Here is a 144179-nt window from a genome sequence, read left to right as displayed (position 1 = left end):
TACACAGTTTATGGAGAGGTACAGCAGAGAGAAACACAGAGAAAAAAAAAATCCTTGACTTGCATTTTGATGGAGAGGAAAACTGGACCTCATCAGCCATCATTCTCCCCTAATCTTGTCCAACTGAACTCATATACGATTGTAAGGTACACCCAGTTCATGAAATGTTTTCTACTTCTATTATTAGATATTTTGTACAGAAAAAGAATGGTATAGCTGATAATCGACAATTTTGATCTTAAAATTTCAAGGTTAGAATCTTGTTCTGCAGTAGCATGATGTAAGGAAGAGAAGAGAGAGCTCAGATGCTCTGCATGGCTTATTTTTATGCAGTTTCCAAACTTTGCTTACTTGAGGGATGGGATCAGATATTACACATCAGTAAGATCCTCCCAAGCCTTCTCTTTTTGAAGGTAAACATTCCCAGCTCTCTCAGCCTCTCCCGGTACAGGAGATGCTCCACTCCCTTATTCATCTGCATGACCCTTTGCTGGACTTGGTCCATGAAGTCCATGTCTTTCTTGTACCAGAACTGGATGCAGCACTCCAGATGTGGCTTCACCAGTACTGAGAAAAGGGGAAGGATCACCTCCCTTGACTTGCCGGCAATGCTCCTAATGCAGACCAGGATACTGTTGGCCTTCTTTGCTTCAAGGGAGCATTGCTGGCTGAATGTTCAACTTGGTGTCCATCAGAACCCTAGGTCTTTTTCTGCAAAACACCTTTCAAGCTGGCTGGCTCCCAGCCTGTAGTGGGGCATGGGGTTACTCCTCCCAGGTGCAGGACTTGGCACCTTTATTAAACTTCACACGGTTCCTTTCTGCCCATTCTCCAGCCTGTTGAGGTCCTTCTGAACAGTAGCACAACCATCTGGTGTATCAGCCATTCCTCCCAATTTTTTTTATCATCTGCAAACTTGCTGGGAGTGCAGTCTGTCCGATTGCCTAGGTCATTAATGAAGATGTTAAACAGTATTGGCTCTAGTATTGATCTCTGGGGTACACCACTACTGACTGGCCTCCAGCTGTGCTTTGTGCCACTGATGACAACCCTGTGAGCCCGGCAGTTCAGTTGGTTTTCAGTCCGCCTCAGCATCCACTTATCTAGCCCACACTCCATCAATTTGTCTATGAATGTGTTATGGGAGACAGTGTTGAATGCCTTACTGAAGTCAAGATAAACAACACCATTTGTGGGAGGATGCTCCCAGCTTCTCCCCCCTCCATACACATTTGGTGCCAGTTACAAGTAGCCTGAATTCCTGTGTTTTACACTCCAAAAGGGAGGATGTCAAGACTTTGAGATAAGGCCTGCTTGGGCCCCAGGACCTTGAGAAACAAAAGCCTCCTCTCACTGCTGGGGCAGTGCTAATTGCTGTAGTCAGGACTGCCTCCTCCTCCTCAGGACCCTGAGAGATAACACCTGCTTTCACTGCTGGGGCCCCATTGCAGACTGGAATTAACTCCTTCCTAGCCCAGCTACGGGATCTCTCCTTGGGACCCCCACTGCAAGAGTAAAGCAGTCATCCACAGACACTCACACTCCTCTCTTCAGTGCTGAAGAGTGCGAGAGGCAGCTAGCCTGCCCTTGGGGGTGTTTGGCCACCCCCACCCCGTGACTGTGGGTGCGATGGTCATAACAACGACGGAGGAGAGTTGAACCCTGAAGCAGCCAAGAGCCAGGGACTGCGCCTGCGTGAAGAGAATTGTAACTGGCCTCACAACTACGCCTCCACCTTCCCCTGAAAGGTATAAAGAGGTTGGCCCTGTAGGCCATCTTTGGCTCTTTGCGGGTGACAGCGGGTCTGCCAACTTGCGGAACCCCTGGGGATGGGGACTCCCTCCTGCAGTTACTTCCTTGGGATTGAGTGTACGTTGGCTGCTGAGGCAACGCGTGGGTAAGATTGATCAGAATTGGTTTGCCTAGTTCATTCATTTGGGTATTTACAGTTAGTGTAAATTAGCTGTCCTTTTCTGTTTACTAAGTAGTTACTGTTAGCATAACTTTTAGTGTAATTAGAAATAACTATTCTAGTTGAGCTGAGTTTCTATTAATACAAATTCTTGCTTTGTACCATTGCAGCTTCTGTAGTAAATTTTGGTCTTTGAAACAAGTTGTGGAGTCATGCAGTAAATCTCTTTTTCCCCTCCTCCCCTCCCTCGCGCCACACGGTCTGGGACTGTAAGATAGTCAGTCGTCCCGCGACATCATTGCTCATCCCTTGTTCACTAAGCCAGTCATCTCATTGTAAAAGGCTATCAGGTTGGTCAATAAGACTTACCCTTCATAAATTCCTTTCACCTGAGGGTGTTGTGTTCTGTTCATATGTATGCTTCACCAGCAGAATAGATTCAGCCTCAAGAGAGGAATTAATGATTCCTCCTTTTGGTTTGTTTCTCCCTGTCTGTAGGTATACAATACCTACAGGAAGTAAGTATAATAATGTATGACATTGACTTCTGTGATGCAGGACCAGGCTTATTAGAGGTGGACCCAAACATTATTATTTTGGTGACACCCAGAAATATCAAAAGTATAGTTTTGATGGACTGAAAAATGGCACTTTTTTCATTCACATGGTTATGTGTTGAAAGATAAATTTTGCTTGCTTAACTGAGGCAAGCATCTCCTTGCTTGAAAAGAACACAGTAGCTTAAAGGACAAAGGTTCTATAAAGAGAAACAGCAAGGAATTAGTTTCAATGGAAAACAGAACTGCATTACTGGTATCATCTGAGAATATTTATGGTAACTCTTGAGTGTAAAATCAAGAGCTAAAGTGGCTTGTAGACATATTGATCCTTGAAAAACAGATACATTAGATATGGAGATAATTTTTCATCCCTGAGAATACAATTTAAATACAGGAACTTTCAGAGTCACACAGCTCTCAACTGTTAAATGTAAAAAAGTGAGAGAGGAAGGGGAAAAAAGCCAGACTGGAATGAGTATATATAATCATTACTTGGCATAAATCTCATCTGTTGTCAGCGGATGGGTTGAGTAAATTTCCTGTGCCCTTCATTCAATATTCAGTGGCATGTCTCAGCGCACAAAGCAAATTCTTCCAAATAAGAGGTTTGGACATAAGTGTGCAGTGACTTGTGTTATTTGTCAGGGAAGCGTATCTTAAAGCTTTCTAAATGGAGTGTCCCACACCAATTAAATAAAAACGAAAAGAAAACATCAGCATTCTCAATACTCACCATGAATACTCTACAAAAGATTTTTACAGTACTTCAACTAGCCCGTACGTGGGCGCTGCCACCTGGATATTTAATCAGATCATGATCTTCAATCACATCATGTTTGCCAGCAGCAATTTTTAATATCAGTTTAATAATTAGAAAAGTAAACATATGTTCCACCATTATATTTTAACTGTAAATAGGTATTTCAGAAGCAGAAATAGAGGAAATCCTCCAGGGGAACAAAACTGATCTTAGATGTCACTACCTTGAAGCAAGTGATGGCAGACTGCAGATAAGAAGATAGTAAATGTTTCCAAATTAGTAGCTGTGATGCTTTATAAGTGAAGAACTCCTTCAATTTTCCCCACTTGACATGCAGCAYCTGCACCAGATTTGCTGTGTGAGTTCCCAGCATATGAACTCAGGGAAGTCCTGGAAATCAAAAATTTTTTTCCTTAATAAGGACCCAACCGTAATTATCAGGGTGGAAAATCTTCCTAGAAGTACCAGTCTTCCTGGGAGGGGGGAAAAAAACAAAACAAAAAACAAACAAACAACCCCCCCCAAAACCCACACACCAAAAAACACCAAAAAACACCAAAAAACACCAAAAAACACCAAAAAACACCAAAAAACACCAAAAAACACCAAAAAACAAGACATCCCAGCAATATAGAGGTACTGCCTGTTCTGTGCTCTACTGCATTAAAATTACCTAAGGTATCTACAATAATAATGCAATGAATTCTTATCTAGACCTTATATTCAGTCATTTCTTTTACCTACAGGATCTTGCCCATTCTTCCTCTGATTATTTACATAGTTCTGTTTACATCATACTGAGTGTTTTGGCTTTGTCAAATGAAAAACAAAACAACCCCCCCCCCTCCACGATTTGGATTTCATTTTAGCTAAAACAAAGATTCTTTTTTTCATTTCAAATTTAAAAGAAGTTGCACAAGTTTTTTGTTTTAAAATGGGATATTTTCCAAAGAGAATATTTCATTTTTCTGAAATACCATTTTTTCTAGTCACACCCACCTGCTTAATCAAACAGTTTCAGACTGCATGAAACTAGGATTACATTTGCAGCTATTCAAGAGTGGTACCTATTTTGAGGGCAGCAAGGCCACTCCACCTGAACACTATAACCCTCTTAGTAAAAATCTTGAGTTCACTGTCCCTCCTGCACTAAGCACTCACGATGCACATGCCAGCACCAAGCCCAGCACCACACCACACCAGCAATTATACTGTGCTTGTACAGTAGCATGCAGAAGGGGTAAGAAGGGGGGTTCCTAGGGGATAAAAAGCATTACAGCTGCCACCTTAAGCATTTTTTAATATTCTGTAATACACCTAGACACTTGTGTGTGTACTCTTCTGACAAACACATGGGAGGAGGACTCTCCTCCTCCTCCTCAGGAAAGGGTACATGATAATTATACCTATCTTTTCTTTACCTTTTAATCTCTATAATGAGATGGCTCACATCTAATTTGATTTGACTGGAACTGAAGAATAGTAGAACCATAACCTTCTTGTTTGCCTTTAAGTTGTCTAAACAAGAATACTGGACACTAAATATATGCAACTGCATGTTGCAGACACTCACAGACAATATTTGTTAAGAAAACCTAATTTATAGGGATCTTGCGCAAAGGGTAACTCACACATGGTATTGAATCCTACAGGCTAAATCAACCTGTTCTTGATGGACATATCACATTTATATTCAGTTGATATTTCTATATACAGCTGTCCAAAGTATGGCTAATTAATGTGGAAAAGAAATGCTGCTGATTGAAACAATTCTGCTAACCTGAGCAGAGCAAATAGGATATAAAGATTTTCACTGCATGCAGTGAAAAAACTTTCATATTTCATGAGTTTGTTATTCATAAGGTTTAAATATTTTAATCAATCTTTTAGAACCTATATAGGCAGTATACCATTTTGTGAGTACTTGATTGCTCTGTTGTTCCTGTTTAAAGGAACAACAATTTTCTTTACGTTTTGGAAGGCTGCCACATCAGGATGAGCCATGGACAATCCATTGGCTTGGTGAACTTGTGAAAGGACAACAGAAAATTCTCACTGACAGAGCGGTTTTAGGTCTCAGAGAAAATCATAAGGCTTTGCAGGAATTGTAAACAACTAATATTACCAACAGCAAAAAAGCATGAAAAACAACTGCATTATGGAATCTTGTGACAAATTGCATTAAAATAAGTAACATTTCAGAATTTCATCAAAGACATAGCTGCTAGCGAACTTGAAGTATTGGTAAGGCTAACACATATAACACAGATATTAAACTGTTATTCAGTATTATTTTGAAAGTTTCAGCAGACAGCGCATGGATGGCTCAAACTGACTACTTACTTGTAATTCTTTTCCTTACTTATGAAATCTTATTTGGAATACCATTGTTCTTGTCTAGCACGCTTTGAAGATATTTGTCTGAAGAAAATCATACTATGAAGTGTACTGTATTTTTATTACTTCCTAATTATATTATAGTTTATATTGCAATATAGAGATCTACTGGCAAAAACAGTATTTTCTTCAATGTGGCTCATTAACTTATTTCTGCTACCTTCCCTTTATATTCACCCACTGATCACTGCCCAAATATTTTCCCCTGACAGCATGTACTCCATCAAATACAACAAACATTATAATGATCTGGAATTAATATCTGTGCTGTCAGTTGGTTAGACTTGTGAACTTTTGCAATGAAATTAAATTAAAAAGCATCTTTTATACAGATAAAAATGACGATAAAGGTCTTTTTCATCACAAAGCTTCTAGAGACACCCTTGAAGACAAGATTTTTGGTAGTAATTGATTCCAAAATCCAGATTTACACAGAAAAACACGTCAGTATTTCAAGAACTGATTTATTTGAATAGACATTAACACAATGATGTAAAGCAATCTTCAAAAGAAAGGTTTTGTTTAAAAAACAACCTCTCCCCCCCCCCAAAAAAAAAAAAACATGCAATGAGTAGCCTATGTTACCTTAAATTGACTGGCCTCTCATAAGTATTCATACTTCCCATATAATTATATAAGGGAATTAAAGACACTGGAACCATGAACAGCCTGGCTCATAATCATTTTAAATGTCTATCCTCTCCCTTTATGAGCTTGATAAGGGGCTGATGATCTGAATCCAGCATTAATTTAAATTGGATGGAGGGAACAATGAAGCAAACTCTGGAAAGTTAATAGGTTTTTACATGCTTTACTGAGAAGAGAACTTGAGGGTAAGAAGTATAAACTGAGGGTACACCTTCTTAGGGAACCCAACCTGTCTGTCAGAAGTAAAAGAGGTAGCTATGGTATTCTGCTAATTAACCTAATTAACTCACAAATTTGATACTGAAGTCAGCAATATAATTATTAACAGCCCTGCTTTTTATAAAGTGGTGGTTTTTTTTTTTTTTTTTTTTTTCTTTTAGTAGAACTGCACGTCTGACATCAGATGAAGGTTAGAATGCAGGATATTTAAAGGGAGCCCATCACCAATACCACACAGAAAAATAACAGTATCTTATAAGAATCCAGTTATGAGCTAGTTAATGAATACAAGGATGAAAAGCACTGGAAATCCTGCTATTCTAATAGCATAGAGAAGGACATATCAGCATGCACTCAAAAGACCTGTGCACAATGCAGACATTCTTCCAAATGTGTGCAATGTAGCTCTGGCATACCAGGAACAGATACAATGCAACAGATATTGCTCACAATAAATATACAGCATTGCAAACTGAAACCACAAAGAAATTGGTCCCCTTCTTCCCCTTTCCACCTGCATGGGCTGACTTTTACCCGCTCATTCAGAGAACAGCTGATTTAAACAGAATTTCGATACCATGAGAAACCCTGATTTTTCAGCTTTATTTTTTTTAAAGCAAACAGATACAAAACATCCTTACAGAGCAGAGACAAAGTTCAGATGTGCTAACTTGCTTCTGATCTGTTTTGAGACTTGAGTTTTTTCCCTTCATTCTTCTTTTATATAGATTCTAGGATTTCCAATTCTTTCAGTCTTTCTTCAGGGGGTCTAAAAAAACCCAAGAACTTTGATTATTCTCACTTTCTTCTAGACTCTCTCCAGCTGGTTCCTGTCTGCACTGGAAGCGCAGTGCCCCGAAATGGACTAAGCGTGCTAGCAGAATCTTTGCAGATTGGTGGTGAGCAGAACAAAAAGAGTTCTTTTTTATCCTTTACAGGGTCTGGTCTATTTTGTCTGTTTTATCCCAGTATGGCTGCATGATACCATTGTCTCACATCTGGCATATAATTTCCAAACATCTTATTTAGAAACTATTACCTACCCATTAATTTCCTACACTGATTTTCTGAATTTGATTACTTGTGCCTAGTAATAGCATCTTCCTCTTGCACCTGTTTTATTCCATTCTTTATTAATCATATATAAATTTTGCCAAGATCATTCGAATTCTGCTCTTGATGATCATCTAGGCTTTCACACAACTAGTTTGTTTTAGTTACTTGGTATAATATTTGCTAAGGAATTTAAGTTAAACTGAACTGATATTAATTATGTCAATTCTCATTCTTCCTCTCTGTCTTAAGAATTCTAGGTTTGTCCTTGTTCACTCTTCCACTACCTTACCCATTTTTAATAAGGGTTTGGGGACAGACTCAGAAAAAGTTCATGAAATCCAGGCTAATCCAATCCAACCTGTCTCAAACCAAATCACTGAATTCAAATTTTCCCAAACCAAACTTTTTTAAACAAAGGCAACCCAAATGGCAAATCCGGTTATTGGAAACTCATTTTCTGTTTGTGTGTGGGGGCTTTGTTTTTCTTTCTTTAAAAAAATAAAAGTGCTCCAGAGAAGCTTTGAGCTGAATTCTATCCCTCAGTTGTGGAAAAATCTATTCTATCCCTTCAATACAATAATTCTAAAAAGAGAGCATGTTTTTATTCTGTTACGCCTACTTAGTCAGAAACAGACTCTATAAACAGGTTTTTTTTAATGAATACACTTATTAAGGATACACACAATGCAATAAACAAAATTATGGATAGATATTATAAAGTCTAATTGATTTTATATAAAGTTCTGCAAAATTTCTTATTCTTGTAAAGGTAGAGTATCATACCACATTGTCTTCAGTAATTTTGACGATATAGGTGATAGTTAATTTACAGTACTGGCAAATGCTAAGCTCCAAGTGTTAAAGCTATTATTGGGAAACAGGAGCAAGAACAAGAGTATGTGTCTTTAGAGGCAATTCCTCAAGTTACATTTTCAATAATCTCTTTTTGAATATAAATATAGCTTTGCTTCTTTATGAAGGGTAGGCACATGAAAATTGTTTCAGATTCAGTATATTGTTCTTGTAAATTTTAAGAGGTAAAAGCAGCCAACAGCAAAGCCTTGCTACATACTATGAAAATTAATGGTTTGTTAAAGAAAGGTGCCTTGGGAGCTGAAAGAAAAACAAAAATATAACAGACAGCAGGATATTGTACTGGTATGAAAGTTATTGCATTCCTATGATACTGGCATTGCCACAGTATCAAACAAACAAACAACCCCCCCCCCCCGAAACAGTCAATGTGGCATCTAAAAGCCATTAAAATGGAAAAAATATTCCCCCCCAAAAAAACATTAGACATTTTAAGACCTTTACAGCATTTTGAAATTTAATTCAACCATGAGCGAAATGCATCTTGAGTGTCTGCTTTCGGCACACAAAAAAACCTCTGCTGCTCCCTGAAACAGTCAGTGCCTCAGTCTCACCATCTAATATATTAAGATAAATGAAGCATATATGTCTTACCAAAGCACTTAGAAATCTACTGATGAAAAAAGGCTTTCTGAAAAAGCAACACTGCTACAAAAATACTATCAACTATCAAAAACACATGCATACATTTTTTTCTTTCCCAAGAACAACTATCCAGCTCACTGAAGTACTTGCGTTTCTAGATGGTGTATACAAGTTTGGGTGGCTGTATGTACTCCCAATTTATGATGATTTTGCCTAGCTCCTACATACACTTTGCTAGAAACATGAGGCTATCTGATTTCTCAGCCTTTAAAAGCCTCTGCGTGCTGGGCCTTGTATTCTTTCTTTTCAAACACTGATCCTAATATCCTCTAAAGCAAACAGTATTCCTAAACACACCGGTGTGTTACATCACTGGATTGGGTTATCTTTGGAAGTCAGAAATGGAATCAAAAAAAGAAATTTTAACATTTCTATTTTAAGCTGAGAGAGCTCTGAACACATTTGCTTTTTTCAGCTTTCAGAAAGTATCAGCACCAAATGGCACACGAGATTAGACAACCAGCACCTGCATGTGAGCACCAAGGTCTACTGCAGTCCTTAGACGAAACATTGCTGTGTCTTCAGACCACTGGAGTGCATCTGGGGACACATATCCCATAGCTGCCTGCAGTGATGGGGTTCTGTGACTCCTCTGTTTTCTAGTTGTTTTGGGGAAAAGGTTTTTGCCCATCAGGTATAACCTGATATAGAGAACTAAAGTGCCCTGTGACCTAACTGGAACCCCAAAGGCAGGAATGGTTCCAATCCAGCTCTCCCTCCAGACAGAGAAGGTATCGCTAAAACCCAGTTAAAGTTTTTTTTCCTGCAGGAATACATGAAAGATTGCCTAACACCAGTTAAAAGCCTGAATTCTAATGCCAGGGAAGATGGGTAATGAATATCTCCATTGGGGTAATGGTATTCTGCAGCCAACCACTTCTTCCATAAGCAGGTTTTCACTTGTTCTCACAATCTGGCAGTATGCACAATTTCATGAATATTTCATATTTTTCTTCTCAATAATATATTAAAAATCTTAACTATATACAAAAATGTTACATGAATAAAAATTATATTGTAATTAGCAAGATCCCAATAGTAAATGGTTAATAACTTGACTACATCCTGTCAGACAAACTTCATTACAATGTTTTTAATTGTTGATGTATCCTATGATTTGGCTTCTGTGATAGTCTGACGTCCTTTACAATCTTTATGGCTCCAAAATAACTTTGGAAGAATTTCATAGCTGACTTGAATCACAATTGACAAAGTAATTCTAACTTTTTTCTAGGAAAATAATTTCTAGCAATACTTTCTTTTAGACTTTGAAGCATGAAAAAATTCAGAAAGCAATGACATAAAAACAAATTAGAAATGATTTTTTTTCCAATTTTAAACAGAGATCACTTGGATGAGCAATCCAACAATGCTTGTGAATCCACATAGTGCATGAAGTTTCCTGTACACATAGCTTAAGGGTCAATGTGCATTTTAAGTCCTCCGATAGCAACCAAGGAGGGGATACACAGTTTTAATTCAATCAAACAGTATTTTTTTCTCCCACTGCACTGTGATTTGACAAGACTAAAAGTCCTAGAATGGCAAATGCCTTTGTATATACACATACATGTTAGTCAGAAATATTTTCATTTGCATGAAACTTATTTCCTGTTCATTATTACTTTTATGTACTGCGTGTGCCGAGTATCAATAAATGCTAATACAGCCAAAATTGTAATTTTATCTTGGAAGAGTAGGTGAAAAACACAGCATTTGTGTTTAAAGTTCTCATAAAAGTAACATAATAATGAATTTTGGCTAAAACCAAAACCTGCTTCAAAGTTCGAAACTTTATTAAAAGGTTCTATGTAATTGCCTGTTTGGTAGCTGCTTTTCTTTTTTTTCTTTTCAATCTTGTAAAAGAAAAAAAAAAAAAACAAAACTTTTTTTTTTTCCAGAGGACTGCACAACATTTCAAAGCTTTGTGTTTGTTGCACACAGATAAAACCTGTATCTTTGTGCCAGTACACCCAACGCCTCAGTTGCCGTTCCATCCACATTTTCTTCTTTAGAATCTAGTTTATGATACCAAGAACACTTAGAAACTTAAATTTTAGTAGTCAGAGAAGCAAAGATATCCCCATATAATTATCTAGTATGTCAAACTACCAGTAATAAGTAATGCAAGGTGTTTTATGTAGTCTCCCATTATACTAATTCATGCTTACCCTGTGCTATTGCTTTTGTAGGTCACAATGATAACACAGTTCTTGCCAGATATTTTAGACAGACTAAAATCTGACAATTTAATGCTGATATGTAAAGGAAAAATAAATCAGTAAACAAATGTTTACTGGACTCCACTAACTAATTTGACAGGTAAAACAGGCAACCCAGTGTTGCAAGCTACAGAAGAAACAATTTAGCTGATCCTGGCAAGTAAGCTAAGCCTCCCTCGGGGAACGAGAAACCGCTAGAGAGCAAGATGTGACGAAATGAATAGCTCGGAACTGAGATTAATGGAATATGAAACTCTAATGGCACAATCACATTAAGAAGTCATCAAACCAGCCAGTAGCCTAAATTCACTCACAGCTCTATTAGCATAACGTGGTTGAGATGATCTAGCCACTTGACAGTTCCTTATTACTGTGGGGCCAGAACACAGCGTTATCTTTCTTTTCACCAGCTTATACTGAAGAGTTTGTCAACATAAAGAGAAGAGAAAAACAGACGGAGTCTGTAGCACTGTTTCCTACGCTCTTTCCAAAACACGGAAGGAGGACAGTGTCCATTTCAAAAGCAGACAGGGCAATCCTGGGAGAGACAAGTGGCCTTGCAGGAGCTGCTGGGCAGCCCAGCTACCCCTGTAGGCAGCGGTGCTCAGCACCTGCTGGGCAAGGGCAGCACATGGGCAGCCTGTGTGAAGCATGCTTCTTCTGCTTCCTCCCCCTGCCCCAACATCCCTTAAATTAAAACAAACAAACAAAAAAACCCCACCACACACACAGACAGAGGAAACATTTTTAATGTTCACGAGGAGCAAGAAAGAATTCATGCCACTTGGTAAGTAAAATAAAAGTACCCAATGTATATTAAAGCACCCACTAAGAATAAATAAGTGATACACAGCAATTACACACCATAGCATTGTTGTAACCACAGATTTAAAATGCTCTATAAACATGGCTTTACAAACATATTGAGCAGCACACAGTGTTTGTATTTCACTGAAAATTTTAAAACAAATATGAACAGCGATCTGTAAAGCCTAAGATAGAGCATTCATTTCCCTTTGCACAAGTGACAGAAATCTGCCATATTATATTTAACATTGTTTGCTAAGGGTTGACTTTTATTTTATAATCTCTGCTCTCTATCATGCTCTGCACAGTTCAGCAGTGTCAGAAATTTTAAATTTTTCCCTAAGGTTAAAAAAATATAAAAACAAAGAGAGAACTTCAGGAAAAGAAGCATCATTATGCAAAATGCATACTGCAGAAAGTGCTACCTGTCAAGCTACAGTGAGATGCAAGATTTACTAGCTCACTCACGCGCTCTCTGTCTGTCTGTCTGTGTCTCTCTCTCTCTCACACACACGCGCGCGCACACACACACACACACACATTACTGACAGTGAAAACAAGGGAAGTTTTGCAGTCAAAAGAGCAGCAATTAAGAATTTCAGTCAGGTATCTCTTCAGTATTATAGGTATTAATAGTACATCACTGGCTGGAACTAACCATGCCAACCACAAATGAATGAAACATTATAAGAAACTTAATGACCAAGTCTAGGTACATCACAGGATCTGGAAGAACAATATAAATTTCTAATGTTTGTGGTATTATTGGTATGGGACCCATTTAGATACCTAAAAGAAAATGTTTTATCCATTTCTAGTAGTACCATGGTATGGTCACCTCTAAATAATTCTCTTCCTTTCCCAAAGATACAAATACAGAGATGGTATTTGACAGTGCAAGTCATTTCTTTAATTTTTGGAAGAAACATGTTTTGCAACATCTGCTACAGTATTTGAAACAAATATTGAAATATCATAAGAAAAAGATTTGGAAAAAAAAATCAGGATATTTCCCACATTTTAGGGCTATTTTTCAGATACCTATAGAGCAATATTCCTCTGAAAGGTCACAACTACAAATAAATGAAGACCATCAACAGCTAGAACATCCAGCTGCTAAAACAATTTATAAAGTTAAATGTAACTTATAAAGCTACGCAACATGCCTTTGTCAGGCTGATTATCTAAGTTCAAACACTTATTTGTAGGACATCATTTTACTTTGCTTCTATTGTGAAATTACCTTTAAGTGTCCATGATGAACTTTCTAGTTATTGGGGGTAGGGAAACAAGAGTTTGGGGAATCTTTGATCAAGATAGTCTTTCATGGGGGTTATCCATGTATTTAAGTGCCTGTGTGACAGGTAAAAAATACATTACTGCTTTAGAAACCGATGCAGGTATAGCTATTGTTAGAGACTATAAAAATCTTTAAAACTGAAATTTTGTTTTCAGTGATCTTCAGAAGGAGACTGTCAAAAAAACCAAACCAAAATAAAAAAAACAAACCACACAACACCTGGGTATGAATGATACCTGTAAATCAAGAATTTATTAATTTTCAACCTCACAGACTTACTGTTGTCTCTAGCAAGAAAAAGCTAGTCCACTGCATAAATTTGTTACAATGTAACTTCATGTGGAGTAACAATATGCTTGCCATTGTTATTTTAAGAGATAAAAAAACAGTCAGAAAGTCTAGTAAGTGTACAATTGTTCCACCACTGACACAACAAAGGTTTTCCTGCTTATGGATTTTAGGTCTTTTTTTATAGTTATTCAAAGCTTTGCTGTTCCTAGTATTCCAACGGAATTTCATTCCTCCACAACTTACTGAGCTCTACAAAAAACCAAAGACAATAAAATAGTGTTAATTTCTTCAGGACAGATCACTAGCTCTGAGACACAAGTGTTTTTGGTTTCTCAGCTTCTAACACTTGTCCTCCTCTCATCCATCTTTACTTCCAAGTATGAACTTGTGTTTTTCTACAAAAAAAAGTTTTGTTACTAAAGTTTTCTATTTGTTACTAAAATGTCCATTCTATTTCCACAACTAAAAAGTGATAGTAGAGCATGAGTTCTAAAAAACAATAATTATGCAGTGACTTCTCTGTGTTTTCTCCTGATGATTTAAAAAAAAAAAAAAAAAAGTATTTTTAGTTGTGCTTCCCTTTGCAAAGACAGAATTTATTCTAAAAGAAAGTGTTCCATTGAGAGTGATGTAGGATTTTTAAGATAATCCACATTACAAGTTGTGGTATATTAACATTTAAAGAAGCTATTGAAGGTAGTTCACAGTCAGAATGAACTGATGATTTCAGGGTTTAAATGAAAACAAAACCTGCATCTATTGAGCATCCTAAGATGTTCAATTTTCAACACTTTTTCAGTCCATCATAGTTAAGTTGAGCAGTGAAAAGATCAAGATTCAGCACAGGTGAACTAGTTTTCATGTTCTAGGCACAAGTTCAGTCCTGCTATAAGTAGAAACAACTCTGTTAAAGTTAATGGATTTCCACTGATGCTGACGATATCTAGTGATGCTGACGATATCTACAGCAGCATTTGTTATACTAAGTTCTAATTAGTGAGAGTATAATTTTAATACATCAAGAGGTGACACCACTAAGTCTTTCAGACAGGTAATTGCAAATCCATTAGAAAACCTTTCACATTATGGTCCCCATACTGTTTTTTATTTTATAGCAATAAGCATTTACTGTATGAAGTGTTTTGCAAATTTTTTTACCTAATTGGACCTCTAAATCTATAGTATTGATAAGCTGTCTTTGTAAGCATAGGTAAACACTTCCAGAGAGCATGCATGAATAAACACTTTTGAATCTAACATCACTGGATTTAATTGTTTGCAGTGACTTTTAGTACTGCCCTAGATGTCTATGTAAAAATGAACACTGATTTTCTCTTTAAAAGTTGAAAAGCTATTCATTTGTTTAAAAAAATAGCCAAATATTTTACTCTGCCTTGCAGCTTTATAAAATAGAGGCTGAGGCTCTGGTAATATGACTAATATGCATTTTGGCTTATTCCTCAAAGGAGATAGAAAGAGGATGTACGGGGGATGATTATTATGAATCTGTAATTCTGACTCTGAAAGTTGTTCAGGAGTGTGAATATAATCTGGGGGGGGGGGGAAAGGGGGGGCACAAAGTTGGGACACCGACATGGACTTAGGGAAGATGCAAGATTGCTGTTACCATAAGCATCTTAGACATTTAACAGGGACCAGACTTCTCACTGGATCCTGAGGACCACCACGGATGCAGAAATACCATAAGAGAATTAGAGAACAAATGTCTGTTGGCCTACTATTATGTTACCTGTAAAAAAAAGTGTGTGTATTGGGAGAGAAGTGATTATTATTTTTGAATCAGTCTTGACCTGATAAAAAGATACATAGATTAATTCCATTTAGATTATTGTATCAAATATATTTGTCAATATACTGGATGATATGAAAGATAAGACTCACTGATCTTCACTTCCCACTGATATATATATATATATGTTAGCCATCAAGCAATAGGTAAGGGAAAGAAGAAGCTACCTTGCTTGAATGAAGTAGCTGTTTCTAGGTTAGCCAAGTATTAGGTAGTGGGTCTGCTATCACATGTTAGTACCTGATAAAACCTGCAGCCCCAGAAGACAGCTATTTTTGGCATGAGAGCTGTCAGAAGCATTTGCTAAGTAAGGTGTTGATAAGCTTGGATAGTATGAAAAATTTTCAACCTAAATTGAATCACTGCAGGACTGCAGGTAATAGATTTGTTTTAGCAGGACTGGAATTTGCCCTATGACTAAAACCTGAGACAAGATACATTCATACATCAGAAACCCGATGGAGTGAATGAATCATGTCCAGAGCAAGTCAGATGAATACAGGGCAAGATATCTTTTGGATCTGATCTTGGGGAAAAACAGGTAAGTATGGTTTTCTTTCTTCCCCCCCTCCCATATAACTTCTATAAATATCTGTAACTGGATTGTCTTATCCTGCTATTGGAAAAATGAAAATAATATATATTCTTAACCTGGCTTGACTTAAGCATGATTTTTCACACTGACTAGCAGTGAGACATTCCTTACTCAAAGGTAAGGCACATCTGTAAACCTTATTAAGTGCCCAGGAGTTCCAATAGCCTCTACAGAAGCTGCACTTTGCTGGATCAAGTACTGGCATCGCCAGGATCTGCAGAGGGAAAATTTTCTTTTGGTGACTGCTGATAGTCAGGAAAACACTCTGGCATGCATAAGGGGATAGGAAGCATGCCTGAATTTTGACAGTCTTGAGGGACTTTGTGATGCACAAGACCAGAAACAGCAAAAAGAAATAAGAGACTATTAGATTCTGCAATATTTTGTTGACTCAGAAGTTCTTATACCTCACCAAATATTTAATTAGTGCATAATAACAAGAGAGAGATCCCACAGTAGAACAGCTAAAGCATATCGCTAGAAATTCAAGAAGAGCAAATTCAGCCTCTGCACACATGCTGAAGATCACTTGCAGCTCAGCTTGCAAATTGTCCTGCCTCTTCAAGTTAGAAGCCACACTATGTCTGTTTTGGTAGCTACAAAAACCACTTGTTTCAACCTGTGTTAAGATGGGTCCTTCACTTTTTTTTTTTTTTTTTGAATGAGGAAGTGCTTGTCAAACAGCTGACTGGAGATTTTTTCTTTTGAATAAAGAAAAAAAAGAAAAAGAATTTTTTTCCTCCTTCTCTTGAAAATGAATTAGTAGCAGTATTTTTATTTAGGCAGATAAATAATGGTATGGCCAATTGCTCAGTAAGCTTTACACTTCTGCCAATACAAAATCTTAACCAGCTATGTACCCAGCACCACTCCTAAGGTCTTGGAAGCAGCCCTGGTCAGTCACACTGAAGTACTGTCTGTTGCTGTGCTGAGAAAAAGGGAGACTTGCATTCACTTGCTATCTTTGCCATTATTGCAAACAGACACTAAGAATGGAGGAAAAAGAATTGACTCTGCAGATTTACTTCTATGTATCCTGATGTCTGAACTGATACTGTCCAGCTTCTAACCGCAGTGCATGAGCAGAGGTTCTGCAGTAACTTTTAGATGACAAATAACCAAGAGAAATAAGATTTCACAGAGGACTTCTATAATTTTTTAAATTATAATCAACATTTTTCTTTTACATTAAAAAACTCATTCAATATCTGGACAGTTTTTTGATCATCTTGTATCAGAAACACTGGCAGTGGCAGTAAGGAATTAGCCTGTATCCCCTAGCATGATTTTGCCAACTATGCTGTCCTTTATAGAGCTATAACTCACTTTAGAGTATTCTTTCAGTCGCAGTTAATGATTAAACCAGACCATTAACAACAGAGCCAGAATATCATTAAAAGAGAAGGTAAAAAAGGAAGCAGTAATTTACTAAGAAGTATTAATTGTAGATTATCTTACAATATATTTTTCTCATTTTTAAATGATTGCAGCTTGATCACAGTTCTAAATAAAAAGTAACGTATAGTAAGAATAAATATACACTTATACATTTTGCTTTGTCTTTTTACCTTTCTTGTTTTGAGAGAAACCAGTTAAGTTCATGGAACTCATAACATTAAAAGAGCATTTTATACTCTATAGTGTGGTCAACCAGGTATTACTACATTCTGCAAGAGCTATAAAAGGAGTCCTATAAAGTGCATCTGAGTCCTACAATTTAAATTGAATTGCATTACTCTGAAAATTACCGATACTCACAAAGTAGATTTTAATGCCTATTTTAGAAACAGCAATCATTTTAGCAATTTTAAAGGTATAATCTTGTTACATTTTTTATTTGATGGAACAACTACTAGAGTTTTTAACATCATACTACAGAGCTTATGTAGCTTTATCAGGAATAAAAGTCATTATAATACTGTAGATAAAGATTTACTAATTTAAATTAAATAAGCAAAGCATTTTATAGGCAATTCATGAAACTTCTGTTTAGCTGAGATGTTTTACGATAAGTGTTTCAGAAATTGAGCTCATTATGTCACTGGGATACTCTAGGTTTAAGACATGAACAGCCACCAAAATTCACAACCTAAGAGGTTTGTATGAGTTACTGTACTTGTGGTGATTTCTTTCCCCATTAATCTTTTGTGCACCTGAGTAAGAGTGTTGTTCATTGCTTACAAAGTATTTCAGCAAAGCCACTACTAATATGCTAGTATACCCACAACCTTTTCCAATATGTAGATTTCAAATATGCACAAGGTGATCTTACAACATAAACTCACAACCAATATTCATTTGTAATGTCTCACTCTTTGTATCTTTGCTTTATTGATCATATTTTAATTCCTGGGTAGTTACTTTAATCTAGAACCAGAAAGATGGGGAATATTCCACACAGTAAGCTGTAGCAACATGTAAGCTTGTGCATGCATGTGAGAAACAGAGAAAGCTATCTCCAAAGCAGTCCATACCATGCATCTGTAGAAAACCATTACTGAAGCGACACATCTAAATGAAAGAAGATAAAATGATTATTGCCAGGCCAAGTGACAGTAGAATGAGAGTTAACAGGGAGGCTTTGGGCACAAATAGTTCATCTACAAGTGATCTGCAAACTAATTTCACACTGTCTTGTGAAATAGTTTTAAAAAGGTTTGCCTTTGTAAAATTCTAGGTGAGGCTCTTTACCTACTTCAGTTCTGTGGGCAAGATTATAAGGGTCCTAAGGACACTCGTTTCAATCTATGGCTGACCCTGCAACTTCATGGAATATATTTAAATTCTCTCAGTAAGATACTGTAAATTAAGTTTCTATTCTCTCATTATGCCAGGAAGGTGGATCTCTGGCAAAGCAGGCCGAGCAGAACCCATACCATAAGAATGTCACTCAACTCCTCAAGATGCAAGAGACAATCTTACCTTATGCACTTCAAAAACTTCTGTTGCATCTGATAATCTCATAAAGGCCATTTTAAATATAGTCCTGATGTTTTTAGACACAGTGAGCACAACAATGAATTTTAACTAAAATGGCTATACTGTTTCCAGTAGCATGATTGTGGGGTCCATGAAAACAAGGCACTTCTTTCTGCCCCTTTCTTTAATTCATCCACAGAATGCAGCAGAAAATTCATTTAATTAACATCCCCAGACAGCAGGCCATGCAAATCTTCAAGTCTTTGAAAAAGCAAGCATTTGAAATATCCAGGTTATGGATAAACATAATGGAATTTTGCCTTTAGTCTGCCACATACTACAACAAATAAACATATTTCAGACACATTTTATGAAGAGGCAAGAGACTCCAGTTACAGTAGTCCATTTCTATGCACCTGTCTTTTCCATCTCCTTTCTCCAGAAACCACTTTTCCTGCCAAATTCCTTCCAGTAGATAGTAAGTTTTGCCTGGTGAAAAAATAATATCACTTCAACTTTTCAGAGTGTTTTTATCCCAACGCTGAATGATAATGAGAGCTAACCACCACTCACTGGCCCTCTCAAACAGCTGAAAGAGTCTGGGATTCTCTATGTGAGAGGACTATTGACACGACCAGCTGTCAGCTTTTCTGAAGGTTGATTGAGGTTGGTAGGAGCATTTGTCTAGATATAATAAGTCTTCCTCGCTCATATTTTATTAAAACAGGCCAATTTATGTAACTTGACACTTAGGAAAATTGCATTAAGTGGAAATAAATTTTGCAGTAATTTGTGGTTCATCACATCTAACTGGGGTAGGTACTACAAGGAAATTGCTCATAGGAAACCCACAGATGCACCAAGATGCATTTAAACTTAGCAGCTTTAAAAACATGCAATTGTTTAACTTTGAAATAAGATCGTATAATGGAAAAAGTCACCCTAATAATAGAGAAACTTAATTATTGAGAAAGAAAATAGAAAACCAGAAGTGATGCAGGTTTACTTTAAAAAGCTGTGGTTTCCTATACATTTTAACAGGGAACAAAAACTGATTTTTGTCACCCCCTCTATGATGGTACCAAGTTTAGAAGAAATGCTTTTGCTGCTTCTGATAGTAAGCATATCCTTCTTCTAACAATCCCTCTTCAAAGAGGAACTGATTTCATGACAAACAGGAAACTACAAGGTATCTTGCTTTTCTTCAGCTGCTGCACGACAAATTTTAATATAATCTTACTCATTTACTATAGCCAATAAAACTGGAATGGGGAAAAATAACCATTTTACTTTTTGATATTTAACATTTTCAGAGGACGCTAATTTTTTTTTCTACCTATTTCTTTTTAATGTAGAAAATCTGAGTATAAGTAGCATATTTTCATTCTGATACAGAAGCTTGAACAGCTCAGTAGCTTTTTGTCTTTTTGTTGCAAGAACAATAAAGAACATCATATTTTTTTGTTCATCTCCAAGTAGACAGTACCTGTTTAACACAGACATTTCATACGTCATTAATGACTATGCATGTCACCCTTCCTTTGCTTTTTTTGTTTTTGAAAAGGTTTTGGAAAATACATTAGGAAAAATAGGAATTTTAGGAAATTTTGTTTGTCGTATGTATGTCAGAGGTTCATCCATGCACAGAATTGTTGCTAAATATAAATTAAACAACTCCAATCTACAAGGAGCAAGTAATTAGTAGGGAAGTTATTCAACATCACCTTTTCTTCCTTCCAGCTATTGGTGTATTGATCAATGGTAGAAGGGAAGTTCTGCTTTTTCCTCCATCTTGCCAATACACACTTCCTTAACACAATTCCAAATACAGTTTCTCCTCCCCATCATATTTGTATTCATGGTTCAATGTGATGTTACCAACATGAAAATTAAATCAGTTCTATCTGCAGTGGAGTTGGCTGAAGAGTTTGGCACCTAGTTAGGGCTCTACATTACTTGGGTTGAGATCTTTTGCTATCAGATTGCTCATCCTCATTTGGTAGACCCAGCTAGCAAATGTGAAAATGACATTCCAGGCCTATAAGTCTATGACTCTATACGCCAGAACCTGGAGGTATGAGAAACACTCAGGGGTCCGTCATAGCCGGAAGAGCAGAATGGTCAGTTCACACCCGAGTCCAAGATGGCAGTAAACCAGTGATGTGGAACACATAGACCTTCCAAGAAAAACAGCAATTTTGCAGTTTCTTAGTGCTATTCTGTGTCAGACACAGAGATTAAAATTACTGAATCTCAGATTTGCCTGATTTTGGATGAACAGGAATTCCTTTTCCTGCCTGGAGTTTATTATCCACTTTCAAGTTAGTCCCCAAATCTGGCAAGTAAGATGGCCTGATATCAGCAAAATTTACCTCGGAGAAAGCTCCAAGAGCTAACCCCTGCCAAATTATTTTAAAGTTCCAAGCATACTTTAAAAATTCCTCACCATTCCTGTTTAATACATTAGCTTGTCTGTGTCTTATTGGGTTCACAAATTACAGTTTTATCAAAAAGTATGCTAGCACTTATCATACTACGATTAAATTTTATTACAGCCTTAATTTTTTTATGACTTATTAGTCAAAGAGACTTATTTGACAGAAATACTGTATCTTTGCTTTCCAACCTGGTCAACAAATTAGATTACTAGCGCTTTTGTGTACAATAAGCCTTTGTACATATTAATGCAAGTTTTACTGTTCAGTTCACTTATTCTAAGCAAATTTCCAAGCTTAAGTTTTCTCTGCTTTTGGCCTAACTTAAAAGAACCAAAATGAACTGCTAAAACAAGCATTAACCAAATAAATAAGGACAACAGATTTCGGAAGATGAGACTCTTACAAAAGAAATCCAGGAAATTCCACCTAAATCATCAAGTTCCACACACAGATCCTGAAACTGGCCATTTGTGTGCTACACAGTTTAAAGTGCATCAAAGTACATCATTAAAGTGCACAAAACATGGAAAATTATAATACTAGCTATGAAAAATTGCTGAAAATTATTCAAGTAATTTAGATTTAAAAAAAAAAAAACAACCCTCTAACATGCCTCTATTAGCACTACCACTTCCTGTTAAAGACAGCACTGGCATTTAACAAAATACTGTAAACAGAGAATCCTTACCTTTGCTATAGATCATAAAAATCTTTTTAGAACAAGCTTAATCTTATCACAGGTGAGCTCATCTAATAAATGTGATAATTTTAACCTTATGACTGCCTAATCAACACAGATCAACTCTATTCATTTATATATGAACTTACCTTGCTTAATTATTTTTGTAAATTTTTTTGTTAATATAATTTGAAAGAGAGCTCAGTAATTGCTTTAGAAAAGAAACAGAAGACAACTAAGATCTTAAAACACATAAACACACATGAGCAAACACATGTAGCAGTATATAAGAATTTTCTTCACATTGTGGATTATTAAAATAGGCAAGAGTTCCTGGAAAGCAATACTGAATTCAAAAGTACTAGTGTTCTAGACTGTTCTATGTAACATAGATGTATGTAACAACACTGTTCCTGACTCACGTCTTGCTCAGTTCTGATCAGGTCTATTACAATCTTCAATTTCTGTCCTATAATAGCACCATCAACCTCCCAGCCACTTACAGTTACAACTTTCCATCCATTTTCCATTGACTTTCGGCTTCAGAAGGATCCTGCCAAATTCTATTCCATGCCATGATTGTCAGATTTCTATCTAGTGGAAAAGAAAGGAAAAAAAAAAAAAAAGAAAAAAAAAAGAAAAGGGAGCTCCAGAATCATCCTGACTCTCTAGAGTTGCTAGGACAGACCATATACATATTACTAGCACTTTTCCCACCCCCACCATTATTACAACAGAGACAAGTTTTTTCTTTCCTTTAACTTAAAAACACTTGAGCCACACAGCTTTCCTGTGTCTTCTCAAGAAGAATAGTAGCAGCCAGTGCTACCACCACCTCAGAAATTATAGCTGGTATGTGACAGCACATGGCAAATGTGAATTGAAAAAGCTGTTGTGGACTTGTGGATATGGCTTAAATTGGAATTCAATGTACCTGGGTCACACTGACAATTTGTTTTCACTAAACTATTTCATCTTTTTCCTCTCACAGCCTTTCAATTTTCAGTCAAACTGAGCCAAGTCTGCCTTGCAAACCTGCACACCCTATTTCAGCTGAAGACTTTAAACCATACCATCATAAGTGTAAAGACATTAGTTTGCTGTATGACTTTACTTGTAAAGTTCCATTTTTGTAAAGCTTCCTTCACAGGAAAAAGAAAACTGACTTTTACATTTCACTTACCTATTTTAGGACATAAGCAGATAGTTGCCATGAGGTTTTTTTCTCAGCAAAATTAAGGATGAACACAATAAGTAAGGACTAGTATCTCCTAAACATGAGAAAAACTCCTGCATAATTTTTCCCCTCCCCTTTTACCAGCTTTTGATGGTGAGGACCCTCACATCCTATATAGGAAAAGGACATGCAATTGTTGCCTTTGCCAGCTTGATTTACAAAGAGAGAGAAACTAAATGTGTCATCTATTTCCTGAAAATTGGAAGCTATTGGCCCCCAAGCTAGGCCAGCTGTAGCTAATCTGAGGAGTCATGAGTGCACAATAGCAGGAACTGCTGCAGTAAATGGTGGATATACGGGATGCAAGGCTCAGGCTCCAGAAGGACTAAAGGATTTTGCTGCATAAGCAGGTGCACCTTCACTGATTTCAGAACTACTTCTGCTTTCTCCAGAAATGAATTTGTCCCAGACTTTCTCAGCGCATCCAAGCTTTGGGAAGCCATAAGCCATCTTTTGTTGTGTATGTTGATAAATAGCTATTTACGCCTTTTGCTTCCTTATGTCCTGTCTCCTCGTGTCTACCTAAGTTGGTCGGTGACACATTATAAACAAGAAAATTTCCCAGCTCCCTCACTGCATAATAATAGACCAGCTCTCCAACTCAGCTGTAACCTATGCTATATGTGCAATTTAACTTTGCACAGTGCTTCAATATCAAACATTAGCAGAATATAACAAACTGGGAAAAAAGTTCAGTGTGTGCAAGTCAAAAATACAAAGTTTGTCTTTGAAAATATAGAAATATCTTTATACTTTTTCACCTTCATTGATCAAGTTGACCTCACCCCAAATCCCCCTTCTGCTTCTGCATTTTTTAAATAACATCTGATTTATAAAGAAGTCTTTCTGACTAGCATTCTCATTCCTCTGTAAAGTTTGTTCAGACTCACTGTAAATCATATCTAAGCTGTGCGAATCCTTTCTTTCCTTATAACCCTCAGTGTAAAATGGTCGTTTTTTTTTTTTACCTTGTAAGAAGCTTTCAGTCTGAGTGACACCTTATTCTAGTCTCTGACCTGCAGCAAGAAAGCCTTTCCTGTAGTTCTCAGAAGTCTGACATTTAATTCTTTCATTGCCTGGTTTCCACTGACAGGCTGCTAAATGCATACAACTATGCCCTGGCCAAATAAAGTTAGTGTGCCTGTAATGATACTAAGTAATGGAGCAGAAGGTCAGATATCATTCTGGATTTTAGCCATGAAATGACAGTGATAAATTATTAGCTACTCAAAAATACGTATCACTGGGATCCACAAAGGTAACCCTGGCTTTAAATGACATTATTCTCAATGACCTGCTTTTGGAAGCTTGATTGAAAAACATGATCCAATAAAAAAATCCTTCATGTAATTACTAGCTTGCACTGATGGGTGAGCATGTGTTAATTTACGTTTACATCTTTGGTTCATACATTTCTCAAGTCTTGTACATCCAGAGAAAAAACATTCAACAATTTTCAGAAAAAATTTTGAACGATCGTGTAGAAGAAAATTACCTTTTTTATTTTCTTACAGCTTATTCTTAATATTATCTGTATTTGATTTTATTCCTAAAACAAGACCAGAGTGCAAACTATTAAATAATACATTGCGGTGAATTTAATTAATATTTACTTGAACTTGCAGGAATGAAATCATTATTAATACTGTTTATATATGCCCTAAGCCTGAAAAATGTAACCTGCTAATTTCATACTATCTGTCTGTAGTCAGAAACTTGATTTGAAAAATTGTTTGTGATAGTCTCTGGGTGCATGCGAAGGTGGCTCTAAATAGGCTGACACATATACAAGATGCAGTGCAATGATATGCACAGATATTATTAGCAAACTTCTAAAAGCATCGGAGTTGCATCAGTAAGGAGCGGTACCCTGGCTAGTACTGTTATCAGTGAAGCTATCTTGCTTTCAGTTTCGCAATTAGCAGACTATCAGCTCTCTTGTATACCTCTCTGACACATTCTTCTAGACAGGAACTGGCATCAGACTCATATGAAACAATTTTCCAGTTTGATCATAGCCCTTCCTAAATCACAAATTGGGTAACACTGGGGTGAGAGGCTGAAATTAATTCAAAGACAAGGAAAAAAAAAATTTAAATCCCCCCAAACAACACACAACTTCTATTAAGATAATATTTTCTGTTGATCAGATGCACAGGACTGAACAAGTATTTATTTTTCTGGGCAATTATTGCTTTCTCAGACAGTTTCTCAACACCATTTAGGAAACAGCATGAGCATTTCCCCCAAACAACCAGAACTATTTTGGAGGGTAAGAAAGAGAGTTGGATAGGATGGATGCGACAAGATGGTGCCAGCTTGTCTCTGGTCTGGTAAAAGGCTCCTGGCATGCAGTAGTTTGCTCACATAGATGCAGGTTTTGTGTCCAGTGCAACAGCCATTTCCTTGTCAGCTTTTTCCATTCACATTAATGGAATTACTTAACACAAATGCTCTGAAGCATATGGATCTCCCAGCTGGCTTCTGCATGCAAATTAAAGTACTACCTATAAATAAATAACCCCATAAAATTGTGCATAGCTGGGACCATGGGTTCCCACAGACTGTATCTATTCTTATGAGTTAAAAGGGCTGTCTGAAATCAGCTGAGATTTTGTCTGCAGTCTCAAGGTTAACAACATGTATAATAACCATGTGATTTCATTGAGTTTTGTTACTTAGCTCTCTATCTATTCCATATTTTTCAAATGTTAAAGTGGGACTAGAGGCTGCTTCGTGTTCATCAGTTAGAATTCTTTAATTGCTTTGATAGGTCATTTTAAGAAAATAAAAATTCTCACATAGGAAGCAACATTACTAACTGAATGATCTAAATTTACCTGCTGCCAACTTCATTCCAATAAACTCACCTGACTCAGCATTCTGACAAGAAAAGCTCTAATTCTTTAACAGAGATCTTCCATTAAGGTCTCCCATTCAAATACTGGCAGTGGTTGACCCTTACTTCATTCTCACGTGCTGATAAACTCAAAGGTCATGGTAATATAGCTGTAGCAATTTCAGCTCTTATAAATCTAAAGGATTTCAATGTGCAGATAATCCCTATTCTAGGACTAGCCATTGCCAACAGGAAATCTTTAAACTGGGATAATGTAATCCTCATGTTCCTTTGTAGTTTAACCTCAGCAGAAAGGACCTACGCTTATCTAATCTTCTAATCAATACCAGGAAGTTATACAAGGTTAGTTTAGCAAGAAAAGCAGACATTAAGTACAGAGTTAATTTTATTTTTAGAGTGAAGAAGAATTCTGCAGAACATTCTGTTGTAATTAAAAGGAAGTGGTAATATCAAAACCCTATAGGTGAACTTCTGTAGGTACCTTTTTATTCAAAGTTTAAGTAGTCAACTAAACATTTTAATTCTTAATCATGACTTAGGAGCCAAATCAGTCTTATCCTGTAACTAAAACACAAATTCTGTAATTGTGTTTATCCTGTAAAATATCTTTAAAGAAGCTTGAGTTTGCACATCTGGATAACCAGTCAAAGCACAAACAGAACACACAGACACTTAAATTGACACCAATATTTATATCTGGGATTTCAGATGTTGACATATCTAAAAATGGTTTGTTCACTGTGACTGTTACAGTTTAGTAGGGATATTCAGTACAACCAAATGAAAAATGCAGACAGGCATTCACAAACACCAATAACATAGCTCAGTAAGCTGAGATCATACACTAGAATTTTTCCAGGGTCTGAGGGATGCTATAATTGCTTGGTTTGTTTTTTCATGGTTTATTATATATTGCTAAAAGTCACACTGTTGAAAAAGGATGTGTCTGAGCAGCAGAGGGGAAGGCCTCCTGCTTGCAGGCCTAACTCTGGCAACGCAGGACACTACGGAAAGAGGGACAGTCTGTACCCGAAGGCTGGAAGAAGTTTTTCAAACACTGGTGAGAGCTGGCAGGGTGACTGGAAGGTGGTGGCTGCCTGGAAGATTTGTGAGCAAGCAGAAGCCAGCTTACAGCAGGGAGCGGATCCTCGCCAACCACAACAGTGAGGAAACTTTCCTGAGAACCCTGAGGGAATGAAGCAGGGGACTGGATCCAGGAACACATTGAAACCATCCTCCAGGGCACACCAGGCAGAGGGAATAGTTGCTTACAAATCATGCAGGATTGCATTCTCTTTCACCTAGCAGATTTGTTTTTTCCTCTGCTTTCAGAGTTGTTTTTGATTGTTCTCTAATAAAATCTAGCTCTAAAAACTGGAAGGTCTTTGGTGTGTTTTGTGTGTTCAATTTTAAAGAAGATGGTGCAGTCTCTTCAAAGCTCTGAACAACGTAAGGGTTTGTTAGACATGCAACAGAAAGATCAAAAAACAACCCAGTGTATAAAACTGAGTTAGATGCTCTTAATGACCTCTAGAAAGCATGTTAATTAAAATTTTCATTTGAACAGCATCAGTAGTTTTAATCTGTTTTTTGTCTGCTGCAAATGACTTTAAGAGATGATGTATTTTTCCTGTTTGATGGATACAAGAAGCCACTAACCTTGTAATCACTTCAGATAGAAATGAGTGTCCTGAAATTTCGTTCAGTTACTGTAGTGCAAGTTAGTTTTATGGGACCTTTTGGAAATAATGTTTGACAAACCTTATTTGTTTAGAGCTTTCTGAAATGTAAGCCCATTCTCTTATCAATAAAACATGTAAGTCTCTGCCTGGTTATCTCCTATTCAGCCTACAAAAACAATTATCTCAGGTCTTGACACCAAGAAGTTCAGTAAAAAAAAAGCAGCAAAAACATACACACTGCTCAGTTAGTATCTCCCCTCCTTTTCTATTACCTTCTCAAGCTTTTCATTTCAAGCTGATCATTTAATATGATCAAATAAACAAATTTGAGTTCTTTGCACAGAACCTCCCTGTCTGAATCTCCATTGCTATTTATTCTTGCACTTACTCTAGTCCCTTTTGCCTAGCTTGTAAAGACTGCTAGACTTGGTAACATTGTAAAATGAACATTTACTGTAAACCTGGGTCAGGCATGACAACCACAGTGATAAGGATAGTACAAATGTTCCTGCAGTTGTCAAATCTCTGTTCATCCGTTCAGTTCAGAAATAGTACGTCTACTGTCTAGCAGTCTTTACAAGTCATAGATTCATTTTAAAAATGAACAGAAAAAGATAAATCAATCATATGAAAAAGTCAAGGAACTAGTATTTTGATTAGGATACTAAATGTAAATCTAATAAAATCGGTGGGCAATACAGACTGTAGCTGTTCTCTGAACCAGCTTCCCTCTGAATGTACCAACATTGTTAGAGAGCTCAGTTCCATGACATCTGTACTGCTAAAGAGAGCTCACTACGCTTTCCAAATCTGAAAAGTCTCGCTGCCACTAAATAAGTAACTCTGTTCATCACAGCTATCTTGTCTCAATCTGATTAAATTCTTTCTCTGAGGATCAAAGCTCTTCTAATATCCTTAAAAAAAAACCTCAGAGATTTTTATCACTTAGACTAAAAAAAAAAAACTTTGAAGTAACTGTTCCTGAAATACTTAGAACTGTATTTTCATTTATCTAAAAAGGATTTATAAACATTGTCTGCAGACATCAAAAGCAAGACTCATAATTTGCTTTACTGGGCTTTGTTCTATATAAGCAATATGCTAACTTTCTATGGTATGTAAAGCCAGACAACTATTTTGACTCACTGGAGAACGTATGTAGAGGCAAGGTAAGTCAAATGGCAAAGGAGAAATAAATACACAACAAAAAGATAAAAAGCCCCAAAGCCTAAATAACTCTGTGTGCATGTTTAGAGACCACCTCACTACAGAACAAAGCATTCTGGTTCCTTATCTACCTATTTTGGTTAGACATCAATAAAATTTATATGGCTTTGTTTGCCTTCTCTAGAAGTCTAGCCATGAAGGAGGCTAAACCTGGGCTCCGTGTCTGGTTACCCATGCTGGGAAGCTGAAAAATCTCTTGTTCCAGTCAGTGATGGGAAGATCTTTAAAACCTAGTACTGCTGCTACTGAGATTGCTCCTTGTGTTTTCTTTCCTTGCTTACAACCCCCCACCACCTCCAGGGAGGAAATGACATTATGAGCATTTCTCTGGGAAAGAAACTATTTCAAAGAAATGGTGATGGCACTTTTCCATCTTTTCTTCTCAGATCAATTCATTTTTTTAGCACTGCTAATCTCAAAGTTTGGAGGGGAGCGGGGAGGGATACTATTTCTCGTTTCAGTGACAGTCAGCTAGACTGATCAGGCAGGTTAGAACAGCGAGGACTAATAATTGAATATATATAAATTAGTAAGGTAGGTAAATCTCTGTTCTCAGATCAACCACTGAAGTTTAAATGTGCAGCAATACTGAGGAAGTAACAGAGAACCAGCACACCTCTGAAAGATGGCAGCTCTGAGAACAGTAATCACGGCCCTCCTCTGTTGTTACATTCAGACCCTGGATTTCTTCAGAGTCAATCTTGAAGACATTCAGACCACATACAAGAATCTTTCTACCCATCATTATGATACAGGAATCTATGGGGCAGAAAGGAGAACCATTAACTGATGAAACAGTGCCACATAGCATAGGAAACAGAATGAAAAAAAAGTAACTTAAGCTAAAATAAGCCTGAACTTAAGATAGCTAAGCTAACACATGTACTCCTGCAAAAAAATTTACATTTATTTTCCATCTTAAAAACAGTCATGGTAAAACCTGTGTCCTGCCACATTCACGTTAATGTAGTGAAGCTCTCGCAACAGGCTGAACTGCATCTACTGAATCAACAACACAATTTATGCAATTTGTATTTTTTTGGAGGGCTCATGTCTGACCCTGCTACCCATGTGTGATGTAAAACTAGCATGCCTGGTTAGTTCAGTTGCCAGCTACTTGGTCACCTGTCAGAGGACTGAACTACAGCGGAGAAAACCAAAAATATGAGCATTTATTTTACTGTGGACTAGAGAATGATGTATTTCATGAATACAAAAAAGATCTGGTTTCTAGATGTATACATGCATGCATATACTTAAATAATATTTTAGTAGAAATATCTACAAATTGTATTTTGTTGTATTTGTGCATTGTGGAAGAAAAAGAACAAAAACTTTAGTAAGGGAAAATCACTGTATCCATATGTAATAGTTCTCACCTGCAGAAGCCATATAGGATTCTGAAAATATTTTATGCAAATATAGTCAAAGTTCTTTCATACTGCAGCAAACAGCTCTGTGGTCATGCTGCTCTTTGTAGTGCAGCACTTTTGAACTCCTTTTAAAAATCTTACAGACTTGAAAATAACATTTCATTCCCCTATTGATTTTACTCTTGAACATTTCTGAAAGGCAAGATCCTTCCCCTTTATTTCTTACACAGACTGGTTGGTTCAGAAGCTCTTTCTGAAAGGCAGTAGCACCAATAGCACTAGCATAGGGAAGAAATTCTGAGGTTATAAGAACTATCCTGCTTTCCATGTATTTAGAATGAGTAGCACCCTGGTCTTTGAAAGGCTAAACAAACTATTTGCATCTAACTAACTGTTCCAGAACAGAAAACTGCATCACTACTGATTCACTAAATAAACAGAATTACAGGATCTCAGTGCTGCTGGGGTGCCTATCAACTTTCTTCAAATCTTAGCTGAGAGGCAATGCACATTAGATATGATGCAGGTTTAACTCAGAATACTGTGCTTTTAGCCCTGGCTGGTGCACCTTGCACAATGTATTCCTTGATTTGGTCACAGCTGTATTCCCCTCTGCCATTCGTGAGATGCACTCAAGTTTCATTGACTGAATTTCAAAAACCTTCTGAAAACATCACAGTTTTCAACCACATCTGCAACCCATCCTTCCTTTTTTCACAGGGAGGAGAGAGCGCTTGGAATCAGTGTGAAAGCTTTTTCCCAAGAAGATGCTGCCTCCTGGCACAGCCTTTTAGAATCTCTCTGCTCCATAAAGTATACAGAGATTTTCAAAATCTCTATTTGAAGCACATTTCCTCCCCCCGCCCCCACCTCAGGTGTTAGAATTGCCTACTTGAATTCACTCATCACAAAATGTCTATAAATCTGTGTAATTTATCCCAGAGAGTATGCAGCCTTGCTCTACAGAAGATACCGAAGAAAATGCAGTTCCATGGTATAAATAATATTACTTCAAGATGAAAAATATCATGCTTACAGGTAGAATTAGTGATTACTATGTAATTTCTGCAGTTCTGTGCAGTCTAAAATGTCCTATTTATTCAGAGTCTGGAAGCTTTGTTTGCCTTTTTTTCTGTATCATCTCTATGCGGCTGTTACATGTCCTGTGGAATCTTAGGGCTTTTATCCAGCTTTCATACTTGTATTCCTTTTTTAACCTGACACCTTGAACTGTTAACTGTCTTTTGAGATCCAGTGGGTTCCCAAAGGACCATTCACTGAAGAGTAAAAAGCTGAACTTAGATGCGACCTCTAGGCCTCTTCTTCATTTTCCTGTTTGTTAGCAGATTGTTCGTACACAGTTTGATACCAGACAGAAGGTATTGCTGTAGATATATTTTGTGCTTTTCTCCCCATTGGTGTCATTTATTTATTTATTTATTGGTAAGAGAAAAAAAAAGAAATTGTACTCTAACAATACGTAGAAAATGAAGAACTTGCTTGGAAATCTATGTGTGAATTAAATGTATCATGGAAACACTTGCAGAAATAATATTGTCAGATTATACTTGAAAGAGAAAGAGAGCACAAGATTTCCTAAATGGGTAGACCAATGCTATTCCTATTTTGATACTGATTATATGTAAAAATAGTTTTCTATTCTTTGAAAACTATTGTGACTCTTTTAAATAAGTACACAGTGGTAGAGGCAAGCCTGGGATTTTAGATCTGGGCTTAGATAAAAATGCAAATGAAGCCGAGATGGATTTTGCCTTTGAAGGAGAAGGTAATATAGCTATGTATTGTAGTTACTCCCAGATGGCATATTCATAGTTGAGCGGTAGAAATTCCCCACACCAAACCTCACAAATTTAAAAGTTTCAGGAATCAGCAGCTAAAAATCCTGATCCTTATATGACTTTACTGGGCTGGTAACTTTGCCTTGGGGAGATCTGTGAAATGGTCACAGCTCATATACTGCATACTGTTTCTGTTTTTTGCTGAGGCAAAAGTCACCTCTGAAAGATGCCATGGGACTGGGACAAGAGTCACTCATATGTTCTAAAACACAAGAGCTGTGGTCTTATTTCTCCTGGTCTCAAGTTTTGAATGAAAAGGCCTGAAAAATAACTGGGTCTTGAAACCTGCCCTAAAACAACAGCTTGTCTCATCGTAGAAACACCACACTAACCTGATTCAGGCTCCTGACCGAGTCAGATATTCAGTGTTGCATAAGTATAGGGAGATTTTACAAATTATTTCAAACTTTAAGTTACTTTTGAAATTGGCCCAACAGACAATTGCTTCAGGAAAAGTTTGGGGAGCTTTTTTTAAATCTGGACCTGGTCATCTACATATCTACTTATCTCTAATAATTAAAAGTTACCTTCTATTTAAACATCGATACGTGCAAGTCATAGTTACAAATAAAGAACTGCCGTCTCATTGGTGTCTTGGAAGGATGAAAATCTGGCAGAATAGATTGATAGGTAGACAGACAGAAAAAAAAAAGCATACACAAAAGAGTATTTGATGGGATATTTTAATCCTAAAGGCTTTTTTCAGCAGGCCTTATTGCTGATCCAGTTCAAGTGAATCACAGCTATTGGTTTCCACTAACTTCCAATTCTGGATTTTTATTTACAATATCTTTGTTTTCAAAAGAAGTATAAAACATCCATAGACAAAGCCACATACAAATGCATACAAATGTAAAGTTTTAAAATCTTTTTATCTTTCAGAAATTACCATATATTTGTGAAGTTTGTAGCTTTTGAATTTGCCATTTTGCCATTTCCCCAGTAACAAAAATAAACATTCCTTTATAGGAGCTAATTTCTTGAACTGATTTCCATTTTCATATCTAGGCATTTAAAGCCTAGCAAAACACACTATGAAAACAATCCAGTAAGCTATCATAAAGAGATATTCTTCCAAATTTTCAGACTAGCAAAGTACATTTTATTTTTATATTTACTGGGAAAGAAGTGAAAATGGTGGATCAGATTTGTTTCTGGGTTTTTGCCAGGCTCCATCTGTATTTATAGATGTGCTTTTAAGCGGAAAGCAAAAAGTGGCTACAATCCCTCTTCACAGAGGTTTACTGCAAAGGTTAACATATTTGGCCAGGAAGGAAGGAAACATGACCAGCAGGAAAAGGAAGTAAATAATTAACAAACCCCCCAAGCAGCCCTTTCAATCAAGCTCCCATACAGCACAGTTCATTATTTAGAGCAACTCCAGAGCTGCACTAGCCTCTAGGGAGAATGGAAGCTAGCCAAACTCCCTCCCTCATGGTGTATTGCTCCTATAACTCCACTGATACACACTAGCTGGAATGTCTTAATGTAACCCTTTTGCCTTCTTACACATCTAAGAGGTCACTGTATTTTTTTTATGTTCAGGGTGATTCTATGATGACTGAATTGGCACACTGACTACGTGGTTTTCATCAAGCTTCGTAGATCCCAGAAGCTTACCCAGAATCACTATGCTTCCCTCCCTTGAAAGCTTCCAGGGTTCTGTTTTGATAGTACACCAAGAAATTCTGTCTCTAATGTTTGTTTTCTTTCTAAATTTCCATAAAGAAGGCATTTCATACTAACTTCAGATGGCAGGTGGAAGGATGTAAGGAGTAGTGAAACCACTAGCTTTAAGCTTTTTACAAACCTGACTTAGGAGCCTACGTTTATTTTACAGTTAGTGAAGAAAAACTAGCTCCTATGTTGGGTTTTCAGAATCACTTTCTTCATGGTACTGAACAGAGCTCAGAAAATAACCATTAAAACTACCCAAAATTTAAAGTAGTGGAAAAAGAGTCAAGGAGAAGAAATGAAGGACTGAAGCAACTCAGTCTACTACATTGAGAAAAAAGTTAAAATGTATTTTACTTATTGTCTATAGATTCCCTGAAAGAGATAAAATAGGGATTAGTCAGAATTTTTAGCTTAGACAGAAGTATGAGAAGAGTTGGTATTGCAAGACAAAGCCAAACTAGTTAAAAAAAAAAAACTTTTTAAAAGTGAGTTAATCTTTTAAATAAGTTACCTGAGGCATAGTCATTTTTCTATCATTAGAATTCATTAAATCAAGGTTAAACGTCATATAAGAATTGATGAAGTTATTAGCAGAAAGCACAAAGATAATCATAACGGTCAGTTGTGGACTCAGGATCTGTTCACAGATGGAAGATTTCACTCTGAAAACATTCAAAACTTCTGTTTTGGCTCAGTTATTTTTTGTCTCCATTAAAATTGAAAACGAAAGTGAATATTAATAGAGTGACATCTTATGCACTGAAACAAAAGGTTTATGTTTAATCACATTCAAAACAATGTGTCAAACCACAGCATTTCACACAGCTTTAGTAGTCTTAAAATAAGTTTTTTTCTTTGCACATTTCTTTTCAGCTAGGCTGCCTTATGTAGTGGCACAAATCTCAGAGGAGATCATTCACCTGCCTTTCCTGTCAAATTACAGTGCAGAGTCAACAGTGGCCAATGGACATGCTTGACTTTTAGTTCCTGATAAATCTGGTCTCTCCTGTAATTCAAAATGTTTTAGATTTTTTTCAAAATGTTTTATATTTTTAAATATTTTAATATTATAAAAAGAGATAAAAATGTAGATTTAATGTGATCATGGTCAGACCATATGTACTATCAGCAAGAATATTGCAAGATTAGATTTTAAGAATAATTTAGAAGTGGAAAGAAGCTGAGAATTCACAGGTAAAACTAGTGGAGTTTCATCAAAAAAATACATATAGTAACCCATGCCTCCCGAAATCAGTGCTGAAGGTCCTGTTGTTGATCCACTACTACTCCAATGAGATGGTTCATGCTACCATATGCAAACTAGCCTTGACCCCCCCAGAGCAGTGTACTCTGTTTTAGGTTTTTGACTGGCTCTTGGGCAAGCCTGATGGTCAGTGAGAGAAGACCACATATATCCTATCCCCAGTACTGCCCTTCTTCACTTACTGTGACCCAAGCCTTGTGTGCCTTGTCTAACTTCCCACCTTGGAAGTTTATAAAGTTCCTTCATCTCTCTAATTGTCTTAGCTTTATTTATACTAATGTATATGGAATCCATCCTTGATCAGTCCAATATCTTATGCACTAGTTCTTTTTTTTCTCAAACGTTGGTCAGAACTCTATGCAATTCTGCAAATACAGCAACATTGTTCAAGTAATTTTGGTTTGAAATTATTACAAAATATGATTGAATGACTTCATGAGTCAAAACCAACACTGTGGTTCTTCATCAGGTGCAGGTTGTTTATGCTTAACTCTAAGTCTCAGCACCTGTAGGGACATCTACTTCTATGCAAAGATATTAGTCTCCTAACTTTGAACCTCTGAATTGCACCAGTTAGATAATAACATCATGTGGTAACTCTTCCCTGTTGCCTTTGCACATAGAGTAAAATTATTCCTGAAATTCAGCTGCCCCAACAGTCACACAGTGACCACATCTTCACTTACAAATCTGGGGCCTTTCACTAACTACCTAATATTAATGGAAAATATTTCTGGACTTCAGTCAGGATAGGATTCGTTTTTTGCATACATACACTATGAATCAACAACAACTTGCACACTGTACTTGGGCATAGCCGGTCACTTACCTGACTTTTTAAATTTGTTTTTAGGAGCCAAAGTGTATAAAAAAAAATAAATACAAGTTTGTGAAACCAGGACTCTCAATTTTATACTGGAAAATGCTTCAACAGATCTTCCCCAAAATGCACTCCTGTGTTTCTATTTATTCCCTTAACTAGAAAGAGAAAAGGGTTTCAAATCATTCGAAAAAAAATTCTTTCATATCTCTTAGATGAGTGGGGCGATACTTTATGTAAGATAACATGGCAACATTTCCTTAATATTTCAAGATTTTGCATTTTGATTGGAAAAGAATGTACATATTTGATGTTTCTCTAGGAAGTAGTTACTTTTTGTTAAGATTTTGCTTTGGAGGAAAAATTCAGTCAGCCCTATACATAAATCATTGCCAGACTGTATGAACCAGATTTCAAAATGTATAGCCAAAACAATGTCCTTGGAAGTGAAATGCTTTCTCTCTGCAAGCATACAAAGGCCAAGAGGCTGGAAATTCCCTCTGGAACATCACGATTCCTTGAGATGGCATCTACATGTACTAGCCTAAACCGCAACTAACAAGAAATTAGAAATTGTGAGACCAGCTTTAAGGAAAACTATTAATACACATTCAGGTACACTAATAGCCTCACTATTTAGAGTACTATCCTACAGTGTATCTGCTCATGGTCAGAGCTAGAGTCTATAAGTATGGTAATTTTCATATAAAATGCACTACAAACTCAGGTTCTCCATATTCAAAAAATGCTATTTATAAAGAACATTGCATTTTTTTTTAATTATTACTATCAACAATTTCCTACATAATGTTGCTCTTTTTAGCAATCACTAAAGTACCTGGTGCTGCTCACACAGCCACTAGTAGGCTAATTTTCAAACACCTGGTAACTGTAAATATTTTAATTCTGCAGAGAAACTTTATTTTCTTTAGTGATTATGTTAAGATTTGTGAACTGACAGCTGAGTACTGAGGAAGTTGAGCGGTCATCTCAATGTAAGTGTGCAGTAGGAGAAGATTAGAAGAAAACAATTTGATAGCTAAAGTATTTGAAAAAGACTAGCCTTAAACTAGGCTAGTCAAACACTGCAGCACATATAAATTCAAGATGGAATTCACCTACCAGTGCTGACTTCAGAGGGTCCAGTGGGTTTCAGAAGCAGCAGGTTGTCAGGTTTAGCAATTTAACTTAAGGACTTCGATTTGAGATTCTGAAGCAGCCTTCCCATACAATGTGCATGTACCCTAAATTGTATACCAATCTCTTCATTTTACCTTTGATTTTGAAGTGATTCTGTAGCTTGCAATCAACAAAAAATGGGAATACTGTTGCACAAGTATATAGACAGCACAAGATAATTGGCTACATCTTGTGTTAAGTCTTATATTTAGAATATACGTGCCTGGGTTTTAACACCACTTGTTTCAAAGCCTTAGCTTCTTGGGAAAAGGATTGTTCCATCTGTTCTCTTTGGAAAGTTCCTGGCTTGCAGAGAAGCATGCCAGACACAAATAATTAAACAGATGAATTGTATATTATTATTTAAAAATGAATGGAGAGCTTTCACTAACCTAAAAATCTAAAAGATCAAACCATTCTGGGAGTCCTTCATACTTATTTGCCGTTAGCAGTGAGAAGAAACAGAAAGTAGAAGTTTGGGACATAGAAACACAATTAACTCTGATTATCCAGGAATCCAGGTGGGGAAGAACTCATCTGCCTGTGAGTGTTCATTGGAGTATAGTYGAGTGAATTCAAACTATGAGAATACTCACTTTTTGAAAGAGCTTCAGCAAGGGACTTCGGCCTTTTATAGTCTAGCTATATAGCAATTAGTAAATAGCTGTTAGCTGATTTTTCAACCTTATTTTCCTATGTGGTACAACATAGCTTAAACTGCAGGTCCCCTCATGTATGATTTGCAGTATACAACATAGATCAGCATTATATAATGAAGAATGTATGTGAATTGTAATACACACACACATGTATCTCTATGTACTTGTGTATTTGAAAACTGTTTTTTATGTTTAGGAAGTTGTACTTGAAGAAAAATAACAAATTTATTAACAAATGCTGCAAGAACTTCCAGTTATTCTAAAAACAAACGCTAACAGCAAAAGATACGTAAGAGTAGTATTAGAGCCATAGTAACTGCAGTAGGATTTAATGTAAAATCTATAGTGGTTGTCAAATTGGAAGCCTACATTGTAATAACTCTAATTCAGTGGGAACATATCAGTTAAATGTTGTAAATTATATAGATTAAAAAAAAAAAAAAAAAAACCTTGACAGAAGAAAAGATAGACAGGAAAAAAGATTACACTTCACATGAAACTGTTTCTAGGTATTAGAGCAGAGAAGTCAGGCTTGCTGTCCTGGCTAACTGCAGACTCATACTACCGAAAACTAAAAGGAAAATTATGCTATTGTGAGGTACGAGGTGAGGAAAGAATGCAAAATAACTCTCTAATTATGGTAAAGATGTTTCATGATAGAGAGCTGATGTTGAAAGCCAACAGAGGCTCTTAAGGGCTTAGCTATTGTGAAAAGAAATTCTATAATAAGAATAAATATGGAAGCTGCTTTCTAAAACACAGAATCAGGTAGAAGTGAATAGAAGACAGGGTACTCAGGAGAAATTCTGAGGCATATTCAGAGGAAAAAATGTTTTTCCCTGCCAACAAGAAGTGATGATTATATATACACCAATGTGGTAAAATATTTAAAAGAAAAAATTTTCTGCTGCAGTTTATGCAGAACATGACCAAAAGGTTCACATTGATTAGAAATTAATTAATAAAACAGATTTTTCCAAGTAATTCATACCATCAATCTGGAAATATCCAAGTTGCATTATTTACTATGCAGCAAATAAAAGATTAGCTTCTGCATGCCTTCCCTCTGGATTGCATAATGACAAGTATAAAAAAAACGTACAAGAGAAGGGGAAGTAGAAGCATTTTATGTGGGGCTTTCTTTGTACAGCAGCATAAGGATGGACACTTCATCTGAAAGGGTCATGCTTTCAATAACATCTAGCTTATTGCCATCTATCTCATCTCATTCATTCAGCCCCCTGTAATAATGCCACTCTACAGCCAGACTTATAGGGTAATGCTGAACTAAACCCAAGTCAATACAGATTACACCAAGCAGCTACCAAAAGTATACACAGGTAGACCCAAAAGAAAGGGAGCAGGGGTGAGAGCAAGCAGGAAAAAAAGAGAAAGGCAGTATGTAGAGAGGTACAATTGGAAGTGACAAGCGAACAGACAGAGCCTTCATCTCCAGCCAGCTGAGTCTGAAGAACTGTGGTGAATCCCAGACAGAAAAGAGTTCCTGCCACTCGAACAGTAGGAAAATTAGCGGGCAACAGTAGACTCTCTGATAAGAGAATATATGCTTGCATTTAGTGGCAAGGAAGAATGGAAGAGAAACCTGATACAGTTTGAAATGACAAGTACTGGATGGTCAAAAGCAAAAAAAGATGTATTTGGCCTCCTCAGACAGCATGGGAAAATACTGTTACCACCAAATAATTCAGGATATATTCCCTACTAGCAAAAGAGAAACAGCAAGACATGATTTATATTAAGTTCATCTGGAAAGGAAATCTGAGATTATGAAATGTTTATTGTTAATTCTGGGGGATAAGAAGTCAGAAGCTCAAAAATATAAGTGAACAAAACTGACAATGTTTTTAGGTTCAGCACAGTCGAAAACTTTTACATAAAAGATATAAAAAATTTTTACTAGAGCTTAATTTATGCATGCTACATGCCATGTTATTTTAAAAATAAAATAATTTTGAAAACATTCATTTTTGGCTCGAAAATGTTGAAACGTCTTATATAAGCATGTTTGAAATGTGAAAAACAAATAAGGCAGAGAAATATGCCAAAACTTACCCTTTTCTAAAAATTACTTATTATGGTAATGTACTGCTTTTAATGTTTGAATGAAAAGTATCAAATTGCTTCTAATGTCAAGCAACAGACCTCATGGGAAACAACTCATCCGATCCTGAAATCTTTTTGGAATTATAGTGGAGAAAATTAAATAACAATATTTATTAGCTGCTTTGTGAGGAAATAGTGGGACAGACTGCTAAATGATTAGCATCATTTCCAGGCAGCTATTTCTCCTGTACTGGCACTGTTGAAACTAAACACATCCAAAATTAGAAAAGGAAAATTCTTAGCAGAGGCTACCTATAGTGAAGTGACAATTAAAAAGAGGTGTAGAACTAGATTAGATGTTAGTAAAACCTGGCATGTCTGCTAGATTTGTAGGACTTCAGAGGCAAAGCAAAGAAAAAAGAAAGAAAAAAGGCTAAGATTAAGGAGATATACAAGGTTTCAGAGCTAAACATATTGTAGAATTTCAGAGGCAAGAGAGAGAATTTTATGTTCTTTGGGAAAATAACCTGAATGGGCAAACTGTGGTTGCCATAGCAACCATCAGTATGCAAGAGATCGTACTGAAATCATTTACTGAAAAAGTCTAATGAATTTGGACTTGATTGCAAGCGATGATAAAGGCTTACTTCTCGAGGGGAAGAATTAAATTTGAGGTTTGTTATTGTTGTAAAATAATTGAGATCAAAATAAAAGTATCTTTTATGCCTTTTTAACTTTTTATTTTCTTACTTTTTGTTTGGCTTTGGTGTATGCCTAGCAACAGTGTCTTTCGCAGAGTTTTCTACTAAAAAAATTATATTAAAAAAGAATTACTGAGTTGGTGAAGAATAACTGGGCAAGAAGAAGATCTTCCAAAAAATGCAGTTGCTGAAAATGGGACAGAGAACTCCTGCAATTAAAATAAACTTAACCCATATTCAACCTGCCCAGGAACCCTTCCCAGTTGGACATTACCATCCCCTGAAGACTACAAAAGCTGTGTCCGTAGTCAAGCCAATCAAAGAAACAGGTTGCATGGCAAATAAAATTCCCACTTCCCTTTGAATGAAATTAAATTATTTTATTCCTACATGTTGAGGCAGAAAATCTGACGCATATCTGATTTATGAGGATAAGAACATGTTACCTCTTCTCTAGTAAGGGAGACCTTACTGTAGCCTACTAGCCCAGAAACCTTAATACAAACTCTGTGTAATAGCTATCTGGAACTACTGAGACATCCTAATGCCAGCTGACAGCCTTTGAGAAAAGATCATCCAGTATAGTCTATCAATACACAGTGTACTCTAGCTTTTAACTGAAAAAACAGCGAATATGAGGAAAAAATGGTAACATTATGGATTGCCATGAGAGAACACTATCTGTTTTGTTGACTGTGGGTTGGAACATAACTCCTGAAAAATAATGTCACTGTAAAATGAGTTAAGACTCTATTATGTCTGTGTCAGAGGACATGGGGACGGGATTTAGTTCTGATTGTCAGATCGTGCAAACATTAGGAATCAGAGATGGAGGAATAGAAAGGAATAAACAGAATCTTCCTGAGGAGATGTCCTTAGCTCCTTCACTGATTGGAACAGCACCAGAGCTGTCTTCTGTTTCCCCTGCTTTAATATTGGGGTGAAGGTTCTTATTCAAGATATAAATTATTCATATCCTCAGCATCAGATACTGTGTCAAGCATGGTTAGTTGAGCCGCACTGAGACACACTCTAGCTCATACATTCGTGCTGTAATCAAAGGGACTGTGTCATTTCTCTGTCATGCCTAGGTTTCACTACTTGCGATAGCACAGTCAGTTTTTAAAGAAATTTGTCCTGCTTACATAACAATTACAAGATCAGGATGTTTAAATGTTTCCTAGGGAAAGTATCATATGCTGATGATCTGCTGCAGAAACAGTGATACTGCAACTCACTGTCAAATTATATTAGGTATTTAGAGTGAATGTTTGTACTTCGCACCTCTGCATGAGGAAACAATGATTTTCTTGTGGAAAGTTCCCCATCACAGCAGGGACAAAGTTTTTAAGATTGACAAGGGATGGTCAATTCCGGCAGGTGTGGGGGAAATACGGGATTAACCACCACTTTTTGTTGTATAGAAACTTGTAGCAGGGTGATTTAGGGGAAAAGTTTCTCTAACATTTTCAAACTGAGCAGAAGGAAGGGAAAAATATGGGAGTTAACTGCTTCTTCTATTCCTGCTTACTGCCTCTTTCATCAGTCAAGCATTCCCACATGCCCAGAATGCATCTTACCATAACTGCCACATCTTAACTCTTCCATTTCTGTAACTGAAGTATATTGAGCTCCATTCACATTTTGATATAGATATGATTCCGAACCTGCGTGGAGATAATGGATAGATTTTTGTTTAGTCACAGTAAGGATAGACTTTCGCCTTCCTTATCTTGCTGCTGAGGCATAGATAAAAGCATTAAAATTAGGAATTTTGGTGCTAATAAGAAGTTGCAAATTCTTTGCAGCTTTTACACGAAATACTGTAGAGACAGAAGTGCCATCTCTCAGAAGTAATTGCCTTGGTGATGTGGCAGGTGGCACTCTGCCTGCTAGCTTGCCTGCCTGCTTGCCCTCACACAGTGGGGAAGGGGAGAAGCCAGACTCTGGGAATTAGACTGAGGGGAATCCAGCCCAAGGTACTGCTTATACGGTGGGAGGCTGTAACCCAACACTGAGCCTTCTTCACTCTTGCATGCGGGAAGCATTAAGCAAACAGCTCCATTACCACCATGAAACTAATGAAGTTGTATCCTCTCAGCTAAGTCCTCCCCACTATCTATCATTCACTGCATAATGTGTAATGCTCCCTTTTAAAAATAAGCAGTTTTAGCAAAAAAGGCTTCTGATCATTCTAAACAGCGTTGCTGCTGATGTCAAAACGGCATGCTGTGTTCCCACTTGTAATTTATATGAAGAGCACCTGAGTATTAACTATTAGGGCAGAAACAGTCAGCTTTTCATGCAAATCAGATGCACTTCTTGCACTCTTTATGACATGCCAGCCTGTCTTCTTCATTAGGTAAGTATTCAGACTTTGAGCACCATATAATCAAGCATTAAAAGCCAACCACAACTTTTCTAGCTTATCAGCTAGAAAAAAAAGTCCCTTGAAACAAATGGAAGAAGTGATGGAAGACGTTTTGAGAGATAGTATGCAGACAGAAAAGTCAAACAGAGCTGTTATTTTAAAGAACAAGAGCTACAATTACAAACAAATCCCTAATGGAGAATTCTGTGAAACTATTAGGTGACAGTGTGCTTTTTGCTGGAACAGAAAAGGAGTTAAGAAGGAAACAATGTTGAGCAAATAGTTATTACCAGGATACTACTACTAATGGTAATAACATAAGCAAGAAAAAATATTTGTTCTGCATGCTTCCCAAATGAGGGGATTTCTTGATTAAGAATACGGCATTTCTCAAAACTTGGAGAAGTCAGTACTTCTGGTAACTGCTATAGCATAACAAAGACAGGACAGGCAAAATGCTGACGGGATTTCTGGATCAACTGGAATTTTTGCGTTTTAGTAGCATAATCCAAAAGTGATCAGAACTTGCTCAAAAAAATAGTGACAGTTTGGAAAACTGCTGTCAGATTTGCTACTTGAAGTAACTTACACTTAAAATCTTGATCCTATAAACAGTGTCTTGTAGCATAGACAATTTTGGATATCATTCATAAAATACATTATTACATTTATATGGCTATATTATCATTTTAGTCATAAAATTCCTAGTCTGATGTGTGATCCTCACACAAGCATAAGTAAAAGAAAGTGCACATTGAGYGTTTACACATACAGCACTCTATCTGAAAGAGACGACAAACATCTGAGAATCAAGTGAGGGGAGGCAGACATCCATATGGGAGGATTTGGAAAAGGATTTGTGAAAGGAAGCAAGCAATAGTGACCTAGATCCCTTCAATAGTACACATGGAAATGAAAGATAAAAGCTCTTCATTCATTGTCTCAGGCAAGTCAGTCTCGACTTGGGGAATTTTTTCTTAATTTATTGCCACCTAACAAAAACGTCTCATCACTGATGCAGGTATTGAGAAGAGGGGAACACGAACAGTTAAACACGTACTTAAGTGAACATCTCTCTATCCTCCCCCTTCCGCAGTACCTGTCCCCCTGTGCCTGGTCAGCTTGCCTTGGTTTTGGCACCCGTTACGCTCAGCCCTGGGAGGCCTCGCCACGTGTCCCCTCCTGCCCCTGCGGCCGCCATGTTGCAGCCGCGCCTGCGGGGTGGCACAGGGGGCTGCGAGGCGGAGCCGGCTGGAGCTGGCTGGAACCGGCTGCAACCAGCATGGGGCAGCTTGCAGCAGCTCCCCGCCTCCCCGCGCAGAGCGCCCCGCAGCCCCACTGTGGAAACCCGCTGGTTGTGGCCGATGCAGTCGTTCAAAACCAAATTCTTTGGAAGGGGTGAAGAATAAATATTGTGCCAGTGTGTGCTGTCTCTCTGCCCTTTCCCTCATGAAACAGTACTGACCACTGTAAAATGTTACTGCACACAGTACAGCAGAAAATAACATGAGGAGAAGCAGGATGCCAAACAGCAAGGCTGCTTTGCGAGATGGGGAAAAGCTGAACTATTTACCATAAAGACCTAAAACCAAACCAAAACGCTCTTATGACAACCTACCAAAAATGAATAAAGACAAATACAGCTCAACCTGGGAATGAGGCTCTAATTTTAAACTTTGTAGGAATGCTCCTCAGTCTTCTCTGGCCTTGAATATTGGACTATTCACAGGTAGGAGACAAAAGTAAAATGTTTTTCCTTTTGTATAGGCTATCTTTCTAACAAAAGATAACATCTCTTAATAAAAGGAGATTTTAATATCCTCTGAGCAATGTTTTTACAGACTGCTACCTCTGAGTTATTCCCTGTTCAAACTTCTGACTCCTCACAACACCTCTTAATTAGAGACATGATACTGTCAGTCTCCAGGAGGCTTTTGCCATGTGTGTATCCTAGTTTAACCTTGAAGCAAGCTGAAACACAAATAGGATTTCTTGCACAAGTCTCAGGGACTTCTGTAATACAACACCGCAGCTCGCAGTAGGATTTGTGAAAACTTTTGCTGTCCACAAAAGTTTCCTCAGATGTAGGAAATAGAGGAAGCTGTTTTGCCTTCCCGTCTGCTCCTGCTAGAAACAGAGCAGAGCAAGGATAATTTGAGATAATGGGAACGATAAAACTCTTTTTCGTCTTATGATGAACACGGCAGGTTTTGCGACACAAAAATCTTCACACAAACCTTTAATCCAGTCAGTCATGAATCGTGTGGACGCTAGGAATCCACAACATATATTTGGGTTCTCAGAGCAGTAGATTTCACAAAGCCTGATATCAGTGCTTACTGAGAGAAAATTTACTTTCTGTTCACAACCATATCAAGTGTATGGTAGACTGCCTAATTTTCCAGTCTCAAAAAGCCAGTCTAATATAACTAATGAATTGACTGAGTCTGTCATGGTTACAGATCATGCATGTGTTGACTTTAAAAGAACGTGCTAGCTAATGTGAAAGTTGCCTCTCCACGTAATTATAAAGGTAAGGAATTCACTGGATCATTAGGTACTGCATGTATAATAAAATCTGAACCAACAATACTATAATTTTCAGGGTATATTAAATAAAACTGAAGGAGTCAGAATTACTTGCAAAAAATATTTTTGGGGTTATTCAAAAGTAATATAGCTGTCCTTTCAGTTGTTGGTACCTTAAGGAAAGAAGAAAAAAAAATCTGTAGTAAGTAAAAAAAGATGCACATAACAATATGTTTGACATTAGAACTATGATGCAATATCCTGTTTAAAAAAATTTTGTCTATAGCAAAGCTTAAATAAAACTCAGTGATTAAGATTTATTTTAAAATTTAGTTAACTTCTTTCTGTTTGTTCATAAATTATTCATAATCTCTATGAAATTGAAAATCTCCATGGTGCCATCTGTGAAGTCTCAATAATTCTGCTTGAAAAAACAGAAAACAGATTTTCTACACAGTTTTGAGCATCACACAGAATCGCTTATTCCCTTAGATCATAAAAATCTTTCCTACATGCCAATAAAATAGGGTGTTGCATAGCAAGAGCAAGGAGATTTTCAAGAAAAGGCCTGTTTCAGTCAAGAGCTGCAAACTTAGTTGGGGTTGGAAGGGACATCTGGAGATCATCCGGTCCAAGCCCCCTGCTCAATGAAGGGTCAGCTAGAGCAGGTTGCCCAGGACTGTGCCCAGACAGGTTTTGAATATTTCCAAGAATGGAGACTCAACCACCTCTCTGGGCAACCTGTTCCAGTATTCAACCACGTTCACGGTAAGAAGTGTTTTCTGATGCTCAGATGGAATTTCCTGTGTTTCAGTTTGTGCATCCTGCCTCTTGTCCTGTTGCTGGGCACCGCTGAGAAGAGTCTGGTCCCATCTTCTTTCCAGCTCAGGCATTTATACCTCAGGTATTTATACATAGCATAGTATTTTGGGACAAGACTTTACCACCACAACATTTAAGAAGAAATTCAAAGCAGTCTAGAAATGCACAGAGCAGAGTGGGCTACCCAGCACCTGACAAAGTAGGTGGGTCTTGTTAGTGTTAATAGAATCTGATGCCTACCCTTGACGTTTGTTGTATTACATTAATAGCACCTCTAGCTTATAACATTGCCAAAGAGACAGTGACGGAGCTTTTTTGTTTGTTTCAGTGTTGTTGCAGTAATATATTACTAAGTGGAACTTCAGGTGAATACGAGGCTATGAAATATTTAGAAACATTAATAGGGCTTTAGAAAACATGATATGCGATAACTAATGCCCCTGTGTACTCATCAGCATGCTAGAAGTACATTATTTATTACAATTCCTGATTTCTTCAGTAGAGACACACTTAATTATATAGCAAACAAGGACTTATTTAGCAATTTATGGCAGCAGGGAGTTACTCAGATAGGACTCAGGAGGCCTAATGCTGTCTGCTTCCCTTTGCCAACCTCTGTCTATTCCCATCACTGCCTTTCCAACTTTTGCAAAATCTCTCTTTTTTAAAAAAAAGTAGAACTCCTGAAACCTATTCCAATAGCTACATCAGATTCCTGGTTAAAAAAAAAAAAGGTCTTTGAATCTTGGCTAGAGCCTTGCCTCAGTGGGATCTCTCCCCACGCAGCTGCACCATCATATAATTTCCTGGAATAAAAGGCATGACCTGCTGCTTCATTGTGGAATATTCTGAAACTATTTCAACTCAAAATCTTCCAGAAATCTTTCTAACATAAAGAAGAGCATGATTCTTCCCTTTGAGTTATGATGAGAGCTGCAAATTGGTGTTTGTGGTTTAGGTATCATTTTTCTGATGTAGGTGGGCCAAACTTTACCTACAGTGATGCAGTTATATTTGCTAAAGCCATTCAACTGTATTGTTGAAATAAACTAGGCTGTGCAACTTAGAGACAGCCTAGAAAAGAGAGTGGCTCTCATGCAGATGCTTCTTACCGAGAGAAGCCTTTGGTAGGCGGTGCGAGGAAGCTCACTGCTACACGGCTCTGCTAGCCTTGGCACTGAATATCCAGGAGGGAAAGATACAGTTAGTTGAGAATCAGAAAAATTAGGATGATTACAGGCTCACATAGAAATTCTGCCTTTATTTTTTTTCTTTTCTTTTTTTTTTTGGACAATGTGGTATATTGCACCTCTCTTCAGTCAATGCAGATCTTCAGTTTAATGCCCTGTGCCATTACCTTTTCCAGACTTTCTATTCTTTTATCTGCGCTGTCTATAGTCTTAGCAATAGAGCCTGCAGGAAGTGTCAAGAGCTTCTAACCCCTGCTGTACTCCAGAGCTTTGAGCTGCAAAATCCTGACTTTCAGTGGTGCTAATTTATAAGGTACAGTATCTGCAAAGATTTAAAATTTCTACAAATCAGGATGAAACTGGTCAAAAATAAATTTGACTGACAGGACGTTTGCTACTAGATAACAAAAGTGGTCTGTGCTGAATGAAATCTGAAATTCAAGAGGTGCAGAAAAGAAGAAAGAGAAAAACAGAAGAAAAATGCAATGACATGTCTTTTTCTGGTCATATTTCTTTCTTTTCAAATTTACCTGGCTTCCTCTTACTTTGTTGTTATAAACTCCTTGTCTTCACATAGAAGGCACTAAGCTTTGCCTTGCCTCTAATCTTCTATGAAGTATGGTGCTCTGGCTGAGGTTCTCAGTTTTCATTTTTGTTTTCTTCATTATTATAGAGGCTTGCAACTCATACTTCAAAACTGATTGCCTGGAATATTCTCCAAAAATATATGTATCTTTGGAAACTCATAAAGTAAAATTAGTATCTCCTCATAACTAATCTGCTATCTTCAAGTCGCTGTCTTCAGGCAGAGTAAAATGTGGCTTATAGTAGCTATACCAGTTACTAAGAAAATAATTTTTTTTTTGGCTGTATTATATAGTCTTCCTTCAGATTTTGGAGTTAAGAATCCTTATGTATCCTTGTATATATATAAATAAAATAAGAGTGTGGATAATGTCAGTGAGTTCAAGCAGGAACTAATCCTAAGAAAATAAACTTGCTGAAGATAAACTGAAACAAGATGACCATTTCCTAAATAGAAGCAGACCAATTTTGAGATAGAATAACAGGTGCTTACTGATACATTTATGACTTTTCTAGAAACCAACAAACTGAAAGCATATTATTTAGCATTGTAAAGATATGAATTCTCATAGCATAGTAGAAAAAAAAATAGGACTACCAGTTGTTATCAGCTTTTTGAGCCAATATTTTAAGAGTTCTGAGGAAAATAATTGATACGATCTCCAATTTCAGGTAACACAATAAGTGTAACCACATTGGTATGGATAAAGATTTTATGCAGTCCACTTACCATTTATTTGCATGCACAGATATATTTTTTTCAATGAGACATGCAACAGTTCCACTTGCTATGATGGCTGCAAATCTAAAATATTTCTATTGAAGTTGTCTAATTTACAATGTAAAGAAGTATTATTTTTAATGTACCTGCTCACCTCCAGTCTTGACGATGACTCATGTTTTCATTTGTCTTAGACTATACTACATTCCCTAAAGATAATACAAAACACAGCCAAAATTTTCTCATAATAATTTTGGTAAATATCATCTCTGAAATATAGTAATAAAGACATTAAAATAGAGGTTTGGATTAATGACCAAACTTTGAGATCAAGAAGTCAGTTTTCTTAGCCTCATACATACTTCTATAGGACTGAGAAAAGATGTATAGACTGATTTCTCAGTGTCCTTTAAAAGGTCACAGTATCCTGCTCTCCTTTTCACAAGAGATAAAACAGTACTTAATTACTTAAAAAAATATTTTTTTCAGGTTAACATATCTTGTGATTTTCTGATTTTTTCTTATTCTACATTTTAATGCAGTAGGCCAGTGCAGTTAGATGAACATGGTGTCATCTTGTAATGCAGGTGGCTATATTTATGCTTTCATCAGTATTCAATAGGGCAATGGTATTAGCAAAGCTATAAATTTGAATCATTGCAGTTTGGTCATGTGGAAGTCAATACTGCCACAGCCATGGCTACTGGAACAAATAATAGGAGACCAATTTTCCATTATTCATAAAGTCAAGTTATTGTTGTTGTCATTCTTAAACAGTTGTTTAGCTATTTAGTTTGATGGCAGTGAGATAAATTTGTTATGAACATCTTTAATTACTTTTTCTGTCATTTGACGAAACTGATTTTTATCGAGGGAAATTAGACTTTCAAAAGCAATAAAAGTATGGCAGAATCAGCTATGTCAGAGGTCTCCTATACAACAAGAAGAAGTGAAAGGACTTATCAGTTGGTTTCTAATTGAGTCTGACAGGAGGAAAGATGCAATAATAATTTAATAAATGATGCGCACATGCTTTAGGCATACATCCTGTTGGTTTTGCATCATACTGTTGAAAAATTCATCTTATCCCCTTGCCCCCTAACTATGGGAGATAGGAATACCATGTCACTCAAATCATCATTATTTTTGAGTCCATTAAAGTTCTGAAGTGAGCAGAAGGCCCCCATGAAGGAACAATATTTTAAATTCAGTTTAAAGAGCATTAGCTAGATCCAGAGTGATAGACTTCTTGCTCAGACTTTGTGAAATTATATAGGTGAAAGGAAAATCATAATTGTTAGCAACACATTCGTGACCAGCAGAGAAGAAATGCAGACTCTGCTTAGCAAACTATTTCCTCCCTGTTTGTAGCCAGAAAAGTAATTTCTCCATCAATAATAAGATAAGTTTTGTGGGATGCTAAAATATATACAGCTGACATTTGAATAACCTTGTTACACATCTACCAATGAACATAGCAGAGAAGTCTGAAACTTGTACATGGTCAGTTAACCGGGCTGCACTTCTGCTGCATCAAAATCAGTTTTAACCCAGAATTAATTTGATCCATTTTTTTTTTGCTGTGTACTGTGGGCAGCCCTGTTTGTTGCCACATGTCTGAGACTTTTGTGGGAGAGGGGAGGCCTAGAAACAAACTATCGGGTTGCTGGGAAATAAGAAATTATTTTCTGAACACATGTCCCTTTGTAATCTCCTTTCATCAGCAGACATTTCTCAGTCCCAGGATGAAATTAATTCATTTTCTAGAAATTCACACCAGCACTTTCTAAGGGAAAACAAATTAACAAAGCCATACAAAAGCACAGATTCTAGACACAGAGGTGGTAGACAACACTAACAGATTGCATGCCTTAATAATGTAGCAGGAAGTAATCTATAGGCGCTTGATTTAGGAAGACAGAACTCTCAAAATACTGTAATGATAGCCATTAACATTTATGAGCAAGTTGCTGACTATAACACTAGCTTCCTCTTAACTATTTCAGGTTAAAGGCCTTTAAAAAGATGATTCTGCTACTAATGAGAGGATGATGCACAACTACAAACTGTGCATATTTTTAAACAAAATTTAAAAGTTCAACAACTTAATAACTGTAAAACAAAGACACACAGAAAACTTTGAACAGTATTACAATCTGGTAAAACAGAATATACTGCATTATAGAGCATATAGAAGCTTTCTGTGCAGTATGAAAGAAGAGAATGTCAATGAATGACACTTTTACTTGAGAGATGATAAATAAGTGGTGATATATAAAGCAATCAAAGAGGTTGCTTCTCAGAAAACCACTCAAAATGGTCTGCTGAGGCTAATCAGAACCAACAACAATTAAAAAAGCTAAGATTATATAGTAAAATGATATGAAAACAGTAGGAATGGAACAAGACAGCCAATATTTGGTCATGTCAAATACTGCTTATAGAAATAGTCAAAGGTAAATGAATGAAACATGGTAGGTTTTGCCTGGCTAAGAAGGAAGACTTTGATTCTGCTATTGCAGAAATTATAAAATATAAATTTCTGCTAAAAATATTAAAGCTATCTAATGAATATTATTTTACCGTAATGTTTCAGATATTGATATTGTTTCTGTCTATAATTATTAAGACGTGGACTGAAATTATATCAGTATTCTTATCCTCAGATTTCTTTTTATTCTTTTAAGGTTTTTGATAGACTTATTTGTAAGAACATTGCTTTTTGGGATGATTTCCTTTTGTTGTTTAAAATGGTGTGGAAGTAGCTCTTGATATACTAGAATGAGGGAGCAGGAGGGAAGAGAGGAAATGGAGCATCAAATTTTCTGTGTTAGAACACCAAAATGCAACATTATATCATTAAAAAAAAAGAAAAAAAAACACAGTTCAATCAATTTTCTCATCTAGGACTTTGGAACACTATTTTCCTTTAAAATGCATTTGTCTGAGGATTGTGTGAAAAATTGTAATAGGTGTTATGATAAATTTTCGGCCCTTCTATTTATACTAGGTCATCATCATTGTTATGAGAACTTACTTTTTCTTTTGAAACAAGACAATTTCTACAAAACAGAGCTGTTTTCAAAAAAAAAAGAAAAGAAAAATAAATAGTTTACATCACAAGCAGGTCTTGACAAAGATAAAACGTAAATTAGTAGCTGGTACATCAATACTACCTAATAACTGTATCTATTCCACTTTTAGTTCACTGTAGAAATAAATATCCTAAACATTGTGAGCTAAGTCTTCCATTTCTTATTCAAGCAAAAATCTGACAATAGGAGTTTGCTGGAAAAAGTTGCACAGTAGTTAGTCCTTAAAAGAATGGAAGGTCTTTTTTGTCTTGATTTTCAAGAACCAGTTCAGATCAGGTGCAAAGTAAAGCAAAAATGTGTCTAATTACAGAGCTTTGCTTTCTTGTGGGGTATCTCATAGGGGCTCAGCAAGAAGATGCCCCAGTTTCCCAGTCAGCACTGTCCCTCTCTTTCCTTTGCTTTTAGCTGCTTAGAAGCAGTACAAACTGAGTTGACTTGGGCCATCACAGTAAATACCTCCAAGCCTGAATGTGCTGTTGGCACCATGTACAGATTGACCTGATCTAGCACTGAAGTTGGTTCTACTCTGAGCAGTAGGTTGGACCTCCAGAGGTCCCTTCCAACCTAAATGATTCCATGATCACACAGCAAACCTAGGAAGCACTGGTTTAAAATAAACAGGGAAAACAAACAAGAAAACACTCATCGAAGTGCTAGACAGTTACTTGTGAAAGAGACACTTTGAATCTACTATGCTCTCCACCCCTTCCTTACCTCAGCACAATTTTTTTTCCTCATCCCTTCTCCTTCTGGGACCCAAAGGCTCCCAGAGAAAGATTCAGTTTGAGATTAGTGTATCTGTATTTGAGCATCTACATATCTAAGCTCCTGCTATAGTCAAGGAAGCTGTAGTCAACACAGGGAATGATGATTTAGTCAGTGCAATCAATGGAGTCTAGAATTCAATATGAATCTATTTTCCCAACGAGCAACTATGCATCTACTTTAGGGAATGCAGAGCCACCTGCCCTCCAATTTCCACTGAATGCAGGTTGCTTTTGACTGGAAAGGGAGCCACTTAGTTCCTCATATGTAGACATCCCAGTTCAGGTGTTTTAGTCAGGAGCTGGATCCCACCCCCACTGGTGGCCATATGGGAGTCAGCTGTATTCTGCACTTTGCAAAAATAAGGGGAGAAGGACCATGTGTAGGTAGAGAGGAAGAGGTGCTCAGCCTGTCTTTGCACCTGTCCCCTTCTCCCTGCAGAGCTGAGAGGCCCCAACTCTACAAAAGTGAGTATGGAAAGGGTAGGGGCCTGGAGGAGCAAGTATACAGAGAAGGGACAAAGGCACGTGAGCCTGGGCAGCAGCAACAACGGAAGAGCAATGCAAAGTCAGACATAAGGCCACTGGTGACAATATTGACACCTAGTAAGTTTGATACCAAACTACACTTACAATCACTACATTATTGTTGTATCATTTCTTGCCCTTTGATAATGGCAAGATTTTAGTATGAATGTTGATCTAATACTTTTTTGTATTCAGAGTCACGCTGTGCTTTTAGCATTTTGTGTCACTTTCTCAGTATCATGCGGAATAGTATTTAATGTCCAGCTATGTTATCTTATCGGCACCCTTTACACTGAAGAAGTAGATATGAGTCTGCTGTTGCTGGAGGTGTTCTCTGCTGATGCCTATAAACTGAACCAGGATGTTCTTAATCTCACAATGAGTGTTCTCTAAATGGAAGCACCTGTACATAATGCTACAGCTATGCCATTAAGTTCTTACTTCACAACTCTGAAATTCCTTTAAAATCTAATTTTAACAATAAAATCTTTCTAATTTGATTCCATATAAAAACACCCACTTCTTTTCCATATGAGAGACAATTTTGCTATGCAAATGAGAAATTCTGTTTGCTTATTGGTGTGGTGCCTCTCCATATCCACTTCTGTAAGAAGGATGCCTAGATTGAAGATACAATTTCTCAACAAGGTATTTACCAGGGTTAGGTGACTTATCATAGTAATTTAAATTCTTCACTGATGAAAGTACAACTGGCAGCAGACATAGATGCATACTAATACATGTGTTATCCCTGCCTGAAATTACTGGTGCTTGGCCCTTTAAAGGCTCTTTGCATAGTAAGTCTTGGCTGTTGTGTTGGTAATTATATTACTATTGCTATATGGCTGCATATTCAACTACACATCAAACGAATTTTTTTTTAAAATTGGGTATGCACAGTCCAACTAAGTTAATATATAAAAGGAAAAAATGTAAAAAAACCAGTTCATTGAAAGGCAAAATACAAAAAAAATTCTTTCAGTGAGTGTTCCAGGGAATCCCAGTGTCTTAACTAACAGGGGAATTGCAATTTAGAGGAAAAAATCTTCATGTTAAACTTGGTTGAATAATTTTTGACTTGGTTTTATTTTAGAATTATTAAATATTCATTTTCTACTCTCCTTGAGAGGATGTTGATGAGACCTCAGTAGCACTCAAACTGTGATGGCAAACAAGAATTTCTAGTTTACAGGCAGTTTCTTCTGTATCGCTTGGAGTTGAGGATACAGTTTTAGCCAAGTTTCGTTTGAAATTTGGCATTGACATTCAGCTGCTTCAGTAGTAATAGTGGAGTTCAATGCAAAGGCAGCAGTGGTCATCTTGTGACTGCTAAAGTAAAATAAAACAAATTAAGGAAAGTCTTAAATATGCATCAGCCTTCCCTTCCCCTTCTTATCACATACTCAGTAATAAAGTACAATATTAATCTCTTAAACTAGACTAGGAAAAGAACCAGTTAGAAATATGGTAACAGTTGTGTACTGTCTGGGAGATTGACTGAATGAGCTGGCTTTCCATGACATTCTGCTCATATATAAAGATGAATTAATGTTGGCACTGCTTTTGGCCCTCTGCATTCAGGAATGTAGAATTCATTTAATTGGAATTCTGGAAACTTTTGCCAAGGACCAAACTGAATCTTCCCAGAACTAGCGAGGCATAGACCACTCCTGCAGAGAAGTGTTGCAAGGTTTGACAACCAATTGCTGACCTATGCTAGAATGAATACAAGCCTTAGATTGATAGGCAGGACTGCTCAGTAAGTCAATTACAAAAGATTTCTTTGTTTCTCTTTTTTAGTACATGCCTCTAATTAAAGGAATATTTTCCTTATGATTTATGCAAGTGTGACTAGCTCCCTAGGAATGTTTCTTTCCCCAAAGTATGCTGACTTTAACTATGACAATGGGTTTTCTGTTAAGAGTTACCTATTTTGTCACTTTTAAATTTATGTCAGTCATACTTCTTCAGAATAATCTTATCAGTAGCAAAAAGTGATACTCTGGAGTGACAGATTGCTCCTATGCAATTGCCTTTAACACTATTTTCCACTATACTAGATCAAGACAACATTTTATAAAGTGAGCAACAAATTAAAAATAGAATATATATTTTTAAAACACCTGCTGATCAAATTAAAGTCTTCCGAGTCAGATGAATTTGTCTCATATACTATTAATAATATAACTAGATGCAGTAAGTGGTATAACCTTCTTTGTCATAGTTTCTCAGCTGCCAACACATTAATCCAATGTTCTTATTGGTTATTCCTGACACTTTCTTTCTCTTTTTAGTTCCCTTTTTTTGTGGCAGAATCTGTCCATTCACATTGTTGAGCAGCAAGTGAGGTGAAATAAGATGAAATGCAAGCAGCTACTACAATTTAGTAAATATATTGCTTCAAACACCTCACCTGGCAGATTCAGTCTGTTCCTGTCTATACAGAGGAAGGCGATGCATTATTTATGGTAGTTCCCACACCCTGATCATTCTTATGTAAATAAAACAAAGCAAAACAGTACAAAACACAGTAAAGAAAGAACCTGCTGAGCAGGTGCTTACATCTCTTGTCATGGAATTGAACAAACTGAGTTGCTTTATATATTCTTTTCCTTATCAAGAACAGGTCAGACTTTAGATTGGATCAAACCTAAAAAACTGTTTATAGTGTATATAGGTTATATTTTAATGAAGATAAAAATTGTTGTGATGCTTCAAGGTCATGTTGCGGAGCAGTTGTTTACAGTGGTACATTACGCTGCTACCAAGAGGGCATACTTCATGATCAACTATTCTTTTGTCCCTCTGTCTTCTTGACCCCATACACCCAAATTGTTTTGAATTGTGTTTGATGTGGTTACATCTATCAGTTCTGGTGTTGATGAGGGCTCTATTTCACTCTAATTGCTGACAAGAAAAATATTAAAAGGACAGTTCCTCACACAAATAGGTTCACTAAGTATTTTGAATACTGACTTACACATCTGAAAAATAGAGTGTATTTAGCTATATTTGGCTCAGCATTACACCACATACAATCTCTTTGAAATCAACAAAATTGAATAGGGAGTAAACCTGAGTAGGTTGGCATGCTGTGTGTATTTCATAGGCAGCATCAAATTAAGATCATCTCAAGCTATCTACTGTGCATCAACAGCAACAGACTTTGTTATTTCCTATTTGCACACACTTCTGTTGTGGTTGTTTATCTCCCACTGGAGTCCTATCTTGCTGCCATCTATTATCACCATAACTCCCTAATGTGGCTGTATTTTTTGTAGCTATTTCCTGTGAAATGAAAGAATGTGCAAAACAGGCAGATCAGCATGCCCTATTTTTTCCCCTATAAACACTGCTACATATGGAGCATGCTCTCCCTTCTTATTACGGGAATATCTTTCTTGTGGAATTCTCAGGTTCTGGATAATTTTAGAGTTTAGGCCACATAGGCTGTAGAATTTAGGTCACTTAGTGATCTTTTCCATAAGGAAGATGCTTGATCTTCTTTGAGGGTTTTTCTGTCTTTTCTTGCTAAGCTTTGCTTTTAGAAGTTTAGGCACTGAAGAAAAATGCAAATCCAGTGTCTACTGTGACATATGAAAAGCTGTGATGTACACTATCTGCATATATATGTATTTTAAAATTGCATAGGCATGACCAAAATTTAGTAAGTATCTTTAAGTGCTATCTGTGCATAAGGCAGCACCTAAGACAAGGTCTAAAGTTATGAAAACCTACGTTTTCCTGTACAGTGACACAGAAGAGAATTTCTTTCTCTTTTGCAAAACAGAAAACCCTGCTCAGCAAGAAGTTAAAGATAGCTAGTTAATAAAAAAGCACTTAAAGAGCTGCTTAATTTCTTTTTCAAATGGCCCTTATTAATAAAAGCATGGGCTTATATTCTGCAAAGTGGGCAAAACTGTAGCTTTGCTCTGCTAGTCCAGCATATGAGATATGATGATATGCAAAAAATCTAGCGTTCATGTTGCAAACACTGATATACATATCAGAAATACATAATTCCCAGGAAAGCAAGTGATAGCACATATTTGGGACCAAGCAAGGTTCAAATAAAATTTATCATTTGACAAAAGTCTGTTGCTGAAGTACTCCTGCTCTAGACAGTACCTTAGGCCATGTAAGAATACTCTCCACTTACACAGTGGAGTTGAAAAGCTGTCAGACACTGGAACTTCTGTGTTTATATAGAAACAATTCAAAAAGTAGGGCACATTTAGAGAATTTATTGCTGTCCAAAACTGTAAGGCTTAGTCCAGACCTAGTTACTTCTGTGGAGCCAACTAGAAATGGACAGAGGGCAAATCAGTATAACTAGGAACCTAATCTCCTTGGCAGACAATATTCACTTGTTTCAGAGGCCAGGGATGTGTGTGTGTGTGTTTGTTGCATGCATTCACAATCAATCCAAGCGCTGGTTTATCAGGCAGCGCTACCCACTCTCGGTGTTGATGGATGAACAGCTGAGAAGGAGGAAAAGCTGGAGAGAGGCCAAGGGCCTGTGAAGTGACAGTGCACAGCTGGCATGGCAGACTTAACACAGGCAGATTAATGAGTCTCAAGAGGTAGGTATGGACTGTCCCTATTAAAGATACTGCCTCAGGTTGAAGCAAGGGCAAGAAAACTTCAGTCAGAATTTTACAGGCATTGCCTAGTGAATCTTTATCCAGGGGAAAAAAAATTCACTGCAGCTCTGACCATTAGAAAAGTTGCAGCATAATATTCTGTTGATACCTGGCCATTATTGAGAAGCTGAGGACATAATCTTTTTCCTTTACTTCTATTAAGGTGATTAATACCACCATCTTCAGAGTTTGCTCATCGGAGACCAAAGATGGTCTTTGCCATGTGGAAAATGATATACAAGGTAGAACAGTGTGGGGACAGTTGTGTTCTTGCCCAACCATTCATTTGTTCCTCCTGAGCAACTGAAATATGATAGCCTATGAAATGCAATGTGTTTTCAATCATACCTGATCAGCACAGTTGGCATTTCAAATGTCACCTATCCTGGACATCCAGATAAAGCATAGCTTTTGCACCTGGCTGAATAAAATGAATCTGGGACAGGGGAGATGGGAGGGAGGAGGGACCTTCTTAAAAAGAAATCTGTAAAATTGTCTGCACCATTAAGTAGTTTCAGAATTGAGTTAATACTCAATAACAAGTTATGATGAGGACATTCCTGCCCCCCCCCCAAAGACTGTATTTCTATATAAAATAATTTAATGCCGAATACATGCGTGTATGTATATGACATAGAAAATAATTGTCATGCTTTGAACACCCAGAAAATATATTCCCAGAGATCTTGTTCCTTGGGATGAGAATAGGAGATAGATCGAATCAACTTTAAAATATTTTCAGAATATATCCTCATTTGGTGTGAAACATTTCTGACTAGGTGCCTTTTGGTTAATGAAAGAGAAGAAAACCCACAAAGATATGAAACATACTGGCAACAGCAATAGAATATAAAATATGCAGTAAATAAGAGCAATTCTATTGTTAAGGAGTCTTTCATCTACCCGTGTGTGTAAGCATGGATAAAGGCTTGACATTTCCCTTGATGACGTTAAAGACGGAGCAATATTAAGCCTTGTACAAAAGTTCAAGTTCTTATAAGTCCCTCTTGACTTTCTTACAAAAGCTTATAAATTCACTGCATCCATCAATTACAGGTGCAATGATGAAAGGCAAAGATTAAAGTTACTAATATATACATTCTTCATTCTAATGTTTTATCTGTGAGAACATTCAAGGAAAAGAATGAAAGAGAAATATTGCTTAATCTCTGAAAAAAGACTGATTTTGCTGCTTCAGTTTATAATCTCGAGATTTGCAGGTTTAGAGGGCATTTTTAATGGGTTTCTTACTTGGGCGATTTTTTTGCTTTTGCCTTATGTTATAAATAAAACTCCATTTGATTATGTTAATTTTCATGAATAATATTTATGATTAAATCTTAATCATATGAAATAAATGTTAATTTCAGCTGGATTTCACCCCAGTCTATTAAAATTAACCCTTAGGGTTAAGCTTAAAACCTCTTCTCCTTGCTAAAGGTTTTCTACAATGTTTATTCACTAAAATATGAATTTCCGTATTTCACATTCTTGAAGAGAAGGCCTTCATAAGCAATATTTTACATTTTCAAAGAAGTAGAGAGCCTGGAGGCAACAGAAGAAAAGCATGACAGTATTTTTTTTTTTTTTTTTTTTTTTTTAAGTCTTTGCAGCAGTAACAGAAGCAATAGCATGGGTAACATAGTACTTTGCATATCAGATTCACTGGTGATGAAATCCTGGAAGGTGCTGTGGACTACACCCACATTCTTCACTATGATAGAAAGAAAATGTCAATAATACCACTTCATCAGATATGCATGGACAAATGCAGGCTTCCCAATAAATTCACAGACACATTTGGACACAGGAATCTTTTGAAGAAAGTTAATCTCATCCCTCTGCACACAGAGCCAGGTTATAGTAAAATGGCATCAGATACACGATACAGTAAGGGATGTCACACAGTCCTTTAGCTCTTGCTTTTATCAATTCTCATTTCTTCCACTAGGAATTCTCTTTCCCAAGCTTGGGGTGGAAAAGCATATGGCTCCTTTTAGCCTCTGTCAGAAGCAGCAAGGTAGAAATAGGAATGCTATTCCCAGTATCTGAACAGCAAACTGGGAGTAGAGAGCCCTGATTTTTATTCAGCAAAGTGGGTGTAGGCTGGGTCCTCTGCAACCACCTTCCCTGCTGAACAGAGGTCTGTGAATCTTGATATTAAACCTCTGTTGAAATGCATGAACAATTTACACCCTAAAAAGCTATTGTCTGAAGCTATCTGAAAAATTCAGGTAGATACGGTAATACCAGAGGCCAGAATCACATTTTCAAGTTTTCCTTTGAGTTGTGAAAGCTGACAGGCTTTTTTCACTGCTTTTTCCCCCAAGATGAAAGCAGACATTCTGCTACAAGCATAAGAACCAAGAGGGCTGGGGATGAGTTTATGATGTCCAGGCTTTCATAACACTCTGTCTGAATCAAAGACTGATGCTAAGAACAGTGTAAAATCACCTCAACTCTTGCAAGCAGACAGTAATAGAAGGCTCCAGTTGCTCTCAGAATTATGTTTTCTTACTTTTTCTCCATGGTACAGCCACCTTTCTATGATTACCTAACAAATACCCCCAAAATAGCTGCAGGTGATTCAATGACAAAATTTGTTTAAATTAGTTATGAAGGACTTGAGCATCCATTTTAATCAGTGTAGCAAAACAGATCAATGAAGATGCAAATATTATTATATTCTTAATGAAAAATGATTTCAAAATGTAGCAGGCAAGTTCAAGATATATGAACTTATTTTTCAGTGTAAGAAACTAATGAAGATTTACCTGATTCAAGCATAGTCAGTCAAACCTTAGAGGAAAAAGTAGGAAAACAAGTATCTAAGAACAATTGAAGCTATTTCTGTGTCACCTTTAATTTTTAAGCTGTTGCTGAAACAGTGAGTTAATTGGACTTGCTGAACCAATCCTAACCTATTTTTATCAAAGTTTTAACAATTTTAGTTTGCAAAAGGACAGTGCAAACAAAAAGATAGGGATCTTCTGTTCCAAATAATTTATTCATTATCCAAAGGGACCAGTAGTATTACAGTAGGCTTCTAAAGGGCTAATGTTCCCAAAATGATGAACTGTCATAAATTACTGTCTTAGGTCCACTACACAGTGCTAAGCTATCTGTCTAATTTTAAAAAGCCTACTAAAGCAAGACTTTCTCTCTTCCCTGAGGAAGCTTATGTTCCCTGAGGGCTTTTCATTTTTGCAGTGTATTTTGTGTAATTTTTCCAGTCACTTCTAGTTTCTATAGTCTCTATACAGAATTTTATTAACAGTTATTTACAGGAATTATTTACAGGAATAAGTAATTGCTCAAATGTGCCAGGATTAGCCTTTAAGATTCTCTATAAAGATATTATAGTCCAGAAGACAAACAGAGAAAGGCCTGGATACATTGGGGGACCAGAGTGTGTTTATGTATATAATAACACAAACATCAAAGATACTGATTTGAACAAGCCCATAAAGGAAGGACTAGGGATTTTTGTTAGTGGCACTAAGCCCTAATAGTTTTGCAAACTGTGTACTAAAACTTGCCCTGACATACTCTGCATACGTATACTTTCCTGGTATATTCTTTATTTAAGATCTTTGGAGCCATTATACTGCATATATGAAGAAGGCCAAGATCAAGGCTCTATATTCTAGTCTAGACCCTGAGCGGGTTTACTCTCTTCCACTGGACTTCTTCAGATGCTATCTCAGATCTTCAGCTGCGGCTGAGGAGAATGAGACAATTCACAAGGTAAATATTGCCTTTCCATTCCCTCATCCTGGACATCTCAGTGCCCAGCCTCCTGAGAGTGTTACACTGGGCATGTGGAGTGCCACGTCTTACCTTCTGTCTGTCATATCACTTTACATTATATTCCTTAGGTTAGCAGCAGGGAGGTAGTCCTTTACAGGAATGGCTGCGTGCCTCGGACTCCCACCTTCCTGCCTCAGAACTGGAACGGCCTTCCAAATGCTGATTAGACAGTTCAGTGCCGTTTTCCTCCAGGAAACAAATCACTGACACTGGTAATAGCTCTCTTGACAAATGCTCACAGATTGGGTTCCTAATGGTAAAATATCTTGAAATGTTCTAAATGCGTGAGGAAAAATTCACAAAGAACAGCTTGTTGAGGAACAATTCCAAAGAATCATTTGTGTCTGAGGAATCCTTCCTTTTAACAATACTATTTATAGGACATAGAAATGCCTGCATTGTTGCATATTTTTGATCAGAAACTCTGAAAGCAATAATACTTTTTAATTTTCTAACACTTTATACAGGATGACTCAGCTGAAAGAGGACGAAAGAAGCTATCTAGTCTAACCCCGGTCCAAGACATTAAGTTGTTTTCAAAAACCTCCAGTTGTCAAAGACTGCATAACCTGCTCAGGTCATCTGCTTAAAACATTTCCATAATTTCCAGAATGAATCTTTCCATTAGAATTCAAACCTATCCCTCCCTTTTTATCCTTCAGGCAAGTGTATGAAGAGCAGACAGTCTCTCTCCACTCTACATCAGCCTTTTACATAAAGGAAAACTATTACCATCTCCTCCTTGGTTTTATTTTCTTTGGTTTTAAAATTTTTCTCTCCCCCCCCCCCCAAAAAAAACCCAACACCTTTCCTTGCTTTTCTAGGTCAAAGACCCTCCCTCATAAATGCTATGTTCTACATCTCTGATCATTGTAGTTACTCTTCTTGACTCACTCCAAATAGGTACATTTTTTAAGTGCAACACCAAAACTAGATTCAGAGTTACAGCTGAGGCGTGGTCAGTGCTGAACATATGCATAAAAATGGCCCAGGCAACAAACAAAGAGGAGAAGTGCTGAAAAGTATCTGAGCATTTGCAACTTAGTTTAAAATGGTTGATTCATCACTTAGTTTGATTCCCAAGTGATTTGAACAATTACTATTTACAAACACTCAATACAGTTAATTGACTCAGAGTGTAAATAAAGCAACTAACTCATGGGGAGATTTAATATGTAATTAAAGTCTTTGATAATCATGGAGTATTGTCAAATTTCCTATTACAGTAATATTTGTATAGTTTAACTGGTTTGTTTTTCTTTTATGAAATATATAGCTTGTGGACTAGGCATTACAGCCTATGAACTTAGGCATGCCCATGCAAATCTGGAATGATTCTGCCGAAATTCAGTTATCCCCAACATAGGCTGGTAGGAATGAAATTAAGACCCCGTCTCTTACTAAGTGCTTTTACAAGGGCAAATATATTTAAACTGAAACATCTTACAGAAAATTCACTGAATGTTTACAATACTTGTTAATGTATGGAAACACTAAAATTATTTTTATTAATTGAAAAAGATTTGCAGTAAAAGCTAAACAAACTCCTCCATAATTTTAAGAAAATCTCCCAGAAATGTGCAAAATAGAAAAACTATATGTCCAGATAAGAGAATCTCAGCATATGTAGGAGATTCAGAAATAATTTGAAAGTTTATACATGAATTGTGTAGATGTATAATGGGAAATGAATGATCTGATGGGTAAAGTCATTTCTTTGGAATTCAGATCATTCTAAACATACATTTATCTTTAGGTTGCAGATGTTTTCTTGCATAACTATGCAGAGCAGAAAAGCTATTAGGCAAATGTGGAAAACAGAAAATTAAGCCCTCTGAAGAAATATGGTTAATATTGATTATCTATGTTCTTGCTGTACCTTTTTCATTATTTTCCATTTTACTTATGAAAGCTGAAAAAATACCTCAGACAATCACTATCAGTGGGACTTAAGCAAGTCTCATGTTCATGAGTTCATGATTTAAGAGCTCTGCAGGCATTAACCCAAATCTCCTCTCATAACAATTTTCTGTTTTGGAAATAAAAGAGGCTTCAATCTCACTCAGGATTCTGAGCTAGTCCTGCAAGTAATAAATAAAAAGAAAAGGTGAAATATAAGTCATTTTGTCACTTTAGTTCATTTAAGAAGAAATGGAAGAGCATGGAACTCCATAAAGCATCTTTTAGTCCTAACTACAGGCAGTCATTCAGCAGCTCCCCAACCTCTTAAGCTAATTACAAAAGAAGGACAAGGAAGATACAAGCCAAGAGTGTAGAAGACAAACAGTGCTGCTGGTATTAACACACTGAAGCACTTCTGCTTTGGAGCTGCACAAATCTGCATTTTAGGGCTTTTGAGACTGCAGAACGGAAGTGGCTAAAAATTATTGATAAAAAGTGCCGTCAGCCACCATGGGCTCCTGTCAGCATGGCTGTGGGGCTCTTCAGCCAGCCAGGAGGCTAGGGCACTGATGAAGCTCAGTTCCCTGGGCTCGAAGCCCAGGGAACCCCAGCTCAAGCTCTGATGTTTTAGGGTCTTTCCCTGAGGAAGTTCACCTGCACGGTGAATGCAGGAGACTTGAGCTTCCCAGATTACCAAACAGAGCCTCACGTGAGATAGCCCAGGGCTTGCAAGGCGACAACTTTAGGATGGTCTTCTATGTGAGCTGCTCCAGGGACAGAGTTTTGTGCCTTATCGCTCAAGAGTAAAAACAAAATGTGTTTTGATCCACGTTAGGAAAAACACTGACACATTGTAAAATCATGAAGTTGAATTTCCGCATACATCCAGACCATATTACAGTCATGAGCCTTTAGAGTACACCAGCATGTTTTCCTCTAGCTACCAGAATGCCATGAATAATCTCAAATCTCTTAATTTTACATATAGTTAGAAAAGGGAAAATGACCATAAAAAATAAAAACAATTAAAAACTTATGCATAAATAGTTTCAAACAAAATGGCATCATCTACTACTTATTTTGCCTACAGTCATGGCATAAGAATATTTGGTAGCCATGTGTTGATAGTTTTCTCCCTTAAACTTGTATGTATTTTTCAAAATATTATGGGTTAAAATATCAGCTGAGAAAACAATGAGGAAAACATCAAGAAACAGAATAGGAAAAACATGCCTTTCTGCTCTACTTCACTGATACAGATATCCATGTACATTATACACAGACAGTTTTTCAATTTAAAACATACCTGCTATGCTACTATGCTATATGGATTTACTACAGCTGAAAACATGATTGGGTAGTTCTACATTTGTAGGCATCTATATTGTCTATATGCAGATGTTTAGGAACTCAAAGTTACAACAGCTTCTTGTATCTTTATTATAAAGGTAGGTCTATCTACCAAAATGTGAAATTTAGTTTCTGAATATGATATTAGAGAGAAGATAATGTTATGGTTGAAACTATAAATGAATGGGAAGTGCATTTTCTTCAAACACTTTTTGATTTATAACTAATATCTACCAAGTGTGCACATTTTTTATAATCACTTCTTTATTTAGTCATCATAAATGTAGTGCAATAATAAATAATACGACTCAAAGAAAGTGCAATACAAAAAAGCGAAAGAAGTAAAATTAGCCTTTGTATCATTTTTGCTACTAGGAAAAAAATCTTCCTTTATCTGGAACAGTCTGGTCAGCCCACACAGTCCTGCTGTAAGCAAAATATGAAAAAAATGTTTGCCACATGCACTGTGCTGCTTTCTTCCCTTTGCAGGCAGCACTGAAGGTTAAAACTAAAATACGGCTTTCAGTGTCACTTAGTCTGGATCTGACTTATTTTTATATATTTGCACAATAACTGTCAAACAAAAAGTACAGAACTTAATGAGCAAAATAGATCCCTTTTTACCATATCAACAGAGAACAGAAGCCATTCCAATCATCACTTAGGACATGCAAGAGAGTGAATCCAGAAATGTGTCCTTGAAACGCAAAGGTGGCATGGCCGCAGACCTAGTGCAGAATACTGAGATCATGATTTAAAACTGAGCTCCTCAGCCAGGTCCTTGGCAACCACAGCTTCAGAGTCAGGCCCACCAGCAGGGCAGCCACCCACTGGGCTGCCCAGCTTCCCGGGAAGCCCTTCAAGGCAGGGACTTGCCACCAAGGGAGCCCTCCCCGCCGGCAGGCAGCCCTGGGAGCCCACCAGCTGCGACACAGCCTCACCGTCACATCGCGGGTGGCCGAGGGAGCTGGGCAGCAGCAGAGCCACCTGCCTGGGGGACGGGCGATTTGCTCTTCCCCCTCCTGCCCAGGGAATGGGTTATTGCAGTGGTCCCAAGCACCTGGTATTCGACCTTCCAACCAGCAGGGAAACCCAGCAGCCCAGAAACACAAATCGATGGAGTCGACACAGTCCGTTTTGGAAGGGAGATAAGTAACTCCCTCCACTCAGTGTTTTGTAGAGGAAAATTGCTCTTTTAGACATTGTTTGGCAAATTCAAAAAAGGAAGGCTCTGGCCAACAACTATTATTGCAATTCTAAACTACTGAAGTGTCTGCTAACAGTGGAGAGCATCCTAATAGAGCAAAGCAGGGAGCATGAGATTACTTGGAGGGAACAAGTAAGGTTACAACCTTACATATGCCACAAAGTGCTACTGGGAAAGATCCTGCCAGCAAACTACCCCTGAAAGAGTTGTGCCAAGCAGCCTGTATRTGCATTAATCTGCCTGTTCCTGAATATGTGCCTTTTAATTTCAATTTAACATGAGGTGCCGTGGCCTCAGGTGCAGTTCAGGTTTGAAATTCCCACAGGCCTTTTCCCCCACCACAATTTCTTAGTTCGTTGGTGTCCTGAATCCCAAGCTTGCTTTCAAAAACCTGCACTCTGAACAAATGGTTTCAGCTCTCCTGAGCATGCTCAGGACAAGACAAAACACTTTGTATTTGAAGGGTTGCTGTAACAGTGAGACAAATAGCCAGGGCCACCAATGAAAAGAATGACAGTATATGAAGTTCAACAGTCCCTGTAAAAGATTCCTGAGAAACTTGTGACAGTGAACTAGCAGGTTAATGCCTTGTTATGTGCACAGAGCTGTGATGTAAATGTGCAACACTCGGCCACTGCTTCAGAACCTTAAAATACATTTTCCTGGAGTTGCATGACAAACTCCCTTCAGCTCCTCAGCAGGGACGCCCCGGGATGTGAGCTGGTCAGGCAGCAGAGAATTGCTTGGTTGAAGAGCGTGTAGTGAAGGCTCATGATCTCAACAGGGGAAATATTTTTGTGGTTGCTGCTACGTGCAATGTACTGCACAATGAAATCTCTACAGAAAGAGATATGCTGTTGCCAGGATAAGATGGACAGGTTGTTTTTTAATATTCTGACATAAACTGGTGCAGGCAATACACCATTAAGGAAAGTTTTAAAAGCCACTTTTATGCAGCAAACCATCTCCAATTAATAACTTAGGTGAGGAGGTGCTACTGCACTGGGGATCTCCACTCCTGTTTTGTCATATGATGACTATATCTGTCTTTTTAAAGTGCAGATTGTCAAGTACAATTGACAACAGTAAAGAAGTCATTTGATGCAAATATATGAGAACACAGTCCCATTTAGGATTGAAATGAGTGTATTTCCAGCCAGAAGAATGGTTCTTTCTGTGGTGCTTCAATCCATGTTTTCTTGGTCTGTTATTTCAAATAGCCAAAAACACACCCTGGCCACTGTTGAATCTTTCTGGCTTTTCCAACAGACTACTTATTTATTTTGTTCTAAGATCTGAAATCAATTAATCTTGTGCTTTTTCACAAGCCTAATATATTCTTGCTTTGTAATGCTTAAATATGCTTCTAAAATGCATAACAATTTTCAATTTCTCTCTTCCCCCCACTCCCACTCTTGAATAGCAGAGCCATTTAAAGTGGAATCTCTTTACTTGTAACTAGTATATTAAATGGATGGCATAAAAGGGGCAAGACCTTTTTAAATTGCAGCATCCCCTTGTTTACTGATGCATTGACTGGGTAGGTCTGTCTAGTCTTTGCTTTTCATGGCCTGCTAAGACCAGTATCTCAATTCTCAGTAACAACCTCTCCCTGTTGTTTTTAAAATGTGCTCTGTTGCTTTCCAGATGGTGATGGAAACCTCATTCACCATGGCATAGAGTCAATCCTAATGAGACTTGAGGGCAATACAAGGGTGAGTCTGTGCTCTTTATCTTCTTCCAATAAGCCTGCTGCAACTCCTTCCTCCTGCTTCACACTAGTTCTAGACTTGCCTACTTCCAGTCTTTCCTGATCTTTGCAAATAAGTGAGGCACATCTTATAGAAACTCTTCTCTTCCCCGCAAAGGCAAGGACATTTCAATGAAAACTAGTACTTTCTTCCTGAATCATGCCACACATTGGCTTCCTTGACCTTTGTTTGTACAGGTGACAGGGGCATTTTAAACCATTTAAATCAGATTTATTTCCAATTCTGGTGAACCCTGAGCTCCCACATACAGAAACTTTACCAAAATGGTTGCAAAGTGATGAAGCAATGATTGCACTTGGGGTTGGTTTTGAGGGCAGAGGTATTGCCACATGCACACAAGAACCACAATGACAGAATGCTATTGATGGAAACATGTCAAACAGAAAAACCCACACTATTCAAATGACCTACTTGGCAGGTCCTGGCACTGCATGTTGTAGCTCTCTGACATCAGCCTTCCCACAACAGCTGAAGTGCAACCTTCTTCATATTTTGATCAATACCTCCTCATCAAAACCTCATCTCTGAGCTCTTTTTTTTTTTTCTTCATTTCCTCCAAAAGTTTAATCAGTGTCTCACTCTTCACAAAGATTGCTAGAGTCAGAAATTTTCCACCTTTGCTGATACTTACTAAGCAATTCTATCAATCACTGTACCCAACAGGCTGCTCTCTTTCATTGTCCCTGTGCTATAAAAGGCAAACATGGGGTAATAGAGCCTGATGATTTCCTTCAAGTGTCCCACTTCACTAATCAAAAGGGACCTTTTGAATGCCCCAGTGAGTTTTCCCAATAATTTTCAAGTGACATTTTGCTGGTTTTCTGCTCCACGTTAGAGGAGATTGACAGTTTAGCTAAAACACTTCCTGAAATGAGGTTGGCCTCCTGCCATAAAAGCAGCCTTCTATTTCCTATTTGCCTGTACTTGGCATATCTCACCCTCCTCCCCCCCAAAATGTTACCCCATGAACTAATAATTTCAGAGAAGCCTTATACCTCTTTATTATTTATACAATATCAGAGGTAGGCATCAGGCTTTAAACATAAATTAAAAGGTAAGCTCTTCTCTTTGAAAGCATACATTCAAATTGGACATTAATTTTTAAAAATATAACAATTCAAGTATAAAGACTGAGCATGAAGACTGGAGGCTGGCACAGAAAATGGACTGAGAGTATAAAGGAACTTATTAATAATGATGGCTCTTTACAGTCATGCCTGCAGCCTGACCTGCTTGTCTCAAAGGGATATCATGCTGATGAGTGCATCTTCCTCAGACAAAAGGCTTATCTATCATGCTGTGACAGAACTGAGCTGCTCTGAATTAAATTTATGAATACTGCATACTGGCTAATACTTCAGGATGTTTATAGTGTGAATATGTCAAGCTACCTAAACTAAGATGTCTCTGAAACAGTTTGGGGGCGGGGGGGGGGAAGAGGAGTCACCCTCACTGAAGAATGAAGGACAAAGCCAGAACCGCTGGGTGTAAGAAGGCTGGCTGAATCTCTTCATAATATTCATACAAAATGTATTTTAACCAGAACAATTGCAACCCTATAAAACACAGGCCTAAAAGAATTCTGGTTCCTGCCTCAAGAGAGGAAAAAGTTGTGAGAGAAACCAAGCACAAGTGTGCAGTGTGGTGTACAAAGGCAGTGAAAATATGGTAAAAGAGACAACAAGATAAGAATTTTGATAAAAAGGGTATGGATCACAACTTTTTGCTATGATACAGCTTTAAATCTTTCCTCACACTGCAAAGTAAACAAAGTAAAGTCATTCACAGTACAAAATAAGACCACGCTTAAAGGGGGGGAAGTGAAATAGTTTTTCTTCAATAGCTATTCTGCACAAGTTATTTGGCAACTTCTCCCTTATGGAGACATGCCTAAGAGCAGAAGAACAACAGATTTGCCTCTGAATATGATGGCGCAGCTCAGCCGGCTTGAAAGATTCTCTCAGAGCTCAGGAGTCAAGTACACAATCATCTGAATCATTTGGTAACTTGGAGCCAAGCAAACAAGATATGTTTTGTACAGAAAATGTAAAGTAACACAGTTAAGACCAAAAAGGAATAAATGATCAGTGACTCTGAACAGGATGTGAAGATTAGGACTGATAACACTGAACAGTGGATGTCTTTTGGTGTGAAGTCAGAAAAGAAGTGCCAAATGCAGCCAGCACACAGGTAGGGTATTGCAGGTGCTGCTGGGTCAAGAACCCAGGAACGTACCCACCTCTCCAGGTCAGAGGGAGAAGGACCTGGAGCCCTCTTAGACCTTCCAGGAAGGTCTCACCTGTCCTGAATGAAAATTTGGAATCTTAATATCACCTCTACTTGGTGAGGGAACAAGCACCAACTTTCCAAAATTAAAAGTGTAATTGAATAATCTTTAGAGAAGAATCATGGGAATGAATAGCAGATTGGTGGGGAAAGTAGAGAAGTGTCAGTGAATGCAGCTTGTTTAAACAAAAAGAAGGTGGGAAAATGACTTAATAAATATAGTAACAGATGTTGATTACGAATGAGATCTGGCCAAAAGAAGGCTCTAGGTTAACGGTCTAAAAAACAAAACAAAACAAACCATGATGTGATGGCAATGGAGATTTGAAATCAAGAGTAGTTATTTCTTCCAAAAAATATAGTCTACTGGAACAGAAATTAACTGGTCTGACAGCTTTCAATAGACAGTGGCTACTTCTTCTGGCTACATAAGTGACATGAATAAGTTTTTTTTATATTCTTTGTCAACAGAAAATCTAAAGGTCACATTATATAACATTTGGTAACAAGCATTTGATGCTAAATGTTTGGGATCATAAACTCCAAAATACTTTCTAAATGGCTCTGAAATAGCAGGACATTGCCTAAAGAATAGCAATTACCCAGAGAAAATAAATATACACCTTCCTATGTCCTTATTAAACATTTAATATTTTCCTTGAAAATTTAATTTCAGATTTAGGAAAGTGGCATCATATTTGATAAGAGTAATGATCACTGAAAAAGGATTTAAGAGTGTGAAGTTAAGTAGCATATAGTTCTCATGGAGCATTTCAGAACTGCGGCTGAAGTTGCCTTGGAAGAAATAATAGGGAAATTAAATTACTGATATCTCTAATGACTGTATCATCTTTTGGTAATTCTCAAATATTAATTTAGCAGGGACATTATAAGATCTGAAATGGAAAAAAAAAATTTAGTGGGAGTTGGAAGCAGAAACAAGAGACCAGAGCAGGTCTCTCAACAAAGAGGGCTTTATCTATATTTGTAAAGCATAGAAAGGGATGCAAGGGAAAAATGGGCTCTGAAAACAAAGTGGATGAAGAGCTTCAAAGATCAAGGGCTCAAAAGAAAATATAGTTGGCAAAATTACGGAAGGGTAATGAAAAGTCAGATTGCTGAAGACAACAATCATTGGAAAAATGGAGCATTTGGACAGAGCTGAAGAGAGCAAGATGAATGAAGAGAAGGAGGGGTTTCCTTTAAGAAATTAAAGATTTTGCAGGAACATGAATATGAGAGAAAAAATAAGACAGTTGTCTTTTAGATAATGGGGAGGTTGTGACCAGCACACAGGTAAGCATAAGAATGGTAATGCTAGAGAAGGGTGTGAAGACATCAGATATTAATATGAATATTCAAGATAAGCTCTATTTCCCTTATACTCAGTTTGATTTACCAACTAGACATTAGTGAAGAAACAAAGAGACAGGTGAATACTTAAGTTTCTACAAAGAGAAAGGCCAGAGGCAAAGCTCGAGTTTTAGGAGTCACTAATACAAAGACCATAATCAAAACCTTTACAGAACATAGTGTAAGGAGTAGGGAAAAAGCACTGGCCATGAAAAAAATTAAAACATGTTTCATAAAACATGTTTCAGTGTTAGTCAACATCAAGCAATGCCCAAGCTAGATTTATATCGTCAACATGCACATACTGATGATCTACATACAGGCCTGAACTGATAACTCTGAACCATTTCAGAAGTGAAGGGTAAGCATTGTTTCAAGGAGACAAATTGCATAATGTACAGAATATGGAAAAAAAAATCTTTTTCTCTTCATAACAGCAAAAGCTTAGTGCAATTGCATTTCTATTGTTTTTTTTCTACCACAAAAGGCCATTAAGGCTATTAGAAGTTAATAGTTAGAGTTTCTGAGAGTATACAGTGCCTAGATAAGGGAATTGAAGATACCCAGTCATGTCAGGTGTCAGACACTCTTTTGCCTAACCCCCTGAGTAAGGGACAACTTGATTTGATTGATGTGGCTTGAATTCCCATTACAGCTAAGAATGTCAAGTTGCAACCAACTATGTGAGCAGCTGATAACTCTTTCTTTATTCAGTTCTGCTAAGACAAAAACCAAAGTTTTGAGATTTTCTGTCTCTTACTAATTAGTATGTAGAATCTGAATATTTTGCATGCTTGTCATTGTTAGATAAAACAAACAGAGCAAAGCAAACTGAGTGACTGAGAACAATGCAGTCCCAAGTGAGGAGTTTTCTGAGTACTTAGGAAACTTTTATTCAGGATAAAAAGCAATCTGCAGAATTTCACCAAGTTAAAAAATAATGGCAAGAACAGATTTATACAAGGAACTGACAATTCACCTCTTTCACTGCTTGGAATATCATATCCCACAGATTCCTTTAATTATGTATATATGTGTACTCCCTGTGTTGGTGTCATATCTATGCATTGTAACATGAGCTATGTACTTAGCACCCCTTTTCCTCTTTCATTAATGAATCCAGTATTTTGATAATTATTATAACATGGGAAATACTTTTAAAGTAAAGTTAATTTAACTCAGCCTGACAGAGAAACGTGTTCTGCATTGATCCACCTAAGATATGAAATTCCCCTGAAGTTACTTGTAGCCAGGGTCATTCCAGGACTAGAAACTCATCTTCTGCACCTAAACATGCCTCCTACCTAGAGTCTAAGCCAAGGCCCATACAGAATATGGGCTTTCCCAATGGGCCCTCCAAGGCCTTGGAAGAATTCAACATTCCTTGTACAGAAATGTATCTTGCAACATTTTGAAGAGGTTTTTCATACCTCCACATGGCTGAAATACTGAGGTCCAAAATATTGCACATACTAAGGTTATGCCACCAACTTCAACATATGCAATAAGTGACCTTTTAATCAGCTCTTGCTTTGATTAACCAAATTTACTCATACAGAGGGCAGTCTTCCCTAACTAATTCTAATAAATCACCACAGTCCAGCCTACTACTGTTGCCCACACAATCTTGATGCCTTCATATTACATCTGTTCTGCAGAGGACTCCCCGCCCTTTAGGATAAACAAGATGTAAAGACTTGTGACTTAATAAGACTGCAACTTTATTAATTTAAGTCATCTGAGAATTCATACAGTGCAGGCCATCATCCTGTAATTAATCTCTCCCTCTCCTGCTGGAAGACCTTTATCAGTTCTCAATAGCTTACTTCCAAAAACCCACTGCTTTGTTACCTATTTTTACCTCTATAGCAGCTCACATTAAAAATTCTGTCTTTGTCCCCTATCTTTTATTTATTTTAAGGGAATGCCTTAATCTGTCTCTGGGAATCAAGAAACCAAACTCTGCATGGCATGAGCTCTATTCTGAACACCTATCAGATGCAGCTGCAAACAATTACCTTACTCTCTTATCTACCATCAATTTCAAGACACAGAATGATACCAATTTTCCCCAAATTATTTTGGTGTCAAATACGATCATTCAATTATTTCTTAATTCAGAGCATTTGGACCTTGTCAGCTCAAAGTGATTTGATCTTTTTCCTTCCAAAACTTCCACTGCACTATTTTAAGAGACAAAAAAGTGTCCTGGCTCTACTGTATTTTTCTTTTTGTTCCACTCTAAGTCAATAGAACTAAATAAACCCACACCTAGTGAACAATAATAATCTCTGAAAGCTTCTTCCTGGAAGCTGAAAAGTGCAATAGAGGTATCAGATCATGTGAAAGCCTGTCTTTCCTACCCTCCTTTCCTATCATTTGCTTATTTAGGAAACATAATATTTTCCTGTATAGCATTTTCCTGTACAGCAGTTTCAGTCTTTGCAGCCTCACTTGCCTCTCTAGTCCTGCATTAAGAAAAGAGAAGGGTGATTCATCTAACTTCCCAGCCCATTACTTGGATTTTGTTTTGTAGCAGCTTCCATTAATGGATTTACTTCCTGATCAGGTTTGTAAGGGTATTATAAAGAGGGTATTGTATACCCACTTTTAAACTGTTTAAGATGCAATTCTGCCGTGAAAACAAGAAGAAATCAAGAAAAGCTAGTTTGTGTAGCTGTATGATATATTTACATTTAGCAGTTGCATTACAATGATAAAAACTTCTGCTTTGGAAAAAAATAGAGGAATAAGGGAGAAGGGAAAAGAAAAGGACAGGAGTCAGACTAACATTAGGTGAATTGTTAGATGTCTTCTAATTGCTCCTGTAGAAAATGATGGGCAATTCATGAAAAGTCACGAGCATGAACCTAACCATATGTCAGAAAGATAGGAACTTAGCAGGAATATTCATTTTTACAAATCTTTCCAAAGCTGTTGGCAAACGTTTCTCACCCTGTTCCCAAGCTTCATTCAGACTGATCCTCAAGAAAGCTTCTGGATTCTGGTACTCTTTAATAACTAAATCAATCAATACTTCAATCACCTCCATAGAGTATTTGTTTCTGTAGACACAGGATACTCTTTTAAAGAAATAATAAAATTGTTAGACTTAATGCCAACAATATGTTTTTTCCCTTTTTGATAAAATTTTCCTTTTTTCCTTTCTTGTCTCTCTAAGCATACTCACATATGAAAGGCCTGGGAAATAAGTGCCTCGTGAAACACAGTCACGCTGCAAAGAGCTTTCCATGGATATCAATACAAATCCAGTACAAAACACACTGTAGGACTAAGACCTTAATATATATGACTACACAGGTAACAGCAGTTACCTGTTCCTAGAATGACCACCTGATTATGTGGTAGCCTAGTCCTAGAGGGATTACTTTTGGAGATTAGGAAAGGCTTCATTCTCTGTGTAAAGACTTCCTGCCAAGGCTCGTGTTTCCATCCTCTGTAGTGTATTTTTGACATGTGGACACTAGTTCATTAAGGTCACCAGTTCATTTTATATAGTCCAGTAAACAGCCATCTTAATGAAAATTCTTGGCTGATAGTCCATTATAGCTGGCATAATAAACAGCTGACTAAAGTATTCCAGTGTTTAGTGAACAATAATAAAAGTGTCTATTAAGGGTATGTAGCTATGCCAAATACGATCATATATAATCAGCTGCACCAGAAGAGCCTGTCGACACATTGGAGGATTTCATCAGTCAGATGATGCATCTGCTACAAGCGGCAGCTGTTGTGCTCTGGAGTGTAGACAATTAGACATGAATATACTCCTTGGGCTATTTACAGCACTCAAGCATGGTATTAGCTGACACCTGTTAAGCTGTAATCTCTATAATTTCAATATCTACTCATCATAATTATTGAAAATACAATTTGAAACATCTGAAGACATTAGATTTTATAGATAATGGTGAGCATAAGCTGCAATACTACATGTATTTCTGAACTTTATTTGAAGAGAAATTCTTTAAACAGTTCACAAATAGTCAGGCTAAATGCAGTTATGAGCCCCTTACCAAGTTCATAAATGCAAAGTACCAAGTGTATTTACATGCAGTGGAATATATGCTACAGTGTAAATTTTTATACCTAATTACTGAAGTAGGAATCAGTAATACTGCAAATAAGGGCACATAAATTTTATGGAGAATAAATATCAACTATATGAACAGGAGAACTGTAGAAAAAAGTGTGTGCAAGAGCAGGGAGAATTTGAGTATAAACCTTTGCCTCTAGCATAAACATTTATGCACGCAGTTAGTATATTATTGGATTTTGCTTCATTTGACTGGATCTGGCAGCATTCTGATCATTTTGATTGGATTACCACCCCCTGCATTTTCTCTGAGCAACAAATTTTTCCGTGCAATGGGTAAGTAATCCAGTGGTTTATGAAATTATTTCATACATAAAAGGAAAATGGACTACTGCAGATGTCCTTTAAATACACCAATAACAAAAAATTATTAAAAAGTCTTCCCTAATAAAGTCTTCTTCAATCTAGAAAAATAACATGCTCAAACATGTCAGGATAGATCATGAAAGCATATCTGAACGCTAGGGCCTTGCATATTATACTCCAACTCTTAAACTCTTGAGGTTTGTTCATCATTGATTGAAAACAAACAATGCCAAAGGTTCTCATATAAAATTATAAAGTCGACATGGAAAAACACATACGCTTATGAAAAGTAGAAGCCTTTAAAGAGTGTGACAAGAGTTTATATCATTTTTTTTCACCTTCTAATAGCTATCCTAGCCAAACTTGAAATAAAAATAATAGCTTTTCTATAAGATCTAATCACATAGGATATTAAAAACAGGGTTCTAAAAATACTATACACATTTAATGCATTACTTAGTAACAGTAAGAGCTGCTAATTTGCTAATTGAAAAATTACTATGCATTAAGTTTTTTATTTTTAAAGCACATTAGCAGGTATCATGTTGACACCACTAGAAAAAACAAGGTTCATCCTTTTAAAGCTTGTGGTGATTCAGTTTTCTGAAGATTTCTTAGTTTCACCTATTTTTTTGAGTATTTAAAAGATATTATTCAGAATAGCTTTAAAGCCTGTAGACCTGAGGTGTTGCAATGAAAACTGGAAGCATTAGGTCAAAATATACTTAGGATCTTAAAAACTACACATTATTTTAGCTCTCTGAATTAGGATAAAGTTCCTCATGTAGGCAGTACAATATCAGTTACTGATATTTATAACAGTCACTTAGCTGTTAACCCTGTGAGTAGTCTCATAAAGCTTACTGGAGGTTGTTACCTACCAGCAGGGTAGGGGGGCCCCAATAATGAAAAAAACATTTGAAAAGGACTTAGGTTTCTTCTATTCAGAAAATGCTCATCAATGCATTGTGATAGTATATGATGATTAAGCTTTCAGTAGAAATTCAGTGGTTTTTTACTGCATTTTTTTGATGGAAAATGGGCAGAAGTTTTCTCACAGCTAACCTCCCTGAAGCCCCAGAGAGCCACCTCTAGGGCTTAGGCAGCTCTCTGGAGCGTTCCAGCCCTAGGAAGGGGCACTCAAGGGAGGCAGCAGCTGGCAGGTGGCAACCCCCTTCCCTCTGCTGGTACTCACCACACAGCCACAGCACCAACAGCATGAAGCATGCCTCAATGCAGAGCACAACAGCCTCCAAAGTCAGCTTCAGCAACTACAACATAAAAGCCAGCAGAGAAGCTAGCACTAGGGGCTTGATCAAGGACTTGATCCAGAATGTAGTCAGGAAACCAAAAGTCTAGCAGGAGGGGAGAAGGGAAGGGGGGAACAAACCAAAAAAAACAACAACCCCCCCACCAGCTGTAGCAACTCTACCACTAATTGCTAAATGAGCACCCAGCAGAGCCTCCTGAGGGTTTTTAACCATAGTTTAAGCATAGTTTGACCCTTAGAGAATTGGTTGGGCAAGAGGAAAATGGGCTGTATTAGTCAGAGGTTGAAACCTGCACTGGATTGATGGGGAGACACTAGGTTACTTAGGGAGAGCAATTGTCCACAAGATTGATAGGGCCAGAAATTGCACTGGATCAATCAGAATATGGGTGCTTATAGTCAGGCCTTTGGAAATGAAAAAGTTCAGCAAACTGCCCAGAATATAGTATTTTTTTTCTCTAATGTTCCTTAAATGGCCCTAATATTCTCTAAATGTACTATATTTTTAAAATTCCTCTTCCCCCCAGCAAAAAATCTATTTTGCCTTAGTCTTAGCTTGCAGAATGACCAGAGATCAGATAGCAACATAATTTATATGTCAGGTTAATATAGGTAACAACTTCTGAGTTTATAATTTTTATTGCAATAAACATTTTAAGAACATGAGGATAAGCAAACTAAAATTAGAAAAGTAATTAGTAGGAAAGCAGGAACTGTGATCAGAAATCATTTAAAGCTGGATTTTGCTAAAGTATAAAAAGTGTCAAACAAAACTAAAAAGGCTGCTTCAGTGGTGTGTTTTTAGCACAGTTTTGGCAAAAGAGGGCAAAAGCTATTTTTCTTGCTTTCTAGTTAAATTTGATTCCCATGCTTTGAGAAAGGTGGTTACAAGCACCTGCAGAGGCTCTGGGACCTTGGAGTGTGCATGACCCTCGTTGTCAGAGAGATGAACAATGCTCAAGGAACACACATGCCCTCTGCACCAACACTTTGAGAGTAATAGACTTAGAAAACCCTCAGTGGTCCTATTAAGACTGCACTTTAACCGAAATGGAGCCAGTCTGCTGGCACTGAAAATTAAAAAGGTTGTATAGGAGTATTTATGCTAGGAGCTGGGTGAAAGCCAACAGGCGCATACAACTGCCTGGTTCAAACTGATGTGACCCCTGAGAGGATGTGGTTAATGTTCACTGTGTCCCTGAAAGGCCAGGAGGGAATAAACATCACAGCCACAGTAAACAGAGTAGACAAATCAGACTGCCAACAAGGCCAGCTGACTGGCATGTGCAATATCCACCAGTGCAGCAAGGCTGAAAAAGATCCTTACTGCTGATGGTACTGGGGAGATCCCCACACCCAGTCCATTCTCTGTAGCAGGCAGGTCAGAGGGTTTAGATCACTGGGAAGTAAATGTACAATAAGTATTAGACCAAATAAATAAGATGTTAGTAAGTGATCAAGACCGGATGGGATTTATCTGAGAGTTCCGGAGCATATTATGAAGAAAATAAGGACAAAATTGGAACTCCTCAGTTTGAAGACCCTTTGGAGAAGGCTGAAGGGCATACGTTTAACCTTTACAGAACCATGATGGTGGTGGATAAGACACCACCTATTGGTGGTTGCAGACCTTTTCACCTATTATTCATCCCTAAGGGCACTCAATGAAATTATCTGAAGATCAGTTTAAAACAGATGAAAGAAAGTCCTTCTCTAAGCAGCAGGTGATGAACCTGTGGAACTTGCTGCCACAAAAGGCAGCTGTATCAGCAGCTTCAAAAAGAGAAATTTATGGACAACAGAAACAGACAACAGAAACAACATAAAAAACAGACAACATAAACAGATACTAAAAGGTGGGGAATACAAGAATTGTGGATGCTGGGAGAACATGTGGGGAAGGGGCTGCATAACTTGGCCAGGCTCACATGCTGTTCCTAAATACCATCACCTGTTGCCACTGTCAGAAACCGATCTGACATAGTAGGGTATTAGCTGACCTAGGTGCACTGATTGTGTGTTTTCTCCAGGGTTCACAGTTTAGTGGGAATGTTAGAAAAAACCCTAGTCAAAGCTATATCTAAGGTGATGATGTATTTGATTTAGAGGGTGATTGGATAATTTCATTTGGAACTGTGACAAGATCTTTAGACTTGGCTTATAAAATGAAGCATTACTTCCATTTGCTATTTCTGCTAAACTTGAGAAGGTAATGTCATTAACCCAGAGAACTTCTACAATATTAGTGTTTACTACAGACTCTTACAGAAAGAGTCCTAAGTAGTCGTAAGACTAAAGGGTAGAAAAAGAGAAGGTATGAGCAGACTAATTACCATGATTGGAAACACACAAACAAAATATTTTCAGAAAGTTATTGTCCCTAGAGTACAGCTGACAGAGTAGCTGGTTCTTGCAGAGCTGATAGCCAGATCTTTGTCTTGATACAAAATCTTATATTACACAGCTGACATTTTCATGAAGACAAGACTTTGAAACCTGGTATTTACTTCCTCTTTTCCCTTCCACCATACCATGAAAACTTATTATTGCAGATGTGAAGAAAGTTCCATTCTCCATTTGTTTGAGCTCTTCTGTGTCCCATGACAATAAATAGGGCAATGATGAAGCTCAATTCTTGTTAAAATTTACCAACCAATTCCTTGTTTGTTTTTTAAATCCCTCTCCAAGATGCCAGTGTTATGGAACAGCTGGCAATATGCAGTGGCCATCTGCACTACCTTCATCTTTTGAGAATTGAAATTGATTTTCTTCAACCTATCATGTGGAGTGAAGGGGTGCTCACTGCCTGGTGATGTGCATTCACACCATCCCATGCAGCTGGGAGGACAGGCTTAGTACAAGACCACGAGGATGAGCAAACTGCAGTGTAGCAGGTAAACTATGCAATCAAGCTGCTGTTGCCTTCTACGTGCTGATAAGAGGTTATATCCTTGTCTCAAGTATATAGATCATTTCAAGATCTGTATATGTGAAGCACTTAAACATAGCCAAATGCCACAGATTCACCTTGCCAACCGATGACACTACAGAGTATGCTCATATACAGTCAGCAGGGTTTTTTTTAGGGCTTGCACAAAACACTTTGAACATAATAGATGCTGACATAATTCAAATCAAAAATAAAAATGAGTATGATGCAGACAGACAGTGGTGCACAGAAATCACACAGATCTACAAAGGGAAATATTGATTAACATATCTTCTCCAGAATGGCTTTACTCAGGTAAACTAAGAAAAAGTGAAGCACTGTGGAATATTCAGAAGTCTTTCATCTTCATTGTTTTATGGTATATTTTACCCCTGCAGGAAATTGCATTACTTTTCTTAATTTATGAAGACTGATCCAGCAAAATATTTTATCATTATCCTAACTTCAAACCTCAGAAGTCCCATTAAGTTTACTGGAATGGCTCACATGCTTATAGTTAAATACATGTCTAGAGCTCTGAAGGAACATAACCTAAATGTTAAGTGTAGTGACAAAATAGCATTCCGGATAAATATATCCAAAGGACAAGCAGATACTGCATTAAACAATAGAGCAAAAATATATGAACTCTGCACACAAAAAAACCCCAAACATCAAAAAAGCATATCCCACTCATACAAACCTTCTCAAGGATATACAAGACAACGCAAACAACGTAAAATATGAAAAGCATGTACATAGATTTATATGTACCTTAACTTAACTTCTAGACAAATGATGTTATTAGTTAAATAAATTGAAGGTGCACATTTCACAGAATTTTATACTAAAGATTTTTATTTACATTTATTTAAAAATTGATATAACTTAATTTGTCATACTTCACAACATGATAATACATTTATATACTTCTAAAAGGGAATAATACACCATTTAGAAATTTTGATTTGGAATGTAAATTCTTTGTCATCACAATAATCTAACTGAAGTGATATTTGTTAGGAAAACTGAACAGTGTCAAATTTGATTAAATGTTTGCTTGTTAGGTTTCCTACAAACAGATAGGAAAGATTGCCTAAAGCAACTGCAATGATACTGTTCTGTAAAATGTGAGACGATATGATTTAAATGTATTTTTCCCTTTCAGTTCTCAGAAACATATGGCCATTAATAAAGTTTTGTGGTTTAGATATATAATTTAAATCTCCTAAAAAGTACATAATGTACTATAGTTAAACAAAACTAAAAAAACCCCAACATTATACTAAAGCCATGCAAGATTTTGGAAACTGGAGGTAAATAACCAAATCATTTTAGGAAGCAGCTCCAGTAATCTGGTTAATCATGAGGTGACTTGCTCGCAGATATATGCTAACATGCATGAGAAGAGATGTTTACTATCACAGCACTGTGGAGAGGACTGGTACAGTGTCCTAGACTTTCCCAAAGAAAACTAGATGTCCCAACAGTTTATATATCAGAATTTTAGTAGGTCTACTGTAATCTAGCAGTTTATGCTGGGAAACATGAAGAGGAGGTGGCAATAGTCATCATAGAGAATAAATGCCCTTATGTAAAATTTGCACTGTAAATGATTAATTCATAACTAGAGATATTAACTATTTCCTTACAACATGATATAAAAAGAGGACTCATCTGGGCTTTAAAACTGTGAAATGTGGGTAGACATAAATGTATTCTGTGTTTAAAAAGAAGAAGCAAACACAACTTTTCACCAGTCCAGTTCTTAAGCTGGCGGATCTACCAGAAGAAAGTTGCCATTCTTTCTGAAATGCAATGTCCTATGCACTGTCCTTTGCTATTTCTAAATAGACTTACTTTATATACACTTACACACACATATGTATATGTGTGTATTTATACATATATGCATATACATTCCTTGTGCTGTGAAATGAATCACAGAAGAAGTCAATGCTTGCTCCCAGATGCTGTTAAAATAGTCTAATTGAGAGAAATTAAGACAATATATTACAGTCCAGAACCTTATCTCAAAAAATGTTAATTTTTAATCTATGGAGGTATACTTAACTATTCTCCATTTCCTAACTGTTGCTCCAGCTAGCTTCCATTTACATTGCTGTAGACTACTGTATGCCTCAGTAGCTCCTGTCTCTGTCTGAAGTATATTATAAATAATGGCCAGGTTATGCCTTTGCTCGTGCAGCCGTCTGTCCTCTGTGTTTCCATAGCCGGGCCTCTCACCACGGCCAGGGCAGCAACACTGCCGGGCTTCGTGGTGTTGCCTGTACCATCTCATCTTGTGAACAGCACATTTCTGGTCTTGGAAGAGATTTCTGAATCACTGGTTTCCTGACGCTTGGTCTCTACTTTCCGTGCTTTGGGCATGATATATTTGACTAAGCTAGAGAGGTAAAGAGAAATTTAAAAAGTGAATTATTATCTTCCCCTTTAAACTGTAAACCTTTTCTAATATCACTCTCTGTCTCTTTTTCACAGGCCTTTATTTTCTTTCCATGCTTTTCTCTGTTCGATGTTTTGGCTGTACGTGCCCTTTCTCTCTCTGCAGTTCAGTTCACAGTAACAGTTATCTCTAGCAATAATCTACTCCTTTCAACAATGAATAGATGTCAGGTTTAGTAGTTGCTATCAGATTTTTCTCTCCCCTTTATACATAAAAAAGGGATTTTGGAAAGTCTAAAGATAGACCATGCAAAGGAAATCAAGCCCAAACCGCAATTATAAAGAATCATTTGCCTAACTTAATTAATGTGCAGGAGGGAAGGGAATGAATGCAGTCTGCTGGATCTCTTTAGACCTGGCTAGGGACATCAGGAAGATCAAATATATTGCTTCCAGAAACATTGCAACTCTTCTGCCGTGAGGAGGATGCAATCTTCAACACAAATGCGTAGTTTTAATCCACAATCCTCCAAAAGCCTGAGGCTGGAGAACTGGGCCAAAGTTTGCAAAGGCAGTGGAAGTAGATTTTTTACTATTTCCTTTTATGTCTCATCTTGCAACAACCACCTTGTTGATTCTGTTTTGACAAACCAGCGAAGCCAGCACAAGCAGTTTAGAGCTGTGTGAAACAGCATGTGTGAAAGTCAAAGTGCTACATGGAGCTAGAAGCAAGGACAATTTTCAGAGGAAAAATTATACTGATGTTAATGATGCATTTTATAAATATGATGTAAAATATCAAGTAATATGAAATATTGTTTTTTACACAAACTTTTAATAAAGATTGAGAGCCTAACCCAAAGACATGGAATTTGAGTTTCCTGTTGCCTTTAATAATGTCTGAATCCGCCCTAGTGTACTGGACTGTTCTCAACTCTTTCTGTCATAAACACAGATACACATATGCACAGAGAGCTCACTGTGACCTTCTATTTGACAAGTACAAAATTTATACCTAGGTTACTGCTTTTTTCCTTTCCAGGGTGTGTTTTTAAGAAGAGTCAGAAAAATAAAGTTCTGTGGGTAGAAAGGTATAAAAGTGATGCCCTCCCCAAGTTTCTGCCCATTTCTCTGAGTCACTATTCGGCCTAGGGGGAAATAGGGTGACTATTCTTTCTTTTCAAAAAATCCAGCTTTCAGTTGCATTTCTACTGTGTACTGTTGAAACGTGGCTGATTCAGGTTTACTGCCTACATGTCACTGTCCTACCCATCCCTATGCAGGTTAAATAAAACACTGCCTTCTTGTCTGTCCAAGGTGCTCCTAATCCCATGTCTTATTCACAGGCCGCGCTGCCTCGTACCGCCATGCTGCCTGCGGAGGCCCTCCCTGCTGGCCGCCCACAGTTCAAAACCTTTCACTGTTCGTTCTAGTAAGTCAGACTAAATTTGGTAGTTCCCTGCATTTTTTTTTCCTTCTTACATAACATTTGTTTTCACTAAGCAAATAATCTTCCTCTTTGATAGAAAGTTCCCCTCTGGTACAGTTTCCAGTAAGTCACACCAGAGCCTGATACAGAGACTTAGCAAAATCCCTTCTGTGTCTGTTCTTTGGTTATTTGGGAAGAAAGCAGGGGACAACGGCAGCTCAGCTGAATAGGTAAGACTGGGTGGAGGTCAAAGGGTAGGATATTTACTTTCATTGACTGCTGTAGTATTTGGGATAAGTAAACTGAATAATCAACATCTAGACAGAAAAAAAAAAAAGTAGTTTTCAGAATAGCTGTGAAACAGAATACTTAGAAATAGGTTGTGGTGAAGGATGACTATATGCAAGCTCCCAAAATACCACACAGCATAGGAAAAATACTGTCTTGGCTTCAGGAATGATATTCTAATGTGTAAGTCATATTCTTTAATACACTCTAGGTTATCCTGGAGACTGAACTTCTCCCTCACAGGTCTCGCAAACAAGGAGGTATACATGTGACGAAAGGCACCTTTCTTTCTCAGATCAAGTTGTGCATTAAATGAACTTGGCTAAGCTAAAGGCCAAGCTTTTTAATATAATGGATCTCAGTGCTTAAACACTCTATAGTTTGAGAGGAGCTGGACACTCCTTWAAAAGATCCACAGTCCTTAATGAGTTAAGTTTTCCCAAAACAAAGGGAAACTTTCCTATTCCTCAAATAAGTAGGTTAGGTTTATTTGTGGTATGTGTAATATTGACTCTAATCAGACCAGACTTAGAATATATGCTTTCTCCTTGACTATTGCAACACACATCCTGGTCATGGCCTCTATAAGAAAGGTATTGTATACTGGTCAAATAATACTTTTGAATTCAAAAAACATAATTTGAAGGTGAGCTCAAATTTTCAGAGGAAACCTTATTTTAGACACACTGCAGGTATTGGTATATTCTAGTCTCAGTACAGAGGCCATGTTGAATTAACACAATGTCTGTGTTTTTTTCACTAAACCTTCCATTTATCTTGTAGTGTCATGTATGCTTAATGGGACTCAACTAGTCCAAACATGAATAAAATGGCTAAGAGTAATTTTTCTTGCTGTATCAGCTGTTGTGTATTAGACACTTGGGACTTTGGAGGACCTACACTACCGACAGATCTATACAGCTGTTGCTGTTGTACAGAAATTACAATTTTTGTAGGCTTTATACAAGTAGCTACTGTCTGGCTAGTGTGGATATTGCTAGAAATGTAGCAGGGCATCAAGGAGGTCAGCGCAAGCAAAACCCCTAAACGCTCGCCCTGCTGGCTGGCAGGTCTTGCAGCCTGCACAGGGCTCTGGGCAAGGCTGTGTTGTTAGCAGAATCGAGGCTACCCAATTTAAACGTAGTCTGGGTTTGTTCACAGTGATGACACCACCAGAAGACCTTTGACATGACTGTGTAATTATCAAGTGGCTTGGTAAACCGGTGCAGTTGAAACATAAGCATACAGTTTATGCTTATTCTGGCAAAGTAAAAGGGACTTGAGTAGTATAATGGACTTTTAAAGCAGATGAGATGGAGGGCCCTAATTTTGACTTTGCTAAGGCTGAAATAAGCCTATAATGTTTTACAATTGGATTTTCTTTGCATATATACTACATCTAAATGTAGCATGTGTTATTTTCCAAAAAAAAAAAGAAAGAAATCCCTAGTATATTCTATGTGAGGATAAAAAATTCAAAAACAAGTAACAGTTATTACCATATGGCTAATTTAGACAAAGTAAGGAAATGCATACTAACAAAAAAACCTCTCAAAAAATATGCAGAAAAACTAAATATTCCTCATCAGTTGTCCTATATCGTCTACTCACCCTTAGAAAGTTTCCCATTTGATTATTCTTGAAATGAGTTCTGATATGTTTCTTATTTTATCTGTCACACTTATTTATGGTTATACAGTAGCACCAGATAAAATACTAAGACCAAATGAAAGAAGTAAAGGAGAGATTTCAAACTGACTGTGTTAATTACATGCTGTAAAAGTTCTATCTGTCCAAGAAGAAACAATTTCCAACTTCCAAAACCTTGCTATTATTTTCATAACATTAGAAGTCCAAGGAAAATAAAATAAAAAATCTTAAAGTTACAGTGTACTGCTTTTGAATAATATGCTATCTACAATTATAAGACAGACAATCCGTTAAATAGAAAAAAGATTTGTTTTACATAAAGCAAGAGAGTACAAAAGCACAGCTTTTGTAATTTTGGTAATATTGCAGTTTTACAAAGATATTGCATAGTATGTGTAAGAAAATAGTTTCCATCCTTTTATATATTTATATACACAAGAAAAGCATTAACACAAAAGTTACAAAATAAAACAAAAATGGTTAGCAAATGGTTACTTTACTGAGTACTGATTTAAACCAGATGACACTCCAACTCTGATCCAATCTACATATGCATACAGTGAATCAGCTGATAACAATTCAATAGTCTAAGTTTGGCTTTTTTATTTAGAAAATGATTTAGAAACCCCCCTCCCCCCCCAAAAAAAAAATCACATGGTGTTAGCAACTGAATATCTTAAACATTCTTCATCAAACTCTTTCAGTCAGTTATGGCTGTATTTTCAACCCAAACTTAGTAGCCCTCTATCTGAAATGGTTTCAAGTGAATTGTGTTATACAGTCAAGCCACTATGACAGCAAAACAAGATAACTTCAGCTGAGGCAAGCAGCGTCTTGGCACATTTTGGATACACATTCTTCCGCCTTTTTATGAACACCAGAAGATCCTGTTATGTGTCAACAGTAATGTAACTGCACTATACTGACAAACAGTTTAAATCCTGGAAAAAAGTGAACAATCTACAGCTCAAAATGTTGTGCAAATCTAAACTATGTTACAATTTCATGTTGTAATTACAACTTCTCGTCTCTTCATTCCCACAGAATTAGTAGAAGCAGCAGTGTCATAGTGTTAGATATAGTAGAAGTGTCAGTCTTTGGTCTTATCACTTAACCAATGAATGAACTGCAATACAAAACCATACAGGTAACTGCTCAGAGGGGTTGATTAATGATTTATTTTTATTTTTTAAACAAGAAAGAGGCAGTATCCTCTTATATTGTGACACAGATTTTTACAGAAGGTAAGTCTATCGTATATATTAAATACATGTAGCTAATAAGGTCTTTTCATATATTTCACTGTTGTCATAGGGATAGATCTGAAAAGGTTGAACAGCTGTAATACTATCTTAGTGGCTCCCAAATGGATATTCTAGTACAAAAAGAAGCTTTATTTGATACATGTATTCATATATTATAAAGAACCTCAAAGAAATATTTTTAGCCACTGATCTTTTTTTAAATGGACAAATATTAATGCTTAAAAATATCTTAAGATCTTCAGTCTTTCCCTACAATTGTCACAACAGAGTGATTTGTTAACTGGGAAACTCTTGCCTTAGCCAGAATAAGAAGTGACATCTCTTTTCTAAAATAAGTGATCAAAATATTCAGCCAGATAAGCACTCTAATTAGAGATACATTAGCTGGGGTTAATCATAAGCTGAATGTTAGATATTATAAATGGCCAACAAAGACTGAAATAACCTGGAGACAGGGCAAGGAATCTATGAGGAAGGTGACAAAAAATATTGGAAAATTTCCTATGGCTCTGCACAGAAGTGACCTTTATTTTATGCCTCAGCATCATAAAACCAGCACTGAAAAATTAAAGCTATGGCTCCATGTTTTTACATGGTCTTTGTGCTGAGATCTTTTACTTTCCTTCCACCAGAAACATCATGTGTGGGACTATGCCACTTGTCTGATACTTTGGGGAGGCACTAATGAGCAGATGAGCTCAGAATCAGTTTGCAAGAACCATGTGAACAGATGAGAAGCTTCTAAATACAGTTTTGTTTTGTCATCTTCTTCCTATCTACTTCTACAGAGATGTGTACTATTGAGGTTTTCACTATTGCTAGCTCCAAACATTCACAAATGTCAGGTCAGTTTCTCCTTCCTCTCAAAAATGATGACACTGCTTAGAAATAGCTTATTGTTGGCTTTCTGACTTTTTTAGTTCCCTCGATGCACTGAAATCACTTTTCCAATACTCTCTGAAATCATGTGGGCTAGAAATATTCTTTAAAATGAAAACTGAGATTTTCCCATTCTTATGGGTTTCAAGGGACTTAAGGTAAATATCAATAAGAATTCATTAGAATATTGAGATATTACGAGAAATTCTTACACTGAGGTTGTGTCTATCACATAAGCTGCTGAAGCTCCCACATACCCTCTACTTCTTCTTGTGCCAATATTGGTATCACAACTACTGGGAAGCAGACTGCAGTGATTCCAGGCAAGAAACTCCTGACAGTGCAGAGCTATGCAGACTAATTGCCTTAGCTTTGTTGAGTCCAATGTTCCACTCACACAGGCCCTGAGTTTTCTTCATACAAACCTTAGCTGTAAATTAATTCAGTTATGCTGTTAAAATGAACCTAGTAACAAAAGATTTTTTTTTCTACCCGCCCATTCTCACTCCAGTTTGCGTAGAATTTGTAAAGTTTGGGTCATAATCATCTAAGGTGAACAGGAAGCAAATGAGAAATGCTCAATGGAAAGTTCATGACAAAGTGTCTGCAATCCATTCCTGTGGGTTTAAATTTGGGGAGAAAAAAATTCTTAGTCTGCTTGTGCACAATTTGTAAGAAGGCAAAATATAATTCACTGAAAAGATAGTTCACTATAAGCTGTCCATCTTTAAGTAACCAGTGTATGCATGTGTGCACAGATAAATACATATGAATGTGCCCTTACACATATCCATATACTCCTCCTCCTGAAATACTATTTATCTTCATGACTTTCAAACCTACATTCTATTACTTGTGTGCATAAGAAAAAGGCATCTATCTCCCTGTAGATTTTTAGGGTATATTGTATAGCTATACTTTCTAATGTTTTGTTATTCTATCTGTCACTTCTATCTCTGTTTCTGTCCCTCTTACTAAAACAGAAAAAAAACAGGCTTCCAATATATCTTCTTCTAATATTTTCTTATATATTTCTTTCCAAGTGACAGAATAATATTCTCAAAGAAATAACAAATCAATTGATAATAGCCTTCTTTTGAACAGATGAAATAATCAGTGTAGAATCTCTGCTTAACTGGCAGAAACAGCAAGCACACAATTCTTGCTAGGGGGTGAAATTCACACCTCTGAAGAGGGCCAACGGAAAGGCAAGCACCAGTCAAGCCGTGGCTACGTCTTGTGCTGGTCTTCTGCATAGGAGTGAATTTCACCTGAAGTGAAAACAAAATGAACCTTGTTAGCTGGTAATAAAATAGAAAGATTATCATCATATTAGTTTGCTCATTTTCCCTTTTTTTTTTTTCCTCTAAAGAAAAACATATTGTGTAGAAATACCCACCTTGCACTGGTCACCCTAACTTAAGAGTTATCTTACAAAAGTGATCATTGCATTGGTAATCCTATGTTCAGAAGCCTCTAAAGCTACAGGCTAGGTGATGTGATTTAAAGGATAATATTAAAAAGCTCACTTACCTTAGGTAATCAAGCCATCTTCCACAATAGGAAACATTTTTATACTGTTTTACATTCCTGGGTTCTGCAAGTTTCAAGATATTCTTGTTAATCAATGTTGTAATAAACTGAGCAGCAGCATACCAAAGCATCTCTTACAGGAGTTCAGTTACCAACAAAGCCAAACAAGTAATAAAAATTGATACGAGAAAGAAATCCCACATCAAACTTGTCAAAAAAGAAAGTAAGCAGTGAGATCTGAGTGCAAACGGGGCTGCATAATTTAAACACAGACCTGATAAAGTCAACATAATGTAAATGTACTTTTCAATATTGAATTTCATTTAATATAGGTTTATATTATATATTTATTACTATTACTTTGAAAACCTTAGCAGCAGATGGTAAGGAAAAAAGAATAATAAATGTGTCATTCCAGTTATTAGTGCATTGCTTTGCAGCATCACACATGACATTAGTGCTGATGTTTGTACTGTGTTCAAATGGCAGCAGGTAGACATAGCTAGAAAATGGAAAAGATGTACCGTTGAAGATTTTTTCTTGTTTTTGCTTTTGCCAATTATAAATAACTTGTGAAGAACGACAAACTGATTAACAAACATACCATCAGTATTTCCCTCTTTACCCTGTTCTTCTTTTCCAGAAACTGTATGTTCTATTTAAAGCAATCACTTCACATGCAGTAGCCACGAAATTGCTATATAAGGCCATTCAGATCTGACAGACGAGCAGATGTCTTTTTAGCTCTGAAAGTTAATATTGCTGAGCGCTTCCAAAATTTACCTACTGTACAAAACCCTAGACCTAGTAGACAAAGAGTAACAACACACTTCTTTTAAAGAAACCAAACTGAGTGAGGGATTCTGTCTCTTTTTGTGTTAAAAACCATTTACTGAATTTGTTTAGTAAAGCAAGCATCACACAATGCTTCAAAATTTTAAAATTCAGGGGTAAAAGTTTACATCCAAAAAGATGAATGGAAAATTGTGCTTTCAGACAGTAAAGTTATTTAACATACAGGGGTTACCAATTCATCTCACCATTGGAATCTGGGCAAATTTGTATATGTACTGTATATATATGTGCAGTTCATATCCAGGTCCTGCAAAAATCTAAAACTATGTGCTTCACTTCATGTAGCAAAGGCACCTGTGTTATTCTCCCTTTCCAAAAGGTGATATTATGATCCAGGTTTCCTGATGAAGAATACATGCTGAATATCTCACTCCCATCTCTATGCTGAGTGGTACCATAAACCATGAGAGAAGGCAGCGCTGTATTCCTGCTTACACTGGAAGAAGTTGCTCTGCAGGCCGTTTGAAGCGTCGAACTTGTCACAAGGGAAACCGAGCAGAACTGTGAAGCAGAGGGATAGTAACAAAAGGCTATTCTGGTGTGAGGATAAATTGGAGTCATTTTAGCTCCACAAACAGATGTTGCTACTGGATTGACATGTGGAGCCTGCTCCTGCTGGAGACAGGTAAAGTTTACCATTAGGACAGACGCAGAGCTCATAGATAGTCTGGCGAGGAGCTGAAGAGCTAGGTGGAGAGGACGAAAAGGAACCCGTCGGTAGATTTCCCAGGCGGATTGTATCTGCATTTAAAAATATCTACAAGGGGAAAATAGAAGGAATAAGTACGTGTCTTTCAGCATCGTAACATAATTTAAAGACGTATTTGGTGGCATAGTCATGAGGTTTAATTTAATGCATTCGCTGTCAAAATTTCTTGTTTTTCAGCTTTGTATAGTTGTAAATCCATTAATATTTATTAATGTAGTATATACAAATACTTCTTAAGCCTTCACTCAACAAGTTTATCCAGATATAGGTAGTGTTATACAAAACATTTTGACAATATTCTTGAACAGGTTGAATTTTCACTTGTACGCTTTACGATTAAAATGTATTCGTTCATGGCAGTTGCATATCTTAACTCTGGAGGAATCTGTATTTTGATAAGTGTGAAGTGATATTAAAGCACATTCCCCAGTGTGTTCCTGTAAGCAGCAGGAAATATATGCTGGAGTGTGCTAAATTGTAAGGGCTTAACAATAACTACAGTCAGAGAATAATTAAATAAGGCTACAGAGTCATACACACAAAATAAAGAGCTTATCTGACCTAAATTAAGGGAAAAAATATTTCAAGTTAAAGTCTTATTAAGAAGGTCATCAAGCTATTCCCATTTGTTTCTGAACATTGCATATGATTAAAAAAAAATTTTTTTTAATCTCCTTCCACTGAAAATAACAAGAGAGAGTATGAAACTGTAAACACTGGAAAGGCTAATGCCCATGAATCTGTATGGAGCTCTGTAATATTTTACCTACTTTATATTTTCAGGGTGCTGAATAAACCACATCATGATATCAAATAAATAAAGGACAAAAAAACCCCAAGTCTTCCACTGCAACAAATAGAGGAGTTTCCAACTACTTAGAGTTTATTTTTTATTTAGGGAAGGAGTAAATGAAAGCTAAAGTATGATCAGTCATTTCCTCAGATGCACACTAGGAATTTCTGGAAGACAGGTAACAAATCAAAATGTCTTTAAGCCTTGCAGAAACAGTATGAAGCTTAGGAGAAGGTGAGTTCCTGAAATACTACCTAGTGAGTTTATAAGGCATTGAAAACCAACAAAGCCAACATAACACTGTTATATCACAATGTTGGCAGTACGTGTGAAGAACCTGGGAAGACAGGACATGTATTCTGCTGTCTTGTACAGGAGACAAATATTATTTTATGATAAAACCAGCTGTAGATGGCAGAAAAGCAGTGCAGAAGCTGTACCAAGCCCCAGTGGAGAGAAGTGGAGGAGGGCAGGCTGGCAAAAATTTGAGGAGAGAAGGCTGGATATAATCCCATACAATGACTGAGGCACAGTCATGTTACCATCCACAGTGGCAACAATTTAAACACTGGGGTGGCTGAATGAAACACAGACTGAACTAGCCCAAAACAATACAAACCTTCATTGAGGGCTTTCCAGCTGCTAGAGGAAGATAAATTGTTATTGTTGGGAATTTACACAAAAAGGACTGGAAGCAATCCCAGAGGCAGAGTGGATATCTGTGTGGCACGATGTCTTCTGGGTGGTGGGACATGGACGTGGGCAGGGGGCAAACACGCATCCCGGCACTAAGCACACTTCTTATGAGATAAWTCTCACACTATAGCTGACTGCAGGAAGCACAGAAGGAAGACAGAAGTATGTCCCAGAGATATTCTGGTTGACTCTTCTGTCCCAAGATCAAAGCAATATGGACATCCAAAGTGGGTAATGGCTCAAGAAGCTAGGTAGTAAGAAAGAGTTTTTTGTTTTTTTTGTTTTTTTTTTCCAGGAACAGTGGTCTACTAAGTACACAAAGAGATGGATACACAATATGTAACTCAGGGGGGGGGAAGCTGTAAAAGGCAGGTCAAGAAGATACTAAATTAGCAAGGCAAGAATAAAAAGGGAAAAAAAGAAGCATTCATTTTATTTCAAAATTGCATAAGTGCATAGTGAGAAACATAAAAAATGGGAGAATTTGTTAAACTCATGTCCTGACTGATAGAGGAATTGATTACAAAACTAAAAAGCAGCAAATGATTATCCTTGTTCTGTAATTCATGTGACAAAGGAATGATGTATTTAAACACAAATACACTCATGGCTGCTTTAAAAGTCCTACTTCGTAAACCTGAAATAATTAGGAATCAGAAGCCCAGAAGAAATAATTTAGATAGAATAAATGTGGATGGTGTTGGGAACAATTTAATAATGTTCTATGACAATTACAGCTGTAAAAGAATATTACATATGTAAAAAAATTCAGCTCAGCTAGGAGCAAAAGTAAAAGCAACTATAGCAAGTATAATAAAAAAACAAAATAACAGATGGAGGAAAAAAAGGAATTTGATACCAAACTAGAAGTTAGGAATTGGTGCAAGAAAGAAAGGACACAGCTGTCAGTCAGTGGGGTTACAAGTAATAAAAAGTAATTTATCACTTCTCATATTAGGAATAAAAGAAATTCTAACAAGTTCACTATTAAGGTAGCAATGATGGAGTTATCAAGAGTATAGCATACAAATCCAGTAGCATTCAATAGTGTAAGCTGTGTCTAAGTATAGGTGCATCTTTTATATATAATAGTGCTCAACATAGTTGAGCACTATCTATACTTGCAGAAAGATCAAGTACTGGCATCAGAACATGATAGTGATAAAATACTTTCAATTTCAACAGTAACTCCACAGGGTATTAAACAGCAGCTACTAATGTTATATGCTCTTAGTGAGCAGCTCCAAATAATTTGGAACAAATAGTTCTAAAAACCACATCTGAGTAGCATTTTGGACTTTTAATACTGATTTTCAGTAAGCATTAAAACCTACTCTGTCCATATGCTTTCAAAGTTATAATTAAAAACCTAAACTTTAGAGATGCAATATTGCTATCCATTAGTTAAACAGGGGGTCCAAATATTTCAGCATAGGAGCCAAATATGTAACTTAAGGAATGTCAGAGGACCACAGTCCATGTTTGGGGGCATATCCTCTTCCCTCCCTTCTTCTGCTGAAAACTGAAATTCATGGCTGAAAAATCCTCCAATATCAGCAAAACTTAAACTGTACTTACCTCTTTATGCCTGCTGCTATGAGGTATATAAAGAGAAGGGAAGACGTAGCAAGATGAAAAACTGGAGAGTATTATGTTCCCGAGGAACACTATTGCTAGATGATAGTAGTTAATGGAAGTCACTTGTATACATGGCCTTTCTCTAATCTTTTGTGCTGTGAAAGGTATGAGATAAGCCATCTGATACTTCATATGCATCAAGGCCATGTGAGCCGGTCATGCTCTTCCTGAGACTCTCGCAGCTCAGCAGATAAATGGGCAAGGATAAAACTGAAACTTTTATCCACCCTTTTTGAAACATAGTAGGAGACTGACTGAGAGACTACAACATTTTAAGGGCAGCAGCCACACAGAGAAATGCTGTTTCACCTCAGAGAGCAGAGCATTTAGGATCATTTGCCTTCTATTTAAATACTTACATTTTAGAAATCCTAGATCACTGCTTTCTGTCTTGTGCATCTTAGTGCTGAGAAAATTATATTAATACTATACTACTTTTAAGTAGACCAGATTTCTGATTAATTAAAATAGCAGACTGAATCAGCCTGCAGGTCATGGGGTAGGAGTGGAAAAATTGTACTCTTTTTACATCATTTTAACGTGTTACCTATTTAATATGAATGTTCAGTAATTTCTGCTTGCACATTTTACACACACAGGCTTTGATTTTCAGCAGGGGTGTTTGAGTACTGTATGAGAGACACAGAAACAGCAAGAAGGAAGAAATCGAACAGCCTGAATTATTTCTATTTCTAAGGAAATTAGAATGCAATATTCAGTAGATTATTTCTGATGAAGTATTAATAAGTTAATGCAACTTTCTTCTACACAGTATACAGTTGTTATGTGTAATTCAGTTAGGGTAACATGACTAGTTACTCATTTCCCCATTTTGCAAAAAACAAGTTGACAGTTGTCATGAGGTATCCAGATGTATTAAATGAAATGTCGAAGGATGTATAACTGAGTGTTTGGCCTCTCTGTTTAGACTGTTTGCAATCAATTATTTCTATGAATTTTCATAAATCTCCTAAGATAGTTAAGTCATTTGTCACTTTATGGTGATGGTGATATTTACTGGGAGACATGAACACGTAGAAGAGCACAGGCATATGCATCTGCAAAGAAATGTCAAAGATCAACCAACCTGGCAAATCTAGGTAGCCCGATATTATGCCTTGTAAAATCATCCTGTGAAAGCGTACAGAAAATCAATGTTGTCAGTAATATTTGTTAACTGAGATCTGCAAACCATCTGCTTATCAGACTGTGGCATTAACCTATCTAAGTGGGGAAAGGATCAAAAGACAAGCTAGAATATATAAATTATCTACAAAATATAGAACTAAATTTAAGGAGAGAACTTTCAGCGGGCAAGATTAAAGCAAAAGGTAAAAAATCAAATATCCATATAGCCATCTGCAACAGAGATATGAGTGTGCCATGTATATAAGTTCTACACTGGGTTCTTTACTAAGTCTGCTCAATACAGGACATAGACTAAGTAGAAAAAGTCAAACAACAGACTTTTTAGTGTTCTGTTTAGGATTTATAAAGACTGAAGAATTCTTCTGTATTCATTGTAGGACTTGATTAGACAGATGGTTCCAGTGAGGCTGCTAAGGCAGGTTCAGGTTTAGGGTGGGTAAGAAATGGCAGGAACTTGGGGGAAGTGTGGAAGAAAAGAAGGAAAGCTGAAAAGTGGTGTTCATCAGTCAGTCATATAACATTGTACATTACTGAACTGTACAGTGCCTGCTAAGTTTATAATATTCATTTATCCATACTTAGGATGGAAAAATTTATGTTACATTTTTGACTTTTTAGTACTCTAGTGGTGTTTATATGAATTGCTTGGAGATATTAAGTATACAGTTTTGTAAATTCAAGTTAGACAAACTCAAGTATATTACAATTTCTGATTTATAACACCAGTGCAACATAAGTATATTGGGAGCTACTGATTTTGTAGCCCCAGTACCGGTGCTATAAAAACTTTCTAGTGTATTTATTCTTGTTACCATGGAAATCATTTCAGGACTGATCAATGGGGTTACTGTGAATGTTGATCAGTGTTTAAAAGTTCTAATGTTTATGAAACATCAATAATAATCTTATACACAAGAATTTTCAGAATGAAATTTTAAATTCCATTTCTTAGTTGCTTGTACTGGAAGTATTTGCAAACTCATTCAGAGGACAGATGTGACTTTTCTGTGATTTATGTGCCCAACACAGAAAGGAAAAAACATGCATTGGGAATATTTGTGCTCAGTCTACTGAGTACAAAACCATATTAATTAATTACCATTCAAATCAGATCTAGATTAAAATGTGATATTCATGGAAAAATCATTCACTTATGAAATAAATTATTCATTGTCACTTCTTTTTCTCTTTCTAATAAAATGGCTTATGGCCTTCAAAATTTGCCTGTGAAAAAAGGGTCTTCTCAGTTAAAACATTTTGCCTTTGTAGTTTTGGAACATCTTATTTTGATTAGGGACTTCAACATAAAAGTGCTTTCTACTATAAATTAACGTAAAAATGAAAAATTGTTTTAAACTGAAAAGTTTTCTTTAAAAATGACATGGTGTTTTAGTAATATTAAATTTCCATCAGTATTTCTTAATAGAAATTTTGAAATCTGCACTTTCATAAGAATTAATTATTTTAAATTTGTAGAAAAATATTCCTTCACTTCTACAAATCACACAGGTCACTTCTCCGTGACAGGAGTGACAATTTAACTGGTTAATATCCAAAAAATGGTTTTGAAAGCAAAATACAGCATACAATTATTAGACATTTTTTGGTGAATAAACAGTGTATCCTTGAGCTCTACAGTCTGTCATTGCTTATTTTTTTATTGAACTCAGTTCATTCATGTCATGAATTTAAATCTGTTTTTACAAACATTTAATCTCAGACAAGCATAATTTGGCTGAGCTGAACTAATCTGGGAAATGCTGTTGCCTTTGGCCAGCTATTCCTTCATAGTTGTGGCAAATGGCGTGCAGAACATGCTAGTTCTATTCCAGTGTATTTAGATAATTTAAAATTCCTTTCTTCTGTTTCAGAACAGAACAACAGCTACACAAAGCACCAAAACCAGAGCTTCAAAATGGTGCTTTTGGACTTACTAGTGAAGACTACTCCAATTTTATTAATCATTAAGCTCAATGTTAAATACAACTTTTGGACTTAGTGGGAGACCTGGATAGGACTATATATCAAATGTTAGCACTAGTGCATTTGTCGGTCAGTCTCTACAAAATCGTCATGGCATGTACTTCATCAGAATAAACCGAGTTGCATGAAAATGGTAAGGTCACAATATAAGCTTGACCTCTTGTCTTCTACACTGATTGTGAGTAAACCTTTTCTTTCAAAGAGTATTGCTGATTTTTAATGCAACAGCTGTAAGTTGCACCAAGGGATCAGCCTCATTATGCTAGAAACAACCAAATCCAGTCCACAAACTGTGCAATTCAGGAGTGCAATATGACAAGGAACAACAAGGAAATAAGCAAATGAATAGGAAAAAGGTCACAGGCAAGATGACTAATATGAGTATGTTTGTAACAACCAGATGCCTCAGTGTGTCTTTCTCCTTTTCTTTACTTGGCCTTTGCTAGTCAATGGGATGCAACTCAAGTGCAGAGCCTGGCTTGCATAGCAGTTGATTGCAGAAATACATGGCAGCTGGATGAGAAGGAACTTTCATAAGGGCTGAGGCTCAGCGAGCACCCTTCTGCTTCAAAGGGTGATGTATTGTCAAAACCATTAAAATTATATTTTGGACCAGTGAGTTGACATCATCAAATAATCCTTTAAGCTTGTTATCATTATACGATGATATATTTTACGTTCAATTCTACATATTATTGTGCATTTGTGGACATAGCAAAATCTAGTATCTACAAAATTCAAACATGAGCTGTACTTTTGCATTGTGTTTATACGAGGAAGAAGCAGTAGTCGGCTAGCAGCCATTGTGCTGAATTTCCAGACAAGGAAGGTTCTTTTTCTTCTTATGTAAACCAGCAGAATCTGCTAGACCCTGGAGCTTCACATTTCATTTTGCTTGTAAATGATTGCAGCTTTAAACCATTGGTTATGGTTTATTTATAGAATAATACATAGTTCACAATTAAATGCCAAACTATAATTGAATCAAAGGATTCTGCTGATGCCTCAACTCACAAGGGTGCAGCTCAAGTGCTTCATAAAAGGGCAGCAGACCTGAGTCTAAATTACAGCCGCCATTATTCAGTCTGGGATCATGCATTATAATGTGTACTATGGCTAAAAGGATTATTATAATACTGCAATAAATAAAAAAAGTATTAAACAGCAGAATTCAGAATGCTTACAGATGCTTTCAGTTTATGATGTGGGAGGCTAAAGATTATACTGTATGAGAAATAAAGCTAGAGGAAAAGTATTTCGTAAACACATTTGTTCTTCAAAAAAATATATTCTGAAGTTGTTATTTCCTAAAAGGGAAATATATCTTTCATAGATTAATCCACAGTAAATTCATAATGTTCTGCTACATGGTTATAACTGATTGATTCCAGATGTCACATAACTATTTCCTGGCATAATAGCACAATAAATATGCTATAGATGGAAAATATTAATTCATCTATCTTTGATGATTTATTGAATAAGCTTACAAACATTAAAATGTTAAATTTAGTTAATCAATATAAGAATAATACAAAAATGTATTTTTTTAGTATAAAATATCTTATCACAAAAATGGTTCATTCCCAGATCCAATTCACTGAGCCAATATTCTTTTATTCACATAAAAAGCCTGACCGATAAAGCATATATCTTCAGGCTAAAATGAAGATTACTTTTGACATACATACTTTGTTTTGTTTTAGAATGTGTTTTCCTAATAACACGTTACGATAAACCCTTTACACTTTTTCTCCATACTGTCTATCAACATTTGGTGTATCCATTGGGCCGTGAACAAGGGCAGCAACTAATAATTTTTTTTATATAGACATTTTTCTTTCAGAAATCAGTTTCAGTCCCTCAGATGTTTACCCTGGGTCCTTACACCTGGCTCGAATTAGTCCATTGATTCTCTAAAGTGGCCATGGTGACTCTGCACTATCAGTAACATTGTGGATGTCCAGCTGGAGTAAATACTTAAGAAAAACCAGAATTCATGCAATAAACCCACAGTGTTTATACATGCAAAAATGTCTGCTGAACCCTTGGATGAAATATGTACAAAACACCACAAAGATGCATGGTACTAAAACAAGACATTATAGGTACAACCATTGCTCCAGAGATCACGGGGAATTGAAGAAGGGTAACAGTCTTTCTGCTTTGCTTCTTTTTTTTTTCGCTTGAATATTATTTTTTCCATGGACAATATCATTAATGGAAATAACAAAGAAGTATATTCCAAGTGAAAAATTAATGTTAATAAATATGGGAAACGTATTAGACTGGGCCAAGGGAAGCAGGAAGTGTTACAGGAAGCTGTAGCCCTGCAATAAAACTGCCCATAGAGAGCACAAGGGGTAAGGGAGAATGATATTTACTATTAAAAGAGGGATAGATTGTCTTTACTGCTATCTTGGCCACGTTAGGAACCAGTAACAAAGGCTTCATCTTTAGAGAGGTGCTAAGTAAAGATGAGGGATTATGATAAGAGCTGTTACTTGGAGAAACTCAGAAATAAGCTGGGACGTGTGGTGAAAATAAGTATTTGAGGCTGTGAATTAGGAAAATATTGTGCTTTAAATATGCAGGACAGACACTTGGAGTTATGGAAAACTTTTATTGAAGTAGGCCTTTGATTCAGCATAATGGCCAAAAATGTTCCTGTCTACATTGTGATGCAAAGCGTGTGCCTTGGAGGACATTACCATCACAGATGCAAATGCTGGTTTTGTTTGTTGGAGTAGTTTGTAAAACATTTGGGAATGCTTGGTAGAAAATGCAAACACAAAGGTCAAAAAATTTCCAAAGATTTCTATTCCCAGTTAGACATTTACATTAAATAAGTAGTTTTTCAGAAGTGCTTGTAACCTAGGAAGTGCAAGTAAACTAGCAAGTTCTCTTTTAGTTTGTCAGATTCATCCAAAGTAACTGTATTGTACGCAAAATCCTAATTATTATTAAACACGATTAACTTTGTACCAGTATCACTTAGTTGTCTCTGTCCCATAGATATGCTGAAGGATGGGGTAACATTTTCTTTGACTGTTATATTAAAAATCATCCTCATCTTTATCTATTTAAATATAACAGACACTTTTTTCAGTGTGAATAAAATTGAGTGACTCAAATATTTGCTGAAAGCAAATAAATAATCATGACTGAGCAAGTTAAACAAGAATCATTTTAATGTAGGCAAATGCAGAACACTTCTCATGATGTTTACCTCTCTCTTTAGTAAAATATCCTTATGTTGTTTGCATTTTGCTGGGCAGAGCCGTAGAACATTTCTCTACCATCTGAACTTACCTCCCCTTCTGTGGATTGTAAGTGCAGTTCTTTCCTACAGGTAGCCTTTAAGTCTCCTGCAGCTGCATTGACTTGCACTCCCCTGGGTGCTTCCATCATCAAAGATCTAGTAGGAGATTCAAGTCTGAAAGACAAAAACAGCCACTGAGAAAAAAATGTACTGATCCATATGACCAAAAACCCACCCCACTCTAAAAAACACAATATATGTAGATACATATTTATTTTGAAAGATAAAGTAAAAATGAATTGCTAAATGTGTGATTCTTTCAGTATTCTCTATGGCCAAGAAAAGAAAAAGAACTTCAGTATATGTTTAAATCCATTCCTATTGGATTGTCCTATCCTAGACAGCATTTAAGCATGTACTGATATAAGTTTGTTTGCTTAGTGGTGCTTTCCTGAATATGGTACCTGATTTGCTTGACTTTACTAATACTAAAATATTGATACTTAAGATTCCACATGTCTCTGTGAGTGCTACTGTACTGACAGGTTAATAACTAAAATTTGTTTAGTGACGAATGACAAATATTCATTTAAATAAAAACAAAACAAAACACTTTTTAAAAGTTTTAAATAGTGAATGAGTTTTAAAACTGAATGACTTAGAATGACTTTGCCTTTGTAGGATTATTTGTGCTTTGGGGAGATGTAGCAGTGTCATGTGGGAAGAAGAGGGAAAAAGAAAGATGATTATGTCTCTATTATTTTGTTTTTTTCATGTCATTTTTTCTTCTGCAAAATACACATTATCTTCTTTAACCCTGTTATAATAGTAACATTCTCGCTATCTCTCCTCAGTGCAACTATTGTTATTCTTTCCCTTTTTCTCTGTACTCTGTGGTCATGATTCTTGATCAACTGTAATGCAGAACTGTGATACTTTCTACTATCTATCAGTGTGCTACAGATTTCTCTTGAAATGGAAGTACCAGTGCAAGGATTTTGTAGAAGTGGTGTTGACACACTGAATAATAAAGATGATCAGATGAAGACTACTGAACTGGAAGCCAAAAATTTGGATTCTAGTTGGGTTCAGCCATAGACTTATTGCACAGTCCTGTTAAGAGTGAGACAAATCTCTTAATCTATTTATATCTCATTTCCTCAGTAATACAAAGATAGAACAGTTCCACTTTACTTGAACAAAGGCTGTTTGTAAGATGAAATATATTAATGATGGCTAGATGGCTAGAATGAATTGCTGGGAGAAAACAGTGTATTTCCCTCTTTAACAAATTACATTTTGATTATTAGAGTTACATCCATCCAAAACTATAATGAACTATTAGACGTATAAAGGAATGAATAGTTTGACAAAGTATTTGCTATAGAAGAGCCAAATGAAAGATCAATAAATCAATGGAACAACAGAATTTCAGTGTATTTCAACTATTGAATTTTTTTCAGAAGAGGTGTACAGAATAGTAATATATTATCAATTTGAAACCAAAATGCCACATTTGCATGCAAAGCAAGTCACTGAGATAGTGTCCATGAAATATTTCTGATTGTTACATGGTCACTGACACTCAATGGGGGGAAAAAAAGAAAAGCAATTATTTCGCAGCACAAAACCAGACCGTTAAAAAAACATGTCCAGATAGAGTACATCATTATTTGTAGGTGCCTATAAAAAAGAACAAATGCAAAATGTGCACATACTGATTATTAAAGAAAGCAAAAACACTTTATTGAAGACACGTTTAACTTTCTGTATGTTGATTAGTTCTGTTTTATGAAAAAATAAAACAGCAGAACTGGTTGAATACTAATTAAGATTATCACAAGCATAATGGCCAAAAAGGGACAAGGTACAAATAAATGGAAGTAAAAATCAAAAGTTCTTATTTGATTTTTTTTAAAAGATATTACTAGAGATTTCTTTACCAGCTGCTTTCATTCATGATTTTTGATAATTATATTACTATACATAGAAGCAGTAGAAAAATTTTTGCTTTTGTATATACTAAGCCATTTTCTTTCATTTTTTCACACTCTGCATATGGAGAAGTTAATAGAAGATTTTGTGGTTATTTGCACCAGTGAAGAATCTAGGTATCATGAATTATTCAATCATCAGTCATCATCAGTGTTTTCAAGGAGGTGGTCTGTGAACTACCAATTTCTATAAAGCAGCAGAAAAAGACTTTCCAAAACCTTTTAGAGAACATGTATCTACACTGGAAAAGTCAAAAAACAAAAAACAAAAAAACCCAAAATTAAAAGAGAAACCTAATTTTTATTTGCAATGAAAAGCACTACAGAGTGCTGCATAAGATTAGATTAGATTAAAATTAGATTAAATAATACCGAGTAACTGTGATATAGATAAGAAGCACTATATATCTGATTTGTGTATCAGTCTCAATTTGCCATAAATCATGAAACATTCCATTATATACAAATTATATATCAGGTAACAAACATCTGTATTGTGGCATGTCACTTTTTTAAGCATGAGTTTGAACTTTCTTAACGGGGTGTATGTAGGGGGGAAGGCTAGCAAGTAATTGCCATAGGAATTTAGGTCAGACTCCTGCAATCTTATCAACAAACACAAGTTAGACCTGCAAAAATCCTATTTCAGTAACACTAGAGTAGTTTAGCACTCTGATGAAAAAAAGGAAGTCATATAAAAATACCAGACATTTAGCTACTGTTCTTTCAGTTGTTATATAAAGTTTAGACATTAGGTTTTCAAAAGCACTGTATTGCCTTAATTAGGTTTTACCATGAATTTCAAAGGAAACTGAATTGTATGATTGTTAAATTATTGGGATACTTCTATTCCATATTTTTCTGCTACGTAATTTTGTGATTTTTAAATTAATTTCCCAGAATATTTACTTTTCCCACTGGTTTCAGCTGCAAGTTCTTAACTATGAAGACAAAAGTGCCCGCAGTTACATTCATTACATTGAATTGATGACATTAGAAAAGATGCAAAATTTCTGGTTTTGTAATATCAGAATCATTCTCAGACCTGACTGAAATTTTCCAGCAGGACAAAACCCATTCATCTGGAGGACATCTTTCAAGAAACGATAATTTTGTTATACAATAATAAAATGATTTTCCCCAACATATGCCAGTGTGTAGCTCAGAGTTGTTTTCTCCAGTTCCATCATTGTTTTTCATGAACTTTATTAACTTAAATGACTGCCAGTTTATTTAAAATGGAGATGCTTGATCAAATCATTTCTGAATTTGAAACGGAGTTGTTAATATCAGATATCTCTACACTTTGGAGAAGAATTTCAGCATTTTCAGACAGCAAATAGATATTTTTAGCAGTTTCAGAAATCATACAAATAATGTGTTAGAAATGTCAATGAATGGTTGATGATCTGAAAAGCAGTTTTTAAAACACTAGCCATCTATTAGTAAAGGTGCATGCCTATATCTGTTTCACAATTACTAATATACTTTTTTTCTTATACTTCTGATGAACTACATCTGAAAAGTGACTTTGCAGCTGTGCAATCTGCAGCAGACTACTGGAAATGCAAAAGCCTATATACACAGGGAGAGTATTTCCTCACTGTTTTGAGATAAATTATTTCTGATACACAGCTTGCTTTATAATTTTTTCCTTAGTCATATTTTGAAAGCTTTAATCTCTACTATAAACTTATTGTAACCCTCCATATTGTAATACTCATTGCTCCAAAGAAAAGTGCGTTATTAGAATAGCATACCAAGAATTTGCTTTCCTTTCAGATTTACTGATGGCCTGTAGTATTTACTTCTATGAGTGAATCCTACTCACATAATATAATTCTTCCCCAAACAACAAAGAGCCATGATGGAGATGGCAACTAGTGCTATTATTAGTCTGAAATAACCACACTGTAGGAAAGATAAAGAAGCTTTTAAAACAAGTTTTTTTAAGCAATATAATTCATCTATTTTCCATACATGATGCAGACAGAAGATCTCTCCAGAGCAGAGAAGGGCTTTTTTTCTTTTTAATTATCAACGGTTGATTTGTCAAAAAACATGAATTTCAGAGAATCAATGTTATATGAATTTGAGTTGAATTTATTTTGAGTTATAGAAAGGAAACCTTTCAAAATGATTTGAATATTTTGCTTTGAAGTTATTAAGATATTTCTCATCAGAAATGCAGAAACATTTATTTTTCATTTCAAAATAGCATTTTCTATTTAAAAGCTGACCTAGATTGAATGAGAGAAAAATAATTTAAAAAATGAAACAAAAGCTTTCATTTTGGGTTTTAAGAAATATTTTAGATTTATTTCTTATATATCCCTCATACTCACATGGGATATAATTTATCTATGTTAGTTTTGCTCTGTTGGCTAGCAGAAGATATTTCCTAAAATAGAAGGAAATAAATTTTTCACATTTGCACAGGAGAAACTTCTGTTTGCTTCATGTCTTTTTAGGCAGTGGATTCAGCCCACACTGCTTAGTAGAATGACCAATATGACATCTGGATTACTTGATCTTTCCAGGCTTTTACAGTCTTTTTACCTCTAACAACATGCAATTTGTATTCAAAAAGGAAATTAAAAAATATGCTGCCAACTAGAGAATGCACAAGCAGGTACCCATTTCACCTGCATCTTGACACCTGAGCATCAAGACATATTTCTAAGTATTTAAATTTTATATATCATGATCTTGCCATCATACCCTGAATGTTTTTTTCAGTTAGCATAGGAATCTATGCTATAAGTGTATTAAATTTTTTTTCAAATATAAAAACAAAGAAAAAAAAACCACACAATTTACCTGATATCCTTTTTGTAGATTTCTACAGATTGAAATAATTGTGAACTCAAGCTTGGTGCCTGTAGGTATAGAGTTGTGGTGGACGGAAGGCAAGGGGACTTTCCAAGCCTCTCTATCCTTCTTCCCACGTGTTTCTTGTAAAAAAGCACCCCTCACCCCCAAACCCCATAGAACTTAGGGCCACCTCCTTCCTCCAGTGAATTTATTTTATGCCCAGTTGGAATGAAGACTTTTCTTACAAAATAATTTTGAAAATATCATGCTCCAGAGAACTGAAACAATTTTACATATAGTATTTCATTCCAATTATTCTATTAGTATCAAAAGAACATCTGGCTGCCTCTACGCTCAAGGAATCTGCAAAGTCCAGGGAGTCCTCCACAGAGCCGAGAGGCACTGAACACTGAGGGGGCTGGATAAAGTTAAGGTTTCCACTCTTTCCAGTTTCCTTCAAGTCAGCCTGCAAAGTCCAAGAGTGCCCAGAAAAAATTACTGATGGCTTTTATGACCACGGTGACAAAGAACCTGGAAGCCCTGTTTTGGACTTCGCACTTGCAGCTCCATTGCATGGAGAATATCTTCATGCCATAGAGCAGAACTGCCATAGAACAACGGATGCTTCGGCGTTCTAGGAGCCTGAAAAACTAGACTACAAAGGATTCCTATTTTCTCAAAAAATTTCAAATAAACTAATATAATGCCATGTGATATTTCCTTTTTTAAGTATTGGATTTTTTTTGAAGAATCACTGTTCAGTCAGAAGATCCTTGTTTAGCTGCATTTGACATTGCAGTGGGAATACTATGAAAATAAAATTATTATTCAATCATTTCAATCTCATTATTCATACTACTTACAGCTTTATATACATGCACTTTTTTATATATATATAAATGACTAAAATTCTGTTCTTGATACATTTACACTCTCTGTAAGATGCATGTGCTTCATTACTAAAAGAGTTATTTTTAAAGAGTTATTTTTCTTGAAACTTGTTGTATTCTAGTGTTTTTAATCAAATGTTTGTAGTACTTTCAGGATGAAATCAATACTTTTATTGGAATGCAAGGGAAAATGTGGCAGCCTCATGGAGCCTTAATTTTGTTCACTGATCATCAGATATGACTTTATCAAGAGGAAAAGTCTCAGATGCTCATGTTCAAGCTCCCTTTGATATCAGCAGGAACCTAAACTTTAAGGGCAGAATTTGGTTGTCTGTATTTTGTGACTCCACCAAAAGAGTCTTAAGTAAGGGAAAGTTAAGTAAATATTTCGTGGCATAGGCAATGGCCTGAAAACAGTAAATACCAATATCACTTTTCTTTTCCAATATCCAATTCACAACTCATGGACAATGCACTTAAATAAAGAGGAAACGTTCTTGACTCAAGCCAGAACAGTAGTAAGGCATTCAGCACAGCATTTGATGTTATGTCCATGCTCTGCATGTCACTGACTATGGCATGTGTCAACATGACCTTATTATAACTCCTGAAATTCTAATTAACCCCCAAATCAGCTCACTGGGCTCAAATCTGAGTTCTAATTGCCCTGTATGTGCCACTGGTTTCAGCTCAGTCGGTCTGCATTATCATAGCAACAACAAAAACCATTGAATATTTTAATGTTATTTGACATAGTTGATAAATGAGGAAAAGCGGAAAATAAAGGATCCCTTCTGAGAATATAAAAATAGTAGTTACTGAAGAGAAAGAAATAAAATGCCTTTTTAATTATGTTATTAAAGGACTAGAAAAAGTGAAGAAGCATCAAGGAAAGGTGAGAAGTGCCAAAGGGAGCAAATGTTTGAAGAAAGAGCTTGACAGAGGAGGCAGGTGGTGTGAGGAAAGTTAAAGAGAACCAGTATATATGCACTCCTGTTTCTCGGAGTGGGCTAGAGCATAGCCAGAATAGTTAAAGAGTAGGAAACTACCAAAATCACAAATAACATTAAAAAAAAAACAAGACCAGAAACAATTAAGCTGTAAGGAAGATTTGAAATAGCCAGAAAAACCTGTAAGTATTTTAAAAACCTTCTGGAATTTAGGTAAGAAACAATCTACTGACCAGAAAAAAAAACAAAAACCCAACAACAACAACCCCCCCCCCCCCAACTAACTGGAATCTCTGGTGGTAAAATTTCATGGATTCCAGAATGTAAAGTTCACCAAAACTCAAACCTTTGAAAATCAAAAAAATAAGTAGAAACGTAAGGTTTAGAATGTGACCATCCAGCTTCCTGTTCTTAGAGAAACACCACAACATGCCTGAAAGTCTAATCTTTCAGGCTATGGGACATAGATCCGTATACGAGACAATCTAAGATAGTCCCTTAAGAAAGGGGAAGGAATTTCTCTCCAGGACATAGCCCTGATATCTTAGAGTTACCTCTACTCCACCCCATCTGTTCCCCTTCCCATAATCTTCCTTCCTTTTGTTCTTACCTGAAACCCCTTCTACACATGCCCTGCCACTCTGCTGCCTCTCCTTCTAATCACTCTTACATGAAGTCTATTTTCTTTCTAGAAATAGTTCCAGTACCTGAGCTGTCTTTCAGAATATATTTTCTTAAAATAGAAATCTATCTTGTCAGAAACAGATTGGAGCAACATGCCCACAGATAATTCTCCAGTGGCTGTCAAGAGTAAGATTTGAACATATAGTGCCTGGGAGAGGCTCAAGAGCCAAACAGAGCTCTTTGAACAACCAGAAACACATGAGAACTGACTGACAGAAAATCTTCTAAATTTTGAACTCTATTAGCTACCTGTGATTAGCAAGTGTTAATCCAGCGCGCCCGTAATTCTCTAATGTTATCTTCAATGTTGTTTTCCCAGAGGGCCTCAAGCTGATATAGATAGGTATTTTAGTTGAGATAAATTGGGACATGGTTTTGTGACACATTCGGATGAAAATGCATCCTCCTATGGAAAATTATTCTGCTGAAATTCTTTAATTGGGTCTGTTTCCACCTCTGCAGATTAAGCGCAGAAGAGAACTCAGAATACACATGCTCAAGTGGGTTTCTTAAACTTTGTTTAAGAAAAAAGATTTCAGAAAATGTTTGTTGAGTTTACTTTCAGTCATTTTTTTAAGGCAAGCACCACTTCAGAAAGAAGCAGAGAGAGATTTTTTACCTTCTGCAATACAGAATATAGTGAGTATTTTACACTATGAAGAAACCACATAGCTTTTTCTTTCTTTTTGGCAGTGAATTCTATCCTCAAATAAAACCAAGGAAAGCATGAAACTTGTGGCATAAGAAATACAAAATCATTCATTGTTCTCTACTGCTTAGGCTACCTTTTGAGTTCTTTGAATAATTGTGGGTACAGGCAATAGAAGTTTGGTGAGCAACAGAACTAATGCTTTTATAAACCAGTGTCCTACACCCACTATAACTATCCACCACAAAAACTCTCATCCTCAGGACCTCCCTCATCTTATACACAGCCTATATGAGCTTCCGATCCTTTCTCTGGTTCCAGCAGGGCTCTGTGACAAGAACCCAAACCGTCCCCTCTGCACCCACAATACTGCCAGAACCTCCATGTCCTCTGCATACTTCTAGCCTGCCCATTACACAAAATGTGTCATAGGTTGAGGGTAGTCTGGAACCACGTGTATCATGGGCAAACCAACAGCTGCAAATAAATGATAATACCTCCCTTTTCTTATTAGAAAATGTGAGCATTTTTTTCCTGTAGTCAGGCACAGGTTTGCAGAAAACATATAGCAACTTAAGGATTTTTGAAACTTTTGCCTTTCTATCAAATATGGATGAAACTGGTCAGCTGATTCATAAAATTGTCAGGGAGATGAGGAGGGGAAAAAGAAAAACAGCAAAATTAAGAAGCCTTGTTTTCTTGGGAAGTGGCTAAGGAGTGGCACAGAAAATGGAGATAACGTCGGGGTGGGGAACAACAGCTAGAATGATAAAGTCTCAGGGGGGAAGTATAGTATAAGGAAAGAGTAAGGAAATTAAATGTGGCTCAAATAAAAAAAGAAACAATCTTTTTGTTATTGCAACAGTAAGCCTATTCGCTTAAAATCATAAGAAAGGAAATGAAAATCTTATGGTTGTCACAGCTGCACTACTTAGCCTTAATGGTGTATACTACAAGTTTTATGGAATAGAAGGAGTATATCAAGCTATATGTTTAATCAGAGAAATTACAGCAAAAAGGAGTTTGCAGGTACAACAGAGCAATGGATAAATGTAATCTAAACCATTTCAGAAATGAGTTCTGGGGTTATGAAGACCAGCCTCTTGGTATTGATGACCATTGTTCAGTTTCCATTTAAAAATCAGGCAAACTCTTTTATCTGGAATATCCCTGAAAATGAAAAACTTTGGTAAAACAAGTACTTTTGCTTCTAGTCCTGAGCTGGAACTACGTGGAACTAGAAGACCAGGTATTGTATCAAAAGACAACTTTGGATTGACACAATCTACCCATGTTCTATTTCAACCCAACTTTTATTTATCTTCAAGCCTTTCATAATTATTTTCTTTAATGAATCTTTCTAAATAATGTCATGCAACTTTGCACTAAAGAGTCGAGACTAAAAGGCCTAACATATTGGATAACTCTTTTAGCCCATTTTTCATCCATTTCTCTATTAGTGCTCCCCTTGCCAACCATCCATCCTATAGTATCTGTTTTCCCATATGAAAGCTTTATTATAAATTTTCGCTATTGGACCTTACTTTCACATTTAGTTCATTAACAGATAGGGATAAAGATTATTCAGCACCCTGACTTAACCACATGAATTTTGCTGTCTATCACAACACCAATACTTTCTTCTTTCATATCCCAATTCCCATAAGATGCCTTTTCTCCTCTCCTATGTCCAATATTATCACCCTTACTGAACATGAAAGCAAATTATTCTTTCAGTTTAAGAGCCATACCTAGTTACCTTTAATTCCTGCTGCATCCTATCTTCATAGTAATTCTAACTTTTTGCTTGCTTTTGCTTTCTAGTCCATTTATTTCAATGTCTTCTGCATGTGCATGTATATATATATATATATATATATGTAAGCTTGACTTCTGGCAATGCTCCAAATTTTCACTACACCCTTGTGCATCTCTATTTTTGCATGAACATGTATGTGAAAGAAAAGAAACAAATATTTTCACAGCTAGGGATAAGACTAAACAAACAGATTTCTGTCAACACATATGCACAAACAGTTAAATTACTATTTAAACAACAAACACAGATTCTGAAAACATAAATAGTCATTATTTCCACTTTATTAAAAACAAATACTGAAAAAGTAACTAGAACTTGAGATCTTTAGAAATACCGTGAGAAGGAAGCTGGGTTGTCCTACTCTACTGAAACTTCACTCTTTTCATAAACTTTATTATTATTTTATTTCTGGGTAAAATCATTGATCAGAGGCCCAGGGCTTTTGTTACCCTCAGCCTGCTCTCATATCTATCAATTCAATTTCTGATGTCTTCTTTGGCTTCAAGCTTTTATATAATAAATGCTTTGCCGTTTTAGTAAACTACCCAGAAATGCCCCAGAAGATGGCTCCCACAAACAACCCATCATGCAGTTCTGAGTGAAACAAACCCTTTGTGCAAGAGCTGTATGTTTTTAATTCTTATCAGAGTTAAAATCCTACTAGCTTGGGTGGTTCCTTGCTGCCTGATCAGTTCTCATCTCATTATGCCCAGCATTAGCCTTCAGGATTAGCTCATAGTCAATAGTATGCTAAGCTTGACGTGGAAGTGGAAAAAAACCTATTAAATTTGATCTTCCAGTACTCCCCAGAGAACAACAACAAAGTAATTCACCCCCCTATTAAGGAGGTTATTCAGGGCAAAGCAATCAACATTTAACTACTGTCTGCCCTCTTGTGCATAGATATTACCTATTAGTACACCAAGTTTTAATGTAGTGTTAGCCTAAAAGCAATATTTGGGGACCTGTCATATTGGCAGTTTAGTTTTCCTAACTGCATTCTTGTCAGAAAAGGCAGTGAGAGAAATATGAAGATTAAATTATTAAGTCATAATTCATTTTCTTGATTCTTAGGCATGATTCTTCTATTCTGCTAATCCCAGCTAATGAAAGTCAGATTCAATTAGTTTTTGTGACTTGACCCAAAAGGGCTTACCAGCTTTCACAAAGGATTGCAGAAAAACATATTCTGAAAGCCAAATCTTGCTAGCTATTTTTTGAAAACATAAGATGGGAAAAACATATCACCAAAATGATTGGGCACATAAGAAGGAAAATTATGCCGTCCTTTCAAATCTTGACTAAATTTGATTTTTGCACAAGATATTTTTAATAGCCAATATTACAGATGGTCATATGTCTGAAGACCTCAAATTCTGGATATAGAACAAGAAGAACTGGGCCTAATAGATTTGAATTGCAGAGTCATCTGTGACCACTGAAAAAAATACACTTCAATGACAGTTGTTTCAGAGTTTCACCCAACTCAGCAAACTCTTCACTCTCCCGTGTCACCATTAATTTCAAATGCCCCATGATCCAAGGACACTGCACTAGTGAGTAAAATTCTACACAATTTTAGGACTGACAGGACTCTCTGGCTAAGTCTAGACTAAAATGTTCTAAGTCTACACTAAAATGTTAAACAGGGCTCGGACCCAGGGCAGAGCACTGGAGCTCAACCGTTGATGCCATTAAATTGTTCCTGGCACACCTGAAAGTCAATCAAGAGTCAGTTTTGACTCCCAAACAATTTGCAGGCAGAATTTGGAGGTTAACATGAGTCAAGGATGATTCCCATCTAGCAGATAAGATGTAACTATCCTGTTTTAGAGGCTAAAAGGACTTTAAAATATAGGCATCATTAGGCTGTATCAGTTGGGCCTGAGTCTAAAAAATGGGCCCTGGTATTCTTTTGTTTCGAGGATAGAGGTTGCCCCTGAGACCACTGGGAAAGGTCACATAAGGGCTTGTGATGGATTTTATTGGGCATATTTTAATGGTAAATCACTACTTTCTAACAACATCCTTAAAACTTAGCAAAATAGACATTTTCTTTTGTGGGAAAATAATGGCTTGAACTTTAAACTTTTACCATTTGAAATAAAATAAAAAAGGCATGTGATAACTGGGATTTTCAAAGTGTCTATCTGAGTGTCTACCTGCATTTTACTGTTAGAAAACACCACACAAAACCACAGTTATTTCTCTAAAGGTAGAAGGTTAAAAAGGGTCTGCAGATAACCTTCTAGAAAGATTCATGCCAAAACACAAGAAATCAAGAAATCTCTGTTCTAGCTGTTATCACTTACAGGGGATTTAAAAGACCTGAAATTTWAAAAAAAAGGGAGTATCTTTGGCTCGTAATTAATACACAGCAGAACATATGTGGAAGAGCTTGCAGGATACAATATAGACTGAATACATTAGAATAAAATAACTTGCACACAAACTAATGCTGCTCGACTAAAATTTAGTGTGTCAGAGATGGTTTCTGTTTCATCTATTCAACAAATCTGGGTTGACTTCATGATTAATGAGAAGACAGAAAGCTGAATGGAAAATTCARTAGAATTCCCATTAATTGAAGTCCACCTTGGAAAAATGAGCTGAAGGAAAATATGCAGCAACAATAAGCGTCATGGGGATGAATAAAGCCAAAAGACATTAGAGCTGAAGCCCATGAAATGCAAGTTGTGCGTCTCAGTATTGTGTTAAATAAAGGACACATTCATTATCACACACAGAAGCATGCAGTGATTTTAACTCTAGTGAAATTAATCCTGAAGACACAGGATTATCTCTATTACCATATGTTCGCATTCTGATATCATTATTTAAATAGTAAAAAGTAGACCAAGCATATCTGCATGTGGCCTCCACATTCTTTTGAGTGGGACAAGTTCCACCTTCTTTCTCAAATTTTGGGCCTTTCAGACAAGAAAAGCTTGCAGTGTTTCCACTCTGATTTCTGTTGCCCTCCTGTGATTAGAAACTGTATCACCTTGGTGGCCATCACTAATAACAGCCTTTACAAGTACCCTCAAAAAACGACTGAGAGGAGTCTTGGCTGGGGATAGAGATGTTAAAATAAAAATCTAACAAGTAGGATCCTCTAGAAGCCCCCAAACCATCATATTACAATAAAATGCTTAGTGCAAATAATCAAACACAATCATTTACTTCTTATACCCCTCATACAATTCTCATGTCTTTCTGCCTGGGCAGCTTCCTGCATGTGACTTCTGTGATCTCCTTATTAGTTAACGATCCTAAATGCCTTTGCAAGTATTAGGAAGGACATTTAACCAAGCCTTTTCTATAGCAATTCATTGTAAATACTGCTAGGCAGATAAAGGGAGAGGTATATAATGTTTAGGAACCATACTAGAATTGCAGCAAAGACTATGGTGTTTCTCACCAGAATTGAGAAGACCCACATTTCATACAGCAACATTTGGATGATTTTATGCTTAGAAATGTAGCCTCACTTGACAATGATTTTTTGAAGGATGTGCATGGAGTATTAAAAAACCCCAACAACCTGGAAATACTGCTTGAAGAAGAAATCTGGGACTGTTTACTTTAGTTGACTTATGTATTCAATAACAGCCCATAAGCAAACAAAATCTGGGACTGATGCTAATAAACAGTACTGTACTTAATTAACCTTAAAGATAAGTCTGAAGATTCCAAACTGTGGGGAAAGCATACCTCAAAGGTTCAGATTATGCTGCTATAGGAGGCAAGTCATTTATAAAAACTAATGTATTTTACATTTTGTGTGATAGAAGCTATTTTTCTGTTCAGTTACAGCAAATTGGAGTCCACCAGTCCACCAGATATTTGCTTTTAATCAAGGCTTAGTTATTTTGGGGAATAATTAATTTTAAAATAACTCTTTGAACAACACCTACTTGAGGTCTTGGGAAGGTTCTGCTCTGATATGGGGTGTCTCCACAGAGTGCCCAAACACTGCCCCTTCTGTGCCTAAAATACATAAATAAAATACAGTACAATTATTTTGAAAATAAAAAACACATTCAAATGTATGACTACAAATTGACATTTTTAGGACAAAATATTTGATTGAATCTTTTATTAATGCTTATGAATGTTTTTTCAGATTTCTTATTTTTGCATTAAAGAAAATAATACTATGTCAAAATCTGGACTGACATCACTTGAAACCATAGAATTTTGCTTATTGGTAGATGAAGTTTCACATACAAATATGAAAACATTTATAGATCCAAACTTTTCAACACTGACTTGCCTCAGTATGCACCTCAACACTTTGGACATGGACCATTTTACAGATAATGAAAAGAACAAAAACAACATATGTTTGGTTGACAAAAACTACAGTCTTATTTTAGAGGCATCTACTATTTTTGCACGATTACCTAAACTGAGATACCAAGCTTTTCAAGGTTTTGAGATATTGGTCTTCTATCTGAAGTTGCTAGCCTGAATCTCTGATGGCTTTAGAGTTTCCTTCCATCAGATCTTTCTTAGGCAAATTCAAGGCAAAGAAAAATGGGTGACTATTTCCTAAAAATGAACTGATTCTCCTTCGAATCTTAATCTCTATAACCGGGTCCAAATTTCATATTAAAATGCTACATTTTGAATTAAATGATCAAGTTTTTTCTTTGAAACGTTTTTTCAGTGAAAAATTTAGGGTTCTGATAAATATTCAGTGCAGATATTTGAACAAAAGACAAATATTTACACAACTAATTTTTAAATGTAAAGATTTCTTAAAGAGACTAAAGAAAAGCAGCAAAAATTAATAAAGATTTGATTAAAGCAAGCATTTCTTTTGCTAAAATAACTGAAAACTCAAGAAACTGACATCCAGAGAACAGCACTATAAAATCAGCATTTTTCAACTCAGACACAAGGACTGAATGCATAACCATTTATATCACCAGTTTTACATTTAATAGATAGCAATAACCTACCTATACTGTTAGTCATTTAAAAGCTTGTGCATTCTTTTTTTTCTGTACCCCTACACTCATGTCTATTTTTGTTTACTGCTTTTGTATAGTTCCATAATTTATTTTTGTCTTCCTCTTGTGTAAACTTACTTTAGCCTTCTTCAGAACAACAGTCATGTGCCTGTAAGCTTTTATTTTCTGTCTTTAAAGATCGTATACTGGGCAAGTGGTAATGAAACTAGAGCTATTGTGGGAAAGATTTTTCACTGGAGAATTGATAGTAAAGAAGAAAGAACCGAATGATAAAGATACATCTAAAACAGATAAAGTATTTACCTTCTATCACTAAAAATAAGATTGAAGAAACTGTCTGAGATAATTATAGTTGATTACTGCATATTCTGGGATTGCTCTATTTCAAGGACAGAAAGCTTTCTTGTGTTTTGAGCCCTGTATTTTGTGTAAAATTAAAAATATACCTGTGCAAAAAGTGGTCAACACAAGAGATGCATCACTTCAATTGTTTCAATATTTTAAATACAATACAGTTTTTAAATATTTCACAAGTATTTTTAGATATTTTAGAGATGAAAGCAAAACCAGGCTATAGAATGTTTAATTTATACTACCATTTTACAGCTTTAAAGAGAAAATGTGCTGAACACGAATCCCTACGAATTCCCAACAAAACTAACTAATCATCAGATTAAATTAATATGTTAAAAAGTCATCACKGTTAGTCTTCTAAACTCTATTTTCATAAAAAACAAAACAACCCCCCCCCMCACACACACACATACACGCTTCTAGTCAGTGTAAAGTACTGGACTGGTATGGAGTACCCAAGGGAGGAAGAGGGGATTTCTGAGGGTAGCAAGTAATATCCTTGTTTTTTATGTCCAGGAACCTATAAACACTACAAATGTTGTAGCAGAGCATACTGAAAACAATTTCATGATTTCATTGCAACTGCTGCTTTGGAGATGTCACATGAAAACAATTGTAGGAGAAACTACTTTCTATAACTAAACTTTGCTGAGTGCTATAGAGAATTACTGGAAGGAAAAAGCAGCACATCTTTATACCTAAAGGTATTTACAGAGGTGCCAGGTGGAATCTGCTCTTGAAACCTGGTATTCCTTTGCAACTCTCCTACCTTTAAGAGACAGGAATAGCATGTCTGTAGAGCGAAAATTTCTGCAACTCAAAACGGAAATCTTACCTCTCTCTATAGTGGTATGCAAGAAATTCTAGTGGAGCTGAATACCATGCATCAGAGACTATGTTTCCAGACCCCCTTCATCTCCTTCACCAGCAAAATCAAATACTTTTAAGGCCAAGGGCTCTTTTTCATTTGTGAAAGTGGAAATGGGATTTGAAGATGTAAATAACTGAGCAGGATGGAGAACTGTCAGTCTCTCCTTATGAGAAGACCACAGATGTAACCTCTGAAAGAGCAAAATTAATGCAAAGAGGCATAAAACACTTTTGTAGTACAGGTCAGACATTAAACTCAGTCAGAAGTGCTAAAGATAATTTTAGGCAAGGACTGACAATTAAAGATAAATGACAGCTAGTTCTAAGCCAACATTAATGTTTTTTCACTTTCAGCAACATTTATTTAAAAAATGAGGTGCCATTTTTCCCTTACAAAAAAGAAATTGGGAAAGAAAGACCAAATACATGAATGAAGGGCTTTCACATGAATATAACTTGTTGAAGCAGACAGAAAATCTCAGCAGGCAGAGTTAAGAATAAGCTGATACAATTAAATAATATACAATTAAAGTGGAAAMCCCCCCCCCATATGTTCCCTTTGCTGTTTGAAGATAGAGTCCTACACATTTTTTCCTTCTTATACTCCACCAAAAGTTAAAGTGTAGCAGTTTTTGTGGTAAAGTTTTTATCTTTAAAATATGCCACACTCTCCACAAGGAAAGTTCAAGAACACCTTTCATCCCTTTTAATCTATAGTGGAAGAAAAGCAGTCACTTACAACTATCTTTCTTTTAGTAAGGAAGATGAGAAAGATCAGCCAGTCAGAATTTACTGACATGTTTCCAGCAGTAAAACAGCAGGATCAAGGAAAATGAAAAGGACTTGTATAGCAAGTAAAAGACATGGATCAGCATACTTAAAAATACATAATAGAAGAGAAACTATAGAAATGTATTTTTAATTTTTTAATTTACTATATGTAAATCTGTAGCACACTGATGGGAGGTTAGACTGTGTTGCTCAGTACTGCCTAGTAATTGTGCTACAAACACACCTCTATGTGAATAATGCATATTACACTATAAACCAGAATTCAAAGTGAAAGGCATGATTTTTTTTTTAAGGTGCATATGGGTATAATGAAAGAAATGCATTTTAGCTATTAGTTACTTACAATGTTAAAACAATTACTTTTCACAGAAATAAGACAAAAATATATTAATTGTTTTCCCTGACTTACAGAATTGTAACTAAAACCTGCTTTGAGATAGTGAAATTCTAGGCAGAGCTGAACTAATAGAAAAAAGAAGACTTGAACCTTCCAGCCCTTTCAAGTACAACTCAAAAGGAAGTAGTTAGGCAACTGAATTCAAAGGAATATGAGTTAGAATGGATAGCTATAAACAGTGAACCTTTCAGAGGAAATAAAATAGCAAGGGCATGAAGTACGTGCAAAGGATGTAAAACTGTAACTGAATAAAATTACTCTTACCTCCAGCTTCTAATAGTGGAAGAGAATGAGTTAACTACAGTAAAGACTTCACTAAGAAAGAAGCATTTGTGAAGACAAATACTGGTAGAGTTTGCTGGAGAAACCTCAGTAAGCAGCATGAGTCAGGCAAGAAGGCCAGAAGTCCAATTCCATATATACAGAGAAACCTCTTAATTCAAAGCAAATTTATAAATACCCTTAAAATGCACTTTTTTGATAAAGAACACAGCACAATCAAAGGCATCCTTTCAGTACAAGCAAAACTAATCTCATGTTCCAAAACTGTACGCTGCTGAAACTGAAAATTCAGAATTCAGAAAGACCACTGTAAACTATGCGCCTCTGCTCAATTTAGTGGTTACTGCAATTCAGCTTTTGGAAAATGACAAGTTCCATAAAAATAATGGAAGTACAGTGCTGGTGTTTGGTACTGGATTATATTTGCTTATGTATGTGAGGAAGCTTTGTCATTTATATAAAAGCAAACTATCTTTTGTTAATTTATCAGTTAGCTCACAGAATAACACTGGTAGATATTAGTGACTTAATAACAGACTAGCATGAAAAGACCAGCACCTGAACTTACTGATTGTAAGAGCTAATTTTTTTGCAAAAAGAATGCAGGCTAAAGAGTTAAGGTGCCAAGAATCAAAAACTAATTAATTGCTGTGAAAAATCAACCAGACGTTAGCACTGTTCTGCTCCCTCCCTTGTAACAAAACCACCTCAGATGAACTACTGACTATTTCTGGCAATGGAATTGTATCACATTCTGATGTGTACAGAATTATATAGTATTTCAGTGTCACAGGCACAGCTGAATCTTACTGCTTTGACCTTTCCCTAGGTTTTTCAGAAACGTGAAGAAACAATGTGATGAAGTACTAAGATTGTGCAAGTATTAGAATGTAATGCCAGTTTGTCCTCCGAGTTACAGAATTTAAAGAGTTCATAAAATCTTTATCATGTTTGAAGCTTGAAATTTTACCCACTGCAAATTCTTTACTAAGTTAAAACACCCACAACTTTCACAGTGAAATATGAGTAATTAATCAAGATTGCTTTACCATTGCAGGGTCCTTGAAATCATTGACTTTGTGTTCTAAAAGCTTACTTGTCATTAAAAAGCTTAATTCTTAAACCATATGCACACAGCGAACATTTCTAAGTGCCTTTGTGGGATTAGGTAGCCATTGTTCTGCACTAAGACCTTGGAAGAGCTGATCAATGTCAGACTAAAAACAGAAATATTCATCTAGCCAGATCAATAATCGTAAAAAGACCACAGAAAATGCTTGTTGTTTCTTCTTTAAAAGCCCAATTACTATGATCTATTTGGGGCTGATTAGAAACCCAAAGTAGCCAGAATGCAGCTTCTGGACCACACGTTGATTGTACAGCTCTTCAAGGCCTTCAATTTTAATAAATGCCTTGAAATGTAATTCAGCTAGGTAGCTTGGATTAAAAGAGCATAATGAAAGCAGATTTTTCCTATGGAGGTGTACCTAAATAAAATGAAATTAAATAGATTACTTTATGGAAACAAGATTGGCATGATTCCCTGGATTCCAGTCTCACGGGGTCCTTCAGCAGAATAATGACTTCAGCAGATTAAATGACTAAGGTTTAAGGTATGATATTCACGTGGCCATCCTGGAGGCATATTATAGGTAGGAAGTTGTAGTATGCCCTATCTAGATGCAGCTGTTCACTTGTAAAATAAAGCATGGACATTGAAGGCTTCAAAGGCCATTATTAAAAAGTAAATTCTGATATGAGTGATTTAGATTCATTATTCAAGGACTTCTGAGCACGACAAATGTTTGATGATTATTTTCTATATGACATCCTTACTAAATCAAAGACTAGTACTAAGGCTTTCTTTTAGATAACAGTGTGGCTTCCTCACTAAAAAAATATTTAGTCTCTCCAGTGTGATAAGTTTTGATCAAAGTGAATCCCAATTCCAAGAAATACATGTAAAGTTGCAACAGCAATATTTACCTTCTTAAACCATCTTAGCTTGTATTCAGTGCAAACATTGGAAACATCATTGTCTAATGGTGGACAGTTCAGACCCCTGCTGTATAGATATTGTAATGCAAGTGAAACTCAATTACTTCTATGTGTTTGGTTATGCATTACCTGTTTGAAGAATCATATCCAAAAACTACATTTGGCCACTGCTTTACATGTTCCTAATACACTGAAAAAGTGAATCCAGATGAGTAAAATTTGGACTGAGCATAAGAGTAATATAATTAAATTGATCATTGGAAATGGCTGTTCTAAATGGTACTTCTGGGATGAAAAAAATTCAATATATTTAAATAAAACTATTTAGAAATCATGTTAAAATTGAATATATCTTCAAAACTTGAATGAAACTGAAAAATATATAAAGATTTTACTAAGCACAAGAAGATTTTAAAAATAGTGATTTTCATAACATCTTCAACTGCTTTCCCTCAGGGTATATGAGAGATAGAGATACACATGAAGATAAAAATGATTAACAACAACAATTTTCTGCTTGAATTCATACAGTCTCCCTGAAAAGTTACAAGAGCTAGATATATGACTAGACTTAATGCTTACATTTAGATTTCACATTAAATAATTCCTAAAAATGTCATCAGTTTCTCTTCTGAGAGATATATGACAGCTTGCATTTGGATTTTACTTACAGTGGTGTAAGTGATTCTGGGTTCACATCAAAGGAACACAGAGCAGAAATTGTTCTGGCCTACATTCAAAAAAAAAAGGCATTCTAATAGCAGGGGTCATGGATTGTTTTTGTATTTAATGGATCTAAAAAGGAGACTATATTTTCATTTTGTTGTAGAAAATAACTCTAGGACTTGGAAAACACAGGCTTTAGCTCTAATGAATATTTAATCAGTTACAAAATAGAAAAACTGTTTCCTTGAAGATGAAAAACAAGTGAATCAATGAATGAGAGGACTATCAAAAAACAGTTAATAGCTTCATAGACAGGGGACTTACCTGGGATGCGGAAGAATGGGACATGAACTTGGATCTCCCAAGTATAAAATAAAAAAACCCCTTCAAGGCTAATTAAATTACCATATTATTTCATACTAAAAATCTTGACTTTTACTAAAACCAAAATGTCTTGGATTTGTATGGAATACTATCAAAAAATGTTTGAATCTCAAGGGGAAAAAAATGTAAGAATGAGAAAACAATTTCTCATGTAATTTCAAAGCAGTCAGTGATAATTTCCCATTTCGATGCTCTCTGAAAATTCTATCACCTACTGCAAAGATTACCTTAAAAAGCTGCCTATCTACATAACATAGCTAGAAATTTCTATCTAATTTGCTTCATAAAGACCTAAAATAAAAATTCACGATTAAATTTTGACAATAAAAGGATGTTTGCCCATGGGTTACATATTCCATAATTAAATGGCTTTATTTTCAGAAGATGTACTAAATGTGTGTTTCAAAGTCATCACAAATACATGTTGGGTAAGACTGTACATGCAATTATGTAACCAATTTGCAATTGCATAATTCAGTTATGTAATCAGAAATAAAGATGATTATATTTAACACTCACATTTAACTGGAAAATACCCAAATGTTGGATGAAGTATTAGAAATTGGTTTAAGAGCTTCTTATCAAAGTTTAAATTTGGAAGTTTACCATATTCATAGGGCCATGTCATTTTTAGCTTGGCTTTGGAAATCATATTTTCTATTCCTGGAATAAGCCTACCCCAATGTATAGAGTTACAGATCATTAAATGCAGGGACTGTGAAAGTTCTATTTCATTTTGTAAATGCAATTCATGTGATCTTGCTTAACTGCTGTTTCTGTTTGATGGCAGGACATGTGAAGAAATTCTGTATCTCAGTTACTGAAATTAGTTTAACTGGCACTGGTGAAGAAATATGATCAAACTTGTGATTCTATTTAGTGTTCCCAGACTTTGCCTGTCTCTGTTTTTTCTTAGCTCCTTCCATGTAAAAAGTGCGCAAAATGACGAAGGGTCTTTCAGGTGATCATTTTCCCATCATTTTCTACTCCTGAAAAATTATGTGCATCATGTCAACATACGTGTTGGTGCTCATAACTGTCTTCTCTTTTGGCACTTGAGCATACACCTTTAGAACTAGAATGCTTCATCTGGTGAAAGAAAGTTTCAGTTTGTATAGAAAAATGGTGCTGCTTATGGTAATTCTTAAGATCTGCCAAGCAAATTTGAAATTCTTGTGTTTAACCTGAAGGAAAATCTCATTTTAAGTTAGAGGGTTTCAGTGTTCCCAAGAAATAGAGCTGTCAGGGAGAATTCAATGTGAGACAATCTTTTAGATATCCTAAGTCCAGAATAGCCTTGAAACTATACAGTTATCCTTTAAACATGACACAAACTTTTAAAAGATGACAATAGCAAAAACAGAGAACAGGTATTGTAGAATCTTCATTTCTGGGTAGGCGGTTTACACGGCTGCACTGATCTCACATTTTTAGTTTTTTTCAAGTGTGTAAAAGCCAAAAATCTCCTTGGGAAATATAGAAAAGGGACACAGATAGCAGGAACCTGATAAACCTATGAAGCTGACACTTTTATTCCAAGTCATAAACAAAGTGCTTTTGCAGACACAGGATATTTTGTTTGTGTGGACTTCTTATCTCAGTCTACCTGGAAGGTACAGAACCTGGACTGTCATCTGGGAGGTCTTTGCGATCAGATCTGCATCTAGACCTTTCTCTGCAGGGAGATCACGAACAACCCACTCCTTTTTGTCCGAGGCTCTAGAACAAATTGCCAAGGTTGGGTCCAGCTGATACTTGTATATGTTGACAGTAAAAACTGGCACGTGAATTCTGTATTCCATTTACTGTCTGCCTATAGAAGTTTACAGAATTTCAAAGATATGAAAATATCAAAGATTCAAATTCTATGATGCCCGGATCTAAGAGATTTTTGTATTTTTTGGTGCCTCTATCTTCCCTTATAAATCTACTTTTCTGAGCACTGGCACTATCTACTAAAAAGCAAGGTTTTGTTTTCTAAGGTAGGAATTTCATACACCCAGTCTCAAGATTTTGGAATATACTCTGCAGAATGTGAATGCGACTCCAAATGTCATCATTTTGTGGCTCACATATAACAAACACAAACTTTGGTTCTTAACCATCTCTTAAGAGAGCTCAGAACAGAGATTGGCTGTATAGAACATACCAAGGGGTGTTTTTCAAAGGAAGCTTCCTTGTGAGAACATGCACTTTACTTCTATTCACGACTTTGCCATTACTGTAGCCACAAAGCATTAGTGTTATTACCCAGATTTTTGAAAAAGCTCTACTCTAGCATGTGTACTGCACTGGAATTAGCATGTAGTCGTCAAACATTTAGATAAATTCATGCGTGAATCCAGTAGAGGGCACTAAAACACATACTTATAAAAAGGTCCATCACATGAGTATATAGTATGTATTAAAAGTGTCACTGTAAAAATGCCTTCAAATATCATTGAGTTCAAGAAGAAATTAAAAGGTGAGAAGAAACCCTAAATTTCTACAATGCTGAAATGGAGATGCATTGATATAATACCCTTGGCTGCCTAATAGCCTAAAATGAAACAAAGATTTTAGCAACTTCAATTATTGAAAGTCATAAATTTTATGCARAATTGAGAAATTAAATGAAGCTATAATATCAGTTCATCACCAGATTGTTAAAAAGTTTCTATTTGATATTACCACTACTTAATTATCACCTATTCTGACTGTCTTTTTATTCCTGCTCTTTATTAATGTTCTGGTTTTCTCTGATGTCTAGAAATAAATTACACAAATGAGTACAGCACGTTCAAACCTGGCATTACTACAGTGCAAAAGGGAGAATGGCTTATTTAGGTAAGTCTTTACTGCACTCTTAAATGGAAATTGTAAAGCTGTGAGAGAAAGGGTAAATGTACAGCAGTAATTTTGCCACTTAAGAATATCCCCACCTTCAAGTCAGCACAGCAGTGAAGCAAGCCTCTTAGTTTAGGAACAAGTGGAAGCAGTTGTATTTCAAAGCAAATAACTGCAGTGACTGTAAACTAGCAATGATCATGTAAGCAAAAGTGTGCCTATCTGTGATATGTATTAATTACAGGAATAATAGCATATTGCCTGCAGTAAAGGAGAAAATATGTTAGCATATTGCAATATGCTAAGGTTGGCCAAAATACAAGTCTTTTGCCAAAGTAAGACTCAAAGGCTCTTGCAGGCAAGAACAAGAGAGATGCTGTATACTTTGCAGAAGCTATGGGAAGAGGATTTATAGCAGTAACTTACTGCCAGATCTACCACTCCATTTTCAAGGTGGGACTAAGCTGGTCACAGAATAATTTTTCAACTCTGGTCTCAAGAATCCCTCCTATGTCACCAAGGAGCACTATAGGGAATCAGATTACAACCAAAATTTAGATTACCCAGCAAACCTTGGAACAGTCTGGCTCTGCTGTGAGTCATGTGGCACAACCCTAGACTAGGCTGTCTCTCATACTGTGCGTGAGGCACAAGCAGTCACTTGTCACAAAAGCCACAGTCTGGGCACTGCTGCAATATACCTATTGTAAAATCACTGTAAGACTTCTTAGATTTAAGCATTTTCCATTGCATTGCTACATCCTAAGGAGTGTCAGGCTAAAATTACCCCAAGAAGGCATCAAAACTGTGTGTGATCAGAAGCCTGGAAAAAAGGGTCAGTTCATGTCCTCTCAGATACTCTATTGCATTATATTCTGGCACTTTCAGAACAGAATACTGAACACTGGCTACCGGCATTGCCAGGTCTAGGAAACAGAACATCTTGCAATTTGACAGTTGTCTTGAAATTGCATTTTATGCCACACCATTTTAAAGCTACAATTACAGAAAGAATATATTTCCTATACCCCAGTTATCAACAAAGGACCTTACTGGGTTCAGAGACAGGTCTAGAGACATAAAAGAAAACCTGGGTTATTTTCTGTTCTTCAGATCAACTCTAAGAGATTTTTCTCTGTGCTATCCAGTTAACAAATTACTATGATGCTTAGTGATTCAGGCTTTTAACTTTCGCTAAAGAGATTCTTATTTGGAAAGACCTTTGTCCTTACATTCTTAAACCTTTCAAAAGGATATATTTCTTTTAAGTTCAATCCCCCTGTTCCTTAACTCTCCCTCTGCCCTCCAGACGCCTTAGTACTATAGGTAATGTTTTGTGTTTTTCAGCAGGATACTCCCTCTGACCATTTCCTTGTTTTGTCTTAAAGTTCCTTTTCTTATCTATCCTAATTCTCACATCATGCTTTGTAAAAACAAAATAGTTTTGAGTTACTATTAGTTTTGCTGTCATGAAGAAAAAAAAAAAGAGTCTACTTCCATTAAAACCTTAAATTCAAAAACACTAATTGGTCTTTTGCTTTCATCCTAAACCTAAATACGAACTGGGGAGACAATGCCAAGAATTACAGTAAGAAGAAGAAAAAATTGTAACTATTAAAAACCTGAAACAATCTTGACAGCTCAAAGATGAAGCCACGCTTGTTGATAAATGCTCTCTCTGCACAGTATGCTTTAGCTGTTGGGTTTTCTCTACTCCATACTGAGAGTGTAAAAACAGATTTAAAAAAAGCAGTCCATCATTTGGTAATGCCACTAAGATACAATAGCAGAAAATAATGCAGCTGGTTTTCTCAATAGGAAAATAAATATTTAAAAAGAGATTTTTCCCTTCAATGTTTAGTGAGAAAAGACAGCGATATTGATATAAACCCTTTCAGATGTAACTACTAACCCCACCTCACGCTTTTGGCTATAAATCAGGAAAAGGATTTTTTAAGTGAGCCTAGCACTCTGCTGCCTCTGCTTTTCTACTTGGTTGAGCTTGGGTCCATCTTGTGGCTGGGCATGTGGTAGCCAGGTACTTCGAAAGCTTTATGCACTGCTGTATCGCAGCCTTTGACCACCGCAACATACTTGCTTTGTGGAAAGTGATGTAGATAAGGAACATGAAAAAGCTATATTTCTAGTTACACTGTAAGTGATGTAACCTATAATATATGCTGTCACTTCTATCACACTTTATATATCAGATTGGTTTAGAACGATCATGACTTAAGGGAAAAGTCTTCATTTGAGCTAAATGACATTTTAGCATTTGAAAAGGAGAAAGGCTGCCTAGAAGATTTGAAAGGCATTTGTGTGTGCATGCTTAGATCTATGATTTACAGCACTTTTTTTCTAGAATGCTTGCAGAATAGATTTCAAATGCTTTACAAACCTGCTATTAGCTTCAATGAAAACTGAAGTTCAGACATACCTAGATATTTGCCAAAGAGCAGTTCCTACAAAACTGAACAATAGTCTTTTCTAAGTTGGAACACCTAGACAAACACATCCCACTATACCCACTACTGATATTACTAGTAATATTACTATATTACTGTTGATAAGATCAATACAAGTGTCCCTTCATATATCAAAACACTAAAGTTGATAGTACACATATGCAGTTTATCCAGGAAAGTAACATATACCAACAGGAAACATTGATGCATAGGTTTTAGTGTGTGCTAATAACTATGGTATGATGATTTCTGAAAGGTGAGCTGTCTAGTTGCTTTACCTGGCTGGAGCTTGTTCTTCCTACTCCTACTTGTTGTAATGAAGTGTGCTTATTCATGCAGTGTTCTCATCTTCCTTTCACTCTATAAAACCTTACTTAAAAGTGCAGTTGAAAACACATACCAAAGTGACTATCTTCCACAACAGAAGTATGGGAAACACACAGTGCAAATAGGAAACATACACAGAAGGAAATAAAGGGCACATGTCTGTATGATTCCTTTTTACGGCCAAAATAAATTATTTTCATTTTCTATTCAGTAAGATGAAAGGGTAGCTGTATAATATTGTTTGAGAATGTCAATGTGGTTAACCATGGATGCTTTAGTTTGCCAAGATATCATCAAAAACAACCACATTTGTGTGTGTTCTTCTATTCATACAGTTCTAATGCCATTTTGTGAATCCTGTGAAATGGCAATGTTTTATAGTGTTGATTTGTGTTTGAAATCACTGCAGTTTGGCACTGACTTTGCTCAGTATCCTATCTAGAAATGCCCACCTCATCAAAGCATATAGTTTGGAGCATCATACTTGATTATGACAGGATTTGCCAAATGGTACCAAAAAGTCTGCATTGCTAAATTAGCACTGATCTCCTAGGTTTAGAGTGAAATATTCCAAAACTCTGTACATTATTTCAAGTAAAAAAAAAAAGTTAATATAGCCTGAGAGGAGACCACTCAAAGAAAAAATATACAATATCAATTGTATACTGTGTTATGCACAATTTTACAGTATGAAATAGTAAACTAAAAAGAATAAAGATTTAACACTTTTGGAAGAAAAAATAAAAATTAGAAATGACACTCAATGAAACTAATGAAAATGACATTTAGAAATGTATTGGGCATAAAATATATACTAGTGAAAGTAGATTCATTTAAGCACGGAAGTAAAAGATAAATTTTCCCCAAGGAATTTAAATACTGAATAGGAAAAGGTCCTTACTAAATTATTTATAAATTAATAAATAATGGGGATAATAATTAGTGCAAAAGGAAAACCAAGTGATTCAATAAAAAGCTGACTGTCCAAGATCCTAAGAACAATTTATTACTCCAGTCTTGCAAAGCTTTTCATTGTATGCATTAGCTTCAGTGGCACAACTCACAGGACCAAAATTCAAGCACACATTTAAGTGCTTTGTAGGACTAAGGCCAGAATGCTTGGCTTTTCGCCATGCAAATTCAAATTCAGGAAGTGGACAATGTAGCTCTGGAAAATATGTACTCAAATCAATGAGGCAACTAAAATGACTCATCATGGGTGAGAAAATGTGTATTTTAACGATCGATAGCATTAATAGCTGCTTTCAGAAAGACAGAAGAGGAACTGTGAAAATACTAACTTCTTTATTCATGTGTCCAGCATAACTACTGTGCTTTGGTGAACTTAAGTGTCAATATTTAGTTTATTCTTTCAGGGTTCATTCCAGTCCCTATTCAGTTAAAAGGCAAACTTTACATTGATTTCAGGCTCTAAGATAACAGTTTCAGCTGACGGGGATTGGCAAGGACAGAGAAGAAGCATCACCTGTTTTATATTTCCTTTCAGCAGACTTCTAAAGAATGAATTTACTGACAAGAATGTTTGTTATAGCAATGTTTTGAAAACGAGTATGGCAAAATACATGTTGGGTTTTGAATTATAAGTTTTGCACAGGCAATTGGATTCCAAGGATTAAGCTTATCCAATAATGAAACAAACATACTTCTCATGTACATCAAAACAGCCTGGATTTCAATCCTAACAAGTCACAACATAGTAATCATGACTAAAGCACAGATCAGGAATTATTCACTAAAATTCAAGCACAACTAAATACAAGAGAAATTCAATTTGTTCACAGATGTTTCACAAATGGAAACTCATACACTTCTGCAGTAGAACACAACTTTTAGGAAGTATATTAGTTCTGTTGCTAGAAACTTGTCTAAGCCTGGTGATATTTGTACATTTGGAGGGTCTAGGCTATCAGAGGACCTTAGATCAATTCCATGACTATAAAATCACTGTCACTGAAATGTTCATCTCATCTGGACCTAATTATAATAACCAGGTGACACCCAAACCTAGGAATTAGACTCTAAGAAAGAGTGAAGAGGAAGAAAGAGATGAATTCCTTAAAGAAAGTGACTAGCTGAGGTCTGAAGCAGTTGACAGGGACAGAAGTCACAAGGAGGATATGCTAGCTCTGATCTGGGAAGTCCACATGAAGAGCTTCAGGGATTGCTTATAAGAGAGGACAAAGTAGGAGAGGAAGATTTACCGTGGATGTGTTTCTGAGCCAAACATATTTTATCTGGTATAAACACATTATCACATAGCTGAATCCAACCTAATAAGCTCTGCTGAGAGTCAGGACAAATTCAATCAGACTATGAGCTATATTGGTGCAATTACCCATTTCAAGACTACCCATGCTGGGTTGTGTCTAGATAGAATTCAAGCAATGGGAAAACTTGTTTGCATCCACATGCAATATACTCTTTAGACTTACCTTGAGATGCTTGTCTGATGATTGGATCTCTGAGAGATCTCCCCCTGGAGAAGTGCCTGCTGGGAAAAACTGATTTGGCTGGTAGACAGAAGACTTTGAAGAACAGGAGTGGTAGCAGGTAATGAAGTTCTACTCTACTTAATCCCAGAGATTTGTGCTCATCTTAATGAGATCTTTCCTAACAAACAAAAGCATTTTCAGGGTAAAGAAATAAAGCTGTAAATAACAGCAATGGTCAACCTGTGGCTGGTCAACAGCCATGTGGGAGGGATGAGAACTCGAAAGGACTATGCTGGACTAAGCCAGAGCAAAGGAATTACATATATATGAAGAAGTGCAGACAGTAGAGCTGGTACATTTCTTGCGTATCCCAGGAAATGTATACTGAAAGGCATGAGAGAAAGCCAAGAAAACAGGAACAGGTTCTGTAGCTCCATGGCTGTACAGACACTGCTGGATCCTGCTTAATGCAGGATGCGTGTCCTTACTGCTACAGCAGAAGGATAGTCCAACTATAAACAAAACTGCAGTGAAGAGGACTGCATCTAACACATTTTGGAAAGAACTATCCTCATGCAAATTTCTACCAAAATTCTGACTCTTCTGGTAGTGTTGTATATAAAACAATAACAATAATTAGCATCCTCTAGACACTACTGAAACCTGACTGACCTTGTTAAATGGTCTGTGTCCCTAATCTAGCCTTGTTAAGTGTGTTTTACGTTAAAAAAGATATATGTTTTCATTTTAAAATCATGTAATCTACTAATTTTACATTTTAGTTCTTAGTAAATAATATGGACACACCACCTATCATCTTTAAAGGGTTACCCCACAAAAACACACTTGGTCCTTATGCTAGGAAGCTCTTTACAATTTCTTGTACAAAGGCATGTGTGATGCAGTTCCTTTGGTAACTGACTGCTCTGATAACTAAAAGCTCAAAAAAGCCCAAAATATTAGTTAGTAGTGAAGCATTAAAGTGCAATAATAAATAAATATTATGAAGCATTTAGAATTATTTAAAATAATAAAAATTGATTACATGTGAATCATAAAACTGCATATAACATTTAAAATTAATTTGGAGATTATTTTTAAACAAATAGAAACTTGTGAGATGTGTGCTCGTCTATAATAGTGACAGCTGCAAATAGTAGCACATCACTTCTAGGCTCAGAAAGAAGGAATTTTATTGAATTTACATTAGTTGGCTTGTGACTTGAGATAAAAAGAAAATATCTGATCTCCTCTAAGGCTCATTCCGTGTTGCGATCATTAAGTTCAAAACCAAATCAGGATCAACCATCTCATTCTCAGCAGATGTTGGCCTAATTTGTTCCATAGAACAAAATGATAGAAATTCTATACAGCCAATCTATTCTAGTGTTTCACTATTCTTTTCATTAAAAAGTCTTTTTTTTTACTGATGGAAAGCATCCCCTGTTTTTCAAAAGCATTTCTCAAGGCCTCAAGACTGTTATCGTATTCCCTTTAATATTCTTTTCTTCAAGCTAAACAGCACCATCTTTTTCTCTCTTCCCTCGGAGCTCGTGATTCTTGACAGCTAATCAGTCTTATGGCTCCAGATTCTCCCAGTTGTTTACTGAACAGTGGTACACCAAACTGGACAAAGTGCTTCAGACAGGACCTTGCCAGCTTTACTAGAGCAGATTTGCAGGCTCTACTCCTGTTTAGGTGCTCCAGCATGACATTTGTCTTTCTTGCATCACATGACACCATTAATTCAGCTTGTGATCCAAAATCCTTCATAACTCATTTTCTGAAGACTCCTGTGAGTCTTACTTATAAATGCTCTGAGGTTTTAAAATTGATTTCTTGAAGTCAGTTGATTTTGCTTTGCTGTTGTCTTTTCCCAGAACTTACAAAGAGTGGATGTTCCCACTACTTGATGGTTGCTCTTTCACAAATTTCCTTCACCTTTACATTCTCAATTAGTTCCTCCCCACTGATCAGCAACTCTCCTTAATTTTTCTACACTGTGTCATCCTTCTAATCCATAAATCTGCACAGTCTGCATTTTGATCTATATTTTTCCCAACCAATGTCTGTGTCTGTAGTTAAAACAAATAAGAAGCACCCAAGCATTTCAAAGCACTATCACCAAATCCTGTGAATCAGATTATTCTTTTTGTTCATATAAAGCCTCATCTATATGTTATCTTTTTGGTTTGGTGGTCGATATTATCACCTATGCTCTTTGTCCTTTCATCATTACCCATGAGGTCCAAATCCATCAGAATTCTCTCGGATCAGTTATACGTTCTTTAGATACATCCATTCCTGCTTGATTATTGAGATTTTTTGCTTTATCCTCTTTTTATGAAATGATTTCTACCACATGTAATTTCATTTATTTTATAGAATTTATGTTGATTTCTGCCACTCTTCCTTCTGGAATTCATGTTTCCCATTCCGAATTGTTATACACTTGTTCATGTATACATCTGTACTTTCTGAACATTGTGCAAAGCCATACTGTTCTATATGTTTAATTCAAATGTAACGGCTCATATATATTGATTATGTTTTTAGAGCCAAAACGATGGCTCATTATGCTTGTGTCTTGATGTGCTGAATTTAATGCTGTCAGAAACTGTGAAATGTAAACTCATCATTAGCCATGATGAGGATAGGAATTTAAATTCACAATGTAGGCTGAAGGCTGCAGGCCATATGTTTGTTGGCGATATAATTTTTTTTCTGTACTGGCTTCCTATGGGTGAAATTATTCCTAGCTTATAGCAGTCTGCCATGAATAAGCTTTGAGATGTATTGCACAGCATAAATGATTTGAATCTACATTTTTTTTCCACAGCTTTGCCTGCATACCTGCTTTATAAATAGATCTACGGATAATAACAAAGTCCACAATGCTACTGTTGGAAAGCTGCTAACTTCTCCTCTGAGTACAGCCTTGTTTCAAATTGTCATTGCCATGGACTTAAACAGCATCCTCCTGTGAAGAATACTTGAATAATGTGATGCAACGTGTTGTATCCAAAGCCAGAAATACAAATTACAGACTACTCTGTTACCTATTCATTTTTCACATCATTTCCATCTCAGAAACATTTTCTGTTTTCATCTATTCATTTTATTGGAGCCATGTTTTCTATATATTTAGAGAAAAAAGGAGAGAGAGTTACAGCAAAAAAAAAACCCTCTATAATACCACATTTTGAACATTTAAAGTAAAAACAAAAATACAGTTAAACTTTGAAGGCAGAATCATGTGCTTATTCAACAGCAGAAAGCTATCAATATTCTCTATTTACATCTTCATTTAAAAATCAGTTTAGATTTCTATGTTTTTGCTATTTTCTACCTAAATTTAGAGTCAAGAACTTCCAGTCCATTCACTTTATCACATAAATATTGGAAATATGTTCTATTTCATGAAGTATTCTTGTATAACCTCACCTTCCAGTGTATGGCTACTAAATACATTAGCTTGTACTGAAAGTTAGGTAAAAACTTTGCCTTAAGGTTGGATAAAACCAAAAAAGTCACCCTGTAGTGGCTTCAGATAGAATTTAGAGAAACTAGTGTACACATCTGACACATATATGACTTTGCAACTACTCACAGTAACTGGTGCCAATACATATTATTTGGAAAAGTCAGATGCCTGTGATATTTCTTAAAATATAATAGTTTTCCTCCTATTATTCTGAAGACTTTACAAATTGGAATCCAAATGATCTCATCTTCTCATCACATCTTCTCAGCATTTAACTAGAATATTGTTCTAGGACAAAGCAAAATACTTTTGGCCTATAGTATCATCATTATCTGACAGGTATTTAAAGTCAAACACTCTTTTTACTGAACCCAAATCCTATAGTATTTTGCAGCCTGACCTTATCTCCAACAATAGAATTTTGTTTCCAGGCAGAAATAAATCACAAGCAAGTATTTTGAGGGGAAAAAAAAGAAAGTAGCAATGCTGGAGCTCCTTTATGATTCACCTTTCCTTCCTGTGAGTAGCTATATCTTAAAAATAGAGATGGATCTGACTGCTGTAATTTAAATGTGCATTTTCAAATCTGCCGAAGCCTGAGGGCATGCAAGTGTCAGGCTTAGCTCAGTTTTTTAAGAGTCAGAATTTCACTATAAAATCTGAATCCAATTCATATCAAGTTCCTACATCAAAACACTCTAAATGCTTAGTGTGTGTTTACAAATACATTTGCTTCATTTCTTTTAAGATTTATCTCAGCTTACTAATAATGCAACAATTTTCCACTGGGCATTAACCCTTAAATAAGCCATGTGGAATTGCCTGATATCACACCATGCAGACCCATGAAAACTAGAATTGCTTTAAGTTGCAACCCCCGACTCTGACACAGTCCTTCAACTGGGAATTGGGAATATGATGCAGATTTTGGAATTTCTAGTAGTTTTTCCTAAAAATATTTGCAAATATCCAATACCTTAATCTTGGTGTCAAAGATTTAACCTGAAAAACAGATTCAACCAAAATGTTAAAATCAGTCTCTTGATCAATACTGCCCTGTACCAGAGCACAGCAAATAACCTCTTCACTAACTTTGGGATGCTGCTGGCTATGTTCTGCAAAGGAACAGCTCAGACGAGTAGAGAATCAGTTCAAAAACATAACTCCTTTTTAACAGAATTAAACAGGTTACAGCCCACAAGAGAAAAGGATTATTTTTCTCTATACAAGTATCAGAAGTGTGCAGTTTTGCTCTTTTTTCTTCCTTTTCCTTACTTCTTCCTGAGTGTATGCCATCTCTATGTTTCTGCTACAGAAAACAGCCTTGTTGAGAATTTTTCAGTGGAAAGACTGTAGAAAATGGAATGTAGTGTCCTGGGCTGGCAGGACTGCTTGCACGTTTGTCTCCTTTTGGGTCTACTCCCTTTTCAGAGAAACTTCTTTTATCAAGTTTCTTTCTCTTTAAATACATTCCTGAGCCCAATCACTATGGTCCTCAGCATCCTTTTGTTACAATGCCAAAATCAAAATCTTTTGCAAATAAACTGTTTTTATCCTTGGACCAATGGTGTCCTCCAGCAACAAACATAATCATCTGCAGGCTGATGTAAGTCCACACTGGACTTACATCTGAGCTGGATGGGTGCATTGCATCCTTGAACTAGAAGACATAATTCAATGTATCTGTGCAACGACCTGAGTAAGAGGTTTATTCGTTCAGGCTCATCATTTTAACCTGCCTACAAAACTTCTAGTTCAGCGATAGCTTGGAGCTCCCATATATATGCTCGTGATCAATCATACAGTTGCATTTCAAGAGGAATGCTCTGAAAGGGTGCTCTGTTGTGAAGTGGTCAGAGTCCTGCAATAATAACTTCCATTCAGAGCTCTCATACAGAAAAGTCCTGACACTAAGTAATTCCTTGATATCCAAATAATCTTCTCAGAAATCCTATTCATTCAGTACATTTTGGGGTACAGATTACTGTACTTCTTTGGGAGAACGCACAGAAATTCTATATATGGAAAGTGGTGTTTTTATTATTCATAGATGACAATGTAGGAATCCTGTTTCATTCAGTATTCAGGATCCTGAGAGCCTGGCATACCTACTCAAAGGTTTAACTTTTTACTACCACTTCAAATACAACATTTTTATTGGTGACACCTATGATTTGGCTGAGTAAGTCAGATTAAAGTGATTAAGTGCTTCCCTCCATCTTGTGCCACCTCACCCTCCAAATTCCATCTATCTTGAATGACAGTCCACCAACTGAACATGGCAAATCCAAGATCTTCTTTCACATTTGTACTGAAATTCATAGTCTGCCTCTGAAGACACTAGATATATTTCTACTGTCATAACAACATATATCAAATAATCATTTATTTCTCTATATTTCAGTAGTTGTTATAAATGTTTCATTTCTACTCTTTCAACCTAATTTGTAATTCAGAGATATTCCTCATTTCCTCATATTTCTGTCATATTTCCTTTTTATATTCATAAGCCATATTTCTACTTTATCATTTCATTTTAACTACTCTAGAAGACCTTTATATATTATTTTCAATTACCTGCAAACTCACAGTCCTACAACATAATCTCAAAATCAAAACTGAGTTACTGATGCACTTCTGTGCATGTTAATTCTGAATATTATTCGTATATTAATATGGAGACATCTACTGAAGTTTCCTTGATTCATCAAGGCTCTGATCTTTCATCCAGGGAAGCAAATGGCTTTGATCAAAGCCATCTGGACCCATTAAAGAATATAACATACTGTAACCAAAAAGATACTTGCAGCCCTTCACAGATTTTTCTGCCTGACTCTGCTCTAGTGTCAAAGTAGACTTGACCTACCCCTGTCCTGCTATTAATCTGAGAAGGCTGAAGCATGCCTTCTTCTGTCCTTCTCTTAATTCATCCTTTTATGTGACGTCACTATTTGACAAGGAGGAAGGTTCATAGGTGGTCATTTTGGTCTTCAAAGTTTCTATGCCTCTTTTTTTGTTTCTCCTACTGCTGCTAGCCACCATGTCCAAGCCTTATGACAATAACAATTCCCATGAATAGATGAATTACCATGTTTGAAATACGGAAACAAAGTGATCTTCACCTAATTGTATCAATTCATATAGTAGAGACATGGAGGTCCATATACCTGAAAATTTTTCTGTCTCAAAAAATGAAGTTAGCTTAACACTATAGAACCATACTAAAGCCTCAGTAAAACATTAACTGATAAGTTTTTATTAGCTTCTTATTTATTGTAGAGCAAAAATATTACTGATAAAATATTTAATTATCATCATAATAAAATGCAGTTTCATCCAGAAAGGACTTGGGTCCTGTGCTAAAACAGATCACTCAGACATATAGCAATAAGGGATGCAGGAAAGTAAGACAGCAGCTAAGAAAATAACACAAAACAAAATGAATTACTTCTCTAAAAGGTGAATAATATTTTCTAGACAATCTAGACTGGATTATGGAAAAAAGTGATACAGTTTGTTTGCTGCATCTATAAAACATAACTGGATTTGACTGTAGAACAGAAATGACTTCTGTTGGAAGACCTATGTAGTTTACTTTGCAAATCAATTCTTGCCTTGCTGTTTAAAAATACAATTAATAAAAAAAACCCAACATGTGAAGGTATAACTGATTCAGAGGGAAGGTACCTAAACCCACAAGAAATCAAATTTCCTTGTTGCTTTTATTGTTTTTGGAAGGGTGAGAGGTGAAATCACAGCCAAATAAAGAGGAGCACTACAGTCAAGCCTGAGTGAAGTATATAGCCCAGAAGAATGTTTAGGAAATAATATGAGGACTGGATTGCAGTGTGTTCTCCTTCAAAATTCCTAGATAGATAAACTTTCACTACATAAAAGCAAAATGTTTGTATAATGTGTATAAATCATTCTAAGTTTAATGAAACAAAAATAAAGCTTCTGATGATGTGCCTTTAGCCTTAACTGAACAAGTCCCCTCAAATGTCAGAGGAAAGAAAACCTCAGTTATTTTGTACAAAAAAACCTAGATGTTTTGCTTAGAATATAACTAGAAGACCTCCACTTTGCTTAGTGCTTCTTATACAGCTGCTGAATACAATTTTGTTTAAAAATAAGGAAGAGGAAGAACTGTAATACCACACACATACGCTGAAAGTTTCTATAAAATGAATTACAACTTTCTGTCTTAGCAATGTCTCAGAAACGTGTACAGAGCTAGGCCTTCTTGATCTGTTTCCTCACAATTAACTGTGGCAGGCATGCAACTGAGAGACAATATATGCTGGTACTCTCACCTTCAAGAGTCACCAAATGGGTGTTTTCACATTCTGCTACAAGAATCTCTTATAAAACAGATTATATTGTAATTAACAGAAATATCAAATAAAAGCATGGGGCAGAGAACTTTGTATTAAGATTTAGATGAAAGAAGTAAAAGTCAAACAAACAAAAAAAGGACAAAAGTCAAACTCTTGCTCTGTAACTGTAGAGGGAGCGAAGGAGGACTCCATGATGCTACAGATGCCCTCCGTTCATTCACACAGGGCTATGTGGAGGGGATGGAAAAGGGTTGCACTGTGTGCAGGAGGGAACTTGGGAATCTGCCAGGAACTCAGCCACTTACCCTTGTTTCCCAGCTCCATGGCAATATGCTTATTTCCGCATGCCTTTCACTTCCTTCCCTATAAGGCTCAATGGGAAGGGCACCCAAAATAGTAAAATACCTTTGTAGAAAACTTGAAAAGGAGGTGGTTAAATTTTCAGGATTCTAAGTGAAAGCAGAGGGGAAGATGTATAACAGCATGTATAATTTGGGGGGTGAAGGCAGGAATTTGAGATTTAGTTTCTATGAATTAATCTTTATTCATGTTTTATTGGAATACTAGTCTCATCTTCCTTTTGCAGTCCCTAGGTCACCCTTAGTTTAGGGGTCAGCCAAAGAATACTCACATTTAGAATAAATTTGGATGCCTAGGCTTGGAAGTGACTTTTATTCACAGGGTTCCTAGTGACCACTCTTAGAAGTAAATTCCTTGTTTTGCAGATAGTTTACAGTTTAAGATAAAAAGAAGAAGGTGCAGCTTTACATTTGCTATAAGACTGCAAGCTCTAAGTAATGGATTGGCTTTTTTCTTTCCTCGAATGATAAAACAGAAAAGAACTAGCACAGTTAAAAGAAAAAGCAAAAGTAATGATGGAAGGAAGATTATGCAGAAGTCTAAATCAAAGCAACCAACTGACTAATTTTAAAGAGAATTTTGCAATGCGAGATTCTTAATAGGGAAATATATAGCCATAATTTCTCTAAAACACAAAACAACTTATTTCATATTTTGCTTGTCTTGAAAATATATTAATATCTGAATTTACAAGCTTGTTTCTGCTACATCTTTCTCCCTGGAATAGGCTGACTATACTAAAATTAACAAAAAAATGCTGCAAAAATAATCAACAAGAAGTTGTAAGCTTAATCTGTCAAATATGTATTAATCAAGGATTTCTTATACTACCTCACAATAGATTGCTCTTTAAAGCTCTGCGGCTTTTCCTCAAAATTCAGAAAAAGTCAGATAAAGTAAACCCCACATTGCCATAGCGATTTATATATACCCATGAAATAGGTATGCTTCAGAAAATTTAATGAATTTAATGAACCAAAATGCTAATCATTTATTAGACCCACTCACAGTGAAGTGTTTCCAAAGAGACACTATTCACAGCTAGGTAAGAAAATAAAATTAGGTTTTTGTTGTAGTACCACACTTAAATAACTAAGAGTGATAGTTTCCCCTCCAAATAAGCACAGCTTATTTTTGCTTTCTGATACTTGTTTTTCCTTCCCTTTGTTCTTCCATTACTCCTTTCCTATATTCCACCCCAAGGCACACATAGGCATGAGAAATGTACTGAAAAAAATTTCTGGTTGATGTTTGACATTATGATGCCTTGCCAGATTTCATCAGCCATATCATTTCATGCAAAGTAATGCAATCTGACTGACACAACTCACAGGGACTCATCACCTTTCATGTGTTTGCTGAAGACTTTAAAGGTATCACACAATCTTTGGACAGAATTCAAAGACCTGCTATGTAAAAGAAAGGTTTTGTTATTTTGTTTTTCCACCCAGACAGGAATTTTTTTTATGCCCCTCCCCCTCCTTGGGAGGTTTTTTTAAACTTTTCTAGAGTCTGCACTTATCACACAAATTTTAGTCTCCCCCTGGAAATCTAGGTCCAATATTTTCAGCTTTAGACTGGAGTCAATAATAAAGCATAGATGGCTCATGGATGGCTTTACTATTTGGTTGCAGTTTAGTATGTATGCTGCAAAAGGCCTTTCAGGGAAGAAATCTGGATTGTAACACTTCTAGAAAAATTCATTATTTTAGAAATATAACACTTTCCTCTTCATTCTGAAGGAGAATAATTTTCTTTTCTTACAAGACGATGGAAAGGTTAACCTAAAGGGGGCCCTAGGGATTCAAAGCATAAAATTTTGACACTTGCATTTTATATACTCATTATAATTTGTTTACTCATGAAATATGAATTCAAGATCCCCAAATGATTAGTCAGAGATTAGAAAGAATGATTTCAACTTCATTAAATTGTTTTTAAACACATACATAAGAAGACAATAATTTCCAAGTGATTTTTTAAAAAATAAATTATTCTTTCAAATTGAAATTACAAAATACCTCAACACATTTTTCTAAAGAGATGGCCCTAAATATTGGACACTAGGGCATTTTAATGGCACATACTTCATATTCAACTTCATGAACCTAAATTGAAACATTTAAAAACTGGTAAGTCCTCTAGTCTACAGGGGCTGATTTCCCTTGTGATATTTTGATTGCTGTCTAAATATTTCGTTTTCTTTCTTCTTTCTTTTTTTTTGGCTAAGAAATTCATGAAGATGTTTTGATTTCTTTTCTTTAACCCTAAAATAATTTTTCTGGTTCACTGAAAGTCTTTTCACTTAAATGCAATCCTAAATCTCTTGTTTATTTCTCATCTTAGTCACTGAACAAAAATCAATTACATGTACAAACAACCCTCGTAGTGAGATTCTCTGATGGAAGTCAACAGGTATGCAGTAATCCCTGAAAGTAAGATGAATATTCAAAGCAGCATTAACTTAGATTTTCCTAGCCTTTGCTTTGTTGGCATTTTTGTTTTTTGGGGGTACTTAGTATTAAAATATATACGATTAGGTTTTTCTCTAGAATTAAGATGAAAACCCTGTTCTTTTCACAAGGAAGAATCCTATATCCCATATTAAGCATCACTGAAACAATTTTCAGTTGTTCGTCTGTTTTCTAATCCCCCTGAAGTCAACAGGTACTTGCAGGTACAAAAGCCACTTTGAAGTTAAACACAGCTGAGCAAGGCTTTTCTTTTGAAGTCTGATAAAAAAAATTTACCATGATATCTACAACACATGATTAGATTTCCTAATAGCAGAAAATTTAATTCTCAGTGCCTTTTGTAAGATATTTTATTTTGTAACTTATGACAGATGCTTTGAAATCTGCTGGGTCAATTGTATGTTTAAGATTAACTTCCTCAGTATTTAACACTCTGACTGAGTTTGAATCCTAACAGGGGTTCAGTATGATTCTCTTTCTTCTTCTTCTCATGTTTTTCAGGTTATTCTCTTAGGTTTTATTATGGTAAAATTCTCCTAAAACTACTACCTATGAAGAATGCTGCTGACTCAACAAAACACTGGTTTCTCCCTCTCCTACACCCAATTTCAGTAAACAGATAAAGTTTATAGTATTATACTGGATACCACAGCATCACTAAACTGCCTGGGTCTAAAAGCCTTTTCTTTTGGTTTAGCGGTATTAAAAAAGAATGGTGGGCTAAAGAAAATAAACAGAGATCACATAAAAATGGAAGGGGAAGAATAGTAACAATATTATTTGCTTTTTCTGAAGGTTATGAAGGAAGTTCAGTCATGGATTGCACCTAAGCTTCCTGGGTCTAGTCAGAACTGCGTGTAAGAGAATAGCATAGGTAAAGCTATTTTAAAACTATGTTTGGTGTTACTTTGAAGTAGAACTACCTAATAATTTTTTTAAAAGGTTTATACCTGCTAACAATCACAGAATCACAGAATCATTGAGGTTGGAAGGGACCTCTGGAGATCATCTAGTCCAAACCCCCTGCTCAAGCAGGGTCACCTAGAGCACGTTGCACAGGATTGCGTCCAGGCGGGTTTTGAATATCTCCAGAGAAGGAGACTCCACCACCTCTCGGGGCAACCTGTTCCAGTGCTCTGTCACCCTCACAGGGAAGAAGTTTTTCCTCATGTTCAGATGGAAGTGTCTGTGTTTCAGTTTGTGCCCRTTGCCTCGCGTCCTGTCGCTGGGCACCACTGAAAAGAGTCTGGCTCCATCCTCTTGATACCCTCCCTTCAGATACTTGTACACATTGATAAGACCTCCTCTCAGCCTTCTCTTCTCCAGGCTGAACAGACCAGCTCTCTCAGTCTTTCCTCATAAGAGAGATGCTCCAGTCCCCTAATCATCTTTGTAGCCCTTCGCTGGACTTGCTCCAGTAGTGCCACATCCCTCTTGTACTGGGGAGCCCAGAACTGGACGCAGTACTCCAGATGTGGCCTCACCAGGGCTGAGTAGAGGGGGAGGATCACCTCCCTCGACCTGCTGGCAACACTCTTCCTGATGCACCCCAGGATACCATTGGCCTTCTTGGCCACAAGGGCACATTGCTGCCTCATGCTTAACTTGGTGTCCACCAGCACTCCCAGGTCCTTCTCTGCAGAGCTGCTTTCCAGCAGGTCAACCCCCAGCCTGTACTGGTGCATGGGGTTATTCCTCCCCAGGTGCAGGACCCTGCACTTGCCTTTGTTGAACTTCAGGAGGTTCCTCTCCGCCCACCTCTCCAGCCTATCTTAGTTTTGCAGACCAATAGGGATATCTCTTATCTTCATCATCATAAACCAGCACCATCTTATACTTTCTACACAACTGAACTTTAGAAATAGCATGTTCAGATTTCAAACTCCATAATTCCAGCACCTCTAGATATAGACTGACTTAAAGTCAGTCATTCTTGACTGTTGAAACAATTTTGCTTCAGATTTTGGATCTTATTCTAGATTATGACTGGATAGCTCAGGTCCAGCACAGGTTCAGATAAGATTTGATTAAGAAGTCAAAGCTAAAGCGTTTCCTAAAGCAAACCTAGCTAACTGACATTTAATAAGCTAACATTTTCTATTATCAAGTAAGTCATTGACATAATTTTTTTTTATTCTACAGTGACAGTAAAATAACAGTCAGAATTATTTTCTTTATTCTATTGAATACATGCTCAGGGGAAGAAAAGTTTTGAGCTAACTACATTCCAATTGAGCTTCCTAAAGTAAAGCAAGAGTACATAGTCTTAATTCACACAGAAAATAGACCTGATATTTTGAATATAGCACAACTAAACGTCATAATATATAATGGTAACTTTAATCACTGTGAAGGGTCATTGCCTAGCAAATGGCACAGGTACCATAAAACAAGGCTTTATTAATGATAACCTATGAAAAATACATCACTGTGGTAAAGGTAATTTATACCACAGTTGGTCCTGCAGAGTCTGAGCTCAAATCTGCCCACAGAGGAACACATTTGTTGTATTATGAAATATATTTTGGTTGATCAAACAATCACAATAAGATTTTTTTCATCTGCAGTGGAAAAAAAATTCATGGAAGTCTGATAGATGGGTTAATTATCTCTAAGGCTAACAAAAACACAGAGTTAATATCAATTTAGAAATCTTCTTGTTACTGTACCTGTTACTTTGAGTCTGTCAGCTCCGATGACAATCTCATCTTCATCTGCAGAAAACAGTACTTTTCCACCTTCACTTGCTCTCACTTCAAATCTCTTACACTGGGCCTCCACAGCATCAGCTCCTGAAATGAAGTGAATGGTTCAACTAATATATTTTATAGAAATGTAAGTGATCATCAACATGCAAGGAAGACCCAAAACACACAGAGTACACCAGGCTTTTATAAAATAGTTGGCTTTGTGTAAACCTGGTAGATAATTTGTATTATAAAACATTCTTAAATACATTTACAGAGTAGCTATTTCACTACTGCATATCAGAATAGAATCTAAAATACCTATAAAAAACATGTAGTTCAGTTCCAGGAGTGGAAGGCAACATAAGAATTTAGAATGTACTTAACTCTGAGATCTTGAAATGTCTGTTCAGGCAGACCTCTTGAAGACTTGTTCTGCTTAAACAGCAATTTCTTAACAGTGCGGAAAAAATAACACGTGAGCCTATACCACAAAGACCAGCTAACAACTCAGCATGGCAGAAGGGCATTTTTAGAGATGATCATTCAGTTCTATTGTGAACTTGAACAGATGGATAGCAAAAAAATTTAAATGATGAACTGATTTATCATAAGCTATCTCATATTTTATGAAACCAAAGTCCTAAAACATCTCAAGGCACCAAAAAACTAAAATAATTCTGAGATTCAACAGATCTATGGGACTGAGTATAATAGTGCAGGTAGCATAGGTAGAAAAATTGCAGATACCAAACCTCTATAAAATTTACAATCCTTTTCAATTTATACACCTTATCTTTATTCTTCAGTGTTTTGTCATTTAAATCCTATCTTATAGTTTTTAATTTATTTTATTTCATAAATCAGTGAAAGCAGAACTCTATGAAAATGGTGTTGAAAAGGGACCAACGGCATACTGCGTAACTAGTTGTGAGGCAAACTTCAAGACCTTTGAGAATAGTTATTTGACAATTTTCTTATTGAACCCTAATTAGATTTCTAAAGTAGACTTAGAATAACTCGTCAATCCATATGGGTAAAAATCATGGGGAAGGTATTATGGACAGGGAAATATCCTGCATGTCATTTCATTTTATCACTCAGGCACAGGTGTGTGAAAAACACGTGCTTCCATAATGTGGAATTTTTCAATTTAATATGTAAGTGACCATTATCAAAATATATAACACAAAATATAAAAACCCTGATAGCTAATCTGGACAAGGAATTGCCCCAGCCCTATAATTTGCAGAATCAGTTTGTAATAAATAAATAAATAAGGGGAAAGATTCTTCTTACATTCAGATGAACTTACATTTGCACAGTGAAGAATTAATGGTTATTTTTAATTCATGACTGTGAAAAGTAAATGCAAAGGAGTTATAAAAACATTTGTGGTGTACCTGTTTCTTGAAATTAGACATGT

General features: G+C 36.4%; 1 protein-coding gene across 1 annotated transcript; it reads right to left on the bottom strand.

The window, feature by feature from the left end:
* Positions 1-90425: 90425 nt before the first annotated feature.
* On the bottom strand, positions 90426-142858 carry LOC112965847 (zeta-sarcoglycan-like; the record flags this gene model as incomplete). The annotated part of the gene is made up of 5 exons (XM_026065260.1): positions 90426-91089; positions 91225-91345; positions 100869-100992; positions 114536-114608; positions 142736-142858. Coding segments are annotated over 5 exons (563 nt in total), but the record flags the coding sequence as incomplete, so codon positions are not given.
* Between the last annotated feature and the right edge of the window lie 1321 nt (positions 142859-144179).

The sequence above is a fragment of the Apteryx rowi genome, unplaced genomic scaffold (genome assembly GCF_003343035.1).
Source record: "Apteryx rowi isolate R43461 unplaced genomic scaffold, aptRow1 scaffold_1021, whole genome shotgun sequence".
In the NCBI taxonomy this organism is placed as follows: Eukaryota; Metazoa; Chordata; class Aves; order Apterygiformes; family Apterygidae; genus Apteryx; species Apteryx rowi.
Note: the sequence above shows the minus strand (reverse complement) of the source record. Positions and strands in the feature narration are given on the sequence as shown.